The sequence below is a fragment of the Diplotaxodon limnothrissa genome, linkage group LG12 (assembly GCF_057381915.1).
Source record: "Diplotaxodon limnothrissa isolate DT_005_m linkage group LG12, D_limnothrissa_male_GT1.1, whole genome shotgun sequence".
Taxonomy (NCBI): domain Eukaryota; kingdom Metazoa; phylum Chordata; class Actinopteri; order Cichliformes; family Cichlidae; genus Diplotaxodon; species Diplotaxodon limnothrissa.
In genome coordinates, this window is record NC_140607.1 from 36,302,613 (window position 1) to 36,446,791 (window position 144,179).

The 144,179-nt window shown below is 40.8% G+C and overlaps 2 protein-coding genes across 3 annotated transcripts; one reads left to right on the top strand and one right to left on the bottom strand.

Moving 5' to 3' along the window:
* Positions 1–25,738: 25,738 nt before the first annotated feature.
* On the bottom strand, positions 25,739–108,706 carry antxr2a (ANTXR cell adhesion molecule 2a). 2 transcript variants are annotated; one of them, XM_085367556.1, is made up of 17 exons: positions 108,234–108,706; positions 101,728–101,799; positions 98,775–98,846; positions 96,628–96,709; positions 96,440–96,544; positions 96,121–96,189; positions 93,439–93,519; positions 90,428–90,488; positions 90,166–90,261; positions 86,000–86,069; positions 76,906–76,984; positions 76,405–76,500; positions 70,782–70,832; positions 68,679–68,768; positions 67,057–67,224; positions 66,527–66,607; positions 25,739–28,238 (listed from the first exon to the last, which is right to left on the bottom strand). In XM_085367556.1, exons 1-17 carry the CDS (start codon positions 108,404–108,406, stop codon positions 28,200–28,202), a joined length of 1,485 nt encoding a protein of 494 aa, XP_085223682.1. In that variant the 5' UTR covers positions 108,407–108,706; the 3' UTR covers positions 25,739–28,199. The 2 variants fall into 2 exon arrangements, with proteins under 2 accessions (XP_085223682.1, XP_085223683.1); XM_085367557.1 differs by lacking the exon at positions 25,739–28,238 and adding an exon at positions 63,683–63,880.
* Positions 108,707–128,412: 19,706 nt separating this feature from the next.
* LOC146621820 (uncharacterized) lies at positions 128,413–132,664 on the top strand. The gene is made up of 5 exons (XM_085366902.1): positions 128,413–128,920; positions 129,013–130,014; positions 131,383–131,541; positions 131,989–132,084; positions 132,163–132,664. The coding sequence occupies exons 1-5, from the start codon at positions 128,918–128,920 to the stop codon at positions 132,481–132,483; spliced, it is 1,581 nt and encodes a 526-aa protein (XP_085223028.1). The 5' UTR covers positions 128,413–128,917; the 3' UTR covers positions 132,484–132,664.
* Positions 132,665–144,179: the final 11,515 nt, after the last annotated feature.

Here is a 144,179-nt window from a genome sequence, read left to right on the forward strand (position 1 = left end):
TCTAACTCACCGGATGGGAGGCAGGTAATTAACTCATTCGGTGCCTCCAGTGGCTCCACTGAGATATCCGATCCTTTCTCACAGGCATCTGAAGATGGGAGCTCGAATTAACCGTGCAGGAATGCTGGCATTCCCTTTACAGTAAGGTCTGCCTCGCTTAAATAAACTTTTGTAATTACAGTATTTTCTGACATTTTTCTAATCTGCTAGTAAACTGAATATCTCAGTATAAGATATACTTAAATGAAGATATACTATATCCTTCCCGGGGTGTCATATACAGCCATCAGGAGAGTGTTCACATTGCTGGTTTAACATTTCGTCATGTTACAGCCTTATTCCAAAATGGACTAAATTCATTTTCATTCGAAAATCTATACACACAATACCTCATAATACATGCCATAGAAGGTGAAAAAGAAACTTCTTGCAAATTTATTTAAACGAAAACACAAAAAATATGCTGAAAGATGAATAAATTGATGCATCCGAACAGAGAAATACAAAACGGAGAGAGCAACAGGAAACACTGAGAGATAAAAATGGCAAAACCAAAATACAAAAACATGGATAAAAAACCTCCCACAGTAGCATCAGTGTCAAAAATACGACTTAAAACACAGTACATAAGAACTCAGCAATAAGAGATACTAAATTTAAAAGTACAGGGATGTAAAATGAAATCAAACATCCATCCGTCTTAACTGCTTATACACTTCAGGGTTGCAGCTGTCATAGGCCAAGACGCAGGGTTCAGCCTGGACAGGTCGCCAGCTTGTCGCGGGGCTAACACAGACAAACACTGACGCTCACATTCACAATTTAGAATCCAATTTAAAATCGCCAGCTAAACTAACAGCATGTCTTTGGACTGTGGGAGGATGCTGGAGTACATAAAAAGAACCCACCTTGCATGGGCAGAATATGTGAATGCCACAAAGAAAGTCACCACCCAGCTGGCAAACCCTCAACGTAACATAAAGAAACTAAGAATGATAAAAACCAAGCAGAACACATCTTATCTTAAACATCTTCTAAAAAGGCTAAAAATCCAGTAATAGACCAAAGATCATGACGGCTAAATCATGTCACACTTGTTGCAGGATCCAGTTTTATTTGTATACCTTCAATTCACAACAGTCAAAGCGCCCTAAACGTATAATTACATATAAGATCTTATATAAATATATATAAAATAGAGGTTAGGAAGCTGTAAGATCTCAGCGATCTCAGAGAAACCTCATTTCTCCACATCTGTGCAGTTTTCCCCGACATGAGACATGATTGTTATTTCCTGTGACGTTAAAATCAGTTTGTCTTAAATTGAACCGAATCACACACACCCAAAGCAGACTGCCGCTCACTAAAAAGTGTGTTTACATTATTCACTTCTATGAATAAATCACTCCACACTCCTGATTGTGCAGCATATGTGGGTCCTAAGTTGTGTTCATCTGCCATTCCCAACATCTGTTCAGCTGGAGCTGCTGAGGAGCGCCGCTCAGGAGTGACCTATCCTGAGCCGATGGGACACGGGGATGAAAAATACATGACAAGTGTAGAAAGGAAAACACTGAAGTGAGTGCAGGGCGGTGGGTTATTGATGATCTCTCATCCCGTCTCCAGAGCTGCTACCTCTCTCATTTCCCAGAACTTCTCTGTAGTTCACGGTCATTCCAAGATCAGAGGTTCCTGCATGCAATTCTCCTGTTTTAGTGTGGATTGTACTCATTGCATCCATTGCACAGTACATGAACGTTGACTGAGACAAACAATAAATATAATTTAATAAAATGCATAAGGATTATCTAGTGATATAATCTAAATCGCCATTAGATAAGGAAAATGCATATTTGCTCAGTGACTTCTTTTCTCCCTTTGTTCCTCTTTTAATGTGTTTGTCATTTGGCTGCTATAAAACAGAAAAAGCAGATCAGTCACAGGAATAAAGCTTCAAAGACTTATGAAAGAGGATTTATTTGGCATATTAAATTGTGAAGAAATCAAGTGAGCTGAATATCTGGTGGCAGAAATGTTTTCCTTCTGCTATCCCATCTGAAAGTTTGTTTTGAAGCAGACGTTTTAGCGGTGATTTCTAGTATGTAATACAATCCACTGCATCTTCATCTTCATTAGAATCAGCAGAATCATTAGAATGCGGTCTTGCGGTGTAGTAGGATAAATAAAGCTAAATTATTTTATGTACAAAAGTATATAGTTCTGCAAATACATCCACTGTGGCACAAATCAGTGGCATGAAGTCTACCTTCAACTACAAAGCAGTATAGAATAAAAGAAGTTAAAATATCCTATATACCAAATTCAATTGTTATGAATTTACTTGTTTAGTTTAATTCATCCCCTCACTGCAGTGCAAACACTGTCTATATTTCATACACTGTCTTTCATTTCTTATTTTTTCCTGAACCAGAATCTGATCTGAGCGCTTGCTTATTGCTTGTAAAGATGATAAAGTCCCTCAAGGCCAGTTAAACAACACTGTCAGTGAAAAGGAGATTAACTATGAATGCTGGATGCAAACTTGCCTGCTTCACAGACAAAGACCATAATATGTTCAACTTTTAGAAGAAATTAAATATTCTCAAGTAAGTTAGAGCTGAAAACTCCCACTTTAAAGTCTTGCTTAATTCCAAAAGTGCAAATGATTTGCTGGTAACATGATTTGATATTAAAAGAGCTTCACAGTAAGACTGAGATTTTAGCTGCGGGAGGGGTTCATCACTCTGTGAGAGACCGCTTGAGCAAATGGTTTAATAATTTAAGACTCACGTTTTTGTGGATTTCATAATCTACAAGCATAATATCGTTAAAAGATTGAGTGAATCCAGAGAAATCTCTGCACTCAAGGGACAAGGCCCCAAACCGTTATTTGGCTGTGATCTGTGATCATGCAGAACTGCATTAAAAAGCAGATGTGAATCTGTAGTGGAAATCAGTGCACGAGCTCAGGAACACTTCTGGAGTCTGTGCTCACACTTAAAACTCCATGCAAAGACAAAACTATGTTTATGTTAGATCCTGTTATGGAAATCTGAAATAAATTGATCTCATCTTATCTGATTTTAAAGTATACTTATGATAGGAGGGCCTGTTAGGCCGTAACACAGGAAAAAAATTGACTCGCTTTGACACAGAGAATATGACAACAGAGGCTATTGAACGATTGGGCAGCTGAAATCCTGAATAAGAAAACATGTTGCTTTTGAAACTTTTAAGACAGTAATGGGTCTCTTCAGTGAGATAAGTACATTTGCAGCCTGGTAGAAAAAGTTTTATGCTCTTTAAATGGGTTCCCTCTTCATAATAGCGGTTACAATTACACAGACATCTTACTATTCATCACTGATTGAAGAAAATCAGAGCAACCCTAGGTTTCTCTTCAGCACTGTAGCCAGGCTGACAAACAGTCAGATCACTGTTGACCCAACCATTCCTTTAATGTTAACTAGTCTGACTGACTTGATCAATTTCTTCACAGATAAAATTTTAATCATTGGAGAAAAAAATGACTCACACCACATCACGGACGTAACATTATCTACAGCTACTTTCAGTACCATTTTTTCTTTTTCTTCAGTTGATCTTTCTGAGTTAACTTCAATAATTACTTCCTCCAAACCAGCAACATGTTTTTAGACCCAATTCCTACAAGACTGCTCAAAGAAGTCCTGCCATTAATCAATGCTTCAATCTTAAATATGGTCAACCTATCTCTAATAATCGGCTATGTACCACAGGCCTTTAAACTGATAGTAGTTAAAGAACTACATAAAAGTCTTGAACTTACAAAGATTAAAAATCTAGTTGTCTTGATTAATTATAGGCCAATCTCTAACCTTCCTTTTATCTCAAAAAATCTCGAAAGAGTAGTTGTCAAACAGATAACTGATCATCTGCGGAGGAATGGCTTATTTGAAGAGTTTCAGTCAGGTTTCAGAGCTCATCACAGCACAGAAACAGCTTTGGTGAAGGTTACAAATGATCTTCTTATGGCCTCTGACAGTGGACTCATCTCTGTGCTTGTCCTGCTAGACCTCAGTGCAGCGTTTGATACTGCTGGTGGTTGTGGTTTGTATCATTGTAGCTATCTGACAAGGTCCAATTGTTCATATAAATGGAGAGTCCTCTTCACACATTAAGATTAATTATGGAGTTCCACAGGGTTCAGTGCTAGGACCAATTCTGTTTACATTATACATGCTTCCCTTAGGCAGCATCATTAGGAGACATCGTATACATTTTCACTGCTATGCAGATGACACCACCTTTATCTATCAGTGAAAGCAGATAACACACACCAATTAGTTAAACTGCAGGAATGTCTTAAAAACATAAAGACCTGGATGACGTCTAACTTTAATTTTCCTCCTTTACACTGCAACAGGTCTAGGCTGCGGGGGCTTCCCATGAAGTGTTTCTTCTTCACTTTGCTTTTTCACTCACTATGTGTTCATACAACGTTCTGCATTTAATCATTAGTCATGATTAATCTCTGGCTCTCTTCCATAGTGTGTGTTTTAGTCCAGTCTTCTTCCACTCACCCTTAACCAGCTGTGGCAGATGGCTGCCTCTCCCTAAGCTTGGCTCTGCTGGAGGTTTCTTCCCTTTAAAAGGGAGTTTTTCCTTCCCACTGTCACCAAAGCCCTTGTTCATAGGGGTTCATCTGATTGTTGTGGTTTTCTCTGTATTATTTTAGGGACGGACTGGGTCAGACTGAAGAAGTCACTTGGATGAGTGATGATGTGTTTCTCACACTGAAAACGTTTCATCCAGATGAATAGAATCAACTCTCTGGGATTTCCTTACCTGGATGATTGAGCATACATGAAGACATGTTTCTCTTTAAGCTAAATACAGGTTTTCAGTGATTGTTCTATTTAATTTTTGCACAGCATTTCAACTTTTGGAGCTGTTGGGATTGTAGTTTTAGTAGAATATCTGCATGCTACACTTTGAAAAAAATTAAAAAAGGAATTTTACAATCTTCAGAAATGTCCTCAGGGGTGCAGGGACCAAGATGGACCTGATCCCATGAGATAAAACTCTGTGTGAAAGAGCAGGATGAGATCAGGGACATGGCAGACATCCTACTGGCACAGTCCGCCGTGTTAATTTGTCTAGATTAAGTTGTCTGAATCCTGTTCAAAGTGTGACCTCCTCCATACAGTAGCAGGTGCTGAGGCAAGTAAAATGGCCCTTGATGATTGATGCCTTTTCAATTAGTCACAATGTGAGACCTTCACATGTCACTCTCGCTTCCTTATTAATGACACGCTGTGTTAATACTGGGTCTCTGAGTGAGGTTTATAATTAATGTGCATAGCCTTAAAGACAGGAAATGGCTGTGGGATCATATAACAGGAGCTTGAGGTGTTTGATCTAAACTTTTCATTTTATATTTATGTACTTAATTATCTGCATGTAGTTCACACATTTATGCAATTCACAAAGATTCCTTTTTTCAATTAATTTAGAATTAATGTGCTATACAAATAATTTAACAGTATTTAGAAATTAATATTTATGGAAATTGAACTAACATGCAGTTCTGACTTTTGATTGATAGAGAATTCAATCTTATCTCTCCCCGAGGCTTCCTATAATTATGTATATAAGAGATACACGAGTTTTTGATGCACGAAAATTTAGACACGCTTTTAATGCGTATTACTTTTTAACTTGTTTTAGCCAACAGCATCAATAGGAGCTAATTTGAGTGTGTGTCGTAATTAAAAGACAAGGGCTGTTCCTAGTCCTAAGAAGTCCCATTTCCACGATTGAAACAAAAAACGAGTGTGTCAGAGAAGGAACTGCCGAGTGTCTGTCACAGCCCGGTAAGGCTGCGGTAAAGCTTGTGCCTTCGATTTTTATTGTAGTCAGATACACAACAAGCATTCACACTGTTGTAGTGGGTGACATGTTCCCTTATCATGAATTAAAGTATTTTAGTGTCAAATACACAAATTATATTCTCCAGAGCCTCAAATGTGTGTTGATCTGACATGAAAAATACTGATTATGAAATAAACTGTTTTATTGTCTCAGCTCCATTTATGGGAGGGTCATGGTCATGAAGTCAAACCGGTTAAGATGTTTTCTAATGTTGGTTTAAATCATATGAATCTCGCAATTAAGCACGAGGCGTTCACTGGCATCAGTGCACAGACACAACAGCAGAAACGTTTTAACAGAATGAATAGGATTACATGGGAAAATTCAGGAATGGCAAAGACGACAGTTATCCCACAGTTTCTCCCCCCAAATCACCATCAGCAGCTGAAATGTGGGAACATATGAACCAATGCACACATATAACTGTGGCTCATGATGACTTACACTGTGTTTGAAGGCACATCTACTCATTTTCAACCCAAAGAGGTCTTTGTCTTTTTCCTCTGCCCACTTTGTCTTTAATGTGCATTAACATCACATTTGAATTATATCAGAATCAGAATACTTGAATAATCTCTAAGGAAATTATGTAAATAGATCTGTTACTGTATCTATGCATCTGTATCTATTATTTATCTGACAAATACTATGGCCTGCTGGATGGTGCAAATCATGCAAGACGTTCATAATTCCAGTATTTTATTATTTACTTACTTAACACATAGCATGTGTGCCTATATGTTGTACACACACATTTAATGAATGCAGCTAGCTTGCATGTTTAATGTTAAAGTTCATGAAAGTACAGTAAGAAACAGACTAATAAGTAAGGCTTATGTTTGCAAAGGTTGCCAGGAGAAAGCCTCCTGAACCAGGGATGGGAATGGAGAACTGGTTTTACAGTAAAGCAGTCACCACAGCGACTCTAAAGTCTCTTTGGTTTTCATATTTGCTTTGAGCTCCCAGCTTGGTGTTTCTACCTAAATACTAAGACAAAGAGTGTATGCGTGTCCTCATTAGGATGGGGATTTGTGTTGGTGTGTGGGACTGTTAAATATTGTTAACTAGTACTTATGAGAAATGCATTGCAAGTCATTTTACAGAATGTTCTGTGTAAGATGTGTAATAATCCAACAATAACATGATTCTCAAAGCGGAACCAATTAGAATCCAATGAGAATCGATTAGCTGTCATACCAACTGTCACCACGATGGTGGAGGGGAAATTGTTTAGGCTTGTTTTGGAGCCACATGACCTGGGCACCTGCAGTCACTGACCCGACCTCTGTACACCAAAGTATCCTAGAGTCAAATCTGAGACCATCTGTCCAACAGCTGAAGCTCAGCTCAATGGGTAAACAGGACAATGATCCCAAGCACAGCAGGAAAACTACAACAGAATGGCCGGAAAAAAATTCAGACCTTAACCTGACCGAATTAAAAGAGCTGTGCATGAACGCAAGCCCACAAACCTCAATGAACTGAAGCAACATTGTAAAGATTGGGCCAAAAATTCTCCACACTGAGGGACTGATAAAGTAACACAGAAAATGAATACTGTATTTTCCGCACTATAAGGCGCACTTAAAATCCTTTCATTTTCTCAAAAATCGACAGTGCGCCTTATGTAGGAATTCTGGTTGTGCTTATTGACCTCGAACCGATTTTATGTGGTACACACCTCTTGATGGATTGTCAGAGCATTACGGCTGCCGTAGTCAGGAGCCTCGCGGAGTAATCTGGGTCCAAAACGCCATCTACTTCAGGTCCCAAAGTCAAATGAACACTGCGGCATCACTGAGAGTTATAAACTGACTAAATTCTTTCATCTGTAATAAAATGATCAGTATTGCTGCTTTACCAGGTAAGTTTAATATCCAGGCATCCATGAAAAAAGAATTTATTAAATTTAACAGAGTTAGAAGTTAGCAGGAAGTTAGCTTGCTAGTTTCCACCTAAACGTGATATAGCATGTTCTGACTGAGAGATTTCTGAAAAAACTAAAACGTACAGCTCTGCTATCACTTCCAACATAAATGAAGACAGAAAACTAAACAGCAGTGACGTTTGTAGGGTTACTGAAGTTGGGCTGGTATATAATGGTGTGCTACTTGATTGCTAGCGACACAGCTATGTTAGCATAACATTAGCACAGTGAAGGTAGAGGATGAACGCTAACTTTTTTCCACTCGGTAAAAGTTAACGTGGGGGTTTCTGGTGGTTAGGGACAATTGTTTCGCGTAATGCGCCTTATAATCCAGTGCGCCTTATGGTCCGAAAAGTACGGTATGTCCAAGTTCTTACCGCTAAACATGGATCTACAAGCTACTGTATCGTGGCTATTTTGTTTTTCCCCACACTGCTTCTGAATTTTAGTTTAGTTTGTGTTTAATAAATAACAACACAGTGAAATATTCTATATGCTGTTGTTCATCTGAAGGTGTATTTGAATAATTGTAGATGCTAGTTTGATTCATCCAGCAAAACTAATATGCCAAAACAAGAGCCGCCCGCTTTAAATGATCCCTTTGTGAAGTTAATATTTTCAGTCACAGAAAACTTTATGGGGATATTTGGAGGATGTAGTGATGTTACATAGTGCTAAATTGTATTTATAATAACATTTAATCATTTCATGCAGTATAATAGCACGTGACTGAAACTCACAAATTGCTCCTCTTCAGTTCCCTATAGAAAAGACATGCTCTACATATTTTAATCTCATCTGATTTTCTCTAAAGGAAGGTCTTTAATACGTGTCTTTTTTTACAGGATAGCTGGAAACAGGATAAGCTGTAGGGCCATCCTGCCGTGACTTCCGCTCTGCCTTAAGAACTCTAAGAGTTAAGCTGTGTAATATGTCAGAAAATTCCCCAACAGATTTTCATTTGGTCCACATAATAACATCAGCGACCCGCCAGCCAATGATCCCCCCAGTGTAAGTTTGGAGGTCACGTAAGTTTGGTCACGCTATTGGAGATTACAGCAGTAACTCCAGACAAATAAAATATACAGGATTATGTAGTACATACAGTACAAATGAAAATACATATGTGCTCTCTCATACTGATTATTGTTGTTGGATAAAACCCTGAGGGACACATCGGATCTTTATACAGCATTGACTGAATTCTCTGAAGAGACGGACAGATTTCTAATGTAATCAAGACCATGGGTTTTTCACTGATCCCACTGGCTAAAGCCCTTTGAGGAAGGATATGTGTGTTAGCAGCAAATTCAGTAAATGCACAGTGCTGTTTTATATGGAATCAAACATATTCTGACATGTGACACTCAGGTAATAAATGCATTTAAATGATGTAGGTCTAGATCTCTGCACAGATCTCTGTGGAAGCAGGCGAAACATGTAAGTAAATGTGGAAACTTTTGATTAGCTGTATTTATTTCTACAGAAAGTTGGAATAATCGTATAACTGTTGTGGTTTGGAAGCTCTGCACACTGACTTACCTGCATTAACACAAACCCTCATCTGCAACAACATTATACAAAAAAGCCTCCTCTTCATTTATTTTAAATGGACTGTGACACAGTGAGGACTTTGAGGCAGATTCTTAGACAGACAAAGACATGGACGTCAAACCGAGCAAAGATTTTTACTGACATGCAATTCATTATCAGTGCACTGATCTGACAAATCAAATATGTAAGAAGACACAAAGAGGGGACTTTGTAGCAGCAATGATGTAATGCTGCACTAACTCACATATGGACAGTAATAAACACCGTTTATCTAAAACTTTTAACTTTATGCCATTGTTTAACTTTTAGAGAAACGCAAGTGCAAGTACACCACTGCAGGTAATCTAGGTCTTAATAAGTGCCAAGTAAATAAACTTGCTACAGGTCTAGATATGTCCATGCTGCCACGACAGTGAGAATTAATGACATCGTAAATACTCGAGCTGCTATTTAACAATAGAGCAGTTTTTCTCGAAGTTTTTCTAGAAGCAGAACAGCAGCAGTGACACGGTGAAAAAAAAAAGAATTTCAGTGAGTCAGTCCCAAAAGACTGCCATGTTATTTCCCTTTATTTAACCAGGAAGTCCCACTGAGATCAAATCACGTTACAAGGGCTAGCCAAAGGAGAAGCCATACTATGTCAAAGTATTAAAAAAGTACAGCAAATACAACACAAAATACAGGATCTACAAATAGCCACAACAAAACAACACTACTGTCCTCTCAAGAAAATAATCATGCCACACATTACCACAGTCCTCATTACACTTTTACATCCAGCAGTACATATTTAGAGCAAAGTGTTTAAGGGCTTCCTGAAAATTATTCCATGTCCAAGGTCTGTATGAAAATGCCTCCAAACAGCACATTGAAAGCAGCTGTTTGGAGTAAACAGCTGGAAACTGTTGGAACTGCAACAGAGAAGGTTGCAAAGGTAAACTTTATGTAGCAGTGACGCAGAGACCTGGCATGTGTAAAAAAAAGCAGCGATGCATTATACACTGAATAAAGACTGAATGTTTACCATCATAACCAAGCACAGGCACAAAGCTGGTTCGACGTGGTTTTTCTTAGAGAAAAAATAAAACAATATGAAAACATTCAACTTTACTGAGATTTTGACATCGGTACCTAATATTCTAATTTTTATCTGCCATACAGGGCAGAGGGTTTTTTTTATATAAGCTGGCCCTTTAAGTGTTTGAAGACTTTTTTATTATGGAAAGTGAGGTATGTGAGACAGTTTGTACAGTACTGGGTAATATTTATTTGCCAGACATTCAGTACGCGCTATTTAGTATATGCTATTTTTCATGGGAGAGAACTTCCCCTAGTGCACACACATTCATCTCTCTTTCTGTATGAAATTGATTAAAGTTATGCCTGATTGAAGGTGTAGCCATAGGTTGGTGCCAGTACAGGCAGCTATCTGCAAGATGTCTTGATGCATGCTCAATCATCGATCAAACGCTACGTCCAGATGAACAGAATCAACCTTTTGGGACAATCTGCAAACTTAAGTGAGTCACCTCATTGTGCCAGTCTCCTTTGCTTTTTGGTTTAGGTGAGTGAAATGCTATTATTGTTATTATTATTATTAGTTATGACTAATTAGCAAGCATAATGCGATCTAATGGATGGTTTTTTACTTTATTTTCCATCCATTCTCTTCTGCTTATCAGGGTTGCAGGGGTGGGGGATGTTTGGGGCACCCTGGAAAGGTCATGAGTCTGTCACTGGGCTATCACATAGAGACAGACAACAATTCGCACCGATGGGCAATCAGAATCACCAATTAACCAAATCGCACTAAATGCATGCCTTTGGACTGTGGGAGAAAGGCGCAGCACCTGGAGAGAACCCACAGAACATGAGAACATACAAACTCCACACAGACAGGCCACGGCAGAAGGTGGAGTCGAATTCAAGACCTTGCTGAGAGGCCTCAATTTACCACTGTGCCACCTCGCTGTCCTTATTCTTTTTTTTTAGTGTTACTTATTCTTCAAGAGTCCACAAACCAATAGCTGACTTAAGAAGGGCCGTGCCCATCTTTTTTATACAGTCTTTGCTCCAAACACATGACCCTATTTTAAATGTAATAGAGACATTTGCTACTAATAAAGTGGAAATTTGTAAACAACAGAGCGCCACATGTACAAAAAAAAAAAATCCAAAATATATAAAATGTGTGGAAAAAAAAAATCGTATAGTGAAACCAAAGACTAAAACTCAATGTGATGTTTTTGAAATGTTACACATGGCACCTGAAAACAATACCTGGTGTCATTTTTTCTTGCCGTTTACTGCTGTTACAGTGCTGACAGTTACCATTAGCTTCAAAACAAAGAATAGATGAGACTGGATGACGCTGATGGTGTCACAGCTTGACAGGTTTTCTAGCCTGGACTGAAAGGCTGATATCAGTGACTGTGTTTCTTTAAAGAAGGGGGGTATTAGAAGGAGGCAGCGCAGGGTTGTAGATGAGGCCAACCTTCGCCCAAGGCCTTGCTCAGGTGAGGACATGTCAAGGAAATCTTGAGCTGGAGCTAGATTTCTTCACGGCAGAGCCACACAGGCCCCCAGGGGCCACTCTCACTTCATTTTAACATCATTCACTTTCATCCGTCCAGGCGAGCGAGATGATGGAGGCTGTTCCAGCCAACTGTCCGAACAGGATTTGGGAGAAGTGCAAGTCAATGAGGAAGAGGCGATAATAGTGAGAGCGATACACGGAGGGTTCAGGAATTATTTTTGCTGGTGCAGATTGCTTTAAATCAGAATATTGCAATAACTATGGAAAGTTCATCCATTATAGGCACAGAAACAGCAGTCTCTAAAGCTCTTTCATTAACTCCACTAAATTCTTGGTTGTTAAAATATTGCCTGGGTGGCGGTGACTCAGATGGCAAAGCGGGTCGTCTATTATCTGATCCCTGGCACAGACACATGCCGAAGGCGCCTCGCATGGCAGCTCTGCCACCTTTGGTGTGTGAGTGAGTGTGAATGAGAAACAAACTGCAAACACATTTACAGTAATTACACAAACAAAAATGTAAACGTGATTCTGATTTTAGGGACAGTATGTATTTTGAGGTATTTCCACAGCCATACTCTGTCCATCATCTGCTACACTGTGGCAGTTATTTGAGTTATCAATAAGTAGTAACTTAATAGGTAAATGTTTAAACAATTACTTGAAAAAAGCTGATAAATAGTTCTGATACAATCTGCATATATGACATTTTATCCTGTGTTACATGTTTGTTTATGATAACGAAATGTTTCTCAGTTTGCCTTCATCTAGCAACGACCTCCAACTTGCACTCGGGAATTTGTGGCCAAGACTAAAGAAGCTGAAAACGGTGGATGAGAGTTCAAGGAGGAGTTCTGTCAATTTACTGGTCAGACTATGTTCCTGTAGAGCTGTTACTCCTCCACATTGAAAGAAGCCAGTTCAGGTAGTTTAGGCATCTTACCAGGACGCCTCCTGGACACCTGGTAGGTGAGGTGTTTTAGCATATCCAACATAAAGAAAACCCCAGGCATGCCCTGGGACATGCTGCAGAGATAAAGCTTCTTGGTTGCTTGGAAATGAGTCATTGTGCTGTCAGAACAGCTGGAGAAGCTGGAGAAGGTGGCTGCAGCAAGGGAGGTGTGGCCATCTCTGCTTAGACTGCTGCCTCCATGACCCGGGCTGTCATGGAGACCATCATCTATCCATCCATGGATAGATGGATGACGAAATAATGGCTCTGTTTTATGATACATATTTTGATTGATGATTAGTGCACACGTTCTCTCTCACAGGGTGAAAAGCCTGCCATTTAACCAAACCTGCTGCAGTGTCAGCAACTCACATGGTGTTGGTTTAGTGATATTTGTGTCTCACTTAATGTTTTTATGAACTAAAACCATTGCTTTTTACAAATTTCACAATTTTGGGGGGGCTATACCAAAAACAACTATAAAGGTGAAACTTAATAGGGGATAAAGAGGAAGCAACCTATGGGCTCTATGGTGCCTCCAAGTGTCATGAACATCAGTAAAAACTTAAAAAAACAGTCAAAACATTTATTTTTTCTTGAAAGTATTATTTTTAAATTTGATTGTGAGTCAACATCTTTTTTTATATGTTACAAAATAGGTTTGTTTCTTTCTATTTTTACCCCTAAAGTTAGGCTTTGTTATTAAATGTAATCGTTAATATTTGTTAACATACAGGACAAGGGGTGGTGTGTGTGTGTGTGTGTGAGAGAGATTGGGTGCTATATAAATACAATTACATTGAGAATTGAATCACCTTTTGACCAAATATGAGGCTAAAATGAATTTCAATAATGATCGGTGTGGATGAATAATTTTTCCAAAAAAATTTGAAAGCAACAGAAAGGGAAGAAAATTAAAATCGAAAGTTGTTTTTTCTCTTTAATATTTTCTTTCCTCATCTTATCTTTCCTATTATAATCTGTGCTTTTGAGCTGAGTGGCCAAAACACCAAAGTGCCCCCCCCCCACCCCACAAAAAAACCCCCCCAAAAAACAAAAACCCACCCTATTGTTGTGTTTACCTTTACACAGATGTCTATCAAAGTCCGCAGTAACTATTTCGACCTGATCTGGTCTGCTGAGGCTGGAGTGCAAAACAGGATAATCAGGAGGATAATCTCAGTTATTAATAGGATGGAAAAAATATGATTTATTCACCAATTGTTTGAAGACTTTAGGCTGAAACAAAACAAAGGCAGGCCAACGTAGGTAGGGAATTATTATATACACATGTACATAATCAAACTGGGATCAGCGATGTGACTTGTTTTCGGCTCAGTCCGTTGGTCAGCCGTCATGTTGTTTGACTTCACCGTGTTGATCTGAGGTGCTTTTGGTGGATTTGGAGGAAAAATCCTGGAATTACATGGATTCCACCATACATGCTAAAAAAATAAATAATACATGCTGCAAAAAAACAAAGTAAAATTCACTTAGGAAAGATCAACAAAGTATCAGCACTCTTCACCACACACTTCAGATGGTAGCACACAACATCCTGCCAACCTCATGAATAAATTATTCCACTCCTCACTGCCAAACGGTGCCACAATGAGCTAGACTGTATTTTTGCCATTTAAATTTCGGAGCCCATTTTCATGCAAATGGGAAATTTATTGTCACAAACCATGTAACGCTGGCAGTAACGCCTTATCTTAATGAATATCAAGTGCGGCTGTATTTCCCTGCTGCAATAGCTCACTAATCAAGTTTTAGTTGGGATGTGATTCATAAAGGGACGATTCATGGCCTCTCGACTTACACTCAGACTCTGCGGCCTATACGACTCCGTTATAAGGATTGATGAAGTCATCCATCAGATTGATCGCCAGCATTCTACCAAATGAAAATGATTATCAAATTACTGTGGCCGAGGCGTTAAAAGACCCCTGACTCGTAAAACTTGGAAGTTAGAGCTTCTCTGAACCCACTCAATTAAAAAGTAAGAGGTAATCGCTTATACATGCTGTTAGTTTGAGTTATGGTGGTTAGTGCGGTCTCTCTCTGCTGGTGCTCCCGAGTCTATTGTGCAATTACTTAAGAAATGATACATTAAACCTCTGAAGGTACCAAAGGTTTAAGTTCAGGTGACCTTTAAAAGTGCAGTAAAGTTAAATAGAAAGTTGGACTGTACCATTTTCTTTTTTTTCCCTATTAAAACTGCTCGAATGTTGCTGTGAGACATAATCCTCTTCCTCCACTGTCTGTAGCGTGACATGAATTCTTTGTCTGTAAGCCAAATATTGATATTAATCAAAACCTGGAAATGAGTTAAGCCTCTTTACTTGTTTATCGGTTTGTTTTTTGACCTTTCACACCGGGGTGAGAAACCACTCTAGAGTAGGCCGGCTCTTGCCTTCTGATTGAAGTATTAATTTGTCTGCAATATGTGCAAGCTGCAACATCACTGTACAGTTTAACAAAGTATTCAGGATGTACACAACAGTGGCAGAGGAACACACAGGAAGTGTCTGACTTTCACTAACACAGGATATCTCTTATATGCAAAAAGAGATTAAATATGACAAGTAGATCTGGTTTACTCATTTTATTTATAGTGACAGTGCTCGTGTCATTTAAAATTTTCTTACGAATTAGCCTGTGTGATTGATTCGGGTGAAACTCAAATTCACATTCACACTTACAGCCAATTGAACTAACGAGCAACTGGTTTTTGTTCTGTGGGAGCTGGAGCACCTGTATAAAACCAACTTAAGAGATGGAAAAAACACAAAACAGAAAGGCAGAGGCCGATCGACAGGTTCAAATCTGCCATCTTCCTTGTTGTTAGGTGATGGTGCAAACCACTGCCACCCACTAATGTACTGGAGAAAAAAAGTTTCTGTACCATAAATTACTAAACTGTTACAAAATGAATTCAATATTTTAAGTGTTGCAGTAAGAAATGAAAAATCATCTTGTGAACGACTGATAAAGCATTTCTATATCCGATGAAGTTTTTTCAAACACTAAATACTAATCTTCTCTCCGTATATATGCTGGTAAATTTACTGTAAAGACCATCTTGGGGGGTTGCACATAGAAAACAAAAAAGGCCATATGACTATTTTCCCACAATACTTTTAGTACCCTTTATGAAATATCAAACCCATCTTTAGAAATGACCATAATTTTCTTATTTTAACTGCACACCTGCAAGATTTAATCATTGCACACATAGTTGTGCTAATATCGAGTAAACAAAATCTTTCAACAGATGAACAGAGACAAATTTACACGTGCCACAGTACTCCAAATACCTTTATTGGGTTTTACCACCATGAAACAAAGTGAAAACAGCACCACTCATCCTCCCTTCTTCTTGTGTACCCGTATCCTACCTTCATTAATATAATCCAGATTTACAGTTAACTGTTAGTCCACTTCTCTAAATCTCAACATTTCCAGATTAAACTAATTCATTTAAAAACACAATCAGGGAAACACATAATGAAATGTCATAGTCCAATAAGAAGACAACTGCTTTTGTCCTTAATGTGTTTTTACGTTCTCAGACTAGACTTGTGGCTGATATTATATGAAAACCATAGAAAGAGGAATGAAATAAAAAAGTAAAATGTTAGATTTGAATGTAAAACACTATTATGCTTTTATTTACTGTATACACTGAGCACCCGCTCCATATTTCTAATGCTGGAGAGGTTATGTTGCTATAGCAGTGCATGGGAACCCCCTCAGCTTGGAACGAGATACTTTAGAGAAAGGTGTTCAGGTACTGCGGGAGGAAAAACAAAAACATCCACTCTCACTGATGCAAACTAAGCTCTTAACTCCTGTTTTTGGTTAACAATCAAACTCATCTTGCTGCAGAGTGGAATACCTCACCTTCTGTCAACAAACAGTTTTTTTCTTTCTAAAATATGAGCTTTAGTGCTAACAAAGAGGATGATAGACGCACATGTAATACTCTCACTTTCTGGGAGGAGAATGACAACAACAGTAATTCCCTGAAGGCTTTTGTCCCTTTGTTTTTGACAGCTACTTCAATTACCACCATATGACACTGGGGACAAGGTGACAAACATGTTGTTGTCTGTGTGCACATGAAATTGTTTGTTTGCATTTACAAACCGCGAGGTTTAGCTAATACCTCGCAGACTTTGCTAAATTACACAGTTTGAGAGGTATCAATCAGCAGCCCTGCCTACTACCTTTTCTGCAGTGGACCAATAGGAAAGCGGGGAGCGAGCACCAGCCTCCACCTTTCTCCCCTTCACTCTCACCATCTCCCTGTCCTTTTCTCCCCTCATTCACTGAGGATCAAGCCTCCATAATCCCTGGATTTTATATCCACCAAAACAGCTTGGGCCCATCAGCAAATTGCGATGGCATATGGTATAGGTTTATGATTCATCTGGCACATGCATAGCAATGAGAGCCTCATCATCTGTGGGCAAACACCGGGAAAATATCGTAATGTTAAACGATGCCAGCCACGGAGAAAAGTGGCACCGGGCATGTGGGAGGCCTGTGTTTGTTCGGCCCAGCGAGTGCAGCAGCTGAGGTTGTAAACAGCGTTTCAGATCTGCCCTCCTTCCGCAGTCTGGCCTAGATTAGGGCCTGCTGGGAGTGGGAGCTCCGAGCAGACCTCATCTCCAGGGGGAGAAGAATGGAGAAACAGAACATCAGCAAAACTCTACTATTTAAACACCAATGTCAGATTTGTCGGGTTTCAGACCAGTGTTTTTAAATTTAACATTAGTTTTGATGAGATGCTCATGGGTATTTTTGCAGCCCCTTTTAATGACATGTACAATACATACATGTGATTAATACCATAACTAATGGCTTCTTATAAGCAACAAAGGATCCAAACACATGCACTTAAAGAAGTCAGATGGTATTTTTGGAAATCTCTTGTTAATACTGTAGCCTGTACAAAAAGCTGGTTTTAGCTACCGGAAGGTTAATCCTTGGTTTTTCTCTTTTGGACCCAAAATTTTTTTTCACTGAGCTTGGAGCATAAACGTCTTGGATGGCCTGTACCCCACAGAGGTCCCAAACTGTGAAGGCTTCATCTTCACACTTTGAATCTACTGCAGGTCGCTAAGTTTAAACCACCTTTTTCTGACACATCAAAGTTTTATTCAGTTAAACTGCCATAAAACGTTGATTGTAACGCACTAGGAGTGAGATCCAGCCAACACACCTCTCTGCAGGATAACGTTTCACTGTGCTATAACCGTATTTTTCTTGAGCTCCCTGCATTCATACACATACAGTTTCTATTTTGATCCATTCAAAATAAGAGAGAGCTACTTCTGTTGAAATGTAAAATGCAGAAGGTATCACAATAACGCACTTAATGTGCAACTCCAGGCGATTACTAACACCAAATGGAGTCAACAAAACCTTTGACTGGTCAACTGGGATTATTTTTAGTTTCTCCATGTGAGCTCTGACATCTGCAAACTGAAGCTTTCTAATGGCCAGCCGGGGAAACCCCACTAAAAGTCTGTGGGAAAATAATGGGTGCATCTGTGACATCAGTAAACACTTTTCAGTTGTTAACTTCAAATCATATCCACAATAATGGTTTTCATTTTGCAAATAATGGTTGTTGGATCTTTGAACGGAATCAACTCTGATTTCCTTACCTGGATTACCAAACATGGAAGACATTCAGGTCACAATCTTTCCTCTTATGGAGCGTCAAGATCAGTTCGGAGGTAGAAGGAACAAGAACGGGGCAAAAAGTGCCTTTTATGGAGCGCTGATTACTAAAAGCTCAGTATAAAACAATAAAAAGCACAGACCTTGAAACTGGGCAAAGAGGAGAGACGCTAGAAGACAAGCAGAAGACAAAGGGGTATTTACTCAGAGGGCTTATGAAACAAGACACAGGTGGAGAAAATCATCCACTGATGAGCACACAGAAGGGAAAAAACAGGAAGTGAATAAAACAGGGACAACTAACAGATACTAATAGATGAATACTAGATACAAGAAAGAAAGTAACACTAAAAAAGACTAAAAGCTAAAGGAGAGCACATAACACATTTGGTCTCTTCAGTCATTTTATACCTGTCTGCTTGCATATGTGTTGTTGTGTTGGAGCATAATTTATTGTTTATCATGTAGGAAATTAAGCACACTTCTACAAAGCAGGCATGTGTGATATGAGTAAAAAACCCCAGACGTAACAGACTACAGAGAAATAGCAAAGTGAAGCACCACCACTGCTTACCTCGTGCATTTCTTTGTGCAGGAAATCAAAAGCACATTTCACCAAAGTTAACTCAGTTCTCATTAGTATCAGAGCTTCTCACTGCTTGCTCACCCACAGACATAATCCACTACATTAGCACCATTTCCAAACATCTGCTGGAGAAGTCAGAGGCGATCTGCTGCCTCTTCTGCTCATGCCTCTTTGGAAATGTGACATGATTACATACAAACACCTCCAGCCAATGTTCCCCTCTGCCTTCATTAAAATGCAACGCAGAGCGCTGCTGGCAAGGTGACTCGACCCGGGTCTGCTGCAGCTCCACCCCCATCGGTTCAGCCCAGGCTCCCAGAGCCCCACGCGATTGGCTCAGAGGGCCATCCATCAGTGCGGGTAGTGGGTCAGTATGGGTTCAGACGTGGAGCAGAAGCGACCGCGGCTGCCTGCGTGGATCTTCTGCTCAAAGAAGACCTGCCATGAGCTGACAGCCAGTATGTTGGAGGTTTATCATTATCAGGCTCCAGACGGCCTGCCGACCCCTCCGGCCGGACAGGTGATCTCTCCCTGGCCGCCTGACTCAACATATGCCCCCGTGGAGCTTCAACACACATATTATGCCATCATTATTTCATACCTAGCAGGAGCTTCACGTAGCACAGCCCAAATGTAGGTGCAAATGCCGGCTACTGTGAAAAGAGCTTTTTCCCCCCGCATAAGTAGAAATTGGTTGGAGAGGGAAACAAAGCACAGAAATGGCATCCGTAACCTTTTGCATGTGTTGGCCATCTGCTCATTTTAGAACAGCTTCAAAAACACTTCACACAAGCGATTTCAAAAAGCAACACAAGATTTTTGTCATGTCGCTCACCACTGCCAGAGTCTTAGCTTAATATTTATCACGTTTGCAAACTGATCATAGAGATTTACTTTAAACACACACTCTAAGCACACGCAGACTCCACAGGAACTCCTGCTTATCATGTCACTTCACCTGAGTGGTAAATGGAAAGGTTTTCTTAACTGTAGCCAATGAAATGGCAAATGGCATTAAAATGTTTGTTACTTCAAGACTTTTATAAAGAAATTTCCTGTATCTACACTAAATTAAAATGGCCTTTTAATGTATAAACATGAACCACTTTACAAGAACTTAGAGTTCGTAGACCTCTACTCGACTAATCTTTGTTTAAAGATGGTACATATGTTAATTTAAATGAATTTAACAGTTAGAACTTGTTTTTTGTACTAGTATACTTTAAGGGTTGATATGCATTAAGTCCTGTTTTGATTAGACAGTTAAACATTAACAGGGCTGCATGTGTGTTAAACTATTTTGGCAACTGAAATGTTATGTCAAATACAAGATGGTATTTTTTAAACCATTTTTTCACACATGATGCAAAATGATGCAAAACACTCTGAAACCACAGACTATAGACTGATTAGATTAGAACTTTATTAATCCCTCGGGTGGGTTCCTCCGGGAAATTCAGTTATAGAACTCATATAGAACTTAAATAAGAAAAATAGACAAAACCAACTTGATATTACCCACTGGTGTACGGAGTCCTGTTTTTAAACCTGATTTTATTTTAACATTTTGTCCGTTTTGGAGCCTCAGGCTATTTAAATAAAAATGCTGTTAGCTAACTTGGCTAACTTGCTGACTTAGCTTGTTAGCATTAGCAAGGAACTTCCAAAGGACACTGAATGTTTAATAAAGATGGACATAGCCACTGTGATAGCCTTATCTTTTGTGAAGCTACGTGAGGGACCTGACTGAAAACCAACGTGCCACCAGAGCTCATTTTTGGATGTATTTTGTCCGCCTGGGAACAATCGGCTGGTTTACAGCTAATAATTGACTGTATATGAAATAAATGCCCTCACCATTTTGGAGTTTTGTAATTAAATGACCGAGGGTAGGGTCGACTGTACAAAAACAGTAAGACTGCAGGCTCATGGCGTAATTGTCAATCACATTTCCTGTTTAATTGTCCTTTCTGACTCTAATGTAAACTTAACATGATGTTATATCCGATAAGACCCCAGACATGAAGGGAGCAGAAGCGTTGTTTTCCTGTAGACTTCTGTTGAATCAGACTTCTGCCAAGTGCCCCCCAAACATTTCTGCAATTTAGTTCAATGTATACAGTGCCGATATGTTTTATATTCTAAGGTATAGAACAATACAGAGAAATCAGATGACCCTGTATGAGCAAGCATTTGGCGACAGTGGGAACAAAAACCTCCCTTTTAACAGGAAGAAATCTCCAGCAGAACCAGGCTCATGGAGGGGCAGCCATTCACCTTGACCAGATGGGGGTGAGAAGCACTTTCTATACCAGGGGTGGGCAACTCCAGGTCTCACGGCCCGGTGTCCTGCAGGGTCCTTGATCCAACACAGCTGATTCAAATGGCTAAATGACCTCCAAAACATGTCTTGAAGTTCTCCAGAGGCCTAGTAATGAACTAATCATGTGATTTAGGTGTGTAGACCCAGGGTGAGATCTAATACCTGCAGGACTGAGGAATGTGCTATTAGTGCATGGGAAGCCATATATGACAAATAGTTGCATTGAAATATTCCAAAATGCATCAAACACAAACAAGATGTAACTGAAACTAGGGTAGGTAAAGCAAATGGCACCCACCTGTAGCTGAAAGTGACTATTTATGTAGTAATGCACAGATTTAGGCCTTTCTAATGTTCAAATGGCTTATTTATTAAAAACTAAACAAAACAAAAGTCAAACGCACAATCAGAAAGCATTTTATCACGGGTACCTACGTGAAATGATGTTTTTGGCACTTTGTTTGTCAGCCCTGGAGCTTTTGTCTCGATGGATAACATCATTTAAGAGCAGAACTGAGTCACTGTAGTTGCACCTTCCATCTCAGTTTTCCACATTCACTTAAAGCCACTGGAAAATCACACAACGTATTTTCTTCTCTTCCGTCACATTAAAGCTTTATGACTTGCATTACATATATGTGGCTTTCCACTACTTTGCTGTTCTCTTGAAATAAATGTACACCATTACCAACACTCTAATCATCTTACAGGAGTCCTAAATCTTTATCAGCATGTATAGTATATTGGGCTTAAAAATTCACAGCAAGCTCACAGGAAAGAGCATCAAGATAAAGCTCTGAAATCCCAAACCGTCAAGCTCTCTTAATCCTCCCACCTGCATTTTCCATAGCCGTCAGTGAACAGCAGCCCTCCATATCGCCTGAGAAGGGGATTTAGTTGTAATGCTCTCGGAAATACAATGCATAAAATCAGTTGTCAACTCTAACAAGCTGTTCTTAGGGCGGATGGACGGCCCTCTGGATCTGACAGGGTCTGGGCTCGGGCTTTGAAAGGTTAGCGGCTGTGCAGCGCTGCAGCATTTGATCCCACAGTTACCCGAATTTCAGAGACAACTGTGCAAATCTGGATAACCTGGGAAGCCAGACGGGCTTTCGGGGGGCAACAGCTGCTTAAGTCCATTCGCTGCCTGCCAGAGAAACTTTATCAGGGGAAGTGGAGGTTGAAATTTTATGGCAGCTAAGCCCCCTCCATCAAATTGTGAAAACAGAACCTTGTGGCACAGATCAGGATGGATTTAGGAGTTTGCTTGCTGTTTTCTTGGCTGCAAGCGCTAATATAAAAATAGAAGAATGCAAAGACCTTCGGATGCCGCTGTCCTCATGTGCCACTTTTATTCCAAGCACGACGTTAGTTTCCATCTGAAATACAATAGTGAATTGCAGGCAGACGCCGCTACAGTGGAAGGACGTGAATTTCTCCAGCGTTCAGTCAGAAAATTACCACCAAAATTCACTTCTCCTCTACGGCGCTTCATGTTTCTGTTTTGTAACGCATTTGTGAATTTCTTTCCTGCTAAAATGAAGAATATGTGCAGCATCTAAGCTTCTTTAAACACACGACATCTTTTGGGTAAATCGGCTGCTTTATTCTCCTCTCAGATGTCTTTTCATCTCCAAACTATTTTGTTTGTTCTAGTATAGCAGTGTGTTCATATGCACCGAGTCCATTTACATAGCACATGATGTATAAGCTTGAATGACAGCATGGTATATAAAGCGGCTCCAGTGAAGTAAAGGCAATAAAGCAGATGAGTGAAAAATGTGTGAAGAGTGTTTTTGGAAGACAAACTCTGCATCGCTGCAGTTGCATTTTGTTTTTTCTTCTTCTTCTTTTCATTTATGTGTTTTATTGTTTGTATTTAAGACAGATCAATGGCTACACAGCCTTGTGATTTTTTTTTACCCCTTCTGTGTGAAGACATTCAGCTGGTGTTTGCTAGAAACTCGGACTCACATTTTTATGTGATCTTGCACAGCGTTCATTACTGATGAACACAAACCGAGAAAAAAAAGAATAAAGGAGGAAATTCATCATGCAAAATGCAGGAAGAAGGAAAAAAAACTTTATAAATTAACAAAATGAAACTGCATCGTGTTTGAAACAGCAGCAGTGTTCATCCAGTTAGAGCGAGGCTGAGGTAGAACACGTGTTTTGTAATATCCTACAAATTAATTTGCTAGTATTAAAAAAAAAACAATTAAAATGCAAAAATGTAATTTTGATCATCACCACATCTTTACCTGCAGTTAGATTAGTCATGCCTGCCAGTTTCTACTTCTGTAGTTATTATCTTTTAATTCATTCCTTTATTTCAATGTGTTTTATATAAATATCTGATGTTTGCAGTTTAAAATCAGAGGCCAGCTTCTACATAAACCCACCCTGTGGAGGAAGTCGTCATACACCAGACTTCAGTCTAGAAATGTCAACTTTTATGGGCTGAATACTAAAGTCAGATTATCACCAAGTGCTTCCTGCAGCCTGCTCTGTTTAAAACAACCCCGCGTGTAGCTGCCGTCCTAAGCACAACGGTAAACAGAGCAGACGAGCTGATATTTCACTAAAGCTGTTTGTAGAGTTGTGCGATTTCATTTTTAGGAAAAAGATGATTTCTAATGTCTCTGTTTTCTAAAAGCTAAGTGAAGGGGCGAGAGTCTTCTCATGATTTAGTTCATTATTGAATTATGCTGCATGTAGAGGTTTTTTTCTTTAAAAGAAAATCTTTTTGACTAATCAACAATTAAAGGCCATAAGTGAGTTTTTCTTCAGTGTCTTTGTAAAAATTGTCAGATTTCAGTTACTTGAAAGGAAATGATCAGACTGTGACTCCTATTATATTGCTGTCAATATGTCAATGCATTTGTGTGTGTTGTGATTATATAACTGGGGACGTTTTGAATACTTTTAATTTTAACGATTGATTAGTCAGTTATTCAGAAAACATTAATTCCCCAGTGGCATCATCTTCCATCTACTTATTTTTTCTGAACACTGAAACTGCTTTTACTTTAATTCCTTTGTGTGGGATCAACAAAGTTAATCTGATCTCATAGGCAGAAGACAAAAAATCGCTCTATAAGGATATAATAAATAATTACAATTAAATTAAATCAGTGTTAATTAGTCTTAATCCTGTGTTTTTGTTTCAGAGGAAAAAGAAATCGAGACTCTTTAAAGATCTCGTTCGACTGTGAGATGATGATCACTGCTACATTTATAAATTCAGTAAACAGCGTGCGGGTCTGTTCAGTACTTTAACAACATTCTGCTGACTTTTACTTTTGATAGATTAAAGTAAAAGCTCGATGTGCAGACATGCAGGTTTAAATAAACTGCGCCCCGTTTGTGCCGTTTGAATAGATTCGTTCATCCTCCGTCTCTACATCAAGTTTCATGAAATTTGACTTGTTTTTTTATGATTTTCTAGAAAGAAACAAAACACAAACCAACAACAACACACAAACACAGTTGTTATGACTTTACAACCTCATGTGAACAGCTGAGAGTATTTTGGTTTGACTATTTGTAACGTTAAAAAAAGTTGATTCATTTTTAAAAAAAGGGTTTTTACTAAGAAAATTCTGGTATCTGAAGACAATTTCAGTTTTATGAATAAGTAACATCTTTACTATACTTCAAAACTGACTCGTGGACTGCACAAGATTATTTCTCGATGTTTAAAATACCAGAAAGGACATTCAAAATCAGATTTTGCTGAACAACACTCATGAGTGAAGCATCTAAACTAAGAAAAAAAGTGTTTTCATGACACAACAAATCCTTCCTCAACATGGCGTTGGGGTTATTGTATATACAGCCTACACACACACACACACAAACTGACCCGTACACACACATACACACACCTCAGCTGGCATCTTGTCACAGCATGCAAATGTGGATAAAGCAGAAGGTGTACGAGCGCATATTTTTTACTAAATGGAAGACCTCATTTTTGGGGCGTTGAAGACCTTGAAGGGATTTTGTGTGTGTGTGTGTGTGTGTGTGCCTCCGGTGACTGACTTCACAGGGGGAGAGGCTGCACACTGTCCACTCTGTCCACACACACTCTGTATAATCATGTTCCCTGTCGGGCCCTATAAATCTGTAAGGGCCCAATTAAAGATAGCCTTTAGCATGACCACCCCTACCAGCACGCATGTGTTAAAAAGAGAGAAAGAGGAAGAAAAAACACACACACACACAAAAACACTGTTCACTTTTTTGTTGAATGTATATTTGATACAACAGACTGCAGAGTGTACAACAGTGACAGAAAAAAATCAGATTAAAAATAAAAACAGTGTAAAACTCAGAAAAGCTTTAAAAACAAAAGAAGATGCAGCGGCTCACACGAATGCGAGTCGAACTTGGTCTTTAAAGTTCTACGTGAATATAAAAAAAAAGACTTGAAGATATTAAAATGATAATTTACAATTCTGCACATGAAATGAGCCGATACAGAAAGTTGTGCATGCATATCGAACCGAAGCCGGAATTTGTTAAAAGTGGACAAAAATCAAAATGTGAAGTTTAAAGTTGTTGTAAAGATGTTTTAAAAAAAGTACAAAAATACTTGCATTTATTAAAAAAAATCATTAATTTACAGAGAGGTACAAGCAAATTTGATTTGTTACCTCTAAATGTACAACAACGGCGTATGTGGTGTGGGGAGGGGACGCAGCGGTGACTTGTGACATGCTGTAAGCAGGATGAGTTGTGTTGTGACTGCTATGTAAATATCTCATTAGTTTGGGTTAATAATATTCCCGTGCTCTCGGTCGCTACATAAAGAAGACAAGATCTAAGTGCTAAAATTTCTCCGTCCCCTGCAAGTCCAGAGCTGATGAGCCTATTAAATGTCAGCCTGCAAAATTATGCAAGAGGCTAAAAGCGTTTAAGTCGAACATAAATACCCCGAGGATTCGATTCGGAATTATTTATGTCCCTCCGATCGGGACGGAGAGGAAACAAAGGAATAATTAGTCCGGCGTGCTGCTCGCCGCCCGTCTCACGCACCCTCGTGCCCACCGAATGCGAGACGCTCGCCCGTTCCCCCTCAAACTTGATGGTTGTTGAACTTATTTTTAGTGTCATTTGATAAGCTTCCCTGCTTGCACAGAGACATCCCACTGACCCAGCCACTGGTCATTGTCTATACCGCTTCCCGTCAAAGCCGGCACGCTTTGTCAGGTTTCGACTCGAATATCCATTTTGCGTCTGAAGTACGGTATCCAAAGTGACTGGATCATTCGAGCCTTTTTCTTCAGCTGCTGCCCCCTTTCCTCCCCCACAGTGTTTCCGCTCACACTAACATCATTTGGGATTGGCGTCGTGACAGCGCGCTTGAGAAATCCACAATATATTTAAGTACATATCCCTTCCTTTTTGGGTTGGGGCAGAGGAAGGGGAGGGGGACGAAATAATTTCTGGAAATGAACAATACTTATCCGTCCATCGCATCCGCTGCTTTGGGTTTACGTTTTGGACGCGGTGCACCGTCACCGTGGCGCCGTGTCCTCTTTTTCCTGTGAATAACGCAGTAATAGGTCATTCAATGTCAAAAGGCATAAAAAACAGACAGCCAGGTCTTCACAGGCTGCTGCTTGCTGTTGCCTTTAATTATTTTAATTAAACTTTGATATTCCGCTGCTGAGCGAACTAGCGAGTTGCGACGCAGCTCGGGAGCCCTCGGAGAATTGAGACGGAGAGTCGGGCAGTGTCGAGGCAGCCGCATCTATATCTTAAAACTCTTAACTGATAGGCCTGTTTATGGTTTGTGATGTGCTACGCCTTACTGAGCAGGGAGCAGACTGAACTGAAAACAGGGGCAAAAAACACCAAGCGCCATGTCAAGGTCTTAAAGGCATCAATCCCTCAAACCTAGCTGGAGATCACCCCGGTCAGGAGGCTGTCCTGCGGTCGAATAACGCTCTATTAATTTCCTTGTCCCGAGTGCATAATGAAAGGAAGGTGTATTTAAAAAAAACAAAAAACTAAAGGGGCAAAGTCTTGCTGGCTTCCAATACCTTGGGGCATCCTGTCTACAATTTGTCATGCGTGTGCACTTCTCAGTGTTAAAATGACAAGATAAGCCAGTCAAAGGGCAGCCGCCAGGCATCCAGCACAGCCGAAGTTGGAGAGGAGTCGTGATGAGACATTGCCAAAAGGCAGTGGACTTCTGCACTTGCGAGGCCCGCTGGGATTATTCCGACTTCCACGCCAAAGGCAAACAGCCCCTTCCTCCATGTTTTTTTCTTTTTTTTTTTAAAGATAGCTTCTGTCTGTGTCCACGAAATGAGGTTTTTCACAGAAGCTGCAATATGGTCAGAATATGTTAAGCCTTTGGTGCGCATGAAAAGCTAACCGTGTCTGAGTGCTAAGTTCTGGGGCACGCTGCATTCCTGCTTTGGCCTTTTTTATTAAATAAAAAGATTTGGTTTGAGGAAAATCTAGTAAATAACTTAATAAATGAAAATTAGAGCACTATCGTTCTCCCCTTGTGTGATTTTTAAAACTGCAGAGAGGAAAAAGAACCAGAGGGGGAAACTTTGTGCACAAAGTGAAGCAGAGCGAACAGATAGTGGTTTTAGCTGCAGGGCTACACGTCTTTGAGAACAACCTGAAATTCTTCTCTTGTCCACAGCAATCAGCACATGCTGGTTTTCACACAGTAGTTCTTCTTCTTCTGTTTTACGCGTGCTGCACACGGCTGAAATTAACACACCGGCCCTGAAAATGACACACACACACCGAGAGGATTAAAACTTTAGTAATAAACGTCCACTTTGCATTTTACTGCAGTTTTTCAAGCAAATTACACATTTTTTTTAAAATGTCTTAATATTAAATAAAATGATTTGCATTTGATTTTGAATTTGCAGAATTTGAAAACATGTATTCCTGTGGGAGATATTTCTATACATATTATATATTCTTTAAATTGGTAAAAAGAAAAGTATAATTCAGACAGCAAAACAAATCAATCAATATTGCGATTATATTACAAAATACTGATATAGGTCTCACAAAACAATCCCCTTCCCCACGCACAAAAAAAACAAAACAAAAAACCAAACTGAAGAAGATTTTCATAAACACACACAGAGCGCGTGTAAACACACCGGGATGGATATTCAGAATAAATCAAATGAAACAAAATCTACACCGAGCTGAAATCTTTGTCTCAGCTTCAATCAAACGAAGAATCAACTGGTGACCCTGCAGCAGTGCTTTAAAAATAAAGTAAGCTCAAAATAAAAGAGATCTCAGTCGTCCCTGTGCTTTGTTTTATCTTGTGTGTTTGTAGCTTTGCCTGAGCCTCTCTGTGCAGCAGCGCCCTGCTCACTAACAGTAGGCTGACTGGCACCAAGAGGGAGCTCTCGCACAGCGAATCCCCAGCAGCCCGTCAGCCTCCATCCTCACATCTCTGCCTGCGTGAGCCTCCTCTCTCTCTCTCTCTCTGTGTGTTTCCTTTAGCCTGACTCCAGCATCATCCAGGTGCTCAGCTACACTTCATTCACTGATGCTAGCTGTGGAATTTGTCTTTCACTCATTGTTTTACTGGGTTGTTCTGTAATTTCACTGATTCTTTATTACGCAAAGCTGGCGCCCTCTGGGAGGCGAGAGATCTGGTTCAAACACAGGCCAAGAGGTCACAGGCCACAGACCAACTGCACAAGAGGAGAGTAAACAGGAAAATCCAGCATGTAAACATCTCCTGATCTTCTGCATGGAGTTTTTGGCGTTTAGGTTTGGCGAATGGTCAATTCACACATTCAAGAATAAGAAGAGTACAGTTTGGACCCTTAACTTTCTGAGGTCGAGGGCGCTCCTGGGCTGCCTGTGTGGAAAGTTCCTGTAATCCCATCGTTAACATGATCGATTGAGTTCTATACATTTGATTTTTTCTGGAAATTAATCCCTAAATCAAACCTTTATGGGATTTATGAGCTTAAAGAAGAAGAAAAAAAACCAGCCTGCTTTTTATGCAAGTCCTGCAAAACTCATGAACAGGTACTGCGGCTGGCAGGGTTCATAAAATCAGGATTTCTGCACGGCTGCATTGCTCTGCAGGAAGAGCAGCTCACTGACTCACAGCAGCAAAGAGTAGATGAACATTTTATTTCTGCTTTTCAACACAGAGGCAGCTGAAACGCTTTGAAGATTTCATCTGAAAGGCCCCGATTCATTTCCTGCGCTGCATTTGTACCGACACGGTGACACGTGCACATGTTCGAGCGCTACAGCTGCTTCTTTCTCCTTCTGTGGAAACAAAAGCACATTCTTTCACATGCAGGCCTAACGCCGTCCAGGTGGATGCTTCCTATTGAGGCACGGCGGACAAAAATGACCAGGACTTTGGCTCCCGAGCTGCCTGCTGAATGTGGAGCTCAGCAGCCAGCTCCTCTGGTCCCGGAGCTCTTACAGTATCTGCTCTACAGTCTGGCTCGGGAGCAGAAGTGTGCACGGACCGACTGTGACAAGGGCTTTAGACAAGCTGGAGATTCTTCCATTTCTCATTATTTGGCAAGGCTGGTGGGTGTTTGGTGGAGGGGTGGGGGCTTTGCTCCATCTCTGCATGATAAGCCCCTCGACGTGTACCCTCTGCAACTAATCTCACACAGTCAACAAATAAGGCACATCAGATGCTGTTTTGGCCGCGGCCATCAGAGCGGCTAAGTTCAGTGGATTTTACGGGTTTTACGTTGCGGGGGCTTGCGAGGGAAGAAGCGTTCTCTGCAGTGGCAGAATGGCAGGCGAAGCAGGGGGATATGGTGCGAGGGCGAAGCAGGTGCAGCACAATACGGTCAAACCCATTCCAGTTCCCCTGTTCCCGGATGAACGGGGCCTGACTTGGCAGGGAGCGCTGCATTGTAACTGGGCCATGTTGGAGAGACGGAGGCCCACCTGTGCCACCCGCAGCGGCAGAACAATAGTCTGAATATGTCAGCACGGAGCGTCGGTGAAGGCTCATCAGACGGACGGCAGCGTGACCGCGGATGGACGGTCGGATTAGTCAGACGGGGAGGTGGAGAGACGAGAGGAGGGGGGAGTGGGTCAGAGAGGGTCATCAAATCCAAATGAAGACTGAGATTAATAAGGTTCATTACAGACACCCCCCGCTGGCTTTCAATTGAAACTAATGGAAACAGCTTGCAATAAATTAATAAATATATTAAATAAACAAAATAAACGCTTTAAGGTTGTGATAATTTTTAACGTACCGTAGAGGTAAAACACCATAAAAATCACAGGATTTACGCACCATTTACTCACAGTTTTGTTCTGCGAGACTCTCAGCACGAGAACAAAAACTTCCAAAGTGGAAGGAATAATAATCTGATCGGGGCCGTCGCCACCTACGCCGCAGCCGTGTTAGGAGGCCTTCGCGGCGTGCGGAGAGGAGCCGCAGAGGTCCACGTTCGTCCAGTCCTCAGACAACATGTTTGTCACTTGGACTGTCGGCTCGTTACTTGAGGCACAGCTCCAGAAGTGAATTGGTGTGCGCGTGTTTGCATGTGTGATTTTGACTCTCATCTCTCGCAGCGTTCACACCCTGAGCAGCTCGAGTCCCCCACAACTCTTTGGAGATCTCTGCTGCACGAGGTTGTGAGACTCTGCAAACTGTTAGTGGCGACTAAACTCTGCGAGATTTTTTTTTCTTGCTATTAAACGAGCCTGCAAATCATAACCAGCAAAGCTTCAGTGAACTAACAGGGAATTTAAGGAGCAGTACTTTTCCTTCTTTTTGTGCTCGAGTCGTGCATTTTCACAACAAATTCGAACCACAGATTGGCTGCCACATGTCTGCGTGAGGTTTAAACTTCACAGCACTCCTGTTTTACATCTCGGTGCCTTTCAGTAATATGAAACTGCAATATTTAAGGTGTCCCTGTCTACTTTTTTTATTATTTCAGTGTTTTCATTTACTGCATTTGTATACTGTATGTTTGCATGTGTATATGCATTGACTACTGACATCAACTTGGAGAGGGGATGACTTGAGGTTGTGTAAACTCTTCAAGAAATGTCACATGACCTCAGAAAGCTTTGGCTTTAGCAAACCGGCTTTCATAACTTGTGTGTGTGTGTGTGTGTGTGTGCACTGCAACTGTTTCCAGAGTCAACTTTCTATTTAAAAGCAATATCTGCACACAATCACTCGGGTCCTCGCGAACTTATTTAGAGTGAACTGTGTCTGCTGTTGACATGAACACAGATGAACCTGGAGTCTGAAGCGTTTGAAATGTTTGTGCATGAAATGCTTTTAGTAAGCCGGCACAGCTGCGGACCCGGCTTTCATTTCACTAAAGAAGCGGAAAATATTATTTTCCGTTCACTGCTGAATACTTTCCTGAATGTGCAGGGTTTTGGGACACGCGCAACAAGGGTGGACTTACACCGTGACAACTTTCTGGGTCCCCCTGTTGGCTGGAATAACACAAACCTGAGCATGCATTCCAGACTTTCTTGCACTAATTAAGCAAATAACTTGTAAACCATCAATGATTTATGAGCTAAAGAAAAACTTGGGTTTGTCAGAACAAGTTTGAAATGTTTTTCCATCGGCGTTTTTGGGAGATTGCTGGAAATAAACACAGCTGATGGAGATTTAGCTGCTTTCCAAATGTTTGTATTGGCTTGGTGTATTAATTGATTGTATAGTTTGTCACATTTACAATATCAGAAACCAAAAAAAAGGAGATGCACGAAAAGAAGAATCCATTTAGGTTACAGAACGAATCTCCCATCTGGACTGTAGTGTGAAAACACTTGCAAGCATGAGAGTTGTAATCCAGTTGCAAGATGCTTATTTTGCAGTGATAAGCTACAGGCTTTGAAAGATTTTATTACCAGAACAGAGACTTTTTTTCCACATTAGGGCTTTGCAGCGTATACAGTAGCTTAGTTAATCTAGGGCTTACTTAATCCAACAGCAACACTCATCACTCATTATTCCAACACTCGTCTCTGGTTGAGACAAAATGTTAATACCGTATTTTTGCAACTATAAGGCGCACATAAAAGCCTTAGATTTTCTTTAAAAAGTGCGGCGCGCCCTATAGTGCAGTGCCCCTGTGTGTTGTAAGGAGGACGTAGTAGAGAACACCATGAGAACGTTAAAGGGTGAAGTGTGGGCGTTGATCGTATATACCGGACAATCGCACATACCTGTATAAAAGAACAGGTATGTGCATTATGTGGAACATCGTTGTTTTAACAACCCTGAAAATGGCAAAGAGACACGCTTATGAAGCACAGTTTAAACTGAAGGCCATCAGCTACGTGGAGGAACATGGAAATCGAGCAGCCGTGAGAGAATTTAAGATTAACGAATCGATGGTTCGCAAGTGGAGGAAGCTGGAAAACAAGCTCCGGCAGGTCAAGAAGACGCAGCTGAGTTTCCGCGGACATAAGGCGAGGTGGCCCGAGTTGGAGGAAAGACTCGAGCGGTGGATCATCGAGCAAAGAACGAGCGGGAGAAGCGTTTCGACGGTCACCATTCGACTAAAAGCAGTTTCGCTAGCAGAAGAAATGAAAATTGAACATTTCCGAGGAGGTCCGTCTTGGTGCTTTCGTTTTATGAAACTGTGCCATTTTTCCATCCGGACCAGGACTACGGTAGCGCAGCAACTTCCAGCGGATTATACCGGTAATGAAAAGCTGGCCATCTTCCGCTCCTACTGCAGCAAACACATCGCCGACAAAAACATCCAGCCCAGCCACATCACTAACATGGACGAGGTCCCGCTCACTTTTGACATCCCGGTGAGTCACACTGTGGAGAAGAAGGGGACCAGCACGGTAGTGATACGCACAACGGGGTATGAAAAGTCTTCTTTCACTGTTGTGCTTGGCTGCCATGCTAATGGACAGAAACTGCCGCCTATGGTGATTTTTAAGAGAAAGACTTTGCCTAAAGAGAAGTTTCCAGCAGAAATCATCATTAAGGCAAATGAAAAGGGCTGGATGGATGAGGAAATGATGAAAGAGTGGCTGAGGGAGGTGTATGTAAGGAGACCAGGTGGTTTTTTCCACGCATCACCATCGCTGTTGATCTGTGACTCTATGCGTGCCCATCTCACAGCCGATGTGAAAAAACTAGTGAAACAAATGAACTGTGAGCTTGCTGTCATTCCGGGAGGCCTGACAAAGGAACTCCAACCGCTGGACATCGGTGTGAACCGCCCGTTCAAAGTAAGGCTGCGAGCGGCGTGGGAGCGATGGATGACCGATGGAGACCACAGTTTCACTAAGAGTGGAAGGCAGCGCCGGGCGAGTTACGCCACAATTTGCCAATGGATTGTAGATGCTTGGGCTAACATGTCTGCTGGCACTGTTGTTCGAGCTTTCGCAAAAGCCGGCATCATTTCCGAGGAGCCGCACGGCACGGAAAGTGACTCTGACGGTGAAGACAGTGAACCTGGCATGTTTGATGGAGATTTAGCACAGCTGTTCAATTCAGACACAGAGGATGAGGACTTCGATGGGTTTGATTGATGACAATTACCGGTAATAAAAATGTGAGTACCTAACTCAGTTTTGCTCCCGCTTTATTTTTAAACACGCATACTTGTATGCGCCCTATAATCAGGTGCGCCTTATGTGTGTGTTAAATACAGTAATGGCACACATAACTGAGACTGCGCCTTTTAGTACGGTGAGTCTTATGGTCGTGAAAATACGGTAAGCTGAGCAGCAAATTCATACTGCAAAGTACTCGCGTACAGTTATGCATGTTGCATTTCTCTTACAGTGACCACGTGTGGCACGAGGTCAGGCCGCGGTTTTTCATGATGCACACATCATATGTCAGAGTAGTGACCCTAACAATGAGAAAGATCACACGTCCAACACGACTGCGACAAATGCTTCTGACACTTATGAAATATTGTATCCATCGATCGTCTGCAAAATTTAAACCACTAAATAAGAGACTTGTCCCAATGAAACATGTTCGCTGTATATGAAGCAGTAGCATGTCCACCCAAAATCTTTAAATACATTTTTAGAGAATATCATAAATCCTTTGTAACAATAAATAACAAAGCAACAATCAGCTTCCTCAGATCGGTAACTTCCTGATCCGGTTTTCGGACACCACCTCCACCATCTTGGACCGGAGCTGGTGATAAAAGTTTCTTTACTGCTCTGCAGCTCAAGATGATGGAGTTAAAGTCTGTCCGACCGAGAGACGAGAGATCAGAGACGTCTACATGGGTCTGAATACAGCAACGACAGCGAATTTAACAGTGTGTTTGTTAAGTACCACAGGTGGTCATCAGGAACTAAACCATCAAAATAAAAGTGAGGAGACTGTCCAACAGTCGTGCCGCTGCCTCAGAGAGATGAAAAATAAAACTACACTTCGCGTACATGTTACTTTGACACAGTCACCTCTAGGGATGGGTATTGATAAGATTTTAACGATTCCGATTCCATTTTCGATTCTGTTTAACGATTCGATTCCTTATCGATTCTCTTATCGATTCTTTTTTTTTCTTTAAAAGGAGAACACTAAAGTCGATTAGCTTAGAACTGTGTTTTATATCTTCTCTTTGAACAAGATAGAAATTTAGGAGTAACATGGCCTTACAAACCCAACAGTGAGATCTTAAGAGAGCCACAGCCTACGGCTCTTCAATGGGGTGTCACAGGGTCCCCAGAAAAAAAAATGTAAAATAATAAAATAAATATTCTTCTGTAGCAATAACAAAGTTTAACATAAATTATTCTGTAGCAATTACACAAGAATATCCAGTAATGTCCTGCCTACAATTAAACACATTCACTTACCAAAGTGAAATCGGGGGCATCTGCTGTGGCAAATGGGTGCAAGCCTTCGACCACAAACTGAGTCACTGCTCGGTGACATTCGTCTATCCTGGCCTGAAAGGAGACGCTACCGGTAGACTGCAGCGAGAACTGCCAGCATCTGAGCCAGCCAGACTCTGTCTCTCTCATCATGGTTATCTAAATGCAACGCACAGTAATAGCAGGTTTTGTAATAAGGTAAATCGCGCTAACATAATATTCAATGCTAATTGATTAGTTACCTGCAGTATTAACGGGAGAGGACGTGGAAACGCTATCGCTGCTGCTGGGTTGAGCTTCGCTAGTCCGGAGCGGATCAAAAACACGACATTCGTTGAAAGCAATCGCGTGTTTTTTGAGCAAATGCTTTTGCATATTCGTAGTGTTTCCTCCCTTTGATGAAATCTCTACTTTGCAAGTATTGCACGTTGCCCTGTTGTCATCCTTTCTCATAAAGTGTAACCAATCTTTTGAGCGTTTGTGCCGCTCAGGCGCCGTGTTTCCTACTGGGTAAAAGACGCTACTCAACGTGATGACGTCATTCGGGGCGACTGGAATCGATAAGGGAATCGTTTTTAAAAGTGGCAAACGATTCCAAGGAATTGAAACAGTGGGAACCGGTTCTCAACAAGAACCGGTTTTCGATACCCATCCCTAGTCACCTCCATCACATCACTTTCAGATGGCAACAAACACAGGAGGCTGTTTTCCTCACCTCAGCAGATACCACACCACAAATCAACCGCACGTCTCTGGGATGAACAAGTACGTCTAGTCCGTCACACTGAGGCCTCAACATCCTTCCTCCAGAAACCACAGGAGTCCCCAGAGGTTCAGTGTAAAAGCCAAAATATTACTTGATATCCTCTCTGAACTATTTCACTATTGTGTGAAGATCATTCTCTCAAATTAAATTACATATTGGTGAGAGACTTAGGACATTTTAGCTTTAGCAGGCAGAGTTTGCTCAGGACTTCATTTCATATTTTTCATGTTTGTTCTGTTTGTGCAGGAAACTAATATCAGTGCACCACATTTGAACTGCCTGCCCCTCCTCCCTTGTATTTAAGGGCCTTACTGCCTTTGCATTGCAGTGCATTACACACTATCCTGTGCTGATGAGATCAAGGATAAATAAGCATTTTAAGACTAATTCAATGACTATTTTAATATTCCTGTCATGACCAATCTAGTCCCGAGTCCGTGTTCCCTCTCTGGGTCAGAGATATCGATAACAAACACTGATAACTTTCCTGATTGATTCACGGCTCCTCTTTATATCAATATGTTTTGAATGAGATAATATGAAGTAAGGATTAGACACCAGTGATTTTTTATTCTTTCGTGAGACTGCTACACTTCACACTTTGACTTTAAGTAGATGCTGTACAGGGATGGATATATGCTACCATCCAACGGATGAGGATTCACCGGGTATCCTGTTAACTAATAAATACGAAGGTTCTTCAGGGACAGAAATTTTATGAAAGATGAATGCAAAGTTTCCTTCCATGTTCAAAAAAATCAAGGAATCAATTCTTTAGGGTTTCTGAACTAAGCTATAAGCTGCTTAGTTTTAGTAATCTGCTGAGTTTTCATAAACAAAACACCAAAAACAGACAAATCCGATACCATGTGACCATGTTGTTGTTTCCTGAGTTACATTATGGATTAACTTGATTTAACTTAATTTAAGCTCTTTTCTTAAACCTTATTTAAGACTTCTGTGAGCCCAACAAAAAATGTAAACATCCACTTTTTAAATCACACTGACAGCAGCGATCTGAAGAGAAATAAAGGTGCAATTTAATCTGTTGTGTTTTATAACAATTTCAATTTATTTGTTATAAAAAAAACCAGGAAAAATTAACTGGCAATAATGCAGAATCAGACTGTATCAGTGCGTCTAAAGCAGGAGCAAATATAATTTGCCTCAGAGACCTGCAGGATGAGATTTTTGTATTTTTAAGATGTTTAAGCTACGTGAATTAAGCATCCCACTGTTACCATTAGACAAAAAGACCAGAAGAGTCCATATAAACTTTAACTAACACCACCGTGTGCTGGAAATTCACACGGTGACGTTCCTACAAACTTGAACACATATCCACGTGACGTGAACTCAAATCGATTTAATACTTTTTAAGTTTTTTATTAGTAAATGTTTGAGACTTTTAAGAACACGCAGCCACCTTGTGTATTTGTGCAGCGTTGGTTCAAACCCAAGTACAAGAAAGCAAACGCTTGATTAAAAAAAAGGTGTGAACTATTCCCTTATGAAATCCACGATCTCCCGGAAGCAGCAGACTTCGACATGTTAAAAAACAACTCCGCGCGGTGTCATCCTCCCCTTCGAGTCCCTGCCTGTCGAGCCTCAGCCACCAGACATGTGTTCTGTTTTACTCGGTGTCCTCTGCCACATATTGAACAAATTAAAAGTTCAAGTTGGACGGAGAAGCACAGCTGCACGGGGACAGAGGACAGAGCCAGAGTGTGAGCAATCCTCCCTTCATGAGGCTGCTGGCCCTCTTCTCACAGCCCCTCGTCCACACACACACATGCTCAAAGACAGACACACACATATACACTGCCCACACAGCACTGCCATCTGGCCTGCTGGGAAATCAGAGCCACCTGAGACTCGGCCAAATACATGATGCTCGCTGACAACTCGGGCATTTCTACTGATTGTAAAGAGATGAATAAAGATTACACAAGCACATAAGGTACATTGGAGGAAAAAACAGTAACTCCCTTCAGTACTGCTGTGAAGTTCAGCAGATAGCTCGGAAGAAGCTGGCAAAAAAGTACGACTTTCAGGAGGAAAGTTCCAAAACAGGAAAGAGTTTCCGTTCTTACTTAATGGCCTTAGGAGCTGTGCGTATATGCAAACACTATAGTGCAGTGAGCCACAATACTACACGCACTTCGATACTCATTAAGCTTCTGTGTCACTACCAAAAACGTGCACCTGCATGGTCAAAAGTATGCAGACAGATAAAGCACAGACTGGATCGTGTGCTCCTGTAACAACATCCGTTCTCTGGACTAAGCTGGCCGCTGGAATTTGCTTCCTTTCAGTAAAAGATCCAACACTGATGCTGGGTGTTAAACTCTGAATACATCCAAATATCAAAAGTGGTGTACAAATTCTTGATGAACCGGTCATATATGGGACCCTCAGCGAAAATTTGAGACACACATCAATAAAATATCAAAGTCATTGTTTCCGCCTTATACTTTGTTTACTGCTGGTTCCACATCTCTGTCCAACAATACTGCGTTTTAAAAACCTAACCATGTCAAGTCTGAAAATTAGCTGAGGCTAGAAGTCCTGCATATGCTGCAATTTACTTTAATGGATCAATATTTGTTTGTACCAAGGTTTTGCATAGAAAACACTTCCTGAAATACATTTTCAACAAGGAATCAGTAGAAAGGATTAAATGTTAGCACAAAGTCCAAGGAGTCTAATTCACACCAGAAAATAACCTATTGCAAACCAAAAGTGCAGAAACTGCACATCCCTCGATATGTTAACTTTAGTCCCAAGGAGACTGTAGACTGCACCACGTCTGCTGTGATATCTGTTCCATTCATTCTCTTCTCTTGTCCTTATGAGGGTCGTGGGGGTGCCGGAGCCTATCCCAGCTACCATAGGGCATGAGGCAGGTACCACCCTGAACAGGTTCACATTCACATATATGGGCAATTTAGTGCTACCAATTAACCTAACCCCACTAACTGCATGCCTTTGGACTGTGGGAGGAAGCTGGAGTCCCCGGAAAAAAGAAGAGAACATGCACACAGAAAGGCTCCGCCCAGAATCTCCAAATAACTGAGAACATATTCTGTGAATCTTTAAATACACTAATTGGCCACCGTTTAAATATCACTGACACCTTCTGTTAATTCTGTTCATCATCACACTGATTATACAGAGCTCTGCTGAGAAACCTGGGGCACTCCCCAATGGCTGCAGCCTCCCTCAGCAAGACAATAAAAGAAGCTCCTAAGATGTTGTCTCCAGAAACATGACAATGATCCCAACCTGAAATATCCACTGCTGTTCTAATGCAAGACACCTCCAGAGAGTCACTGTCCAAGCCCTAATACATTAGCATAGAATAGAATGAATAGAACAGAATAGCCCTTTATTGTCATTGTACACGCACAACGAAGACACGGGTGCACCACAGCGACTGTGCTGGAATTAAATATAAATATCCAGGTCTGTGTAGTACTGATATATACATTCAGACATCTTTAATAATTCAGTAACTAGGATTTGCAGTTGAAATTGCGTGACGATAAAGTTGAATTCTCTACACTATATTTATATTTCATGGGTTTTCAAACTGCGACGCCGCTTTGCTTCTCTGTGAATAAAGCGGTGGATGATGGGAAATCGGGCTCTGATGGCTACTTGACTGACCCTGGGAGCAGAGAGGGAGTGAGCGACAGCTTGCAGTAAAAAAGTTACGCTAACAGGCAGCAGCATATGGTCTGCAGACTGTCAGAGCATTGCTGGCTCCCGTTTCTTGCAGACAGGAGAATATTTCAGCGGAAAAGAAAATCTGAAGGCAGAAAAGAAAAAGGTCGAGTTATTTGGGCTGCTTCTTTTTTTACGTTTCTGCTGCAACTTTGAAAACTGTGTCCATCAGATCGGGAGGATCTTGCAGCAGAGTTCGTTTTCTAACCATTACAGCAAGTCAGCGGCCAAAGTCAAAAGATCAGATCTACAGAAATCTGAGAGCTGTTATAGTTAAGAACTGATTCATTTAACATTAACAAGAATCTAGATTGTAGATTTTTTTGTTAATGTTTCTTCTCTGTGCATCAAACTCACAGCAGTCGCGCTTTTGCACGTCTCAGTTACACACTAGCCTTTATTTTCCTCTGTTTTCCGCCCTGTGCCGCGACCCGGAGGCGATAAAACAGATGTGTTTACGCTGTGAAGACCCCAGCCCCTTCCTCGCCCAGTGTTTCCAGACAATACAACTGTTGCTGGCACACTTGCATCTTTCTATCTCACTCCTCTCCCGCCTGGCTGCTGTGTGCTCGCCCTCTTAGTTTTTCTTCACTTCTTTGGTTTTGTTTTCATGCCTCGTACACGATCATTATCTCCACTCTCATGCACATCCCACGCTACTGCTTCTACTGTCTCTCACAGTCCACGTCTTCATTTTGTATTATAGATTACTTCAACGGCAAGGACGTGTATCCCCCCCTTCGGTTATCACAACTTTCAAGCCTAATTTTTTCTGCACACACATCAAATGAACACTTTGAAGCCTGATATTTAGCAGACAGATGTATCTACTACTGGGTCTATGCTGCTGGGATAATCTCGGCTTTTCGTAGCTCCTTTTTTACCTGACTTGGCAGAAAAACTATGAACAACTCTACATCAAAATCTCCAAGAAGTCTGTGAGAAAAAAGAGGAACAGCCATTCTTTCACTTCTAACTTCTTGCATGTGTGATCGGTTTACTTGCAAATAAAGCTAAAAAAACTACTCTGCAGGCAAGGCAACCTCTCAGTTTCCTGCAGAAAAGGTGTAATTTTAATGCACAAATACATGTCGGCAAACATTTGAGGTCTGTGCTCGGTTAAATTAGGTTTAACCACCTGATGATGAGGACGAGCTTGTTGGTAAGCAGGCGCTAATCTGTACCTGTACCTGTTCAAGCACGCAGCTGATCATCGTGCTCAGTAAAGCACCAGCTAAATGTCTAACATGCACGTCCTGCAACAGCCTCTGCATCGTGCGTTTCTCGCTGCAGAGATAAACAATATCTCCGGAAGCAGCAGTACTGTAGGTGCAGCTGTTTCCTGCCCAGGCCTCCTGCTTGCTTCCACTCACCCCCATCCTCTCTGGTTTTGTCAGAATAAGTGCACATCATTGGCAGCTAAAAGCTCTGGGCACCGTCCCTCTGGTTGTTCCAGAGAAATGCCAATCGTTTTGGCGTCAACGGGGCCCTCACAGACGGCGCATGAAGGCACAGATGGCACTAATGGACGAGCAGAATCCAACCGAGGGACCGGGACAGAGCCACACCGGAGCGCCGTCCAAATAACTGTAGTGTGAATGTACTGTATGGCCAACGCGTCACTCTGCTCTAGCGGGGCCGGTGCCACGGCAATGCGACATAAAGAATTTAAAATGATAAAATAATCATAAGAGAGAGAGACCGTGGGAGGATCAGCGTGGAGTGGTGCCAAGAGGATCAGACAGAGGAGAGATTGTTCCTGGGCTGATATGTGCTGAAGCGATTTAGACAGGCCTCATCCAAGTCAACCCACTCCAGTCCGACAACTGGGTATACAGCTAATGGACAGACTGAAACACTCTGTGCCAAGGAAGAGCCGCTTTATAGACTGCACCTTCTCCTGGTACAATGGTACTTTTGTACAACGTGCGAGCCAGCCGATAGCCTGTTCCGAGACCCGTGAGGCGTCAGACTCGCATTTAGGCTTCTTTCTTTTTTTCCTCGTTGACGAAATCTTTCCCTGCGTTTCCACGTGATGCCCACATACTGCACAATTTTAACATTTGTTGTGTAATGCATTCACAAAAACACTGCTATGTCTCTTATTTAGCTAGTAGTGCTAAACAGATGCTTGTAGGAAGAACTAGTCACAGCTTTTGCTGGTGCTAAATGGCTCCCAAAAACCTGTTTGGAGCGCCGTGTACTTTTGATAAAAGTTTAAATACTTCCAAGCGGTCATGATACTTTATGTTTGAGCTTTTTTCAGCCGTCTGTGTGGTTTCTAAAAATGCAAGCGGCTTTCAAATAGGAGTAAAAAAGCGGATAAGTGGGCAGCTTGGAACTAGAAAATTATAGAACGACATTATAAAACTACTGACATACATAGAAAAAGTTTCTCTGGTGCAAGTAGGGCACAATAAATATATCCAATCTGTCCTAAAATTCCAAAAAAGGTATTAAGCTGTTGCACACTTCAGGTAAAAACATGCGAACTAGCAGCACCGGAATTCTGCAAAAACAAATAAAACAAAAAGGAGCCAGTTCTGCAGCGGACAGTCAGCTGTTTAGTGTCCCAAAAGCTCAGATCTACAGTGCAACGCGCTCAGATAACATGTGCAACGCTTCTGAGTAAGGACGCCAAACCAAAAATAAAGAAGGGGGGCATTTGTTAATTTTTCTTCTGGGTGCCACAGTGTATCAGTGTCCACAGAGAGCCAGTGGGCTCATCTGTACTTTCAAATTATGCGTCATCACCACAACTGTCCTCACAGAGAGGCCAGGAGAGACGCCACAAACACTCGGAACTGCACTAAAAACATAAGCTCACATCATGTCTCTCGGCCATCATCAACAAGCATCTTTTAGAACTTAAAGCGTGCGGAATATTTGTGCGTGTGACGCTCAGAGGAACAAACCTCGCTGCTGCTTAAACTTGAGGGTCGTTAGACATTTAAAGTAAACAAAGGCACCGATAATTAAATTATGGACAAATAGGATTCGTGTAGCTGCTGGACATGTCAGTGTTTCTGCTCGAGGACACATCACCACACTGCAAAAATGTGAAGCAAGGTAGCAAACAAACAGGCTTTTGCAGACGACACAACGCTGGGGGATAACTAAACACCGTGCATGCTGGACTTACAATGCAAAATATTTCAAAGTTACAGACGGCAGTGAGGTGACAACAATCGCTCTGAGTCAGCTGGTGCGATTCTGGCGTTACAACATGAACAGAAAGTCATTTCTGCAGTCGTCATCAAGTCAAACATATTTTAATATCAGTGCATCCTCCAGCTAAATGTGGGAGAATAACACGTGCCCCTCCTCAAGGAAAGAAAACTTCCACAGGACAATAAGAAATGCACTGATGATATTCACAGACGTGTAAATGCTCATCAGTCACTCAGCAGCTCTGCAGCGCGAGTCTGTTTGCACAAGTGAAAAATGCATTTTTTTCGTTGGTATATTTGAAATGTTGCCGCAAATGTGACCTCAAATGCTATCTTCATCATTTATGGATCTGTAACATTCAACATAGGACAAAGAAATAAAGAATGTGGGGATGAGAATCAAGTTAAGAAAAACTACTAAAAGCACTGAAAAAAGTCAAAAGAGGATAAATGTGTCTTTGAACTATTACACGTTTTCTATTTTTTCAATGCTATGTTTAAGAATTTGACATTAGATTTCAGCTCTTCGGTTTCCAGTTTTCTTTGTAACATTAACGCCAATTATTTACATAATTAACGCGTCACGTAGTAACAGGACATCTTCAGGAAACCACCGACATACTACTTCCTTTTTTTAGTCTTAAAGGTTCTTTTTATACAAATATTGCAAATATCCATTTTGGCCAAACTTTGTTGCCTCAAATGAATCTGTCAATATTTGAAAAACACAGATGATTCAATCTTCACAACCTATTTGTAAACAAAGGTCTTAAGATGACTCACTAGCAGCAATGTGCTCTTACTTCGATGCCAGTCGTGTTCGTCAGAGGAGGAAGATATATTTTCAAGTGCTGAAGAGCTCAGTTTGAAATGAAACTCTTTGATTGGCCTTGATTTTTGGAAAGTGTCCTTTTAGTGTGTGTGTGTGTGTGTGTGTGTGTGTGTGTGTGTGTGTGCTCCTGTTCCCTGCGTGGGTCCCCCTCTTCCCCCTCCACCAGCGGCATGCTGGACGGGGTCACATGCGATCTGCTCTGAGTGGAGATGCAGGCCATGCGACAGCGAGGGCCAGTAATTGGAGTGAGCTGTCAAGATGGGGCGGTGTGTTTATATATATGTGTGTGTGTGTATGTGTGTGTGTGTTTGTGCACATGCCAGGGCGGGTCCCCTCCTACAGGGTGCCACACATTAAAGTCCCTGATGAGACTAATGCAGGAGGAAACGGGTTTGGCTTTTTGCCCGGTTGACAGGTGAGAGGGAGGGCCGGTCTAGGTTGACCTAAAATCCTAAATACTTATTTCTACTTGTTTCACTTTTCTTGGTGTTATCCTTGAATGTGACACTTTTAACAGTTCCGCTGGATTTAATTTGCTATGAATATTCATATTTTTTTTCCTGCCGATTCTTTAAAAAAAAAAAAAGATTTCCCAACTCTAAAGAAAAGAAGCTCTCATATTTGTATCATTACTGAATCATTGATCCTTCAGACGCAATTAGCGAGAGCGAGATCACAGCCCCTCGTTCCTCTTTTAAGAGTTAATCAACAAATTAAAGATGCAGATTTGCAGCTAACGACGTGCCGGCGTGAACTGCCAAAGACGTGCGATGCAGCGTTCGCGCTGCTGACATGATTAACTACAATTACAAAAAAGGTAAAACAAAAGCATTAATGGCAAATTGTGTCTAATCACAGACACAAAGGAGATAATTGCGTTGTGGGCTGATGAATTAGTTATTATTAGTTTCTCTGACAACTGTGGTTTATTTCATCTTTGCCAGGACGTGAACATCTGTAGCTGCCTTGTTATTGTTGGACGCTGACAGACAGAAAAGTTCCTTCTCCCACACTCAATTAGTCATTCGTGGTATTTAAAGCTTTCTTCTGGATTATTTTGTGTGCTAATAATCACAACAGCACAGTTTTTTCTCCTAAACAATATCTTTTTTACTTATATTGCAAAAAATATGCAATTTTAACAGTTAACATACACCTGATTTTTCTAAAGTTTAAGAATGTTACCTTAAACCATCGGCTTCACTGAAACTCAAAGGCAGAGGCCGGTTCGTTTTTTCTTCTTCCCTTTTTGTCATTTTGACTTTGAACTCTGTGCTGTTGTGTTGTATATATTCCAAAGTTGTTCTGCTTATTTAGCAGAGCTTGCGGCTGATTTACACCAAAGCTTCTGTGTGTATAAATCACAGCCAAAATCTGTCTTCACGCTCAAAGTTAAATCTGATTTTACGGCAAAAACTCCAGCTTTAAATCTCGACTGGAGAAAAGTTGTTATTTACGAGGCTGTAAACTACCACAGGGTGGAAATACGAGCGGGTGGCCGCAGCCTGCTACGGCGGGCGGAAAGGCTCGGCGATAAAGCATCTTGTTAGCTCTACTGAGGAAAATATGCTTATCAAGCCGCATGTTAATACAAGCAGTAAATAATGCGATCATCGGCCAGTGATGCTGGAAATATAACAGCGTGAGAAGGAGCCTGAAGCTACATTGACTACAGGGAGGTGTTTGTGTGCTTTTCTTTCTTTCTGTCTTTCTTGCTTTTGAACATGGGCTACAAACTGTGAGAGCTGGGTTAACATGTCCTAAGCACAGAAGACACAAGCAGCAACCCACACACAAAGACGAAGAAATATATATGAGGAAAGCTATAAACAAGTTTTTATTTTGTGAGCAACATTCAAGTGGATGTGATTTGGCTTCACTGTGTTTTTTGCATGTTAGTTTATCATCTTTTCCAAAATAATATCACAATAATACAAATTTTTAGTCCAAATTAATGCTGACACTTGATGAATGAAGCCTGAGTTGGCCTCATATACACACCTGATTGTTAATGCTTGTCTATGTAACAGTTTAGGTATACACCATACTGAGATACACTGTGTGGATGTTAATAATGTTACAGTATCTATTTTACTATAGTGTCATTGTTAGTCCTAATACATGCATGTTTGAACACAATGTATCAATTTAAAACAAATCCTCTATCTTTTATATACTACTCCTCTGACTGCTTTCAAATATTATCCCTATAAAATAAAGAATGCAAAATATCTTATATATGAAAACAAAACAATAGTGGAGATACAAAGTCAAGCTCAGCTGCAAACCCTGACTTTGACATCTGATAAGCCCTCAAAACATTCAACTGGCTTTAGCCTTCCAAACATTCCTGCACATCTGCAAACCACTTTGCAACCCACCTCCACCCCAGCTCCTTCTTTTCCCCCATGTTGTTTCTCACCTACTTAATGTTGTATTTGTTGTCACTATTGCTCTCCTTGCTTCATGCAGGCACATCCCAACATTCAGACGGCAATAACAATCTTTTTTGGACTGTAGTGGTGAGTAGTTCAGTCAGGTTAACAAGTTATCCAGCACGTTCAAGGCAAACATAGTGTTACGCTTAATGTTGCTCAACAACTACGTAAACATCAGTAAGTTTGTTGTTATCGTCATCACTTAACTTCAGGTCTCCATAAAGTTCTGCTGACACACAACAACAAATGACTCTTTAGTAAGTCAACCATTCTTCACAAGGGGGCAAAAACTCTACTGTTGTTTGAGCTCAAGTCCCAATGCAAACAGTTCAATGTCAGGAGAACATGACAGATTTATGTTTTAGTCATACTATGTTCCACTTGGCTTTTACCAAAGATTTTAAAGAGGAGAAAACTGAATAAATCAACTCTTTTTCATTAAAACAACCCCACTTTTTCTCCAGTAAGTCTATTTTAGTCATCATCCTCTGCTCAGCAGGGTCACTGTCCGGACACACTAGCCTGCCATCTTCTCAGGAATACAGCGCCTTTGTAACTTCAGCCTGACTGCGACTGAGTCACCTCGCTGCCTTTGGAGTGACAACAGGCCCTTGACCTTTACCATGTTCTCAGAGCTTACACTCCAAAATCGTGAACAGGAGATCAGCAAACACATACATAAATCACCCTTTGGTGTTTCAAGCTCTGTACATCCAGACAATAAAACGTTCAATCAAGTTTTTGCTTCAGTTATAAAAACATTACTTTTGTAATTTCTGCTTGTTCAAGCACATTTGGTGAAAGAGGCACATTTTTATAGAGGCCAAGAGTTCACTGGAAAGTTACTCCTCACGCTTTGAGACAAAACTATGCTGAGTAATGCAAAGTCAAGAGGAGTTTCTTTAAAGAAAAAGTCCGCGCTGTACTTGCATGGATTGGAGCGTGTTACACTTAAAGAAACCTAGATTGTTCAAGAACTCTCAAAGGCAGCTACAGTTCTCACAACTGTCCTACGTGAGCAGTGTTCGCCATGCTGGCAAGAAATTGCCTGCAAACCTGTGTCAACTCTGGGTGACCTGGGAGTTGGTATAACAATGGGCGGGAGCCTTGATTTGCAATATGATGAATCCTTGCACAGCACACTAAAACCTTCCCTGAGGCACAGGAGTGAAATTAGCAAGTTTGGCAGGCCTGCGCTGCCTTCTCCGGCGGTCGCAGAGTGTTTCTTTGCAAGAGGAGGGCGGGCACTGCCTCTTTGTCTCAATGGAGACAAATCTTGGGCGGACTGTTTGTTTGGGGAAGGGGTGTGAACGGCACACAGTCCATCAAATCAATTACAGTCTTATGCAGAGACGGCCTGGCTTGGCCTGGGCTGAGAGCTTGGCCCGATCTGTTATGAGGGGTTATGTGAGTCAGAGTGTTGCCACAGCCAACAGTCGTGACTCGTGTACTCACAACACCAGTATGAGCACAGAGAGGAGGGGTGAAAAGCTCGCATATGGCCAGAGCCAGCGTGTCACATTTGGGCTAGAGTTCACATTGGGCTCAGATGCTCACACCAATGAATTCGTGAGGATTGTCGAGTTGCGGCACCGCGGTCGTGTTTGAGATTTAGCAGCTTAGAGGCGGCGGCGAGAAAACTGTACCACATGTACACTGACATCCAGCAGTCCAACTGTATGTTTCTATTAACCGTCACAAGCAGGCGAGCGCTGCACATAGTATTTGTTTGAAACATGTAAATCTCATAGTGTACACAACGTCTTTAACACAGAGTTTACAAAGAGGTCAGACAAACATATATAATACAGTCAGAAAGGAAAGGAGGGATGCAGCAGATAAAAAAGTGCATGAATGACGTTTTCCAGGTCTGAGTTTGAGTTAAGAGCTGAATCAGATTCTCCTCTCACATTTCTGTCAGCACTTCTTACATCAGCTGATAACGAGATTGGAACCCTTTCAAAACGACTGATGTTCGTATGACTTTGAGGTATTAAGTTTGTTCCATTCAACAGTTGAAATTTAAATAGCTGACTCTTAAATACATTTAATGATTACTGTAAATTCATGACTGCTTATGGTTCAGGAGAAGAAGAAATGGAGGCGTTAAACCACGTTTTCCAGCAGTGTAGTGCCTAAGGTGATCAGATATTTTGAAATATGTTCTCAGTTTCATAGTGCCAACAACAATATCACAAAACGTCTTCCCTTGCACCTAAAAGAAAATAGTTTTGTCACACAGCTGCCAGGGATTCCTGTCAGATAAATACTGGTCATGTCATGTTAGTCATTCGTCCTCCTTGTTTTACTTCAGCAGTGATGATTCAATCCTTTTATTGCAGAAACAATTAGTTGATAAATTAGAAAAAATATGAATTCATTTTTATCACTAGTTTAGTTTACAGACTGGGGTGACTCACTGAAAGAAAAACAGATATTTGTTGAAAAAGATCGACGCCGAAACATCCATCAGAACAATATTAGCTAAGAATCTGAGTCGGCCTCTAGTCAGAGACTCCAAATCTTCAAATGTGAAGCTCCACATGTGAAAATCAAGTTTCTGTCGCTGCTCTTTTCACGATTTAAATCTCTGCAGTAACACTGATTGCACTATTTAATTAATCGGGTTTCCAGGCAGTTGGTCAACACTCGTTTCAACTTCTGCTGCTGCCATGAGCAAAACTCTGAGCACGATCTGCATTATGGTAATTTATTTGCATATGCTGGAGACTACAGACATTCGCAGTTGCCTGCAGCCCGATCTCAAACACACTCAGTCTTAAGTGTAATTATTCAACGGCGAGCGGGTCCGCTCTCCATTGCGTGGCATTAAAAAGGCTAATATCGCCGCCGTTTTCCTAATGGCGAGTTTGGTGGCCATGCAGTTCATTACTATGTGCATACTGCGAGTCTCGAGAGGATATTTCACCAGGAGGACCCACATATGATGTTACGCTAACTGGCCGAGAGCATGTCGCTGCACGTATCCAAGTTTTTTGGGGAGTCAAGCTGTACTGTTAGGGCGACATGCATGCTAATCAGCGGCGCCTCATTCTGTAGTCTTTTATTATGCGCTTTTCAACATAGTGTGTCAAGATTATTTCGTTTGAAGGAAAACGCCAGCTGTCATGTTTTATGCATTCGCTTTCAGTTCAGTTTCACTTGCGCGTAGCTGTTGGACGATGAAGCTTGACTTGAGCTTCAGTTTTTATATTTTACAGCGTGCAGGTTTCATACATCCGCCGCAGATGCTTCGGCCTTGACTGCGTGCCAGCAGACCCTCGACACGGCGGCGATGGGATCTGACACTGACGTAGCATCTGGATGGAAATGTGTTTGGCTATAGCATCATCTCATCTTTATTTCATAGATTGTGTCTAAACTGGTCTATTTGAAACAAATGGACTGAACAATTTCTTCTTAAGCACTACATCATTTATGAATTTATCCTCAATAAATAACCCAAATTTGAATGTGCAAAGACCACAGGTGTGTCTGTCTGGGCAGACAGAAGATGCAAATATTCTTCCAGCTCGTGCTTTATTTCAGTTCTTCTTACATCTATACACGACTGCACTGAACACTGACAGGCACTTTAAATCTTAATTAGTGTAATTTGCCATCATTTCAACATTTCTCCATACTGGTGCCAGTGCAATGCATGGGCTCAGAAGTCAAGAAGCAAACCTCTTTAATTAGGACTTTTAGAAATAGAAGCTCAATACTTTTTAAGGGAAACGTACTTGTAGCACCCAGTGTGAATAACTCAAGAAAAGAAAGTCAGCACAGCACGCTTGACCAGGTCTTTTTTTTTAGCAACTTATTCACTCATTTATTTTCTTTCTCAAAGCCGTTTCTTTATATAAAAAAGAAAGTTTTTGAAAGACAAATACTATATTCTAAATATAAAACACACACACACACAGACACACAATTTTTAATTCTACGTTACAAGTTGCACGACTCCAGCAGATATCGTTAGGTTACAAAGAAAGAAGAAGAGAAGTGCTTCATAGAGCTATTACAAAAACTAAAAGTCAGCATAGAAACTTTGGGATTTTATATGAAAGACACGAGGTAAAAATCACAAGTGCAGTTAGTGTTTCCACTGCACTTGTGACCGTCTTATGATGCGTGGCCTTTGCCTGCTTTATGTAAGTCAGTGTGACATCTTGGAGAAAAACATCTGACCTCTACTCCTGAAGAATAAATTAATAATAATATAATTTCACTTGAAGAAATTCTTCAGTTTTTCCCACCATGATTTTACTCCAAATATTTAATATCTCGAAAATATTTGAACAACCATCAGATCAAACTTATTTCCAGATTAGGTCGCCGTGTCAACAGCACAAAGCAGCTTTAAGGAGCCAAAAAACGTTTAAAATTCAAGCATTCAAACAAATAGCATGAACTGTAGTTACAGGACACTTCTTATAGTGTATCACCTGATATGCAGGAGAATGGGTGAACGCAGATGCTGCAGAAGGCATCATGAAGTTCTCACACAGAAACTTAGATTATCAGGTTATCCTTGCAGCATCAAAGACACAGTGAGACTAAACGTTTCCAATTACTCTAAATTATTAAGACATTGTCAGATAGAGCGGTTAAACTCCCAAATCCTCTAGAACACGTGCAAAGATGCTGATGAAAGGCTTCACACTCACTCAATCGCACACACACACACACTTTTTACAAATGTCTTTGGGTAACAAGTCTGAATGCAGATAATTAACAGTCAGTAAATGACAGCATCTCTCGTCACCCAGCCATAGAAATGATCTTATATTTGCAGAATACAGCACGACCATCATACACTGCATGAGTCTAAGTGCAGGGCAGCAATTCGCGTACTTGACCTGTCTAATTGGCTCAAATATACTGCCCCTGAAATCCCACAGGCCACATAGACACATCAACACACACATGCTAATATCCCCCCCCCCCACACACACACACACACACACACACACACACACACACACACACACACACACACACACACACACACACACAGATACACAGAGACCCCCTGTCCCCATCGCTTCCTCCTCAATAGCTCTGGCTTCATTAGCAGCGGTTTGCATCATCCCTGGTGAAAACGTCACATGTCATCAGTGACTCCATTCTTTATCACTTCCCGCAGTATAGACAGTGTAACCTTCAGAAACCTGCTGCCCACAATTTTACGTCTTAATTAGGAGCACTGTCACAGGCACCCAGCGCCCCTCGTCCCGATGTGAACGGACAGAGAAGGATGGAGACGGGAAGGGAGTGTGAAAGACGAAGAGGAGGGCAAAGTCAGACACGAAGGTGGCAGACAAAGGCGGCGAGGGAGAAGGAAGGGAAAGATGTACAGTGGGAGGGAGAAAGAGCAAGGCAGACTGGGAAAAGGGGGAGGAAGAAGAGTGGCTGGAAGTTCACAGCGTGCCTTAAAAGAAAAGAGAGAAAGTTTTTGTCACGCAAACCAGATGGCAAAGCAAAGTGTACGCAAGGATTTTCATCCTGTGCTGCAGAAAACACGCATTTAACTTCAGGGCTAAGGATCACATGCTAGTCCTCCACAGCAGCGCTGATAAAAAACTAGAATGTTCTCAGTGGGATGACAATTTTTCAGACCTCGGTTTGAGAAATATGAAACCCAAACGACCCAAAGTGTGACACTACGAGTGCAGTGGGCTGTAACTGGCTTAGATGATGACAGCACAAAGACGTCTGTCCAGAGTTTGCTCACCTTAAAAATATTGAAGGGAATTTCAAACCTATGTAAATCAGGAGAACCATTTAAGTTTTGTGCAAACAGAAAAAATGGGAAATGATCACATAATGATTTAAATATTGTAACTGCACATGTTTCATTACTGCTTTTGTTTAACTCAAAAATAAGTTGATGTAAACTAGCTTACATAAACTAGCGAGTTTGCACAAATTTCAAGCACCAGTTAGATTGTCTCGATCTTTCGAGGCTTACGGTGCACATCCTGCACACACCTCGTCTTCTGCACAGGGACTATTAAGCAAGGCAAGCTGCTTAACCACATTTGAACCAATCATGCTCACGTGCTTTGTCCCTGAAGGCCCGCTTTGAGGCAGGCAAAGTTTGCAGATTTTCCTATGTTTTAAAAAAACTGACAAAATGCTTAAAATATGACAATATTTACTTGAATACGAGGCTCATGCATTGATACTTTGATAATTTTGGTACCCAAGGGCAAGCATAGTTAAATTTAGGTTCCAGAAAATGGTGATTAAGCACCATAAGCTTGAAATTACTCGGCATGTTAAACTATTAAAACATTCTTGCCTAAATACTGTCTTCTGTTTACTAGCTAAGAGTGTTATAATTTTTTAATCTAACTTTAAGATTTTACCTTGTACAATTTTTAAACGCCCGCTATTAGAAGCACGGAAAGTTCAAAAAATAAGGCGGATGATGGTTTTCTGCTGAAGAGATGAAAAGTGGAAGTTGTGTTGGCTAATTGCTCAGCGAGAAAGAGTGAAAATCCGGCTTAGTGGCGAAAACACTGGAGACGCTTGTGTCCTCAGTGTGGGGACAGCTGACGGGTTAACACTATTAAGACTGCAGAGAACACAGGACTGAATGTGCATCTGTGCTCCCCAACAGTGGGATTGGACGCCGCTTTCGAGGCATTCATTCTGAGACACAGATACATAGACAGACGGACCACAGAGAAGCAAAGGGATGACTCAGGAACACAGATTCTTTTTGTGTTTTTATTTCTGCACTTCTATGGAGGCTTTATCTCGTTGGGAGCTCATCAACAAACACGGCTTCAAGATGAATTAAAGATTGTTTATCATCGCAGTATGTTGCGCTTTAGTTTACCTAATTTTTGCTCACGTTTCATTCTGTTTCTTTTGATTTTTCTTTTACGCGCTTTTCTTTTTGCAGTATTGCACCTAAAAATAATCGTTTTCTGCACTTTTAGGCGCACTAAACTACGTATTTCTGGTGTGCCCCTCAGTAAACATCTGCTATTGTGCCTCCGGCTTATACTGATATAAATAAATGTCAAAAAATAATAAAAAACCCACTAAAAGATGCACTTGTGAGCTGTTGTACAGGCATTAAAGAAAGCCATTAGAGCACTTACGCATTAATTAAATCTGTATCATCATTACTCAGTGTAATTGAAGTTGAGACAACCGATCAATTGTAAAAGATCACACTGTCATTAAGGTTAATAAGCTGTTTTACAAACTATCATCATTAACATTAGATAAATCTATTATAATAATAAATGACATATTGATAAAATATGTAGTAAAAATGGGTGTGCTTCTGAAATTGGTGTGGGCAGAGAGAGAAACGGGTGAAATCGTCCTATAAAAATGAAACCTTGATTCTGTTTCTGACTGTAGAAAAAAAATAACTGCACTAAGGATATTTCCAGAGGTGAGAAAGATCCCCCCAAAATTACAACTACATCTGGAAGCCCTTCAAGAGTGTTTTCAATTAGCTACTGTGCTGCTCTGCCAACTATTGTCACATCTGCATCTTTTCTCTCAATCAATTATGAAATACTGTAATTTATTCATGAAATGTTCAGGCTCCAGTTGGTTGAAGAATTTAACCACTGGAAAGAAAAAAGAAAAAAAAGAAGCTTTTTGCAGTATCTTACAGAAGACATCTGTTTAAATCACTGGGCATATACAGTGAAGAGCCTCAGGAGGTTGGAGTTTCTTATCAGAAACATTTTAACACACCTTTAATATAAAACACCCATATAAAAATAATAAAACAATGCTCCGCTGTGTAAATAATTAAACCAGGTTTTAAGCTGCTTTTCTTCTTATCTAAGGTCATGGGGGAAAAAAATTAATTAAAAGGTCAAATTGAATTCAAATTAAAGCATCTTTAAACAGCAGTTGAGCCCACAGTTTATAATGAAAGAGCTAATGCTTAAGTTCATTAGCTTAATTAGGAAGGATGTTAAAGAAACGACAGAAGCCCGGCGCTGAAAGAGTTAACGAGGTGGAGCCGGTAATTGGTTGAGAAGTGACCCTTTCACGGCGGTGACAGGGGCACCGCTAATTCACTTAAATGGCCACTTGAGGCCGAACATTTGGTTCCTGTGAGATACAGTCAGCACCGTGGGGACGTCTTAATATTTAAAAATATTAATGCAATAAAATAAAAGAAGGAAATATTTTTAATAAATCCGTAATTGACAATAATAAGTTTCTGGCTGATTCAGTGCAGCATGTGTCATATTTTACCTTTATTAATTTTAACCATTACTAGTCGGTTTAATAGATACATCATAAGCCTGCAGACGAGAATGCTCGTCTCCCCCTGAAGGCAGTGGCAGTAATTACACACTTACAACACTCACACTGGTGTCTCTGTCTGATAAGCAGCCAGTGCAGTTTTATTCTCAGAAGCTGTAACTGCTGCCCCCCCCCAGTCAGACTAAAAACGGCTCCGAACTACAACAGGTGAAGTTTAGCTGCTGCTGTGTGAACTTATTATAAAAGCAAGTTTAAATGTAACAGATGCTAACTCATACGTAAGTATTTGCTAATATTCCAACATAACTGTCACAAATAAAGTTCAATGTCTTTGTAATTTTAATTTTTGTATTATAACATCACATTAGCATTATTAGCCAAGAGCGCTCAACGAAAAATTCCAGAATTATATAGTTTTCTAATAATTTGTTACAGTTTTTGGAATGTCCACCACATTTGACACCTATTTAATTCCCCAGATATGTTTTCATCACCCTGTGAAGGCTGAAAATGGAAACATGCAAACAGGACCAGTCCTGTAAGAATCGCTTTCTTATGTCTAATTCTGAAAACACCGAGCTAAAACCGCTCAAACTTCCTTTGAGATGAAAATGTCCAGAGGTGGGATGCTTTTGATGTGATATTTAAACGACCTTATTGTTACAAATTAATCATTTATTTTGGGAAACCCTAAATACATAAACTGGGAGGGCGTGTGCGGTATATGACGTTCCCATTTGTCTGTGCAGGAGTCTGTTTGTAAAGCTGAGTGTACCTGAAAGAAACTGGACATCACTCCTTGGCACGAAAATTTTTTTTCAATTTCACGAGCTCCTCCTCCTACAAGCTGAGGTTTTCTTATGGCTGAGTGACCATTCAAACTGTTCACTGATCTAAAGGAGAATCGAATCAAGTTGAATTTTTATTGTCAGAAGTATCCAGCAGGGGTGTCAAAGTGGCTAACCTGTAGGAGCTGTGTTATCGACACGATTTTGAGGAGCAACAGCAGCAGTAAAGAGAGGGACAGAGGAGAAAGGAGGAGGTTGTCGGGGTGTTTATTGTCATGAAGACACATTTCAAGCCTGCGAGCAAATGAATAGAGCCACATTAGTGACACTTCACTGCACCCTCTATTCACAATGGAAGAAAGAGGCTCACAGGGTGAGATGTTCAGCCGGCCACTCGGCATATTTTCCCAGAGAAACATTAAAAACAAGCACAAATATTACCAAAGATCAGTCGGTAGTGATTTTGATTCTGCTGGTAAAAAGTTTAATTCCACTACAGGATGAGAAGGAGTATCATATAAGCTCGTGTTAGAGGCGATATAAGAAAAACAGCATTACCGCAGACAGGAAGGAGCGAGGATTATACAAGTATGAAAACAAGAATTAACTTAAAGACTGCTGCACTGTAGCGTCACTGTGAGAGTTACCATCTGAGGCTCAGAGGCACATGTTTACATGTTTATTCATAGCGTACGTCTGCTATCAAACGCAACGCAAACTGTTTAGAATGGATCTTATTGCATGAAGCTGCGTGCGAGGGCCCTTCACTACATATTAGCCGGCACTGTCACAACGTTACATTTATGTATACAAAATACGATCGGGCTAATTGAATATTCACTGTGAACATATTCCCTGCATAACACGACTCCCTGCTTTCATCTTTTTAAAAATTCAAATCGATGGGAGGAGAGCTTTAGAATATATTACTTCATGTATCCCGTAACCCCCCCTCCAAGTCCTATATGTCTGTCAGGAGGTGAGCTGAGGAGGAGGGCAAAGTGCAGGCGACAGAGCTGGCCTCGGCAAAGCTGACGTTAACAATAATGTAATTTAATTAAAGCCAAGATCCCAGCGGTCCTCGCCAAACGACGGGGCTTTGATTTTAATAGGCTCGGCACACGGCGCCGCCGCCACCGCGCCGACCGGTCTGAGGGGTACTGGGAAAAAAGGCACCGGCAGGACATCAGTTCACATCGTATCAGGCGGAGAAGGAGGGAGGGAAGGAGGGAGGGAGGGAGAGGAGAGGGAGGGACAGCGGGTGCAGGTACCAGCCCCGGCCACCCAAATACAACAACACCGATCAGCTAATGGAGAGGAAAAGGGGAGACCGCCCAACTCGCGGGGGTGCTGGACCGTCCCAGAAAACAGTATCGAGCTCAGCAACACTGGAAAATACTTAATATATAAAGCTGTGCGCAAAGTGGATTTCAGTGCAGAATGAGATTTAAGGGAGCGGGAAAAACACGAGCTAATCCAGCGTCAGACTCTTCACATGCTCGGAAATGACATTAAATCTGGAAGGATATTAAAGCGTCCGACAAACAGCTTGTTTTGTTCCGTTTTCTTTGTTTGCTCGAGAAATCATGAGGCAACACTGAGGCTACAAAAACACAAAATGAAGAGATTACAAGACACAAATAATTTATACTTCAAAATACAGAAAGTGTATAAAATGCACACGTTTATCTCCAAGTAACAAGCTGTTATCTGCCTGCCTGGACTGGTCAGAGTGTAACTGCATATTAAAATGTCCTAAATCTGCGTCATTACTTCAATTAACACGTTTACATTTGCTGTTACAGGATGGTTTTTTTTCTCATTACCAAACAAATCCAAGAATCAGTCTCTGAGAAATTTGGAAAGACCTAAAATTAATTTGTGTGTGTGTGTGTGTGTGTGTGTGTCTGTCTCATGGTGATTTTCTCATGATTCTCCACATTACACCACTTTTCATTTTACTTCTCCAACCAGTCACCACCAACAACAATTAGCTTCCTTTTTATTGGTTAAAGAAACACACACACACACACACACACACACACACACACACACGAGGGCCCCCTCTTCGGTAATCCTGTTACCAGCCAGGTCGTGAACGAGGATGTGCTGGGATGGTGGGGAGGGGGGGGATTAACATGGCGGTCATTATCAAATTTACAGCCAGTCACACGGACATCTGCCCTACTTTTCCTCGGTTAATGTAAAAAGAACTAATCTGGTTAAGAGAGCGTGGGCGCGGCTCGTAAATCGGCGGCACTCCGCCGTAGTTAAAGCTGTCACTTCTCTTGTGGGGGAGCGGCGGCTGAATGGAGCTGTCAGCTGGCTACTTGTTAGGGCTAACAAGGCCGTCCACTGATAGGACTAATGAGGCCCAGGGCCCGGCGCTACCCCACGCAGCCCACACCGCCACTACTTCAGCTGCATTCTCTGCTATATAATGCACACAAGGAGAAAGGACAGAGGGCGAGCTTAAATTTCAGTTACAAATGAATGTAAAATTCAGAAAGTGGATACATTCTTTCCACTTTTCATCAGCAGATTTTTTTAAAAACATCTGATTATTTTTATTTGATTTTTCTTACATATCACTTTTTTAAAAAGACAGGGTTTGGATTTGAGAAAAATATGATTTGTACACAAGAAACACGTGCAAGCTCTGCAGACTGTTGACACGTCTGCAACACTGTGACTTTAAACAACATCTAAATGCTGGAAAACAGCAAAAACTGAAGCTTTTTCTTCTCTTGCGCTCTTTTGGTTGCTCTCTTGAGCGGTAGATTTTCTGTAATCCACTGTTACTAATTCCTGTAATTCCTTCTGATTAAAAAGAAATTATCGGTCACAGGTAAGCGCCCAAGCCGATCTGCAAAATGCCCATTAGGTTTTGTATTAACGGCTTTAAACCCCCTTTGAAAGTATGTGTAGGAGGACTGCCGACAAAGCAACCGTGATGAGAAACTGAGAAAACCTGACAGAGTTTACAAACTCAACAAAAAAACTAAAGGACTTGCAGATTTCCCTGAAATGTTACATTTCACCGTGTTGGCCAGTTACAACATGTCGCCTGTTGTCCGTCTCCTTCTTGAGCGAAGCCCACACAGCACATACGCAGTGTGATGAAGAACAACCCGCGCTTCTCTCTTAGCAGAGCAAAAAGCCCCTGAATTAATGCCTTCATCCTCAAACTGAAGGGATCATTTTAACAGTAGCTGGGGGTTAAACTTCAAGCATGAGCAACATTTGCAGCTTTGTTTTTCAGAGTCAACTCCAGCCCTGTTCGATAAAGCATAGTCTCTTCTCCCAACGCTTCATTATTCGTGACGCCTTGGTTTAATTCCAATTACCCCTGTTAATTAGGAAATCTCATGCTCTCTGATCTCGAGGTTTGTTTCAACTTAATGTCATTTGCCAGGTTGTTTACTTTCGATTAAAGCCTTTTATTGTGAAATTAAGTGTTACATTTGCTTCAGCGAGGCATTTGTCCGTGTGACGGTAAACATCCTGACTGATGTCAACATGCAGGAGTCCTCCCACGTGCATCACCTCGCGTTTGTGCCGTGTTAGCGCTGCTATCGACTCTTTCTTTAGGCATTTGTTAGCGCCGCAATAGCATTTAGGTACCAAATTATTCCTTTCACCAGCTGTGGAGAGAGCAAAACAGCCTTCTCCAGCGCCGAAACCCTACAAGGATGTGTCATGTTTTGGCTTCTATCAGGCATTTATTTTTACACCGAACGATACAGTTTGACGGCTTTATTAGTTTCAAGAAAGATGTTCTCACCATATTCAATGTGGCATTGTAATGCAACGAGACAAAAGCAAGGAAAGCGTGAAAGGATGAGTATGTGTGCATCTGTTTGTGTGGGTTTCTTTTTTTTATATTCAACAAATGTTTGCTCTGCTTTACATACTGAGACGAAGCGACAAAAGATGCAAAGAAAGAAGCTGCTGACGGAAGAATAAACGGCTTGTTGAGAGAGTTTTCAGACATGCTCGGTGGAGTTTTAAAGTTTATCCTCTTTCACAGTATTTTTTTTATTCCCTGTATTGTATAAATGGATCACTGTGCATCTCTCAAGCCCTAACCAGCCTCCTAGTTTCCAGTGCAACTCACAGGTTTGACTTGTTTTTTCACAGGTTTAAATTTGATTGGACAATTAAATCTCAGTGGTATTCAGTCGTAGTCTACAACTGGAGGCATTACTACAAGTCATTTTCACATTAGTACATTAATAATATTTCTCTATAGGCTCACCAAGCCCACCACATGTAGCTGTTCATTGTTTTAAATCATACATGTTCAGTCGAATGTAACATGTTAGACACCAACACATATTGTAAATCAGCGGTGCCCAACCTTTTTTGCGCCACGGACCGGTTCATGTCCGACAATATTTTCACGGACCGGCCTTTAAGGTGTCGCGGATAAATACAACAAAATAAAACTAGTACCGGTACCGAAAAAAAAGAAGATTTATTCATAACACACGTGAAAAGACCCAGGAAAACAGAGTTAACGATAAAAACCATGAATTTCACACCCGAGCCTCGACTCTCGTGGCCCGGTACCAAACGACTCCCGGACTGGCCCAGGGGTTGGGGTCCGCTGTTGTAAATGAACTGGCATATCTTTGTGAATTAAAGATCCTAATCGTTTGTCTTAATCTTAGCTGTGATCATGAACTCTGGTTAAAAGGATGAAACGGTTTCATTTTCCTCTGTAGGAGTTTCTTTAGATCTGCAGACTCAGTGAAAGCTGCAAGTGTACGACACTGGTCGAGAACTACATTAGGACATCGAATTTGACGGATTACAGATGAACAGAGCATCACGATAAAACTCAACTCAACATTTTTTTATGTTTTGTGCGTTTTCTCTGGATGACTTGCAGCCATGCAGAGGTGACAGGAGAGCCTGGTGTATCAGAATAGTTCAGTCCACTTTATATTTATGGATTTTAAATAACCTTACAAAGCATTTCTTACATGTTAAGACTCACTTCCTGTCTGTAATCTGCTAGTTTTTGTTTTGCATCACTGGAAAAGGGTTGACACTGAACCATTTCTCCATTCATGGTTTACCTTGGCACTGAGGCTCTGCCACAATATTAGGTTAGTTAATATTCTGAGTTTTCACCTCAGTTTTGCTGATGCACTGAGCAACTCTTCCAAGGACATTAGCAATTTTCTTTCAAAACAACCAAAAATGTGTTGTAAACGATCACTACTACTACTAAGGAAGAAACTTAATGGAGTCCCTGCTTTGGCGAACATATTGCCAGAAACAAAGTAATGGTACAACTTATTTAAGAAAATGCCTCCATAAACCTCCCAGTGCTCGTCAGACAGATGATGATATGATGAAAGCGTTTCTGAAGATTGTAAACATATTGGACTTTTTTCCGCCATCAGTCGTTCACTCCTTCCACCATCTGCCATTGAGAAAAACTCTGAGAGAAACTTGAGCTCCATTTGCACTGGAAGAACATTTCCCGCAAAATGTGACCTCGTGGCTCGCGATGTAAAAATGCAGTGCAGAGGCCAGAAACAGGCTGCCAATCCTCTCAGCCACGGCCGTGTTTGTTTGCAGTAATTATGATCATGTCTCTGTAATTACTGATGACTTACTGATGTTAAAGGCTTAAATACTGAAAATGAAAAGCAAAAATCGTACTCCACTGTTTGCCTCGGCTCTATTTCAGGAAACAATAGCGTCGCATCTTAACTGATGAAAGAAGATAAACACAAACAGAAAAACACGAGGGCACAACACTGAGCTGCTGAGAATGGAGAACATAAAATGAAGCGTGTATTGCTGTGACCTCCGTGCACCGCGCTCTCTCGCATGCCTGGCAAGCAGACTGTCACCCCTGCCCCGAGTGGCCCTCGGCTCGAGATGGTCCTTTTTAATTGTTTTTACACCTCCCTTTAACGTCCATCGCTTCCTCCCCCTCCTTCCCAAGCAGGTCTGAGGAGTCGCTCGGCTCACAGTCACTTAATTAAATGCCGTCCACAACTCGATCAATGGTTGTTAAATAAAGACACTGATGCTGTCAGAGAAACAAGCACAGGCAGGGAGAGGGATCCACAATCCAGCTGAGGAAGGAGGATTCGTGGGCTCCTTTTGTACCATCCCGGTAGTTTGTTATGTTTTGACTTTGATCCATTCTCCTTTTCTTTAGCTGAGGGAGAATAATCCCCTGATTGGATTTAGCATCTCTAACTATTTAGTTTAAAGGTATAAAACTCGATAAAAACGCAGAACCTTTGCAGAGGTTGGGATAAAATGACATCAGGAGATGGATGTGGGAGGAAACACAAGGCTTCTGTTTCTCTTCTGTGTCCTCTCTCTACCCCTGGGATCAGAACCCATCACCTCGTTAAACTACCATTTCAACGTTCAAGAAGGGAGATTCCTCACCTCCCCACAAAGAAGTAAGTTTTTTCCAATAGCAATAGCGTCAGCTAATACTATTAACCTCCGCGCACACCAGCACACTCAGCCCACACATCCCCCTGGTGAGGAACAGATGAGCCTGAGAGGAACAAATGGAAATTCAACTGTAAATCCTCACGGACTCACAAGAACTCAAAACGCCTTTTTTCTCCGTTTTTTTCTCCTGCGTTTTGATCTGCAGGAGGATGAGGAGGGTTTAATGTATGGTGATGCACCCTGTTTGGACATTTTGTAAACAGCTGTTTTTAGAAAACAATACCTAGAATTCAGAGGTAGGCGTTGGAAAATGCAGAAAGAAATGCGTGCACGCACACCGCCGCCTCTTCAAAAAGAGCCTGAGAGAGCATCAGAATAAGGCCAACCTCCCTCTCTCCCGCCCTCCCCTTCTCTCTCTGCCACCTTCCTCTACCTGCTGTCCCCAGTCGATCCCCGGCAAAACTTGGCGGCAGATGTTGCTGTGCTAAGTTGGCTCTGAAGTGCCTCCCCGGCTCCCTGGTCTCACCAACAACACAGTCAAACCGCATTAGATCTCTTTATTTGTGCCTGGGGCAAGTTCGGCACTGCAGCTGTGTCCACCCCCACTCTACCTTTGGTGTTGAAGGCCCTTGGGCGCTAAATGTGAGACCACAAAAAAAAGGGAAAAAAAATTGTTTCACTCTCATTTTCTGTCTCTCTTCTGCATCTGCTGACAATCCAGCGGTCTGGCTCCGGGCGGCAGCACTGAGGGAGGGAGGGAGGGGGAGACACAAAAGGAGACTGCTGGGAAAGAGAAGGGGGAGGGATGGAAGCATGGAGAGGAGCGAGGGGGTAGCACGGACACCCGGGTCCCCGTGCAGAACAGATGTCTGCGACAACCTGCTTCCTTACACCTGTACGAGTCCTTGTAACCCTGCGGAAGCAGCGTGTTGAAAAATTCATGACCCTGGAGGTTTCCTGTCCGCCTTCAAAGACCGCTACCCTCCTTTCCTCGTCCCCTCCCTCTGCCGCCGCCGCTCTCCTCTCTCTGTCACTGTCTGCTCTGCCATCTACACCTAACCTGTCACTGGACAGTTCAGACACCTCACACTTTGATGAATCTGTTCAGAACGATATCACACGTGTCTCAGCGGGGCCAGGCTGGAGAAGCACAACAACAGCAGCGCGTACGGATTCGAAATAAGCTCTCTAACAACTAATGAATGTCAAATATGAGATATTTGCCATGATAACATAGATGCATGGAAGCTCCCAAAGCATTTCCACTCCAATCAAAAGGCAACATGTGACACCAGCGCCAGTTTTATCATAGAGATTGGAAAAATACTAAAATGGAAAATGAAATGTAAAACCACAAATCGAGATAAACAATCAGGTCTAGGCTCCATTTCTTTCCTCACATGTTCCAGACATGATGTAGTCTCACTAGTGGAAATACTCTGGTTTAGGAGTATCATTAAATCATTCAGGATGTCTGACCTGTAAGGATCCCAAGTCCCAAAAACTCTGAGAATTTGTGTTGTTAACAAAAGATTCTCAAAAAACTAGCCTGGAAATTGCTACAACTTAGCAGTTGACTGTCTAGTTTCAGAGTTAGAAAGTGAATCAAATCAGCTGAACGGTTCATTGGATTTCATATTTGTGGATAGAATCAAGGATGAAAGATTGATTGAATCTTACGAAACTCACATGAAATCAATTACATGTTAGCAACACAGCTGAAATTCAACTGTGAGCCAGTAGGCGATTTAAAATAATCATCTCCAAAATGCGATTAGGTTTCAAAACACCTTCCACTGCTTCTCAGTTGAGACATCACTTCAAACACACTTCGTGGCCCTCTGTTTGATTCTCTCCCGCGTCCTGTGTGTACGATGTTGATCACAGACTTAATGTGGACGCAGTGATCGGCATGAGAATGAAGCGAGACTTCAGCAGCAGCAGCCTTCCCTCCTCCGGCCGACGTGCTTTGACATAACTTGTGTACTCACTGGTGGGCTTCACTCTGTTTCCAAACAGGTTGCTCAGAGCGACAGAGGTGACCCCTTGTGTGGGAATATCAGTCATCTTCTACACAGCTGGAGCAGCCGTGATGTTTCCACATTCAGACAGTTGGATGAATACCGGGCAGGGGAATTCCTGTCACTTCACGAAAACCAAGCAGGTAAATATGCACGTTTAGTCTCATCATGAAGCCTTTCAACAAACTCAAAGAGCATCAGCCTATTTAACAAACTTTTAACAATTTATTTTGTCACTTCACATCATACTTGAGTTGTTTACGCTCTTGTAGAGAATAACTGGTTGATGCTCAGTCGCTTAGGAAGGCAAACAGGTTTGAAACAGATCACGAGACCTCTAATTGACTTCCACCGATGTTTATTTTATGTCTTGACTAACTTGGTTAAAAGGCTGTCACTTTAAAAAGTCCAGATTACACGTTACTACAGCTCCCAGCACCTCAAGGTGTCGCAAATCCTAAAACTGAGCTCTATAATGTTCTATATTGATCCATCACTGATGTATCAACAGCAATGGTTGAACTCAATACTCTGTATCGTATCTCAGTATCTTCACTGTGACACTGAGGTACACCACACTGTACAAATGAGCAAAAATTTTAATTGGCTACTGGTCGTCATGACAATGACAAACATGAAAGGAGAGAGTGTGGTTACTGCTGAGTTGAGAGACTTGCATATATAACTACAGCTCAAAAAAATCTAATATGTATAAAACAGGTGAAAAATGTGGAAAAAATCTTCTGTTTTTAAATAGAAAGAGAAACGAAATCTATGAAGAAGAGCGTCCAAATGTTCACATTACTACAGTCAGCCTATACCACATTAGATCTGCATAAATCAGAGTTTCAAACAACCTGTTTAAACTCCCTTCCTCCTCTTTTCAAGCAGTGCTTTTCTCTGATTGGCTGCCCCTCTCAACAATAAAGTTTGATCAGCAGGTGGGTGGAGCTTCTGCGCTCACAATCAGAACTGCATGTCTGAGATGACCATATTAGGGTCATCTGGGCTTACTGACATCCTGCAGTACATAAACTGATTTTAGTCCATACTTTAACCAAGTTAACATGAGCGTCCAAAGTCGTATCAGAATGATGGATCATAAGAATATCTGCTAATGTAAAGTAAGACTGTAAGACTCTATATTAATACAAACATCTCACATCTCTTAAAAACAAAAGCTGGAATTAAAAAACAATTAAAATCAGCACTGGCTCAGAAACATCAGTGTCTGCATGGCTTTAAAATACTTTCATTCAAATTTTGGCGACACACGTCGCAGTGAGATTCTGATGAATTTTAACCACTATATCTAAACATCTTCTAAAATGTGATCTGTCACATCACTACTCACTGGAACTATGAGAGTTGTTATCTATTTTTACCAGTGCATCTTCTGGCATTCTGAAATTTGCTAAACAGCACTGTGACACCCCGAGTAGCAACTGGCAGGCTCACAGCTGGCCCACTGGCTCGGGTTTTTTCCATGTTGCAAAACACGACTCCACTTGAGAGATTTGCAGCCTGACATCATTCTCTAAACTACTAAAAGCTTGGATGGTTCCTGCTCTCTAACCTCGGTGAAGAGGAAGATGCACAGAAGTTGGAGACAACAGGGAAATAATGTATGTGCACCATACAGGTGCAGATTTTTTGGCCCATTCGCCTGCACAGCTTGTGCCCGTGAAGCACCGTCCTTTGGAAAGCGATGAGAGTTTGGAAGAGTCCGCGCATTTCTCTTTCAAGATTCACGTTTGGTTTTCCCCTGGCAGTTTTAATACTAATACATTTCTGCTGTGTAATGTTAAAAAGGAGACTGACAGGGAATTTCTAAAATTACCTCACAGACTTCAGAAGAAGCAGCCCAGGAAAAGCCAAGGACGTGTTTGTGGGCCACAGTAATATAGCTGCTCCACTTGTCTGCAACTTGATTCTAATCTCACCATTAATTCTGACATTTGGCATACAGCACAGCGAGCACAGCAGATTGTATTGTGTTTGGATTGTAGTCAGCAATTAAAATATATAAAAATATATAAAAACATCTGGTTAACTGACTTAGCAGCAGGTTTCACTGTGCCGATTTGTGGAGTCGATTTGCTTCCTCTTCTTTTACACTGGTTGAAAAACACACACCAAAAAACCCAGAGCATAACCATATTAGGTCATCCCTGTCACGCTTCCTTCTGTGAGTATCTGCAGCTGCAGCTCACATTGGCTCCCTTAGGTAACAACAACACAAGGCACAACTTGTGCCAGCAGCTTCCTCTGCCGAGAGGAGCTGCGATACAATACAACAATAAAACAATGAGCTCTTAAGTGTAACTGCGGTGACTTTAAAGATTTGGAGGGATAAAAGTATTCCTATTAAGGCATAGAGGGGATTAGGGACTTCATGGAATGGTTACAGGAACATTTACCACTTAAAAAAAGAAAAAGAAGAACATCCACGCTGCTGACTACTGCAGGATATTTTCTATTTTTGCTCCTGTGTACTATAAACTGCACTGATGACCACTGATGAGACTTTGACTCACTGCCTCAAGCTGTTGGTTTGTGCAACTAAAAAGCAGCACTGCACAATCTTTGCACACGTGTACACTTCACTCTCGGTATGACTTCCTCCTGCATAATTCACCAATCGCAAATGAGTTTGTATTTTTGGCTAATATGCAAATATTTTGTTTCCATTAGAGCAAATTACCGGTGCTGAGAAGCTTCGAGTTTGTTTTAGGTTTGAGAAGAACATCAGGGATGAATTTTGACTTACCTGGTCTTCTGATGTGGGTCGCATGAGGGACACTCGGTCGTACTGCCGCCGCATCAAAGCCCACAAAGCATCGAGACGACCCTGATGAAGCACAGAAACGGAACTGTGTCGGTTGTCTTTATTTACGTAATCTTGTGTAGATTTTCAAAACCAGTGTTTCTACAGACTGATCTTTAAGGTAACGCACAAAGCATTAGACATCCATGGATGCCGTTTTCCACCGTAGATGCCAGTCGTGGCCTCTTAAATGAATATTCGACCATTCTCTATTTCAAGAGTTTCACTTCATGGTAATAAAAAAAGTCTTAACAGTTCACAGGGAATCTAATTTGAAGCGTTTCTTTTCAACTACCCAAAGACAGCTTTAACTTTTAACCACAATTTAGAGATTTTCACATGAGTGTAATTTGCTGGATGAACCTTGGAGAACTAGTAAATGGGCCTTTAAGCTGAGACTTTTCCTATCAGTATCATTTAGAAGTACCCAAAGTAGGAAAAGAAAAATCCTAAAGTCAGTCAGTAACTCTCACCTTGATAGGAGTGTACCATTTGTTCTCGGGTGGATGGTTGGGAGCGGGCTTTGGAGTGGGCCGTTTGATCATTGGCTCCTCTACATCCTGTGGTATGGACACTTTGGCATTCTTTGCTTTCTCCAGCCGGGCCCCCTCCTCAGTAGAGCCTTTTTCCCCCCAGCGCACCTTGAACAAGAAAATAGAAACGTTAAATGAGGGCAATTAAGCAGTTAAACACCTGATTGGTCCATCAGTCTGAGAAAAACTACAGGAAATAAGATTAGAGATGCTGTGAGGACTGTCTGTGATCACTACAGCAGTGTGTCAGCGTGATGAGCCTGGCCAAACACCTCTATCTGTGACCAACTTTAGCTTCAGGACCACAGCTTCAGTAAAAGATCTGTACGTGTTGGAAAAATCACTCGGATTCTTTTATCAATAAGGACGTTTACATTTGGTATAATGTGTTATTGTGTGTGTGTGTGTGTGTGTGTGTGTGTGTGTGCGCGTGTGTTGGGGGGGTGTCAGCGTGTGAAAGCAAGCCTGTGTGTTAAGTAAAGCTGTCCTGCTTTTTAATTGAATTCATCACATCTGTTACAAGGAGGAGATAAAAAAAGGAAAAAAAACCCACCGTCACATGAATGGGGTGAGGTGATTAATTAGCAACACAGTTTTCAAGCTGTAGGTTAAGCCGTGACAATATAGAACAGCTTTTCAGAATCATCTCTGGGATACATCGCCGGCCTGCCGCATCATCAGGAAAAGAGAAAGGCTGCCATGAATAAAAGATACATTGTCACCTCAATAATCGTTTGAAATGCTGGCAGCGGCAAAGCGGCGGAGGTGGTTTTCTCAGCATGACGTCTTAAATGTGGATGCGGAGGAGCGGACTGGTTGGTCTTTACAAGCAACTCGTTATCTATCAGTGGGGTGACGGCGGGGAGGGAGTGGGGGCTTCAGATGTGGAGACGCGCCTGTTGATGGGAATCAACACGCTAGTGGAAGAACAGAGAAAGGTAACAGCCAGGATTGGATCTCAGCAACACTCTGGGGGGGAAAAGTCAAGAGGTAGGAGCTCCCCGAGGATGCTGGGAAATCCCTGCCATGCCACCAACTTCCTCGGGGCTAGGTAGGAAGGAGGGGGAGGGGCAGCTCGCTTTTAAACCTGAATTCCCTTCGGAGGAGGCGGATAACAAAGCGAGCTGCCAAGGTCTGGAAGTTGAGACGGGGGAAGCAGAGAGGAGAGGTGGGTATGTCAAGTTGACAGCAGCACTCAATCTTTCATCCCGGCTGCGACTTGATCCAATCAGCCCTCGACGGCCAAGGACGAGATGGCAGGGCCTGTCATGTCGGAGGCATCAGTGGGCTGACGAGGACAGCGGCCCGGCCGGTCAGTCAGCCAGTCAGTCGCTCGGTCGGTGGGTTTCTCCTCCTGATTCCTGCGTAACTCAACAAAGTTCCCGCCTCGCAGAAAAGACTGAACATGATGATGCAAGTTTACGGGACCACACATATGTGTCATTTCCTGCTGTCTGCATTTTGACCTTTGGAATATTTCAGCTGTTTTTGCTTGTTTCGTTCAGCTTTTCACTAAGAAAGAACGGAAGCAGCATGTTGGCCAATAGTTTTGAGTTTCTGACCTCCATCCGACTGATCCCTCCGACTCCTCTTCCTCCGTAGTACGAGGCATCCACAGTTGGCCACTTCTTCTTGGGCAGCGGCTCAGGCTCCTAAGAAATAAACACAGAAAACAAAACCAGGAAACACATAGTTGTGTGTCAAATAAGAGTGTGTGCAAATTTTCTTTCCATATTTATATGTATGACATTAATCAGAGTCACTGTAATGACAAAGGGGAGGAAGTGCAATGATGTGTTTGCTATTGTTCTATTTTCTTTCGTCCATATTTGTCCCTGCACACCAAAACAACGTTTCCTTTCATCGGGAAGATGTCACTTTGTCAGGAAGGAAGGGAAACGTAGGCCTTACTCCTGGCTCAGCGCGTGTTCAAGTGCAGAGGGGAAACCGTTCGTATCGCTCCGCTGACGTTTACAGTTCCATCTGCCGCAAACTGAAAATGCTGCAGTGGGATGGGATCAACTACCACACAGGGTAAAGCTTTCAGAAGCATTTACACTGTAATCCTGTGCCCTGCAGAAAAGAACTAAACAAAACTGTAGCATCATGCTAACGTGTTTGGCAAAAATTCAGCCAATGATAAGCCAGATATTTAAATGTCTACTTTACGCTACAATGTTTCTGGAACTAAACTAAACTCAGGCGGGTTTTCTGCTATAAATTTGTTCGTATTTAACAAAATAAATGCGCAGACATTCGTTTTTGACTCTCTGAACTAACACAGCCCTCAACGTGTCTGTGCTCTCTGCTCATATTAAGTCGTTTTTTGCTTTTTAAAAAACTTATTTCAACATTGCACTCAACAACAAACACATCCTCCCTAACAAAGTAGGGGTGACGTGGGCTGCGAGTTTGAGACCCCCGTTCTGGGGGGGAAAAGTCAAGAGGTAGTAGCTCCCTGAGGATGCTGGGAAATTTAGTGTAAAGCTTTACAAGCAGTACGGTATTTTACTTTGCTTTTAAAAACCTGCAAATGATTTTCACCAAGGAGGTTGAGTAACTCCATCGGCAACTCTCTGATTGTCTAAACCAGGGGTGGGGAACTCCAGGCCTCGAGGGCCGGTGTCCTGCAGGTTTTAGATGTGTCCTTGATCCAACACAGCTGATTTAAGTGGTTAAATGACCTCCTCAACAAGTCCTGAAGTTCTCCAGAGGCCTGGTAATGAACTAATCATGTGATTCAGGTGTGTTGACCCAGGGTGAGATCTAAAACCTGCAGGACACCGGCCCTCGAGGCCTGGAGTTCCCACCCCTGCTCTAAATGTTATAGACAAGTTAAAATGGTGAGGTTTGGTCCAGCTTAGGGGTGATTAAGTATCACAAAACGACCCGGATCCACTTATCCGTCTGGATACAGAGATTCAGTTCAGGAATGGTGTGAAAATTTAGATTTTACACAGTGAAATCTAAAATATTAGACCTCAGCTACATACTTTGATATTGACTGTTTCCCTCTGGAATTTAATTAACTAAAATAATCAGTTAAACATTAAAATCTTTTTCTGTTAATGAATCTTGTATTGCAGAAGACGCTTTTTGATTCAGTCTTTTACGATAATCGTTAGTCAGTGAAGACGAAAGGTGTATCACAAGCACCAACTTTTCTAAAGTCATTTTTTGAAGGAACTGCTCGACACGTTGGGAAATATGCAATCTGACTTCATTTCATCATGAGAAGAAACAAGCTCCATCACTCTCATGTCTGTGTGCAGAGCTGGAGCTGGGATTACTCTAGTTTAGCAGAAAGACTGAAATCACGGGGCAAACAGCGAGCACGCCTCTGTCCAAAGTTCAAAAATCCATCTACCAGCTCACTAATTAAAATTTGATCTTGTTTATATGATCTGTACACAAACAAATGTAAAAGGGACACGTTATGGTTTTAGTTTTAGTCTGAATTGGCTCGAGTTAGATGCCCAATGCAGCGATAACGGCCCTGTGAAATTCTCAGAGAGACGCTCAATAATCCTGATTCTCAAAACGTGCAAAGTTTCCCTGAAATTTCAGTGCTGCACCATTCTGAGCTCTGGAACCTCCTCTGACTCATTTTCTTCTTTTGCACCGCACAGATTTTCAAACCTGAAAATAAAACAATTGTGACTCACGGGCGGTGGAGGACGAGATGGTGGAGGCGGCGGCGGCGGGTCCTTGATGACCTGGATAAACAGAAGAAGCAAAAGAGCGTCAGCACAGCCCGTCAGGAGACGCATTGGGACACGCACAAACACACGCGCTCAAACCTCATCAAGACGAGCGCAGACAAGGCTGACAGAGGTGATTCGTGACAGGTGACTGAGCCAAACAGAAACATCCCTGAGCTCATCTCACGGTGGAGACGCCGTCGCTGCCAGCCTGTTTTGCAGCAGCGACTGCTGCCCCATCGCGTCACTGACTGCTGATTACAAGGATTCTGCTTGTAAACCAACATCAGGGGCCCCCCGTGCAAAATAAAGAAAAGCTGAAAATCAACTTGTTGACAGGGGAGTCTTTGGGGCGAGCGCCGCTGCCCGTTTAGCTCTTAATTAATTGGATGGGGTTCAGTGCTTCCACGCAATCCCCCCAATCATAAAGTCCTAAGGAGTTAATTAGCTCCAATGAGATACAGAGGAGGAGGCTTGGGCTCAGCTCCAAGCCCCGTCTGAAGGGAAGATGAGTGGCGGCAAACACACACAGAAAATACAAGAAAACACACACACACGCGCACCCTCACCCACATATAACCAGGACACGACTCTCCCAGAGCAGAGTGACCGGCCAGCGGCATTGTTTGTGACAACACTGGATGAGAGGGCACCTGAGGAGCAGGTTGTCCACAATGTGATTCCACTCAAGGACAAGATGCCTCGGCCGGGTTTTTCAGATGTGCACGGCAAAGCAAAGAGAGGCCTGACAGTGACATTTGTCAGGTGTCAGTCAGACGCTTCACATACTGATGTCCGACTCTTTACTGAAGACGCTTCTGCCACTCACTCACCAAAAACCCATCTGTGAGCGGGCTGGCGCTGGAAAGACCGAGGCGCTTTATTCTTCGGTGTTGTCAGTTGCTGTAGGTCACAGCCGTCACGTGAAAACACAGGCCTGCACACTTGCAGTTTATTTATGTTCTTTTTGCATCTTTAATGCTTTTTAATGGTTTTTAACAAGTTTTCTTTTATTTTGTGTATTTTTCACAAGGAAACTAAGAGAAAGTCACCATGCAAGTCAAGTTTTACATAGTGAAAAATCGATAAACTCAAAGAAGTCCAGTCGCTTCTCTTTCCAAGCTCCTCAGATTAGCACCATTGGATGACTCGTCCAGCAGCTGATCCAGCAGGTAAAAATACCAATACAGTCCAATATTTTGTACTGTTTCCACTTGCGATAGGGTTATGGATGAACTGGCACTAAATATTTTCACTACAACACGTTGATGCTTTTAAGATTGACCCCAGCCAGTTTTTTTAAATGAACAAAGTCTCTGTTTCACGACTTGAAGTTCATCAAACGGTGTAATTTAAACAGACGGCAGCTCACAGTGAAGATTTTAATTAACTAAATCATGCAGTATTGCAGAATGGCTGTGTGGAGATACTGTGCGATATCTTAAAGTACAGTGAGGTCACAATCTCTTCTGAATAATGTCTCCATTATTACTCAATTAATCGATTAACATGCCGGTGACAAAAACTTTTATTTATTTAACTATAGAGCAAATCATTTATAGTGAAGGCAGGGAGATGTATCTTCTTACAAATTCAGTTCAACTTTCCTTTTTTCTGTTACTGTTTGTTGAAAGTCTTCAGGTTTTGGATCAAAGTCATCAAACTGAGCTCAGGAAGTGTTATTGGAATTTTGTGGGACATTTATTCAAACCTAAATCCTGATACAAAGGAAAAAGCTTCTGTTCACCTCCTCGCCCACTCCCCGCTCCCCACACAGGGGTGGACACAGTAGGTGCCCTATAAATGCAGTGCTTATAATTGCACTAAGGACATATCTCAACCTGAGGTGCGCTGCAAAGTGGAAAGCTGACCTTTGTTCATTAGTCATCAAGGACAGATACCACAGTGTCAGAGCTGGTTATGCATTTGCTAAAGTGGTTTCGGAGGGAAAAGGAGCGATGTAATTACGGCATATCATAGATCCTAACAGCTGTTTCATTCACTCTTAAGCTCAGGGACGCTATCACACTCTCTGCTTACTGTTGTCATTAGAATAATGAAAAATAATCAATTAGGGTTAATTAATTCCTTTGTAACACACAACCGGCTGTAAGCAAATCTAGTAAAGGGCTACTGGTGGCCTCGCCATACGCTGATTAACATCATTTCAGCCACACCTTACGTTCACAGGATTATCTCTTTTATTAAGTAATTATGCAGCAGATTTCCTGCACATGTTGTGAGACAAATAAAGCGTCACACAAACGCTCTGCTGCTCTTTCCCAGCTACCTGATGGACAGATGTGAAGAGGAGCAGCGCGGTGGCATAATTAAAAACTAAACCACAGGATATTTCGCCATCTGACACAAGCCCCAGCGGCCCGCCGCCGCAGCCACGACACCGGGGGGAATTGGACCAATCAGAGGCACTCGGGGTATTGTCCCCATATGGCCGTCTCCGTAAACGTCCAACTGGACTTTATAATCTGTTCGTTCCCAACCTTAAGCTCGAACCGTGTCGTGTCAAGCTGTTTTGGGAGGCTTATAACGACGGATCAGTGGCAGATAGCATATTCGAAAGTTTAAAATTGCTTTAGGTCTTCATCTGCGGAGAAACTGTTTGTACGAGAACAAAACAAATAAAAAAATCAACTGAAAGAGAACAAAGACGACAAAAGTTCTGCAAGAACAAGAAATAATTAGAGATTAATAACATATTAAGGACCAAATGAGTCGCAAATGTGTCCAAAAGTGCATCCAATTTAGCAGCGAATAGTTTGTAATTTGGATAAACTGGCAATGTAATTTAAAACGGCATCTCCAATCCTGAATCCTTTGATTTGAACTAAAGGCGATGCCATTCGAGTTTAATTTCCAAACAAATCATAAACAAAGAAATTACCACTCCACAGCTTGTATGACCTCTCTCCTGGCATCGGTCCACGCGGGAGAGAGAAGGGGAGAGAGGGATTGTGGGAAAGAGGTTGGGCATGTGTCTCTGTGTATGTGTATGTGTGTGTCGAGCGTGTGTGCGCGGCCTCATCCCGACTGCTGAAACCTGGCAGACTGGGGGTTTAAATATTAACAAGCCACACATGGCCCTCCTCTTCTGCCGCGTCCCCCGATGGAAGGCAACAGCAGCTCTCTCCACCAAGACAAACACGTCCACCGCCAGACATGCTGCAGGGGGTTTACATTTTAATGCCTTTGTTGGTTTTCCAAAATATGCTTCCATCTCATCCTGGATGGGATCCCTTCAGGTCCACAAAGCCAGGTGACGTCTATCATTTAAGGGCCGGTGCGGGTGAGCGGGAACAGAGGTCCGCCGCGAGGGTCGGCGGAGTAGAGGGTAAATTTGCCTTTATCAGATCTCAATAGAAAAAGGCAGAGACAGAAAAAAGAGGCTGCGCACACCATCTGTAGCCCCTCTCTCATAGCCTCAAACGATAATCTGTTGTGGATTTTTGTAAACGGTTAAGCGGGGGAGACTTTATTTCCAAAGGGGGTGAGGCCAGAGCGAGGTTTTTAAAACAGTACTCTTTTTTTTAACCAACTAAACCAAAGTTTCAACTCTGGACAAAAAAGCAAAAATATTTTCTAGTCATAAGTTATGACTTTAAGAGCAGATTTCAGATGAATTAATTAAACGCAGCCTCAAGTTCCACTTTAAAACACCCCGTACACATGGGACTGGAAATGTGGTGACTTGTGGAATTAATGAAGAACCTCCCAACCTCCACAGAGAGAGAATAAAAAGCACGACCAAGAAACACAAAACTAAAAAAAACTAAAAAACCTTATCCCTAAGCAGAAACATTTAAGTCATAACCGGCTGTTTCCACTTTTCACACTTTTAGGACCAAAACGAAGGAACAAAAGAACATTTTTGATCATTTTACAGCAGATGTGTGTCTCTGTTTCAACATCCTTTACTCAATTTATGAGGATGAAGCTGAAAAATAATCTGTCCTGTCAAGTACGTGGAGAAAGATTTTTGTCCGTTTCATATGCGGTATATGTGTGCATTATACACTGAGCCACCTTTGTAATTATATCTATTGAACTGCCTGTTAATACAAGTGTTATATCAGCCAATCACATGGCAGCAACTCCAGGAATTAAGGGAGGTAGACATTGACTGTTGTTGGTGGCAGACAGGCACTGCTGGGAGTTTCCCACATAACCGTCTCTGGGGTTCACAGATAATGGTCCAAAAATAAGAAAATATCCTTTGAGTAGCAGATCTGTTGATGTTGAGTCATAGGAAGGCAACAGAAAGTCAAATAACCCCTCGTTCCAGCCAAGGTTCAGAAGAAGCCGCCTCGTAACGCACGACATGTCAAACCTGCATCGATCGATCCTGCCTGTATCTGCAGTTTGGAGCGGCGGCCTTTTAGTGTCAGCTGAGCTCAGTTTAAAGGTTGCACTGTTGCTGAGCATCTCCGTCTCTTTGTGACGACAGCGTGCTCGTCTCCTCATGGCTGCTTCACAGCACGCCGCGAAGCTCAAATCATCTCCAGCCCATAACAATGAGTTCACTGTCCTCCAAAGGCCTCCACAGTCACCACATCCAGTCGAGCATTTTCACTTTTGTGTTAGTCGGGTGAGGAACAAACAAAAATCAGCAAAAATATTCACTCTTATTTTTTAGTGAAGTACACGCACAGGCCTCTGGTCTTTAGTGGGCGGGTTTTAAACAGCAAAGGGAGAGCGACAGTAGAGGGACGTTTTATTTAATCCAACTTCTGCCTAATGCAGGTTTAAATAAACAATATTAGCAGCACTGAGGAAGAATAAGAAATATTCATAATAGTGTATCTAGAACATGATTGAATAGATGTGTAAAAGTGTTTTAAGCTGAAGCAGGACATGATGGATTCTAATGCGATAAAACCGCTAAAAGTCTGTGTGATTATTCTGAATCCCTTCAGTCCCCAGGTAGGCCCGACATTAGTCCTAAACAAACAGAGACTCTGGTAACTTTCATGCAATCTGTCACTCACATCTTTCTGCTGCTGGTCTATGTTATTGTTTTTAACAGTCTGTTTGTGTAAAGCGACTTCTCCACATATAGCATGTGCAGCAATCGGCCGCTGGTCTGCAGTGCTCTGCGGTGTTGCTAAACCAGTGTGACTTATCGCGGTAAGCGGGAGGTGACGAGCTTGAACAGATGTTCGGCACCACTTCCCTTCGGCAAGGCTTGGTGAATAACACCGAGCCTGCCCGTCACCTCTTTGTGCTTTTTAACTGGTGATTAAACTCCATCTTTCACCCAAATTAAGTCAGACTTTACAAGACATGCTTTTTCAAGTGACCTCATCTTTTTCAGCAAGGCGGTGCTGTATGTGCCGCAACAGGATGTTTACAGCTGTCAGAGCAATACGAGGGAAAAAAGTGGGTGATAGGGTTTATCCTCATCAGATTTACAGGACGAGGCAGAACAAAGAGCAGCAACACTTTAGCGTGTTTTTCTCCCCACAGTCGAGAACCCGCTCTCATCTCCGCTCAAAGCCAGATTTAATTCATTTATCAGTTTTGGTTGACCAAACATGACTGTGCTGGTTATAGGCGGTGTAGCAGCACTCACCACTTTGCAACACAGAGGCCACAACCACCACATGAGGGCCAGGGCCACGAGGAGGAGCAGCACCAGGAAGACTATCGCCACCACAAAGCCGTCCGACTGAAGGAGAAAAGGAAAAGGCAAAACAGTCACACAGCTGGAAACAACTGGATGCGTCAAAGCTAGAGGAGAAATATTAAAAGTTTGTTAGAAGGAATACGAAATAGAAACAAAGGGGAACACGCGGTCGATAACAGCTAAATCGGAGCAAGCGTATCGTCTTACAAAAGAGCAGATGTTTCACAAAGTGTCTATAAAACTATGACATTGCTTCATCATATGAGAAACACTGAAAAAAAGGAAGTTCTGCTCAAACATAACAGGAAAACTTGTAACCTTATAGTCAGGCCATGTTTTATGCATCACTTCCTCAGTTATAAAATCAGGAAACGCAGCTTCATGTTATTAAAGGGACTTTAAGTTTAATCTGGAATGTGAAATATCAGAGCTCAGCATTAAACTCACACATGTGGTAGCAGAGATGGTGTGGGCACTCGAGATGAAGGACTTGCCGTTGTTAAGGCTGATGAGAACATCCATTTTCCTGTAAAGGAAAGAGTTTAATTAGTATCAGAGGAAATTAAAGGAAACAGTAGGAAACAACATTAAAACCTCGTCTCACTTTATCCTGCCAGTTCTCCCACGTTTGTCAGAGAAGAAAAACACGTTTGCATTTCCAGGGAAGTTCACTGTGTTGGAATTTTCGTCATACGTTTTCTGTTTTTGCAAACTTTGTGATTAAAGATACTTCAACTGTAAACATCGGGTCTCAGCTGATATCTTTTTAATCTCCAAGAAGGACAAGCATCGCGCTGCAGCTTGTGTTTTTTTTGCAACATCGTGCCCTCAGTCCTGTCTTACAGGGGCTAAATGTCACCTCAGCAATTTTCCTAAAAGACTTTTTTTTGACCTCCAACCAGCGCAAAAATAAATAAATAAATAAATTAAAAAAATCACCTGTGTCCATAAAATCAGGATTTAATAATAAAATGAAATTTTGAATATTGTAAATTTTTATTATAATGTAATTCAATTCATTAAATATACATGACTTTTTATTTTCCAGGCCCCTTTGAAGTACTGCAAAGTACCTTTAAATATACTAGGACACATGTTTCACAGACACTCTATTCAACCTCCCAACCCCATTCATAACATAAGCTGGCCTTTAACATCCTAAAGCAATGATGTCAAACTCATTTTAGTCCAGTTGGTCCCACTTTGAGGAAGCCATAACACTACAGCATCACAGCTTATATGAAACACACACGCCTCTAAATTTCTCATTTTTAAATAAGTATAAAGAAGTCTGCTCAGAGCTGCCGCTCTGCTGGCTGAAGGCTACTGCAGGAGCCCAACTTTGAGTCTGCTCTCCAGATCTTTTTCTGCACGTCACCCCACTCTTTCCCTGGTTTCCTGTCCTCTCTCTCCTCTTCCCTCTCTAATAAAGCCTAAATGCCAAAAATTATTCTAGAAGCTTTTTCTATTTAATTTTCAAATGTAACAAACCATCCCTGTACAAACAGCCTGAGTTCTCTTCAGAAAAACACAGAATGTATCTCAGTTGTTGTACATCCAGTAAAGCTGGAGTAGTTACAATTTAACTGAAGGATGTGAAAAGACATAAAATCATCACATGTAAAGCTTTTGTATCTAATATGAATCAGAGATCCTGCTCAGATTTGCACACATTTTTACTCATGTGTAGTCATACTGGTCATGCATTACTACACCGTAAACAGCAACGTGGTTTGTTTTTAACAAAAACGTGTAATTAATGACTTCACTGTAATTTTATCACACGGCGAAGCCATCCGGTGCGCCAAACGGGATCATCAAATCTCGCCCCCGAGCCTCATGTTTGACACCGCCGTCTTAGAGGTAGCAGCACTGTTTGGGAAGCTTTAATTGCTTTTTAAGTAACGAGTTGTTGCCAAGCAACATTATTATTTTTACCTGTCTCTCTTCTACCGTGCTACATGTGTGTGTGTGTGTTTAATCAATCTAACAATATGTATTCAGTGTTATTGAAAACAGTTTTGTTCTCCCTGATAATACTTTGCTCTGCATCAAGACTTTAAAAATAGAAGAGCTCTATAATTCTATCGTTGCTCTCGCAAATCCTGTTCTCACAAACGCTAATAAGTCCTGGAGTCATGTTAGCACAATGCTCAATAAAGACAACAATCAGAATTAAATAAATGTCCTCAGTGGAAGGAAATCCTGTCATTATCACATAATCATCGTGTGTGGGTGAAGTAACTTGACTGGCAGTAACAAGGCTCCTGAACTCCGAAGACTTATTTAGAGAGAAAAATGCAAAGCCAAAATGGGCGCAATTAAAACCCTAATGATGAACGGCACCGCAATTTCCATATGTCTATTATGCCCAATCCAATTACCGCAGGTTTAATGAGAATTCAGGATATGGAACGAATGAAACGCCTGAAATATTCCCTCCGACACAAAAAGAAAAGAGGCGAGAGAAAGAAGTACGCAGAGCGGTATTGTGTGCGAGGGGCCAGCTGTGAGTGCACGGGAGTGTACAGAGGAGGCCTGCATTAAAAATGGTGCAGTGGAATAATAACAAGAGTGCTCTCTTTGCTGTGGATTTTGCCTCAGGCAGTGCCTTGGGCCACCAATTCTCCTGTGGTTCTGAACAGATGAGCGACCAGACCATGTGTCCTTTACTGCGCCGTCTAAATATTCGAAACTGACTTTTTTGCACCTCACCTTATTTACTGCGCTAAATATTTAAAATACAGTGCAGCGACCTTTAAGCAGGATCCGCTCTGACACCTCACCAACTTGTTGATGATCAACTTGTGCTTTCAAATTATCTATTACTTAATAAAGTTATATTAAAAAGAATAAAATAAAATCTTTATTGGATATTTGATGCAGGTCTTTCATATTTAAGCAGCTGGTGCATTTTAGGCAATGCTACAGAGGGCAAAATATTCTATTCATTTATTCTATTCTGTTATGTGTGCTGCAGATACACTGACACTTTTATAGTGACAGTCAGTGAAGGATTACAACGTAGCAGGATGAACAAAATAATAAGTAAATGTAATGCTCTTTTAGTTTTAGGTCAGCGGTCCCCAACCAATGGGCCGAGTCGTTTGGTACCGGGCCGCCAGAGTTGAGAGTCGGGTGTGAAATTCATGGTTTTCAGGGTTTTTAATCGTTGTTATTTTATCGTTTTTATCATTAACTCTGTTTCCCTGGGTCTTTTCCCATGTGTTATGAATAAATCTTCTTTTTTTGGTACCGGTACTGGTTTTATTTTGTTGTATTTATCCGCGACACCTTACGCTGACAGATTAACTTTGCAATTCGAGGAAAAAGCATGTGGGAGAAGTTTTCACAAATCATTAACAGGGAACTAAGAAACGCTCTGGTACTGCTGGGAAGGCTTTACTTGACCTGTTTCAGGTTCCTTTAAACTGTTAGTAATGTGCTACATGTCTTTAAACCTACACAAAGAAAAAGGTCTTTTTTTGACTGAAAATGAATGAATGGTAACTTTAAGAGTTGAAAACTGAAGATTTTGAATGAGAATCAGTTTTCTTCCATCAGGAAGCATCACTGGAAACGCTGCACGCCTCCGTAGCTCGGCGAAGATGTTCTAGGTCCCTGCATGTTAACTAAGCGCTCGCGCTGAATGGATGAGGGGAGAGGCTAATTTAGCTGACACCATCAATCCGTGATAATGGTGGGCAGGTTGTTAATCAAGCTGGAGGTGTGGACCCCGCAGTGTGTAGGGTGGAAAGCTCCCAAGCGAGTTACACTGATGAACCCACTTCTCCCTCGGTCGACAACGCCGGACATCTTTAACGCACCACAACCCAACCATAGTGAGCGAGGCCTTTTTTTCTCCTCCCTCTCTGAGACACTGACTGCTAATTTACCAAGTTACTGTTGAGTAGGCAGAATGTGCTCTGACACAGAGGCATAAGTCATAGATCCTCTTCTCTTTTACACACTTTTATTTCCACGAAGACGACCAAAAGAATATAGTAATTGCGTGGCCAAATCTATTAAAGTGTTGCTCTAATGATTAGTCACTCTGCTGCTCGCAGAATATGAATCTATGGCTTTTTCGTTAGTCAGTTGTAAAGTTCATTTTAAAAATGTTTAAATGCAATACTAGCAATTTGATTATGGAGAGGGGGGGTTAAAAGGTTTAAAAGAATTTAAAGAGGCAACCCAGTAACTGAATAATTGAAAACAGAGCAGGCTGTCATTTAACTTTTCCACAGTAAAAGCCAATGAGTGACACTGAGGAGAGAGCTGCAGCTGCTGGTGGGTTTGTAGTTATGTTTGAATAAATGGGAGCTGAAAGGGCAGACTGTCACAGGGCTGAGGGATCGCTCAAAAACAGACACCGCTTCCCAGGGACACCGGCTGAACGGCCGAAGGCTCCTTCCCGCCGCAGACCTCTGGCTCTGCATTGGAAAAAGTTTGTCCCCAGGCTCGCTATAATTCATCAGAAGGTAGGCCTTCTGTGACGCTAAGCTTTGGTGATGCGATGCAGCTGGAGCGGCTGACAATGGTGATGCTAATGGCTTTCAAACTTCCCTTAAAGATGTGAAAATTGAGGAGGGTGAATAATTTACAGCAGAGCATATGTGGGGCCTGTCACCCGGCATCCAGGAATCATCAGTCTGTATGTGTTTGTGTGGCAGAAGTTCTGAAGCTCAGTTGATGGGAGGGATCGCCTCACGAAGCCTGGACAGCAGATGAGAGAATGTGGTCCAGACGAGACAACCGCTATTGCTCTAAAAATTGGCTCCCCGTACAAAATTGGAATATTGACCGGCTTCTTATAACCAATAATCCAATTTGGTGATAATACCAACTGAGAGCACTTCTGATTGGTACTTTCAGCTCCACGTACATTCCCTCTCGTGGATGGATCTTATTAAGAGACAGGAAACAGGGTTCGCGGCTATTCTAGTCTAGAAAACGTGGCAAAAAGATCCCCAAAGTCATGTAGGAAAGGGATCTGTTTACCCATCGTTGAAGATCAAAGGTTGGACAGATTTACTGAGACAGTCAAAAAGGCTTTTAGAGAAATCTGCATTAGATTAAGGGAATATAAAATATTCTACCAATTTTACAGTTAATCAGAAACACCAAGAAAAAAAGTTAAAAGAAAGACCAAACTCCTGGACAAACCTGACCAATGGAGACGTAAAGCAGAGATGGGTGACATATGTGCACTCGCACCAGGTGACCTGCACCTACAACAGGTTTGAGTGAATTTGAACAGAGAGCATTGGCGCTGTTAAGTATAAAGTGCCCTGGGCTGCTCGATGAGGTTGGCCCAGGCACGGTCGGTCGGGTCCAGATCCAGATTCAGATCATGTTACAACCAATCAACAGACACGAAGCAGGCCTGTGCTGCAACATGAAGGGATATTCAGACAATAGGACATTTCAATCAAAACATCCTGATACCCCCCGGGGAGCACACGGGGTGACGATGTTCTTTGCAGCAGCACGTCTTATTTATCCACCAGCATATCAGCGTCACTGCACCTGCTGTGTAAAGCAGCTGTCACCTCCCTCTTCAGGTATTTTTTTTGTTTCCACCATTACTGTGAGAACACTTCGTGAGGAGCACCAGTGGGGTGTGCGGGGTCTCCTAATGGGGATGCGCATGGAGGGCTGGAGGAGGGAGCATAGAGTGTCAGCAGATGCCAGAGTTTCAAGCCTGATGCCACAGCTGTCAGCACAGATGACGCCTCTGCCGTGAGTGCTCCCGCACAGCTCGATGACCGGGAACGCTCTGATTCCTGGACGCCAAAGCTAGATGTGGTGCCGTGTGCCCCGGGACCCCAGCGGGACAAGAAACCGCAGCTGAGGACCTCAACTCAGTCGACTGCTGTATCTGAAATATGTTCCCCAGCAACTTATATCTGTGAGGCAAAAACAAAAATTCAAGCAGTGCTCGCGAGGACAAGGCCCCATGTGTAACAAAACATGGCTGGAAAGGGGGAAAAGGATTGTGCGATGAAATGACAATTCTTCTCCGGCTGAGTAGAGCCGTGTTAAAGGAGCATCCTTTGCAGCGGCAGTGGTGATGGAGCAGAAGCAGACAGATGGAAGGAGACGGAAGTTTCTGGGCTCTGGAGTTCCATGCAGGTGGTCCGGGGTGCAGGGATTGTCACTGCATGGTAAATTATTTAAATGGAGAGCACGGAAAAGGGAACGGCTGCATCTGTCGCACATCCTTTTAAAGCCCCTCCAGCAGATGTGTTTACTCACCACCCGTACCAGCTAACTACTTAATGGGTCATCATCGGCAGCCAAGAGTTAATTAAGCAGGCCTTTTGCAAATGGCGGGTACGTAACATCAGTGTCAGCTCAGGTCCTATCAGGTGCTGGAGACCTGTGATGTAGGGCGTCCGCTTCATCTTTTTACAGGCTGAACCAAAACATTGTGTTTGGCTGCCCTGAGCTCGACTCAGGAGAAAGAACCTGGACAAAGTCCAGCAGACGCTTTGAAATGCTGAGAAATCCTCAAGGCTTCTCAAAACTCTATAAAAATATAAAATATATGCATGACTTCACAACTTTATCTGTGCAGTAAAAAATTACAGACGTGTCAAATGACCTTTCTAAAATTCTTAAGAAACCTTTTCAACTTCAGGCTCCTTCCTCTGTTCAGTTATTGCAGTGCTAAAATATTCAGACAATAAATAACCAGCTCTAATTATGATCTAATATCATTTTATTTTATGCAAAATGGCCAAAATGATCTGTCAAATTTCCAAAATATAAGAATTTATGTTTTCTTTTATATTAAAATCACTGAATTCTTCCCGGTTGAAGAGATTTAAAGGTACGTAACCATATGACCTGGGATCTGGGATTTTTGTGGCATTCAACTGAGAAAACAAGGATGAATCTATTAAATCCATCAAATAATGACTTGATCGATTTATCCACAATCAAAACAACTGATAGTTATATAGTGATGTAAATGATCTTTTTTCTCCCTTATAAAAACATGAAAAGATCTTTTTAGACTTTATAGATTGAAAATAAAACAGAAAAATAACCAATTCCATGTACAAGCAGTACAACAAACACTGAGGGTTGTTTAAATGCATGCTTCTGTACTGACAGGTCTGCAAACAAAAAACTTCATAGGATATTTTGACTGTCTTATAGATTTTTACTCGCTGAAACCAGGAAAAATATTTTTAAAATTCCATCTTGTAGGGTCTACCTTACAATATAAAGCGCCTTGAGGCGAATGTTGTCGTGATTTGCCGCTATTTAAATAAAATTGAACTGAATCTAGATAGGTTTCCTTGCAAAACTCATGCTTTTAGTGTAATTAAGTGCATAGTTTCCCTTAAACTGAAATCTGGTATCTATACTTGAGTCAAAGTATAGATACCGGGGGGGGGCAGCAGGTCCTATCAGGCTTACTTTGCTCATAGTGGAAAGTAAGGAATCTCAGAAAAATTATGCATGGTTACTTGTAATAAAAATTGATTTTTTTCACCGCTGTTGTAGTTTATTTAATGTAAACTCCTCCTGTTTTGCAAAAACTGTACGTGATGGATGGAAATGGAGATCATTTTTGGATTCAGCACCCTAAAATTCATAAAATTGACCAAAAATATGTCATGCAACTGAAAATAATTTTTTTTCAGACCTGTGTTATTAATGCATTGATGTATGTTTTTGCATTTAAATGCTGTTTCTTAGAGTCTGTATGTGTATGCTTCCATCTCTTCTCTGTAGTTTAGGCCACTGTTTTTATAAAATATAAAAAAATGAAAATATCATGTTTTCATGAACACTTTAGATTTTTGACATGAGCGGATTAACTGAGGTGAGGTTCAAGTTGAATCGGTGTAGTTACGGCATCGCCGCCGTCATATTGTATTATACACAATCTCATTTAGAGCTGGAAGCCCTTCAGGAGCCAGCGGCACTCATAATCATACATTTTTGATTGGATTGCAGTCAGCAAGGACATTAAAATCTGTTGTTCCATCTATAATGCCTTAGCGATCATCTGCTATGGTTTGGGATTATAAGAGATGCCGTTAAAATCAAACAACAGCAACGCGGGCTGGAATGAACGCGTATTTGCACTGTTTTCACTCGAGTGTTTGCGGCTTGTATGTATGGGGTGTTTGTCTCTTCTACACTGTTTACTGCGTCTTTACGCGTTTTAACATACAGCTAATTTACAGACTTAGGAGCTGATTGTTTGCACAAAAGACTTTTGAAAAACTGAGTGGAAAAAAATAGAAAATGTGCACGAGAGAAACCAAGACTTTAATCTTTCAGTAAAACTTTAGAGACGTGTGATTTAAATAAAAATAAGAAGAAAACAAACAAACACAGAGACCTGAGCTGCACAAAAGAAGCTTAAATTCTCCAGAAAAGGGAAGTTTGCTTTTTTTGGGGGAAGATTCTTGATGTGGGTAAAAGGGGAAGTAACTACTACAAAGGACGTGACCTTATATATGATTCACCGACTGAGTTAAGCTTCCCGAATTCAACATAAAGCTGAAAAACAAACACTGAGATCTGGCATTTATCCTACACAACATTCCTTTCTTTCCTTTGCCGTAACAATTTATAGGGCAGCATATTGAATCTATTTAGATTGTCCCTATTTGTAGACGCCAGCGCGATCCTGTCATTGAGACTTCACACGTCTCTTCTTGTCATCGTGCCAAGATGAAAACATAAATGTATCTATAGAAACACAAACGAGCTGCATATATCATGTCATATGTTTCTGAGAACATGCTTCCTGAAGACACTGCTGCATTTCCACGCACAGTGAATATTTACAGCCAAGAAAGTTCACTTTTGTTCATGCTCACCAAGTGTTATGGCAAAAAAAAGAATATACTGAAATATATATATTTACCTTGAATAATTTTAAATGTCTTGATTAAATTAAAGGTGTGCACGGAAGCATAACCTCTAGCTGACCTCGCCTTTGCATCATATCTGGAGGTCTGTTGTGTTGGAGCTCTGCATGATATACACATGAACCTCTGCCTCATCAGGTGTTGAGCAACCAAACTTAGCACACAAGTACATCTTAGGTCAGTGAGGGGTTTCATCTCTGATGATGTCATCATGTTACTTAGGCAACTACTTAAAATGTAAAAAGTAAGGAAGAGATGTAAGAAAAAACCCTTCAACCTTTCTGAAGTGAGTGAGCCAAAAGTTAAAACGCTGTTTCGATAAAGAAAGTGTGTAATAAAAACATCAAAGCCACAGCTGTGGACAACACTGCACACATGACTGACACATATGTCACCTGTCATGGTAGGTGATGAATCTGATTTTCAATTCACGATTACAATAAAATAATTACACTCAGTAAAATTGATCTTTCTTCTTCATGACTCGAACAAAAAGATTTAAATAGAACAGTTACAACACTATGATGCATTATACTATATCACATAAAGCTTTCTCTGATATTTTAGCATCACTGTTAGCAGAGATTCCACTGTTTGTGACGGCTTCTCCATATACGACAATAAAACAACGTCCTACTTACTGTCCGACTTCATAGAGCTTCGGGGCGGGACACAGCAGATAGTCATTACGCACCGTGCTCGGCTTCTCAGCTGGAAGAAATAAAAAAAAAGTTTTATTATTAACTTTGCAGATTGTTTAATGAGGTAAGTACGGATTACGCATTGTAACACAGTATCTGTTTATGTATCTGTGCTTGTTCTGTCTACACAGTCAAACATGAAGGAAACCCTCGATCACCACGGTGTAACACAAAGCCAGTTAAACTAAACTGTCCCGTTAGAAAGTGTAAACCATCACGAATCCATTTCACCTGCTCTGGTGTGATTTAAAACACAACAGGTCCACTGGAGGACCAAAAGCAAGACAACATTTTTGATGGTGGTGGACACAGACCATTGCTCTCTCCTCACCTTCCTTACCGATTGTTCTCTAGTTCTGGTCTACTGGTGACACAAGACGGTAACTGCGTCCAGTACAGGTTGGGTTTGCGGTCTCGCCCAGTATAGTCTCAACAGTGTGCAGCAGAGCAGTAGTTACGTAAGGAGAGCTGGAGAGGGGCAGCATCAATCCAACAGTAAGACAGGTATCTGCTGCTTTGTGAGAGGAGGAACAAAAGCAGCGCTGCCAGAGCCCCACAGGATGACCTCCGCTCATGGTGAACCTGCCAGTTCTGGGGTTCTCTGGCAACCAACAGCCTTCTGTGAGCCTCTGTGTTATCCTCCTAAGACCCGAACTCTTCCACAGCATGCATTTTTAATTTCTCTTTGATATTTGGGCTGATTGGGGCCCAATGAATGTAAAATCAAAGAATTACCAGATTTATTTTTACCTTATTTTTGTTTTTAAGAAAAATGAGAGCCACATATGAGGATATTCGTTAAAAATTTCGATAGAACAGTAGCAGTATAACGTCCTCGTAAGTGGATATCAGGCCCTTGTAGAGCAAAATTGAGTATTTTGGTCTAAATAACCCAAAATGTGACGTCCACATATGTGGACGCCAGGTCCTAGGAGGTTAAATAGACCTGTATCTTTCCCATTTGAATAAAAATCAGTGATATTGTCACATTTTAACTGACTTGTGTTAATGAACATTTCTTCTACGCTCAGGATTTTTTATCCTATGAGATTTTGGAACTGGGACTCGATTGGGCACAAAATAAAATAAATGATTGGATTATAATCTGAGAGCGTTCATCAGCACAGGTTGACAAAAACCTGAAGCGTCTCCAGTCACAGAGGTCACTCTGATGATTGAAACTTGTTCCTCCTTTTCTACAGAGGGATCCAACTGGTTTGAGTGAAGCATCTGCTTCACATATGTGCTGTGTTCCATAGCTGCCATGATGCTTGTCCATAATTATAAGGTGCCCCACTGTTAAAAAGGTCTGGACTGAACACATGCAAAAGCCAGTAAGGGAATAAATAGCCCCAAGTGGGCGAATGTGAGACAGCCTAAACTGAGAAAGGACTAACAGGAAGACATCTGCTAATGGCCGCTTCCTAAATCAGATGAATTTATTTTTTAAAGGGAAAAAATATGTTCCAAGTATTTTAGTCAAGTTGAAATGTTGAAAATCAAAAATAACTTGTCAAGGATGGAAGTGTTGTCATTGGCAGTCACCGATCCCACAGATCCCACGGCCAAATGAGAGCTTTAAAAGATTGGCTCTAGGTGCCAAATCCCGTTTGCTTCCTAAAAAAAGGATTTCTTATCAGAACAGACTGCAAGCACAAAATAAGGAGCGCGGTGACCTACTGTACATCCCCCCCTTCCTTCTGTTGAATTCAGATCATTGAGATGAGTGAGATAACAGACATGTCCGGGCCGGGTTTGTTTTGCCATTTCCGACCTCTCAGCGAGATGAAGATTTTCCAACACATACTGTATTCCATGTCTGTGTCGCTCACGTTACGTCCTTAAAAGACAATAAATCCTCATAGGTTTTCCACTATAAATGAACACACATAAGATCCATTCATAGCAGTGGAGAAAGAGGGTGGAGTGTCTGTTACTGCGAGTGTGGCTCTGGGGAAACCTTTAATCAGAGTGCAGACAGCTATTTCAGGATGCAGCGTACAAAAACGTTAACCACAATTTGCTGAGATCAGTGCAGATGGAACACTTACTGTTTGCTTTTAGGGCATTGCTGAGATTTTGGGTTAGTCTGCAATTATTATTGCAAGTTTTGGGTTATTTTCCAAATTTTGGGAGGAAAAATGTCCACAGTGCATATTCTAAGGTTTGGTGGTTGCTTTGTTCTTTCCCATGTGCGCCTTTTGTCCCATCTGCCTCTGCTCTCTTCTCTTTCCCCTCTAACAACAGATGGAAGCCCGTCTCTAAACCCAGTTCTGCTGGAGGTTTCTTCCTGTTAAAAGGGAGTTTCTCCTTCCCACTGTCGCCAAGTGCTTGTCCATAAGGGTTCATATTATTGTTGGAGTTTTTCCCCATCACGTACTGGTTTTTACTCTGCAATATAAAGTCCTGTTATTGTTACTGTTATCTGATTACTTTTTCAAGTAATGAGTAATAAGGGATTACTATTGCAAAAAAAGTAATTAGATTACTGTTACTTTCCTGTAAGCACGCTACGTTACTGCGTTACTAAACTGTGATTTTGTTTGTAGCGACATTCGTGGTAACAGATGTGTGTAGCTCAACAATGGATAATATGTAGTGTGGGAGAGAGAACGAACATGCCGCATTTAAAGCGTGGAAGTAATCACATTACTTTGAGTTTTGATTCCGTAAAAAGTGACAAAGACATTAGCGTCCGCTGTACACTCTGTGTGGGAAGAAAACTTCTTTTTACAGCGAAAAAACCCCTAAACTAAACATCGAGCACGCTGCCACGGGAATGTGAACTTCACAGAAAAACCCCCGGATCCCCCCACTGACATGACCGCTGTGGCGCCGGGCAAACCTCCACTCACCCCACTCCTGATAAACAGGTGACAATAGATTTCAGAGCGACAGGACTTTGATTTTATTTATTTTCTGCTGTTTTACTTGCAACTATTTGAAAGAGTTTAAACACAAAAAAATATTTTACTTTATATGCTGGAATATGCAGAAAATAGGGTTAAATGTTAAAGAATGTCTTCAGGTCAAAGACTGTTGCATATAATTTAATTTTTGCTTAATGCAATGTGCATAAAATTAAAAGATTTAAACTAAAAAAAACAATTTTTAAAAAGAGGCTTTTTCATGTGATTACAGTTTTATGATGTGAAAAAATAGAACTGGGCTGAAAAGTCTATTGCTTTATGACACACTCAGGTTGTGTATCATGTTTTCAAAAAGTAACTAAGTAACTAATTACTTTGAAAACAAGTAATCAGTGAAGTAATGGGATTACTTTTTTAGAGAAGTAATCAGTAATTAGTTACTAATTACTTTTTTCAAGCAATTTGACCAACACTGTTTGTCAGCATATAAATAAAGATGACATTTCAGGAGACGTGACGTGAAAACATGGTCCTGCCGTGTGAGCAACAGGAAGATTCAACTCAATTTAATTTGGAACCCTTTAGTCAGAAGATTGGGAAACATATTTACTGGAAGGAGCAAAGAAATACGGGTCATGCAAAGAAAATATTTCTGTACAAAAAAGACTGGATGGACAGATTGTGGTAGACAGCCACATGATATTGTCTTCATAAAAAATTCCTTTGCGGGCATGCCGACTTCCTCTTTATGATTTTCGACTTCCCTGGTAGTTTTTTTAAAGCCATGAGCGAAATTTAAACTTACGACACTGTAAAAATACAAATCTGAGCAAATATTTGCAAAAGTTTTAGATGTGAATGTGTTGCGTGAATAACAGGACTGGGCCAATGATCATTTGACAGCTTAGCTGCAACGATTGCTCGGTTGTGCAGGATGTAATGAGCTCGTCAGGACATTCTGGTCACTGGTAATCATGATTATATTGGACAATGTGGCTTCAGCAGTTCATTAACGGGGAGTTACTGTCCTATGATTGGTACCCGTGTTGTATATTTAAGAGTCATTTCAAATTATTAATCAATAACTGTGCAGAGTTGAATCCTGCATGCTCACCATCAGTTTACAGCACAGACCAGTCCACTTAAGTCCACCCGAAGGAACACAGAGAGTTATGACATTAAACGACTACATGGTGTATGTATATAAAGCTTTTACTCTGGGTTTTCTCCACTTACTGAAGGTTTGCTGGCCAACTATGAAGCTGCAGACGACGCCCTCATTGCTGCGTCCGAGGGCAAAGCCGTTCCCTCTGAGGACGATATCAAAGGACTCTGTGGAATGTAAACAAACAGCAGACAAGCTCGGAGGAGGAATTTTAAAAGTCTTCGCCTTTCTTCTGATGGCCTCTCATATGACTTTGCACTACCAACATTAAAGTTTTACTTGTCTTACTTGTACTCGACTTGAGTTCCAAAAACTTGATCGGGATTTACTTACGATTCACACAGACACTGGAGGGCTCCACGCTCAGGATCTCTGTGCACGATCTCTTTAATATCTTGAGGATAAGAGGGGAAGGGGACATGAAATGCAAACATTACTGCTTGAGGGCTGAGAATAAATACATCAAGTCCTGGCCGTTATCGACTCTGTCAAGTTTAGAAAACAGATTAGAGTGCAACACCTGAGAAATGTCTTGCTCCTCTGGACCTGCAGGCTAAAGAAGAGCGCTGAATATCAGCGGTGAGGAGAACAGGAGGTAGAACAGCAGCTGTGTCAGCTTTTATGGGAAAATTATGCAAGACTATTACTGTTCCTCACTTCGATTAAAAACCTCGGGGATCCTGCATTACCATATAAAGAGCCTGTGTGAGCCCACTGTCATGGAGCCGCACTATCGGCTATGATTCAATAAATCAACAAAGGACAAACTATGCAAATCCCAGTACACAGTCAGTAAAAAGAAGCATATTAACTGCAATATAGGACACTTGAACCTTTCATTTGATGTTGGGTTAAACTTCAATCTGAGAAGAGGAAGATGGAAGTGTTTACAGCAGCCTTATGACGGTTTGATATGGAATTGTTAAAAGGGGAGAGGGTTGTAGATGACAGCTGGGAGGGAAAAGGATCTGCTGCTGTTCCTCTGTGCCACTATTTTCCCGGTCTAATTACTTCGTTGGCAGTGCGATAGAGAAAGAAAAAAAAGGGGGAAATAAAAAAAAAACAACTGACTGTTTGCCTCCCTAAGCTTAAAATAATGGGAGGACCTCAGGAATTACACTGTTTTTCCATCTAGTGAAATTTTCCACTTGAAGAAATTCCATCTCACACATACAGAAAAAATTCACTCTTAAAGAAAATTTGGTAAATTGTTTGGGTTACAGGATCCACAAACTACATCCTCGGTGTTTTGAAGATATTAAAATATAAGCTTTGAATGCTGAGATTAGAGGCCTCCATTTGCTTCAACTCAAACAGCAGCTATTCATTTCTCTGGGATCTAGTGACAAACATTATTTACGGGCTGCAGAGGGAAAAGGAGGCAGACGTCCAAATACCCAAAGTCATCCAAATATCTCAGCCAGTGTTGTAACTGGCGGGGGTTTCTGCAAGGATGAGGCTAGTCTAATCACTTTCTGGAAATAATTAAGTGGAAAGGTTCATATGGCAATGAACTCTTTGTCATATGCATTATTTTGCAGTAAAGTGCCACAAGATAACAACTAATGGTGCAGAGTTTAACAGTCCAGTAGCAAAGGAAGTTACTGATAGCAGTTGAATTTGGGGCTTTCCCAAAAGGCCTGCAGCTCAGACAACAAAGGGCCAGTGCAGAAGAAATAAACGAGGGTGCAGAAACCCAACTTTGCTGAGCTTTTTCCTGCGAGTTTTGTCATGCTGGTCACAGAGGCGGGGTGGATCCTGCAGCAAAAGGCTGCACAGATGATCTCAAATCCTCAAAATCCAACAGTGAAGCATGAAGGCCAACTAGTCAGGAATCCAGTATTAGTAATCAGAGAGGAATGCTCCTCGTTTCATTTGGATGCTGGAAGCGTCACTGCACTCAGCTCCTCTTCTGAGGGGACGAGCTTTTTTGTTGTTGTCCTGGACTTTCTCGGACAGGCTTTCAGACGCTTTGGATAACGGTTGGAGTGTCTCGAGACCACAAAAAACACGCACATGTGCCTTTAGTGGCAAGAGTGCCCTGTGAACAAAGCTCTCTTTCTGATAGAATAAACAGACTGAAGCATTTTCTTCAAAATATCAGTAATCATGTTCACCATTCACCCCAAAGTCTTTTATCTTCTGATCTTAACTGTTACAAACTGGGTGTCTGTACTTCTGACAGTTGACAGTATTCTTGGACTTACACATGAGAACATTTTCATCTTTGTGGTTACTCACACTCAACAATAGTTCAACAACAATTACAGCTGCTTTCAATGAATCGTGGCTGCACATGCACGAGCGAGACTCTGCTAACAGCAGCTGCAGTGCTTAAATTAAAAGCTTTACATGTTTCTGTGTCTAAATAAACTATAAAATTAACACATTTATAAAGAACTGGCATGAAGTATCTCCGTATTACCTGTTTATTTTTGCATTCACAAGACAAAGGTAGAAAGCAGCACTTTCCTGTACATCACAGTCGTTTTAAAAGTAGAGCCATCAATCATAGCTCGTGGTTCTTTGCATCACACAGAAACAAGTCGCACCCTTTGGCTTTGTGTGCTTCCAGCTGCATGTCTGACAGCAACATTTAGCTCTGCTCTTTTTCAGCTCATGTAAGTCCAGCTCGGGTCAGAGTGCTCTGCAGGACTCTGGGCTCAGACTCATGTGAAAATGTTGCCATACAAACCCCCACCTTGGCTGACAGCATTCAGGCTAAAAGCTGCAGCACATGGAAAGTATAACTAACTGGCTGGCAGAGGATGAGGCGGCTGTTTGTGAACGTTATTTAAACACTGTTTAAGGGACTCTCGCTCTCTGAGGGCGACTCGCTGATTTCTGTGTCGCACTGGTGGCTTACACCAGCTTTTATTTTGAAAAATCATCTAAAAAATGAGAATTAGCTCTACTGAAGCCCTGCTGCTGCACTCGCGCCTTGTGACACAATAAAAAACACAGCGTGAAGCGGATGCTATATGGACAGTGACTACTTGTTCCCATCACAGTGTGTAATTTGCGACAGAGTGACTAAGACATTTCCGTCTTTGTGTGCAAAAAGAGGACACAACGACCAGTTATTTCCACAGACATTTTCCAAACAGCTTAGCAGGAAGTCCACTGAGGTTTTGCTCTAATTTGTGAGAAATGCCAACGAAGCCAAAGGAAACAACTTTACTCAATTGCTGAATTGACAAACAGCGTGCACTATGTTAGCAGCTGAGCTGTGCCTGCATACGGAGAAGAGAGGTTCAGCTGAAACCCACAGCTTGTTAGTCTACAGCACGAACGACAAAGCTACCTCACGAAGACACAAAAAAAGAGACGTCAGGCAAACTTACAGAGTTGATAATGCCTTTGAGAGCGTGGAAGCCATCTTTGACAGGAAACACATGGTCTTTGGTGTCCGCAATTTCAGCAAGCTGTTGGTATCACGAAAGAATGGAGTAAACAGGGAGCAGTGCTGATTTAACACGGCTTTCTTCTTTTTCTCTTTATGACTGAGCTCTGTCTTTCCCTTCATATTATGGGCAGGAGGAGACAAACAGATGGCATGACTGTGGCAAACACTTTGCTCAACTATAAAAAAAAAAATTGCAGCACAAATTGGGAGCAACATTGCCATTGTTTTTGACTTAAGTTCTCATTAAAGGATCGGTTACCAATGGTTACAAAGGACAGGCCACCATGTTGGAAGAGTGACAGTAAAAATGCAGACAGCACTGAGCATCGGTGACATTAGAGGGAAGAAATTCTTGACGTCACTTTACGATATGAGCACAAACTCATCATTTGCTACGGAGACAAATAATAAATACAATAAAAATAGTGTGAACGGTGTGAGGAGCCAATAAACGATTTCACAGCCAACAGAAATGGTGCTTTTACTCCACAGTTTCTAATGACAACAAATGCTCACAGTAAGCCTTAATAGTTACACTCCTGTGGTCTCTGTACTGCTTAATATAATATCCGGCGACACGCTAAATCAACCTTTAAGAATTTGCTATTCTGGCTTAATAGTATAAACACACTTTAACTATTCCTGTATGATCACACGTTCATTTACTGTGTATTAGTTTAGTTTCTGGTCATATCGCTAGTATCAAGTATTTGTAATGTAATTAACCTCAATTTAATGTTATTTTAAAGTTCAGAGTGGTTTAAATTTCCACGCATTCTTTAATGTTGTGAAAAACAAACACACGATGAGCCAAAAATATTAGTGTGCACCCTCTTTATGCACCCTCTCATTCCATTTCAAAAGGAAGCTTGTCCAAAAATAAAAAGTATGAAAAGTAATAACTGATCATGCGATCTAAAAAAAGAGTAAATGTTTAAATATCATGTCCTAGAAAGTCATGTACAGTATTCCAACTTATTTTGGGAAAATAATGACCGACCACTGGGAATGAAACTAATATTACCCTGTAAGACCCAAAGCAACAAAAAACAGGCAGAAAATTCAGATTTTTGGGAAATGAGATTATAACAAAATCCAAATTTTGTTTTTGTTATATCGTGCTGTGTATGATATATTTTTATTATATGTTTTTTGTATTACATTTGATATTTTGGGCGTTTTTGGCAACTTTTTGTTGTCAATGTTAATTTTAAAAAAACAAACAAAACAAAAAAAGAGTTTTGTCCATAACATTTTAAGATAATGGAAAGTATTGATCATTTTGATGAGATACAGGTCTCAGAAACTCATCTATCAAATATGCTACAAATGGCACTGTAGGGTTAAGATCAACACCTGAAAAGCGAGAGTGATTTAAGGTGAGAGAACTGGTCACACGTACGGGTGCAAGAAAAAAGCTTTGGATTAGACGGATTTCTGCACAGATTATTCATGAATTGTTTGGGGGGTTTTTTGTTTTTTTTTTAAATCTAATTCACAATAACATGCTGCAGGCTGAAAAAAAAGGTGAACCTTTATGCTTACAAGTTCTCCACAAGCTGCTTGGACTGAGGTGTTCCTAATAATCACAGGCATACAAAGTCTGGTTACTTTTCTTGAGAATAGCTGGGTGGCATAAACTAAGCTTTGATTACAGCAGCTTTCACAAAAGCTCCACGGAGACACGAGAAGCTGGAAAAGTCTACAGAGGAATTTCTAATGAAGCGAGTGTTTATTAATACAAACATAAAGTGTCTACAAATGGAAGAAATCCAGCGACACTGCAGCTGTTAGCAGTGGCGATCCTGAACAAACCAAACACTATAAGCTCAGTCATGAACCGAGGGGTTGTGTCTGCAGTAACTGACACAGACCAAAGGAAGCTTTGCAAATAAATACTGCAGCATCTCAAGTTTCAACAAATGAGACTAAAGCTGGGCTTTCCTGTACAGTGGAGGACTAAAGGAAGTGCGCTCTGCATGACAGAGGCAGCATCATGGTTTGGTTTTGCTTTGCTGCGTCCTCCTGCTCCTTGAAATCGATGTGTAAACACTGAATTTACAATTTGATCGAGCTGACGGGGATGAAGACATCCCAGAAATATGGCTCCAGGTCCAAAGCTCCTCCACATCATCAAGTAGTTATATGAAGCATTCAGAAAGGCAGAGAAAGCACAACTATTTACATGTTAGAAGTATTTTCAGCTGGTGTTTGTCTATAATAACAGAAGAAGAATCAACAACATTTTAAGAGTAATCGATGCAGAAATCCTGGAAATTCCAAAGACTTCATATGTTCCCTCAACTGTACATCCGGTGTTCCCGGCATGAACTCAAGCTTTAGGTCACGAAGACTCTGTTCTCTGCTTTAATGTAAATTATTATTATTTTTTCCGACCACCTTCAAGCCTTTAAAAGGTGAAAGTTTGACAGCGAGAACATGTTTGGGTGTCCTACTACTTCACTTGGTTTTTCCGCACAGGTAAAAGCACTGATGATGTTTACCTTTTCCTGACACTCTTCCAACACGCCAATGTGTCTTACACCAGAACCGGAATCACTGAGCACACATTCAGCGACAGACTCGTCTTATGTTTAGATTAAGACTAAAGCCCTCTTACCTGCTGCTCATCAAAGTCTTTGATACCCACACAGTAAACACGAGCGCCATATTTCCTCGCTTCGTCAGCCTGCAGTTCAAATAAATGCGTGGATGATGTGCAACAGGTTGAAATTTAAAAAAAGAAAAAACATCATGAAACAGAGTGCAAATAAACAGATGAACTGATACTTCTGCAAATGAATAAGTTAAAAAAAAAAGGTTTTTATTTTCTGAATGAGGAAAAATGCAGAGTTTAATTTTAAACTACGCTGAGGTAAGAAAGCAAGGGAAGGGGGGAGATAAGCTACATTTAGAGCTGTGGTCAGAATGAAAATCACCTGCTTTACAGTCAGTTCGTGAACATAAACTGCAAGCTTCCCGTCTGTCAGAGCCAGGATGATGCTGGAGGACTTGAGCGACTGTTGCTTTATCTGCTCGTTGGCCTGCAAGACCAGATTGGTGACGAGCATTTTATCAGATTTGTGTTTTACGATTACTTTACAAAGTAAAAGGAGAGAAAACTAACCTGTTCGATTCCCTTGTGCATATACGTTTCACCTGCTGGAGTCACATCTTTCAGAAGCCGCAGACCTTCTTCAATCTCGTGTCTAAAAATGTTGACGATATAAAGAAACGCTTAGCGGCTCACGCCACGTGTTGACACCGAATCACATTTCAGCGTGTTCTCTGGCAGCACTGATGTGTAAAATGTCTTTACAGCAGCTACATGATGACACTCACTATTCTGACCAACATCGGCTTTGTTGACTGCAATATCATCATTACAGTTACGCTACTGTTCTTGTTCTTCGCATCAGTTTTGCTGTTTGGCTTAATGTTCAAAGATAACAAAGACATTTCCAACATCTTTAAAAACCACTTATTTTATTCTTCATAATAACAACTCTCAGCATCAGCCATGTTCCAAAATGTTTCCAGTGCAGATGCCAGTGTCTTTTCACGTCATCTGTGCATCCCCTGTTTTCTTAATCTGATATTAATAAGTATTAAAAAGTTTCACTTTCCAGAAATAAGACACATCACACTTTTGTCTAAAGTGTTATTTATGTCATTTTTTAAAAATAGTGCTAAATTTAGATATGGTTTTGATGACAGTGCAGATAAAAATACGACAGTAAACCACTTGCCAAATTATTTATACCCTAAAGTGGTAAAAACCAAAAAATAAAAGACACTTAAAAATGCTTTTATTATTATTTGTCAAAGTATTTAATATTAATTTAAAGAATTGGAATTCAGATCAAGTAAATAAACATTTTCCTTTTCTTGGGTGAGAATGTTAAATCAGTAGTTATCATGCAGATCATTGATCCTCACATTTAAGCTTTTTAGGATGATGAAAATGTGAAAATACTCAATTCCAACATTAATATATAAAACCCTTCTGCAATTTTAATTAAAAAAGAAGCAGTTATGCATGAAGTTACAGTTACCACTTCATGCATAATGCACCTTATATATGTATTTACATGTGCATATACATATATATACATATATATTAGGGGTGCAACGATACACAAAATTCACGGTTCGGTTCGATACTTTGGTGTCACGGTTCGATATTTTTTCGATACAAAAAAATGTTCATGCCTTTTTAAATTTGTCATTTATTAAAATTATAAATATAGATTTTAACTCAAACGTACAGTTTTTAAATTTAATGTTGCTGAAACAACAAAGTAATAAAATAATAAATCTGATCGAGAAATCCCTCATCTTTGGAAAAGAGAGTTTATTACAGAGAAATGTCTCTTTCCAAAATAAAAGCTATACTATAGCTTCTTCTGGGCTATATTCTCAGCAGCATATTAAACATATCAGGTCCCCATAAGGAGAATCAGGTGCTAACAGCTGTCTAAATGACTCGGTAAAGTTTGTAGCATGCTGCTTGTTGTTTTTGTCTGCTTCCACTTGTCTTTGCACTAGGATGATGTCGGAGTAAATGTGCAGTCATATTCGTTGTGTTCCCACTAGTGCTGTCAGCGTTAATTTGAAATGACGTTAACGCCACAACACGGCAAATCTCCGTTAACAAGCTACCACGGATCGCCCCGTGTATGGGGCTGGACGGCGTCAACACGTTAACGAGCTAACTGAGCTAACTGCGCTAACGCACTAGTTCCCACCCATGTAATTGAGCATTGCGTGGCACATCCGACATACTGTTTTACTTTAGTCCATGACGCGCTTACCTTCAGGGTCATACCTCACATGAAGACCAAAATAGTTCCAAAGGCCAGATCTGAATGAGGGTGGGGGAGGTTCAATTTGCCATGTTGCAATGAGCTTAGCTTCTGTCTTGCTAGCTTGTGCTGCTCTCAGTGGATCTGCGCTCGACAGTGCAGCCTAGGCAGAGTAGTCGAACGCAGATTCACTGAGCTCTCAACACAGACAGCATCATCATCAGAAGAAAAGTTGATAAAATAAATTAAACATTTTGTATTGTTCGCTACATATGCGTACCGAACCGAAAGCACTGTATCGAACGGTTCAATATCGATACGAGTATCGTTGCACCCCTAACATATATATATATATATATATATATGTGTGTGTGTGTGTGTGTGTGTGTGTGTGTGTGTATTTAGTGAGTACAGTGTATGTGTATTTGCATATACATGTCTGTGTGCCATTTAGGGTTCACTCTGGTACCTTTCTCCAGTCAGAGGCAGCAGGACTTTGGCTTGGGCAGAGAAAACGATGAATGAGACTCTCATTCTCGGACTGAAAAACAGAAGGACATGGATTCGTTTTAAATAAACAAACAGAAGCAATACTCTAAATGTCTCATTTAGTTGCTTGTTTTAAATAATAACAACTAAAAAAAACCCTGTAATATGATACGTTTTATTATCCTGTACAAAAATCTGCACTTCTGTCCTTTGTCGTCTTTACCAAACCATCGCGGCCACAATCAAACACGTGAAGTTCTCAGACTAGCTGGGAATGTGTCAGTGTGACAGACAGTGTTATATAAAGCTTTTACATCAGTTCAGTTCAGTTAAAGGGAATTAAAGACGCATTAATAATGAACCAAACAGAAGGGGCTCTTTTAATGTCAACTAATATTAGTGGATGACTTAAAGCAGCTTCTGTGGGACTGAGGAAGTGATTAATAAGACAGGAAACATGTTGTGGTAGTGAGTCACGCATAAACACACGAACAAACACAAACACACACGCGCACACATACACAGGCGCAAATATAGTATAGAATCTATATATTTTGTACCTGTGACTTTTTAAGGGTGTTAAACGACACGTTGGACACTTTGATGTGTGTCTGACCAAACAGTGTGGCGTCAAGTGTTCGCAGTACAGCCAGCGCTGTTTACATTCAGTACCGCTCTGTCATCTCCGAGCACTCGCTCGCCGCCTCATGAATTATTAATAATTTATTTTTTTAAACAAACATGGCTGGTTTCTGAGTCCTGTACACACCGACGCAGGGACGAAGACATGGCTATGGTGACATTCCCCAAAACTGGGGGTAATAAAATTACATTAGAACTGTAATAAAAGACATAAAATGAGAAATGAATGAAATAGAATATATAAAATTACACATTTTCATATATAGATATAAGCTCTGACTAAGCTGGATTTAAAAAATGACAAGATCTGATGAGTACTGGGGGAATTATTTAGTTTTAATATTATAAAACAATGATTTCTCAATACTTTTATTTAAGCCAACATAAACTACAAGTGCATTTCTTCAGTAAGGTTTCACTATAAAATTCAGTTAACAAACTAAAATCCAAAGAAGCTCTAAGTAACCAGCAGCAGGGCGTGACACACTTTCACTCGTCCTCACTAGAATACCGAAATCAATCACAAGGGCGTGATGGGTCGTCGGTTAAAAGGAGCACGAAATATTGAGCAGGCAAATTAAATATACACTAAACCTTTAGAGAACATCTACAAGGGATTTTTTTATTTTAAAAATACTAGTGATGAAACAAATATTTCTGCCAACAGCCACCTAAAAATATGATTACAAGGAAGTGGGTTTGAGAAGTGACCGCATTGAGAGACTTTCATGCTAAAGGTGGCGTTCACTGTAACACATTTTCCTGTTAAATTAGAATAAAGAAGTGCTGGAAAAATAGACGTGTCAGCGTGAGGCTGGTGTCCTACGGTTTAACTTTTCGAGCATCAAGTGTTTGATGGTGTAAAAAAGACCAGACCACAGACAAACTGCGAAGCGTCCAAGTCAACTGAAAGACAGAATCCTCTTACACTGCAAGCTTGACCTTAAAGTTTTTATCCTGCGCAATCATAAAGGTAACAGCGACGCGGTCGTCCTCGTCATATGTGGATTCCAATCAGCGACACAATTTAGGGTGAAAAACATCGTGTAACCATGAAATCACAGGATGCTATAAGTAACTAAAGTAAAGATACTTCTGCGTCGCTTAAACAATACTCTGGTGAATACTCGATTACATGCACTCGGTTACTTCACACCTCTGCTACAGACAGAAAGCACACGGATGCCATCCCACAGAGCGAGTTAAACTTCAGATAATTAAGTGTTTCCTTCAGAGATCCGAAGCCTTCAGAGCATAAGGAGAGGTGCTGATATTTCTCACCCACATGACACATGGCCCAGTCGCGATCCTCCCCCGCAAAAATAGCACAATCTTTAAGCCACACGGCCAGATTTGGCAGGGAGCGGTAGCAGCCGTATACATCCACATCCTGTCTGCAAGTTTCGGGACTCATATGTGGACTAAAAACTAACCGCACGCAAGTCACGGATGAGAAATCGTGGGTGGTGACTTAACGTCGAACTTTAGGTTTTAACTGGAGCTTAAGATGTTATTTGTTACCTCTTTAGCAGTACTGGGATCTTTTCTTATTTCTAAGAAAGACTTGGGATAAAGACGCAGTTGATGCCAAGGACAAATCAGAGGGTGGTGTTGGGTTTTTTTTTCTTTGAGAATGGTGGAGAGGGGGGTGATGAAGTAGTCCAGTTTGCTCCACATGGCGGAACAGAAGTGCTCTTGGTGAGCGAGCATTGTTTAGCAGATTGTCCTCATCGCCTTCCAGTGTTCTTTTGCTTTACTGTACATTGTCTGCCTGTCAGCCGTTCTGTGGTGGAAGCAGGGGATAAGTGTGGAGCCGGACCCCCCCTGGTGCAAATGGCCATTCTCACAGCCCAGAAGACTGCTCCTCTCTGCCACCCACTCCCACCTGGTGCCTTTGCTATTTTCTTCAACCAACCACTTCATTCTGGCTGGGTCGCTACCGTCTGTACTGTGCTGGCAGGCGCCGTTTGACTCAAACGTTATGCAAGCTGAACGTTTCAAGCCGGTTTCTGCCGTTTTGTCTTTTTAATGAATTATGTGCAAGACGGATGCCGTAGATTCTGCACAATGATAGTTTGTAAAACAGGTGGGAAGTCATTTAAATCTGTGCAACTGGCTGGAAGTAACGGTGTGAGCGCTTGAGTGATAGACATTTATCCCATAAAACCACCATGCTGATGTCAAACAGATGTAAAACAGAAGAAAAGGCCTTCTTTCATTTTCCCCAACTTATTCCTCTTTCTTTTTAAACATCCGTGAGATATGAGAAAGCAGGAAAATATCATACTTGCCTCACAAACCGGTCAGTAAGGTTCTTCACAAAGGAATATATCTCACGCCAGTCATTAGCAACGCTTCCAGACCTGAAAACAAGAAAACAACAGTCAGCTCACAGCTCATCAGTTGCAGCAGATTGTGTGCTGGGGAGTAAAATACTGTACAGTATTTGTGCTTTGTACCACAACCACAGTTGGACATTTAACACCAGCCACATGCTGGATAATTGTGCAAAGTCTGTGTACTACAGCAGCCACTTCAGCTGTTAGAATCCTCAAACGTTCACACGAGGCTTGCCTCTCTACAAATGTACTTGGCCAACAGATCTGAAATTTAACAGGAAGTTACCGGGTAGAGGTTGAAGCAACAGAATGCAGTTTAACTTAATCCAGTTAATTTGTGCAGTTTAGTAACGCGGGAGTTCTCCGATGTCTGACAGGCCCACTTCTGCAACCTTTCGTTACACAGACGAGCTCTACAAGAAGTGCAGAGAAAGATGGAATAAGGTGCGAGTGCTTGTTCTACTGTCTTTGTCTCATTAAAACTAATTAAGAGTTGGTAATTGCCAAAAACGACACATAAATTTTCCAAGGTGGGTGTGAACCTATAGCCCTTGGCCCCTCTCACCCCTCAGTAAGTCGGTCTGACCACAATGAACGAAGTGTGTAAAATGTGCCCTTGATGTAACGACAAAGAGGTAATTAAACCAATAATTACAATTCTATGTATGTACGGAGAACATAAAAAAGAAGAGTTTGACCGTTAGGAGGCTCATCTTTCATGCCACCTCTTTCTCCTCCCTGCTGCCCATAGACAAGGTCACACAGCGGAGGAAAGAGGCAAGAATAAAGAAGAGTTTTACTCTACTTTGACAACGCTGGTGACTCTGCATATATTTAAGTGAGTTCTTTGTGGCTAAACATTGGTTTAATAGTTAAAGGGATGAGAATCACCTCTGGTTTTTGTTGGTTTTTGGTTTTATAAAAATTATAATGAGCAATTTTGAATCTTTATTTGCATGAAGCTCCCAACTTAATCTACTTATGTGTTCATAACAATAAAGACATTCTGAGTGTTTTCTGCTTCGTGCATTAACATTTGGGTTTGCTCTTATAACCTGGTGCCAAATTTCACAAGATTAATTTGCATATCTTGATGCATGCTCAATCATCCAGGTTAGTAAATCTCCAAAAAGTTGATTCTGTTCATCTGGACGTAGCGTTTTGTGGGAGAAACGTTTCGTCTCTCATCCAAGTGACGTCTTCAGTCTCAGCTGACTGCAGGTTTCCCCAATCTTATAAACAGTACATTTGCATAATGACTGAAACCAGCCCACTGATCAATGATGTACACATCCTGGACAGGGAGGAACGCTGGTTTGAGGGCGGAGTCAAGGAGGCCATTTACGTGAAAAGGGAAAGACCATCTCTGAAACGAGGAGGGGGCCTAAGGGTACATCTTTCACCATCTTACAATGCTGTGATTGCAGTCATTCCCCAACTCTCTGTGAATGGGACTCATGGTCTTTGGTCAGTGGGTTTTGGTCAGTGGTCATGAGAATTTGCATAATTAAGATTAAGGAACTGACCTCCCAGCCCATTGTTCCTTCAGTGGGCTGGTTTCAGTCATTATGCAAATGTACTGTTGAAGATTGGGGAAACCTGCAGTCAGCTGAGACTGAAGACATCACTTGGATGAGAGACGAAACGTTTCTCCCACAAAACGCTACGTCCAGATGAACAGAATCAACTTTTGGGATTTACTAACCTGGATGATTGAGCATGCATCAAGACAAAGAATAAAGTAACTTAACGTTATAACTCATCAGGACCTGCACAATACTGTCATGCAACAAAACTCAAAAAAGTGAGATGTTTTATCTTGGGTCGAGCTTTTAAACCAGCTAACCCTGCTTTTTCACCAAATCAGTAATTTCCATCTACTGTTTGCTCTTCCTGTGATATGGAGTCTAACTAGCGAGCGCTGCAGAGTCATTAGCTGATAGTATCTCCTCCTTCAACCTGTTTTGATTAGCTGGTGTGTTGTTGCATCTTCTGCAAGAATTTTCTTGCTTTTGGAGTTTGCAGAGGTCGCTCTCATAGTGTTGAGCTATCCTCCATTTTAAATAAACTATCTCAGAATGATTTAACAGGCTGGAAATACTTGAATTTTATGTTCATAAATCTTTAAGGCTAATACAGCTCCAGGTGGAGTGTGCTCTATCCACTGTTAGAAACCATTTCAATCAGTGTTTGCTTTTCTTTGACGTCACACTGAGGATGTACAGGTTGGTTGCCAAGTGTGAATGGAAAAAGATGACAAGTGAGGCTAAAAAGTGAAGCTAGTGCAGAAGTGCCACCAACCATTCTATCTAATGGCCTGCTGGAAGTCTATGGGAAAGTAGCTCTCAGTTCTCTTGCTCTGTACTTTCAGTAAACACTTTCCCAATGGGTTTTTGGACTCAACTGCTAGTTTATAAAACAGGAAGCTCACTTGTAAATGTTGGTTCCCCAATAGAGTCCAAAAGGATTATGATTTGTGTTACTGTGTGACTGACAGATGCTCTGAAAAGGGTTTTGAAAGAAAAAGGTAAGGCAGTGATTGCTGCCGCAAACATTACCGCACAGTCTTATCAGTTCAACCAGGAAATCCTGAAGTAGAGCCATCATAGCTGCAGAGATAAAGTAAACTTAGAGATGCTGCAAGCTGACAAGTAACAAACAGTAAAGTTCAGACCTGTTACATTTAAACTTGCATTTGTAAATCCAACGCATTTGGCAAATTTATAAAAAAGAAATGCTGAACAAGCAAAGATGTGTGCACGCTGTCATAATTGTGCCAAAAAACCTTGGTCATCATCCTGTAATTATGCAATTTTATCCAGGGCAGGGTGGGTCAAACACAAAAGGGCCAGGCGAGCAGTGTTTCAACTCAGCACGGTGGCACATGTCCAAGCCGTGGGAGGGTGGGATTAAAAACAGTTGCTGTCAAGGCTGTAAACTCTCCTTCGTATACAGGAGGTCTTTTTGCATGGCACTACTTCTACAAAGCAGTTTTGCTGAACTGAATGTGGCTGTGAAGTCTCTGCATGTGTGATGTCTGCAGCAGGGCTGTGAGAGTGTGAAACACAGGAAGTAATACAGCATCAACATCTGCTCCAAGCTGCTTGCGCTGGGTTTGTCGGTGCACCATAAGGGTGGTTTCAATGGTATTCGAGGATTAGAAGCTTATATGTGTAAAACTCACACTAGTTAATGCTTTCACATAAAAAAAGACTTAAGTCAAGACTTTAATCAATGATTAAAAGACTTTAATTAATTTATTAGAAGATGCTCTGCTGTCATGTCAGATAGCTGTTGCTATGGATACTGAAACAATGAAACAATACAGCAACAGTTGAGAAACCTTCATTCTTCCTCTTCTCAACAATTCAGCATTTCCCAGAATGATAACATTATAAAAAGCCCATGACATGTTACTGACCTGTTACCAACTGTGCTCTTTAAACATACCATAAATATTATGGTTGAAGTCTGGTTAACGTTCAGGGTGCGAAAGATGAGGTCACGGTAACACTTGTGTGGTGGTACGAGCTTGTCACAGTAGTCGCTTCACCACATGCAACACGAAGCACAGCAGTACACCACGTAACCAAGACACAGCCCAAGAGTATCATTCACTTGAGCGGTCACAGCCCCGGCTTGATCTCGAGTTCACTTGTAGTTCTTTTCAAATATCTGACCTTAGCCTCGAACATTTATCAAAGCTTTTTTACAGCCGAGCAGCTAAACAGAGACCTTTTTCAAGCCCTGTCATGAAATCTCCAGAGACATAAACTGTAAGCTGCCAGTGCATTATAATCATCATCTGCTGTTTTTAATGCATCCAAAGTTCCTGCAGCTGCAGACCAACTGAAGGCTCTACATTACATTACAAGGCAATCCCAATTTCCATTTCCACTTTTTAGTTACAGCTAACACTAAAGCTTCACTGAAAACTAACAGGAGATTAGACATGCAGCTGACAACGAGCCAGCTAAACAACAACAGCTGGTTATAAGGTGAAATTATGTCAGCTGAGTCTAAATGCCAGTAAATGACTATTACATCCTCACATTGTATGAGAGTTTATTCGCTAAGTATCTGAGTCCAATACTTCAGAAAAGCGGCTCACAGTCACTGACAGAAAAGTTCAGGATATTCACAACATCTCACCTCAGTATCAATTCAATTTTATTTATACAGCACCAAATCACAACAACAGTCGCCTCAAGGCGCTTTATTTTGTAAGGTAGACCAACAATCATATGACCCCTTATGAGCAATCACTTTGGCGACATAAAACTCCCTTTTAACAGGAAGAAACCTCCAGCAGAACCAGGCTCGGGGAGGGGCGGGGCCATCTGCTGCGACCGGTTGGGGAGAGAGAAGGAAGACAGGATAAAGACATGCTGTGGAGGAGAGCCTGATATAATAACAAGTATGATTGAGTGCAGAGAGGTCTATTAACACACAGTGAGTGAGAAAGGTGACTGAGGGAGAAATACATGGTGCATCATGGGAATTCCCCAGCAGCCTAGACCTATTGCAGCATAACTAAGGGAGGATTCAGGGTCACCTGATCCAGCCCTAACTATATGCTTTAGCAAAAAGGAAAGTTTGAAGCCTAATCTTAAAACCTGAATCATTGGATGAAAGTGAGCTCCACTGACTTCTTTCACAAAGCTTTACATATTTGCATATTACAGTTTTGCATATTGACAGACGAAACAAACAGCAGACTGACAGTCACTACAGTTGACTGGTGGTCAGAGATGCTTGTCCTACAGTGACCACCATAACTGGGATTATGTACTTGAATTGGGAGGTGGAAGAAAACACAACTTATTGATTGCAATCTGCAAACCTCTGATATCTAGCAATGAGATTTTGCACACTGCCTAATTTTTAAGGTACCCAAAACCCTGTGATGCAGCAGCTAGAGAAACGGTGAAGTTACTAATCGATCATCCTTTGTCATGCTGTAATTCATGTGATACATCATTTAAACTGTTGTGCAATTTGCCTTGCATAACTATGTACATGACTCTTAAGCTGCAGTTAGGGCTGACATATTTGCTGTTGTGAGAATGAACGGGATGCTAACACAGTAAATATAACCTTTTATACTTCCCCGACTTGCTGTAGTCTTCTCCTAAATGTATCAAGAAAATAGAGACTGTTATACTTCTGGAAAAAGAAAAAGTGATACTGAAGAAGGTTTTATCACACTAGTAAATTCCTGCCAGGATCTCACTGATGTTTTTTTTTTTGAGATATCAGTAAACCTGAACACAGCTTATTCACTTTGAATATGAACCAGTCTCCACTTGTACCAGATTACAAAGAATTTAAAAGATATCCAGCTAGCCATAACAACACCAAAGTAAGCAAGTGCCAGGAGTGATCAGTTTGCACGCTGCCACGCACATTCCTTCTTTGTACTGTGAGTTTTGGTAAATGAAACTTGTTATCACCTTCAGTGATAAGGTCTTTTACATGCACAGCTTTAATCACTCTAGCAAAACAACAGTACGTTCAAAGCACAGGGAAGCTTCATTAGAGCTGACTGTATCCATCAGTCGCTTCGCACACACAAACATCAGCAACTTCAGCATCACTTCACAGTTGATTATTGTGCTTCAGTTGTATAGTTAACTATAACATGTCAATTCATTTTTATCACAACTCGCTGGCTTTTAAAGTGGTTTAGTTTGTTACGTTTCCCTCCCCCTGTCCAACCCCACTTCTGTAACATCACATTTTTACCCCAGTCAGCCACATCAGCATGACTGGGGTCTGCCACTGATGTCAACAGATGGGATTCAGGCAGAGGCGCAGTTCAGGCCAGGCCACTCCAAACTGCACGTTTGGATGTTAAAACTTAGACTTCATCGCCTGCAAAAACTGCCAACTCTAACATGGAAATCCATGTGACCCCCTTGGGAAATAAGAAATCCGCTAAAACTGACATTCAGAAGCAAAACAACATCACATATAAGTAGATTTATTTATTTATTTTTTAATGTGAAAAATAATTGATAAATAAATGGAATGAGTAGAGTGTATAAAGTTTTCAGTGAAACTAAAGTCGAGAAGCAGGCACCAAGTGGGTCCCATCAGAATTTAAACAACCCTTTGCCCCCCCTTTAGGTAAGGCCCTGGCCGTAGCACTTCATCTCCATAACGCAGCAGACCTGAGTGGTTTTTTTCGGCCAGTAACAGTAACCCAATGTAAACCTTATAGTGCCACAAATTTATACACAGTCTGCATAAGATACAGGATATGTTGAAAACGCATATTCCTAATCAGGTCGCAGATAATCTGTCCACCCTAACCAAACTATCCCCCCAACATCCCAGGGGTGCACGTCCTCCTCCAAAGGCAAACACAGAAGTCCATAACAAAAAGCATGCTGCTGCAGCGCGATCAGACAGGAGTCATCTAAAGTTCACCAGCTCTGCCTGCAGTTTTCACTTACTTGTCTAAAACAAAGTAGAGGTCGTACGCCCCGTGACAGGACGCTTCTTCTGCCCAGCAGCACGAGGCGAACAACCCGAGCAGGAGCACCGCGACCGCCGCCGAAGTCCAGCCGCTCTGTCCGCGCACAAGTTTCTCCTCCGCGGCAAAGTAACGTGACAACTTTTCCCGCATGTTTGCCACACAGAGAAACGATAAGGAGTCGCTGCTCGTTGAGAAAAATCAAAGTTTAGATGAGTTTTCGGGGAGGAGGAGCTGCATGTCAGACTTCTTCCAAAACAACCAAGTTAACACTTTGAGCAACAAAATCAAGGAAATCGCCGTCACGTCACGTCACGTCACCGATGAAGTTTCTACATCGTTGTGATTCACTGCTCACTCACATCCTCAATAAAATCAAACCTGGCGAAAAACACGCAAAACCCCAGACGGAAGAAACCCAAAAAATATCAGCTTTTCGCAAACTTCACCGAGACAAACTGTGAGAACTTCAAGGGCTGCTCAAAACTCGTACTGCTGAGTGCTGTAGGCGTAGCTTTGGTACAAAATTAATCGCTTCTTTTAAAGTTCCTGCTTCGTTTTACAGATGTGCCCAGAAAAGAGCTCGTGTTGAATTTAACAAAGCTGGTAAATGGAGAGAAAGGTGTTTAATAAGCACACAATAGATGCTTTATTACGTGGTGGAAAGGACTGTTACTGTTACTGTTACGTTTGTTTTTTCAGGTTTTTTTAAATATGAAAATATAAAAATACGCAGTCTAAAAGTGCTCATGTTTCTGAAGGCCGTGCCATCAAATCACGCAATCCTTCGTTTTACTGTAGCCTACAGCCTGAACGCTGTACGTTTCATCACTAAAGGTGTTTTAACCTGGACAAAATGGACAACATCATAAAAATGTAACCATCAAAGAAAAGTGACAGGCCAGTCATATAACTTTGATCATCCAGTTAAAATGCACTGTGCTGCTGGTAAACCTGTCCTGCCAGTCAGTCTGCCCTAATTTTACCGCAGACCAAGCTCCCACCTGGCCGCCTCCTCCCACTGAAATGGCAGGCCCTGATGTTACAACCTTAAAAAAAGAAAAAAAAATGTTTATTTCCTCCAAATTACCGTCTACAAACTACAAACCGTCCCATCTGATTAAGCATCCGCAGAATAAGCTGGAACAAACCAGACACAAGGAAGTCCACCCCACACTGCCAAAGTTCCTGAACGTACTCAGAATTAACGAATGGTTTTAATGATGGAGCTGTAGGTTGTTAAAAAACAAACAAACAAACAATAAATATGACATCACCATAAAGCTGCTCGCGACTAATATGATGAATGTGTCATCCATTGACCTATTTTTATTTTTTTTCTGACGTTTGCCCAACTTTGGGAAAGCGCTGTTATACTGACGGCACTTGAAGGCGTCATCAGCCTCCAGTCCAGTCCAGTGCGCATGCACGGGATGGAACCAGCTGTTTCTTATGCAGTGCTGGAGTTCCCATTGCACACACCCAACATCTGTATCACCTTATGAAGAGGACTACATAATAATGATCACATAAGAAGGATAAAGAGTGTTTTTGTTTTTGCTCTGCTGAGATGTCTCATCTTTCAAGAACCGCGGAGAAACATTTCAAAAGTCTTGGTAACCTGGTGAAAAAATGTGTGTTTTTGTTGCTCTTAAACCAAATGGTGCTAGTTAGCTATTTTGGCTCCAAGGCTCCAAAGCTTCCTGTTGCACAGGGGATCTTTGGAACTAAGAGAAATGATTAATGATTTGTGCTTTCAGGCTATGAAAGCTGAAATGACCACACATGCTTCATCTTCTCTTTTTCTCACAATGACACAATTTCCCTAAATTCTTATGACATCTGAGTTAAGAGGCTTTTGTTGGAGCACTAACATTAGCTTGGCTGCAACATGCTTCATTTCAAACTGTATGAACACGTGCCATACAGAGAAGGCATCCAAAGCTCTTTTTCCAATACAGATCGAACAGTCACACTGAGGGAAGCAGAAAGTCTGCTGGCTACACAAGCACAGGAAGAGGATGCAGATGTGAGGTCCACCATGTGTGAAATCCAAGAAGTTACACAAAAAAGACATTGCTTAAGGACACACATGCTTTCTTATTTTTTTATTGTGGTATTTGTTGCAGTTTTTGAGAGAATGAGACGCTTTAGAAGCCTCTCCTCTCATTTCTTAATCTCCAGTCTGTCTGCTTTAGATTTTGTATAAAGTACTGTGGAAAAAATATTTGGCCCTCTTTTTGAATTTGTATTTGATTGTTGCATAAATTACAATCGCGCGTTTCAGATATCAGACAAATTTTAATGTTAGACAACAATCATCTGAGTAAATACAAATGCAATGTTTAAATGATGATTTTATTTACTAAGAGGTAGTAAAAGCTATCCTAACCTACCTGGACCTGTGTGAAAAGGTGATTGAATAATTGATGGTACCAGCCTTGGCAGTTAGAACTGACATTAAGCGCTTGCAGTAGTGTTTGCAATTAAGTGGAGTCTTCACGCACTCGTCTTTGCACTCTGCTGGAGTGGAAGGTTTTCCAGCATGAATGGCCTTTTTAAGGTCGTGCCAAAACTGGGACTTAATTGTTTTTTCCTCATTTTTTTAGCCCTTCCGAGGTGAATTTGGTGGTGTGTTTAAGATCGCTGTCCTTCAGTATAACCCAAGTGTGCTTGAGCTTCAGGGCTAAACTGATGAGCGGACATTTTTCTGGTAAAGGGCAGAATTCATGGTTGCATCAGGTCATCCTGAAGCAGCTCCAGGCCATCACAAAAGTCCCAAATGTCTTGGGTTGACAAGCCTTTGTGTTGTTTTTGACTAGCAGTGGTCTTCTCCTTGAAAGTCTCCTATGGATGCCATTTTTGCATCATTAGATGTTGTTCCGGTTTCTTTTGTTGTTGATGTGCTCTTGGAGTAATTTTGGTATGATAATAGTTGTTACCATGGTTCACTGGAGTCCTAAAGCCCTAGAAAGGGCTTGGTAGCACTTTCTAGACTGATAGATGTCAAGGGCAATAACTTTTTCACAAACAGCCAGGTAGGTACGGATAGTAAAACAAATAAGGAAAACAAATATGCAGAAAGAAAGAAAGAAAGAATGAAAACAAATGTTTCCTCAAAGAAGTGTGTTATAGGCAGTTGAATAGACTTGATGTGGTGGCCATTTGTTTTTTCATATACATTTTCAGTGCTTGCAAGAATTAAAGATAATGATCTGAATCAGATCTTTGGGAATTCGTGGTTGGATTTGAAATTAAATTTGCCTTTATACTCAAGGGTCCTCACAGAACTACATCAGCCTCCATCATCAGCATAAATGGCTCATTGTGCAGTTTTAAATCCCCCAACCTGGACGACTTAGTGCATTGCTCCTCACATTGATCTACAGTGGGAGCTGAACCGCCACCCCCCACCCCCGTCTCTAATTCTGGCAGCGTACCATGGAGCTGTATGCATAAAACAAAAGCCATCCTCCACCCACCGAGCCACACAGCACCATTTAACCAAATGCAATATGAACATGTGGCCAAGGAGCATTCCAAAACCAAGCCTTCAAGGGAAAACCAAGACAGATAATGCAAATGTTTTCACAGTTGTATCTATTGACTCTAGATGAGTAATTAAGTTTCATAACTCCTTTATATCTCAGTAGCTTTCCCCTCAGGTTACATTCAACACCAGTTATACATTTCATCAGGTGGTGTTTTACACAACATGCAGGAAATTCCAGGTTTGGTCGTAAGTGATGAGTCACGTCTTTTGTTTGAACAAGGTGCGTGCAGCTGGCTCTGCAGTAGATGTGACTCCAGGCTATGAAATTAATGCCACAGCTGCTGTTGAGCTCTTCCTGCTTTACCTGTATCTGCTACAACAAATGTTCCAAATAAAGGTAGATTAAAAGATTTTAAACACTTACTGCAATTTCTGCTTATTGAGGTAGCTCCCATCAGCACTGAAAGCCATGAACACTAGCCTATATAATATCAAAATCAGAGGGGCAAGACTGAGATGGTTTGGACAGTTGCAGAGGTGGGATAGTGGAGTGGTCAAAAGAAGTTGAAGATGATGCTGCCAGGCAGGAGGAAAGGAGGAAGACCTCAGAAAAGATTCAGGGATGTAGTGAAAGAGGATATGCATGGGCTGATGTGACAGAGGAAGATGCTAGGGGCAGGGTGAGATGGAGACAGATGGAAGCAGCTTAATGAAGAAGAAAAAGAAGAAGAAGCTACATTCACATAACTTCATTTCTCTCCATCTCTAAGTTAAGAAAAGTACATTTATAAAATACACTGACATATCATGAATTTTATTTCGGTGCCATAACAAACTCATAAAATAAAGCGAGCTGAATAGAGACAAACATGCCAGTCTTTTCAATAAAGAAATTTATCATACATCAATTATGAAACTAGCCTTTTCAACTGCTAGGGCATAAACATTCTGGAATAACTCTTCAATTTTGTCTTTGAAATCTATCAAAACCTAACTCAAACCCCTAATCATCTAGCCCCGGATGGGTTGCCTGTGATGTGGATGCTAGGAGGTGAAACTAAACTAACTCTACAAGGACAAGGTTGCAACAATGAAATGTTATTTTAAAACTATCGTAAAAAGATTGAGATCAAGAGGTCCCAAGGCATCAGTATTAGATCAGTATTAGGGTAAAAGTTGAAAAAATCATAACTATATTACGCCTCGGGAGTGAGAACGGGCAACATACTTACGTATAAGGTAGAGACATGCAAGCGAGAGTTCTGAAGGAATTTGGGAAAGTAGCTTAACCATTATTGATTATAAAAGATCTATTGAGATGATGTCCCTCTGAAATGTACAATGTTTGTAGTGTTTGAAAGCCTTTTAAATCCGGAATTGACAAATCTGCTTTAAAGACATTTAAAATAAAAATGTATAATATTGTGTATTTCTGATCTGAACGCTGCAAATAGCTGAATAAAGCTGAAACAACACTATTATTTTGAAAGCATTACTCATAAAAATCATAAAATGCCAGCAAATACGTTAGAGACGACAGTAATATAAAAATAGTGATGTCCACATCTGCCTGTAGAGCTGCTCGTTGTTTACATTTTCTATTCTGAGGAAGTACTTTCACCTCATTTAAGTATAAGAACTAATTATTCACAGCGCAGCTTCTCCTGAAACACGGATTACACAAACAAACTGAATCCATTTTCTTTTGTTTTGCCTCATTGTGAAAACTACGCTGTCACACAACTCCATATCAGTGAGGTAATTACCATAACACACCTCATCAAATCTGAATAGTCCAGAGAACAGCAACACACGATTATAATTATCTAGTAAATCAAAGTCTAATTAGATTTTAATTAGAATGTTAATTCTTTTGCACGCCATTTGGTTTCCGTACATGCTAGCTAACTTGATGTACCCTGAGCAGAGCCCCACAAAACAAAGAGAACAAAAAGAAGAAAAACAACAACCATGTATTTCCCATTATTTGGGAAATGTAAGCATATACAAGAATCCAGTGGCTTGAGAAAATAGTTGTTGTGCATCAATTTGTCATGGGGGCTTTTGAGGTGGAGGAAAAAATCAAAAGCGACAGTTAAAACAATGCTAATTTATGTAAGCACTGAGGTGTTGAAGCTAATCAAGAGTTAAACCCGTGACAAACGGCAAAATCACAAAAACAAAGAAGTTCTTCTAATAATCTAAATTATTAGGATTTCAAGTGCAGGTTCAAAACATCCTCGGGGACAACACACAAGTAAATAGTTGGACATTTTCGCTTAAAGGGTCCATAGATATGTAAATCACGCAACTTATTCCCTAAAGAGGAAATCATATTCTGGGATTTTGAGAAAATAGGATGTAAAATTGCAAAACAGGATGATTTTTCTGTCAGCGAAACCTCTGCTGGGAAACAGATCCTTTCCTGTTATAAATGAATAGTACAGATTCACAGCCTGATCCTGTTTCAGCTTCTTTGACGCAGGGTTTGGTTTTCTGGACTTTATGTTTTCAAGTTTAGTGTTTTTGTGCTTGTGAGTTTTCTGATTATGATATTTACATTTCTTGTGATTCAGGTTTATTTGAGGTTGTCTGGTCTCCGTTTGCCCTTTCAGTCTTCTCCTCAGTGTTTGTTCGCCTCACTGTGTCCTTCGCTCTCTTCTTTCGTCAAGTTGTGCATCTTAGTCTGCGTCAGTGTGCTTCCTGTTTTATTTTGATAGTCCTTGTCTTTTGTGTTTTGCGTTCAGGTTGCTTCCCTTAGCTCGTTATGTCTAATTAGTGCCCCCTGTGCATCCCAGCTGTCTCCCCTCCGCTAATCTCCCCCTTGTGTATGCATCGTCTCAGCCTCGCCTCGGCCCTCGTTGGAGTCTCTGCTTATCAGTCTTCTTGTCTTGCTAGTTCCATGTTCCCTTAATATTTCCCAGTTTAGGTTATTTGTTGCATTTTTTTATTTTCTTTTGTGTACTCTCATGTCCAGCCTAAATAAACAGCTCGCTTTATGTTTACTCGTTTCAGTCTTTCTGCATCATCTGCATTTGGTCCACACTCAGCTCCACACGATCTGCAGCTCGCTGACCTTGACGCTTCTCTGCGTGTCTGTTTGGTAACAGCATCAAAGTTGGGTTTCGTCTAAATTCCTAAGACCAATTCATTCTTGTTCTCTGTGAGGGATACGAGTCTGAGACCTCTACATCAACCAAAATGTATGAAATGTATCCGTACAAGGGGACATCCTGGGCTTTCTCCTGATGCCACATTTGTGGCGTGGGTGTGTCTGAGGCAGGTAATTTTGGAGTTAATGGCTTTCCCTTTTTTTGGATGCTAGCTTTCTCTATGATTCTTCATTTCTTACCTAATATCAGACATAATTGTATTAAATAAATTGCACTCATTCATGCGCAAGGCACAATAATGTTAACTTCATAAAATATTACAACTATGAACTATTCCAGATACTGCAGCAGGGTTTCTCAGGGTGTAAATGTAAACGATAAGGGTTATGATACAGGGTTTAAAGTAGTGCAGTGTGATTACGTGTTTAGCATGCAGAATATATTTCTTTACTGTCCTGTAGGAAGGAGATCGTACAGCCTGGTCCTTCAAGTTGACACACCTGCTTTGAGTTTATGTATTTTTATCTTACAAGAGAAAAACATTTTGAGGTGTAAAGGTGTTAAAATATCAGGGCGCCTCAAGAAAACCAACCAAAGAAGTATTAGTCACAATAACGGCGATCTATTGAGTCTAATGGCATCAATAACTCATAATTACCTTAATAACTGTTATTTTAGCTTGCTTTTTCTCCTTTGAGAATGCACTGTTTGTCACTAATGGCATCTTAAGTTGAAATTGAGCACCTTGCCCAGAAGTAAACAGCATCTATCAATCATGACTTGAGGCCAAGTGTCAAAACACACAAACGCCAAGTGTGTGTGTGTGTGTGTAGGTGTGTGTGGTAATTATGCACACTATGACCATCTTGAGTTGCTTTTAACAAGTCATTTTTCATTTCATAGTAACAGGCAAACTCAGCTGCTCCACATCACCTTCAGCATGCCGGATGTTAGTGTAAGATAACAAAATGTAATAAACTTTTTTTGGTTCAAGTCACTTTGCTATTTAAGAAAAGCAGCTTGGGCTCAAATACACTGCACACAGTTACAAGACAGGAGAGAAACAGGAGAGAGATTTTCTCTGGGTGGAGAGGAGGACCAATGACATCATCACACACTGGGACAGCTGACGCCAAGCACAGAGAATCCTCAACACATTTCCATTTGTTTGCAGTTTTCCAGACGGATCGTGGTTTAAAACCAGCTGCACAAGCTGATGAATGACCTGACCCTCACAGGCCCAATCGCTCAGTGTCCTCCTCAGTCATGCTGGTTACCATGACTGCAGCAGCACTAAACTGCTGTGAACCCGAATAATTCAACTGAGCTCACATTGCAAGAACTTATCAGTAATACGGGTGGTTACGTTTTTCAGTACCAAACCATATGAATGAATGAATTATTACATTTTTATACATAGTTCTTGAGTTTCAGAGGCTCAAAAGTAATTGGACAATTGACTGACTAACCAAACTTATAGCCAAACGAGGCCTTATTATTTATGACAAATTAAGGAGATGGACTTGATTCCAAGTGTTTAATTTAAATTTTGTATTTTTTTTTCACTAGATCTGTCAATGTGAGGTCCAGAAAGATATAAATGCAAGTGAAGAAGCCAGATCAACAGTGTGGTACATCTGTAACATGAGGTATTCAATGTTTAGGTCAACACTCCAGCCCGAAGACCACAGAAGACAACAAAAAGAATGACTTCCATGTTTAAGGCAAGAATACTGTTGACGGGGTGGGGCCGTCATTGTCAGAGTCTACAGGCAAGAGACGCCTTCCTGAATGGAAATCCAGAGGGCTTAAAGAAGGTGCAAACCACCAGTTACACTCATCAAAAACAAAAAGGCCAGAAGCTGAAAATTCTTATCCAAGTACTAAAAACATCCTTATATTTGACTCTAATTATGTTTGAGCCTCTGACAATGGCGTGGGCGCTGTGCATACCTGTAATGAATGCCTTGCTAATGTAATTTTTTAAAAACCCCGGGAAGAAGTAGTGGACGTCTTAACCGCGCTGCTTGTAACCGGTTCATCTGACTTGGCTCGCTGTGTGGTTTAGCCCGTGCACGAGGATTTTTCTTCAGTTTTGGTAAACTGGTCAATTCTGTTATTGTATGAGTCTCATACTAAGGGTTAATTTGCATATATCTGTATATGTGAGTTGGATCCTTTATGAGTCAGCATTAGCTGATAAGTTAGCCCTCCGCCCTCCTGACAGTTTACTTTATGTGGATTGTTAGGATGCGTGTTTGAACTGACTTCTTTCAGGTTCACACTTCTACATTCCTGCACAGGGGCCTCGCTTAAAGCACACATCTTCACTGACTCAACGCTCCTGAGAAGCAGACATTAGCATTTAGAGAAGGACGGGCAACGAGGCATCGTCGAGATAATGAAATGAATCCACGTTTGATCCTCTCACCATCTCCCGGTAATTGTTCTTGATTCCCCCTTTGTGTTTCACGCTTGACTCCCCACTTATATCAGGGCCCGCGTACCAAGATATGCTCGTTCCCCCTATCAGTGACAGCAGAGTTCAGTGATTAACAAATTAAGGATCTTCTTTGCCTTAATCTGTCTTGAGGCTTTTTTTCAGTTGGCTTCTGCAGAAACATGTTTGGCGATGACAGCGCCTCTGCTTCCATATTTAATTGGATTAGAGGGAAGTCGGGATTAATACACTCGCCGACTGGCGTCAGGGAGCGATGAATAAGGAAAAAAACAGGTGATGAGGTCGTTTCAGAATTACCTCATCAACTTCTTTTACTGCAGTGTTGAGATGTCGAGGATTTCTTTGGCGTGGAGTATCATGGGAGAATGTGAAAGCCTGTGTGCAGGCTTATGGATTAATTTGGAGAAACGTTAGGCTGAACCGATTAACGTCAAAGTAGGAACATTTCCTGATGTTCAGCAGTGGGGATTGGGCAGTGCAAGGTTATGTTCATTTCTCTAGTTAAGTTAGACCAAGTCTTCACATGCAGGGATGTTTGGTATCTTTTAAATCTGATGATTTTCCAAGTTTTTAACAACACAGTCAGCAGCAGCACCAGTTAGGGGTTCAGCCTCCCCACACTGATTCTTCTGGCTATGCTCAGATAGCTTCTGTGTCTGAAATGTAAGTGCTGCATTCTTTTTAACAGCGAGCAGGAGACGACTCCCGTGGAAAAGTGTCTCCTGTTATTCAGTCATCTGGAACCTTTAGTACATGTTTTAATCTTCCCTTCAATGCCTCCAATGAAAACACATATTTATAGATTAGCTTTCCGTTAATCTTCTTCCTTTTATTTTGGAACATAGCCTGCAACTATTTGCATGTGTAGAAGTGCGTGTGCTGGCATGAACGTTGGACTGAATAGCTGATTATTTCTGCGTGTCTGTATCTTCAAACACGTAAACTTTTCTTTGATGTGTGGCTTTTACTGAAACTGTGTAAAAAACTGTGAAACTTTGTATATGTGTTTTGAAAGTTATTATTATTATTCTTAGGATTGATCCATATCACCAATGAGTAGTATTTCCCCCCTTCCTGATTTCTTTCTTGTTTTTCTGCATATTTGTCACACTTACACATTTCAGATCATCATTTGTTTGATGATCAAAAACATTTAAGCAAAAAAACATCTGTGTAAAATTGGCAGTTATTGCATCAGAGTCACAACCAGTCAGTAGGTTACACTTAGTCTGTCACAGGCAGGTTTGGATAGTTTTTCCCACTTAATAAATGAAACCATAATTTAAAAACTTTATTGTGCATTTACTTTGTTAATCTTTGTCTAATATTAAAAACATGCATAAATTTAATTTGGATATTTCATCACTTTGGGTCCACAGTAAGCCATGCATTATTGTCTATGTTAATTAAACTCTGTGTTGATTAAACGAGCAAAAATAAATGTAAGTTTAAAGAAACAGATGGAGGGTTTAATAGTTTATACAAAACATTGCTCTACAGCACAGTTGTGATGATAACTCATTGTCCACCACATGCTGTGATACACGAAACTGAGGCTTCATTAAGGACAATAGGTTTAGTACATTTTTTATTTCCTATTTTGTCTAAAATGATGAAAGGAAGGATGGGAGGAAAGAAAGGAAGGAAAGGAAGCCAGATTTAAGTGTGGTACATTGTTGCCCTTTCCAACTGCATTCAGTATTGTATCATCACGTTAGATCAGCACATTCTGACATTTGATTTTACAACTTTTACTCTGAAACATAGTTATGCGAGTGTTTCTTTTCAGAGTAATATTTATATTATTGGGTGGAATCATCAAAGCACAAGAGCTGGCTGACAGATTTCCACAAAAGTAAACACTCTGTGGAAGTTATGATCACATCCAAAACAAACACAGTCACACAATACAAAGCAATACGACTGGTTCATATGAAAGTCTTGAATGGTTCAGTGACAGGTTTACATACTAGAATAACCCTCATTTATCAGGTTCGTTAACCCTTACAAATAAGGACAGCCAGCGTTTGGTATCCATCCACCTCTCCATTCTCTTCTGCTTATCCAATTCAGGTTTGCAGAAGAGCTGCAGCCCATCCCATCTGGCACACGGTGAGAGGCGGAGTACGCCCTGGACAGGTCGCCAGCCTGTTGCAATGCTAACACATAAAGACAGTGTTTGGTATCCTAGTACATAAATATGGTTATTCTATATAATTTGGGAAAATATGATCACTGACCCAAATAAAATAAATCCTCTATAGCAGAGATGTCAAACCCATTTTACATCATGGGTCACATACAGCCCACTTTGACCTCACTGGCTGGATCAGTGAAGACCCCTTTCTGTCAGTGTGAAGAAGTTTAACCACTCAATCCTTCAATAGATGTGTAAATTACAGCAAAGGTACCCAATTGCCCGGACTGTCCTCTAACTGAGTGGACACACTGAAAAAAATAAATAAATATAAATTTCTATTGTAGATGGTGATAAATCAGATTACTATCTGTTACCTAATTGCTTTGAATGACCCCAGAAATTAAATTAAATTGAAAATACACGTAGAAGTGCTTTTCTTTACATCTTCCATAGCTGGCTATGGATTGGCGGCTTGGCTAGATTGGCGGCCGATTCTGGCCCACGGACCATATGTTTAACAACCCCACTCTAAAGCTTCCAGCAGCTGCCAAGTGATTTTGGCTAAAACTGGAAATGATTTCCTACTAAAATATTGTACAGCTGCTTGTTGACACAAACAACTGTAGATGCTAGCTCCCAGATAATAACAGCCGGCCCAAATGTTACCCAGATCTAGTTTTCTCTACTTCATGTGCGTGTGACTGCCACACCTCGACCACAGGTGTGCTGTGACTTCTGGAGTCAACATCTGGTCCAGTCAGCATATGCTGGTTCCCATAGCAACCTCGCCTCATCACTTTTGGCAGAAAAAGACTTTTGCCAGTGTCACAGCTGAACGGTAAGTGCCAAAAGCAGGTCGGATTGGACCCAAACATCAGCACTGTGGGATGTGTGCTAGGCTAATACTGTATCTAGTTACTGAACTGGACCTCTTGACTTTTTTTGGAGTATTTTGTGTGATAAGAAATGTGCTTTTCTATGCCAAACCAGTCATGTCCAATACACCGTGCTACTTAGCATAGTTTACCTGTATATGGAGTCTATAGATACACCTTGGTAACAAAGCCTGATACGGTTAGCTCTTTAATTAGCACTTGAGCCTCTAGTGGAAATAGAGGTTGACTGTAGTGCTTAAGTTGAGAGTTCACAAATCAATGAAAGACACAGGGTGGCTACAGATACAGTATATTATATATACACAATTTAATAAATGATCCTGCCATTCATAAATGACTGCCTATAATAAACCTTTTCTTTTATTTAGGAGTAGCTTTTGATTTTTCTGGTTTACATGCTCATAGTTAGACGTTATCATCTACTACAGCCTGGTTTCAAACTCATCTTTACCAAAACTGAAACAGCTTATACCCGCTGCCTCTCTCAGTTCAGAAAACGCCGCCAGTCTGTAAAAACACAAGCATCAGATTGCATCCATCTCTTTCCTCTGTCTCCCACTCCTACTGGCCTCCTCCCTGCTCTCTGTGTTTTATTTACTTGGCTGACATGCAGCGTTCACGCTGGCAGCTTTGTCCATCAAAAGGCACCTGCTCCTGGTGATTGTTTGCTCACCTTCCTGTCCAGAGCGCTGCAGATGAGTGTCAGCAGTCTTTTTCTCTCACCACCTTTTTGTTATTTTTCCACTCTGATGAAATGTCTTCCAGGCTGACGGCTGCCTGTGCAAACGTCAGGTTGGCTAGTCATCCCGAGGCAGGCCTGTCTCATAAAGAGCCACTGAATTTCATCACCGCATTACGTCTACCACATTTGGAGGAGGTATTTTGTTGAGACTCATGCATCAGTGTGTAAGCTGGGAATTCAGTCTTGCTCAAGGACATTACAAAATGTTCAAGTCTTGATAGATACACTGCCCGCTATTGCTGGGGCCGATCCTGTAAACTTCCAGGTACAGTCTGCCTCTGAAATCAAACTGATATTAAACTCTGTTGACCATGCAGGCTCTACAAAGTAAATCTAGATTATGAGTAATTGTGCCTTACCATAACAAGACTGTGGTATAATTATTCTGTTTTGGCAGTGGCAATAAATCGTTAAATAAAGCACAAGTTTCACTTCCTCCTTGGATTACATGAAAAAAGGAGCTAAATGTAATCCAATAAGGAAGTGAAATTCCTTATTGGATTACATTTAGCTCCTTTTTCATGCTTTAACATTACCTTTTAATGCCAGCCATATTCATGCAGGTCTATGATGAACCAATTGCAAACTCAAGCTGCCTCCAGTTATCCCAAAATTGTTCTGAGATTTATGCTCATGCATGTATACATTATCACATTTTAAGACCTTTAAGTCTAAAGTCTAATCTGTTATTAAAAGTAAGCTCATATAGAAAATGTTTAGGACATTCACAAAAAATTAATTAGGATTTCAAGAAAAGAAAAAGCAATTTCAATAAATATTTTCACCCTTAAAAATAATGAAGGTTTGTGCATCTGCAGCAGAAACGACAAATGCTCCTGAAAGACAATAAAGTAAAGTCGCACTGAAGCTAAAAGACTGTATGTGATGAAACAAACACTTACATTTCCTCATTGCATCTCCTGTGTGCATGTGAGGGTCAAATCTTTACATCACTCAAGAGTTTAATGGTTCCTGTGCAGATAGCCTATTTCATAGTTGAACCGTTAGCTTTACTTTTAAACCTCTAAAGCTTGAACCATGATGAAAGGGCACCGTGATGCCAGATATTCTCATTTTTTGAAGGCAGAGTGTTTATTAAGCCTTAGAAAAAAGGCCACTTTGAGTTTCATATGAGTTGCAATTTTTATCACATTTGCTATATCTGGCATTGCTTAAAACTTATTTTGCAAATTATTTTATTTTCTTTGAGGGGGGGACTGAAACACTGGTTTCAAAAATTCAAAAACTTACAGGGTTAAAGTGACTTTCTTCAGTATGACTGAAGTGAATGTTCAAAGTAGAAATGCTGCGTTGTGCAAACATTTGTCTCTGACTTTTAAAAAGTGGGGTTACTTAACAAAAATATCCAAGTGTGTTCAACAGAATGATCAAATAAGAGGCACAGAATCAGTGAGCGGAACAAAGAAAGACAAAGAGAACGAACAGCAAGAGCGCAGCCGCCCAAGCACAGTGGACGAGGCTTTCAAATAGCTGTTGCTTCACATGTCAGGCTGCGGTGCGGCTGAAGACTGACGGGGGCTGATTGGTGAGGCCCATCATTTCACAGCTTAATGACCGTCCCACAGCACCCTGTCCCTCGGGGGGGGGGGGGGGGTAAACAGTTTTTAAAGAAGCAGGAAATCCACAAGCCTTGCTGTCACTTAAGTTAGCAACAAATAATCCGTCCAACCTCGTCACCTCTTCTGCAACCCACAATCCTCTTCCCCCCTTGTTCCACCAGTTCCAGTTCAAATTGCCCCGGGCGCTCGGTGCAAGATAGCGAAGAACAATTGCCGTGTTCACAGTTCATCTTGCCGATGTTTTTTCCAGCCTGTCACAGAAGTCTTTGTACTTTTCCGGCTTTAAAAGAAAACTTGCTAGCACATTGTTGTTTTGTCGTGGCTCAGGAGAGAGTTTGACCTCGGACAACTTTTCAGGAAGACAGGTGGCCTGATGAAAGTATCACAGCGCAACATGCAGCATTAAACTTTAATACTAATTAAATGCATGTACGCTGAATACTTCATGCATCACTAAAGTGAGGATATGCAGTAAGTGTTGTGTCAAACCTTTCAGCGAGAAATCTCTTCACCACTCTGCTTTCCTCGATTGTTTTTTTTTTTTCAGAATTAACTTATATTGATTAGCCATGGTTGTCTTTCTTTGAGAAATTTGAAGTGTTACTAAGATAGAAATTTCATATTCATCCAGTTTTCCCTCAGAGTAAGGACATAATGTATTTTCAGCTGATTGTGTCTGCTTAGCATTAAACAAGAAATGCATGTTTAAGGTTTTGGAGCTTCTTAAACACCATATCAAGAGGAGCTACTGTGCTTATGTGGATTTGTTTGCATTCCATTATTTTCAAGGACAATGGCCGGGAAAAAAAAACTGCAGTTCCACTAATGGTCACTTGAGACTGACTCCAAAAATAAGCCCGCAGACTCACATAAAATGCTTAAAAGAAATAGAAATAAACATGTTTAGATATGTGTACAAAAAAGGTTTTTAGTCTTTATAGATATTTTTTTCCTTGGTAACTGTACATTGGGTAATTGCTTTTCCTGTGCATTATTGATCTAGAAAAATAAATGACTAATAACTTTTTACCTTCAGGAATTATTTTTAAAAATTGCTCCATTTCAAAAATGAATTAACAATCTAAGATTAGATTTGTTGTATTAGCACGAAAAATGAAATTTGAGCTGCAAATGCAAATAAATTCAACTCAATGATAGATAAATGGACTGGATATGTTAACAAGATACCTGTGATTTCTTTTATTCATAGTTATATATCGTATAGTTGTAGTTGTTGCATTGTAAGCTCTTCAGCTGCACTGTAAAAAATCAAACTTGCAGTTGTTGAGCTTACAGTCATTTCTTTCACAATTCAACAATAAAAGTTCAGTTGGCCCATAAACTCAAATACATTAAGGGTTTCAACTAATCATTTAACGTTTTGGAGCAAAAGTTGGTCTCAGATGAAATTTATTGCTGGCAAAATGAATGAATTCAAGTTTTACATGAGTTGAAGCTGTTGGCGCCTTTCTGTGCCTGAGTACGCATGCGCATCTCATATTTTTGGATGCTACGGGGTCTACTTTGCGCTTTTGCAAGGACTGAAAGCCACCTGCCCGTCTGCCTTAATGAGAACGTGAGGCTAGGAGCTGGATAGATCGTTCATCTCAAGTTTCTAAAGGCAAGTAATGTTTCTTTTATTATATCAGACAGTATATGTTTGAACAGTCTCAATTTGCCTGTTAGAAATATCACAACTGAAGTTCTTCGTATTTTTCCGAAACTTAGCATAGCATTACTTTCTTGGCTAAGAAGCCTTGTGGCTTATGGGTATGTGTTTACTATATCATTTAAGATTCCATGTCACAAACTACGTGCCATGTCACAAAGCAATGAAAATCCGACAAACTTCGCTACTAAAGAGGCGCGCTCATATCTGACAAGCCTCCGCGACACCCCCTATGAGTATTTCATGAAGTGCAGTCTGTGGCCGCCATACCACCGAACGAAACAAAATAGGCTGGCTCACTCATGACCAACGGCAGCAACCCCCCGCCGCTATTTAAATAAAATAAAATAAAGTTCGGGGGCGCCTGCTGCCATGTCATTTAATTTGTTCGAATCACATCTAGCCAATAAAATGTGTGCTTTAGTTTCTGTGTGAACGGGGTGGTGGAGTCCTCATGGCCAGCGAGCTCCACTAAATGAACTAAATGAAATATGAGATGTGACAATATAGTTTATATCGATATAGTCTACATTATCATTATACTCGTGGAGCCGCAAGTTTGCCTCTCTTTCGTCCACTTTTGTCTCTACGCTGTGTTACTCCGCCTCTCTCCTTCACTGAACACAACTCCCCCTCCCCCATCGCTTCACCTGCAGGCAAGGACAAGATGGACACGGCAGCTATCAAAGAGGAGCTGGTCGGTAAAAAGAAAACATTTGAAGATTACTATTTTAGTACTGTCAGCGTAAAGTTAATGCCATAACTGCATTAACGGGGCAAATCTCCGTTAACTAGTTACCGCGGATCACCCCGTGCGTGGGGCTGAGTGGCGTTAGTGAGCTAACCGGGCTAACGCGTTGACGCACGGCCTAAAATCCTTTCATCTCAAAAATCGACAGTCTGCCTTATGTATGAATTCTGGTTGTGCTTACTGACCTCGAACCAATTTTATGTGGTACACAGCTTAAAAAAATATGTCAAAAAATGTTTTGGTACGACTTTGGTAAGCTATGAAGCTGCACTGCTTGATGGATTGTTGGAGCATTACGGCTACCGAGGAGCCTCGCAGAGTGATACGTACTCTGCTTCAACGTAATATTACCATATTATGCGTGTAAGGACCATAAATGGCGCCTGTAAGAGACACGGTTACAAAGAGGATTTCAAACTCCAGGCTGTCAGTTGCGCAGTAGAATTTGGAAACAGAGCAGCTGCAAAATCTGTCTTTGTTATTATGCTCAGCATCTTTTATTTTACATTTTGACTGCACAATTGTGAGCTTTTTGTTATGCACAAAACAACATTGTTTTGGTTTATTTATGGAGCACCATTAATAAATGCACTGATAATTTAAACAGATGCTTCAGGAGTTTTATCCCACTCATACTCTCAATCCAATGTTTGTCATTCTAAGTTGTAAAACCAATCACACAAAATTATCCTTGGCTTACATAATACATCCCAGTATACTGTTGGTGCATTCCATGTAGAATACAATTTGTTAATAATAAATTAAATAAATTAAACATTTGATGTAATGTATGTTTTGTAAATTATTTGTTTTACTGTGTTTCACATGGCATTTTACAAGGCAGAATCAGCTCACTTTAGTGAGCCAAAAAAATTAGGACAGGAGAAAAAAATTCTTAAGTAATGTCAGGAAGCTGGTATTTTATTTTAAAACTAATTGCTATTTTTATTTATTTAGAGAATTAAAAGCCAACTCCAGACCACTGCTTGTCCTGATTTATGAGGGACTGATGAGGAGTTGGTAAGGAGAGGAATCAGAACAGGAGTGCCTGCCCCCCGCCCCAAACGCATTATCAGGTAATGTAACTTTGGTAATTTGAGATTAATTCAGGTTTCTTTTGAATTGTTGACACTGTCCTCTCCTCTCTTCTCATTATAGCTTTTGTATGCAGTGCCAGTTCTGCTCTTTTGTCTGTTCAAGCCAAGAAGTACTCTTAAGACATCACCAGCTACGACATAGAAGAGGATTTTATTTGCCCTGTGTTTACAGTGACTGCGTCTGTTCGTTCAGGACACGAGGGGCATTGAAGTCTCACCTCAGCAGATCACACAACAGGGCTAAGAAAAGGCAGGAGATCTCAACATTTTTTTGTGATTTTTGTGAATTTAAGGAAAACTGCTCACAGCATACATTTATTTCACATATTTTAAGGCACTTAAAAAAAAATCAGACTGTATCCTGTCCTTTCCAAAAATGTGACTATGCTACCAACAATTTAACAACCTTTACGTCACACACAAGCAGAAAGCACAAAAACTCAAAAGATATAAAAAACTGTATTAGACTGATTTCTCATGCAAATGCATGTCCTAGTGAAAGTAGCTCCCCTGATAAATCCTTAAATACCTCTCAGGAGCCAGAGACATTACCAAGTGGTTCAGGTGTAGCATCAAGTGATAAAGAGGACAATGAGTTTGTAGATTACCAATGTCTTGAACATAAAATAGCTAGACTTTTTCTATGCATGCAAACATTGTTACATGTTTCTAAAAGTGCTTTGCAGAGAATTATTGAGGAAATTAGTGACATTTTAAAATTTTCTCAGGTTCATTCATTTCAAAGAATCAAACAGGTGCTTGCTGAACAGAGCATTGAGGCAGATGATGATGTAATTAAAAATATAAATGATGCACTTTTCAAAACCAACCCATTAATTATCTCAACAGAACCAAAAGGTGCATTATCTACTGATTACAAGAGAAATATTTATTTCAAGAATAATTTTCATGTAATTGAGCCTACAGAGTACATCTACAAAGCGAGAACTAGAAATACATTTGTTTATGTCTCAGTAAACCAGGTCTTGGAGAACTTATTGAAAGAGAAAAGTTTCTTTGAAAAGTTAGCATTTGATAAAGAAATTAGTGAAGGTTACAGATCATTTAGAGATGGGCAGTATTTCAAAAACAACAAGCTTTTAGGATTGCAAGATACTTGCATTAGTTTAGCTTTGTATATTGACGACTTTGAAATATGCAACCCTTTAGGAACATCTCGAAAAATTCATAAAATAACTGCTGTCTATTGGGTTGTACTCAACTTATCTGCAAGGTTTCGTTCTACATTACACTCAATACAGCTTGCTCTTCTTGGTAAAAGTGTAGACGTTAAACAGTTTGGGTATGATGCTTTTCTTTATCCACTCATTGAGGATTTAAAATGTCTTGAAAGCACAGGGGTGTATGTTGAATCTTTAAATAGTTTTTTAAAGGGAACTGTATTTTGTGTCTGTGCAGATAACCTTGGGGCTCACAGCCTTGCAGGCTTTTTGGAGTCCTTTAATGTCGACAAATTTTGTCGATTTTGTAGTATTGATAAACATCAGATTGCAGCTCTTGATCCTACAGAATTTCCATTAAGAACTGTGGAACAGCATAACATTTTTCTAGAAGAGCTTGAGGATGGTCAAAGACAAAGTGTGTGTGGTGTCAAAGGTTCCTGTGCCTTAAGTGCGTTGTCCTATTTTCATCCAGTCACTGGATTTCCTCCAGATATATTACATGATTTCTTTGAAGGTGTTGTCCCTGTGGAATTGTGTTTGTGTCTTCAAGATTTAATCAGAAAGGGTTTTATTACATTTGAAGGATTAAACAAACGTATAAAATCATTTCCATATAAATTCTCTGATAATCTCAACAAGCCACAACAAATTACAAAAGCCAGTTTTGGAACAGGAAGAGTGAGTGGCAATGGACATGAAAACTGGACACTTTTGCGTTTGCTGCCTTTTATCATTGGGACCCGTATACCAGAACATGAGCCATCATGGGAAGTATTGATGGACCTTAAGGAGCTTGTTGAAATTGTTGTCTCGACAACTCTATCAGAAGAAATATTGTCATACTTGGACACCAAAATATTGGATCATCGACGATTACTGATAGAGACTTTTCCTGATTTTAATTTGAAGCCAAAACACCACTATATTGAACATTATAGTCATCTTGTGCGTTGTTTTGGTCCCTTAGTTGATTTGTGGACTATTCGATTTGAATCTAAGCACAACTTTTTCAAGAAAACTGTGCATGATGTCCAATGTTTTAAGAATATACTACTAACACTTTCTTCAAAGCATCAACAAATGATGGCATACTTGTTAGATGGTCACAGTCTTTTTAAACCAAGTCTGCATGTTGATAATATTGACACAGTTGACATCTGTTTCTTGAATGAAAATCTTCAGAAGTGCTTGAAACTGAAATATCCACAGGTAAAAGCTGTGTCATTTGCTAAATGTGTTTATCTGTATGGGACCCAGTATGTTAAAGGCATGATCATTTCATCAGGACAACTGAGTGGACTACCTGAATTCTACAAGATACTGAACATTTTGGTAGACTCTGGGAAAGTGTCATTTGTTGCTACAAAGCTCTCCTCTTGGTTTATGGAACACTACAGATCATATCGGCTTGACAGCAGCTACAAAGATCTGGAAATACTTGACCCAGAAGATTTGAATGATTACCACCCTTTAGCTGAATACTGCGTAGATGGACAACTGATGGTGACACCTGTTACGTGCCTCCTGCATTGAAAGTGATGGTATGTATTATTCATAAATAGTTTTCAGTTGATTACTTTGAATTTGTCAATTATTTAGAATTGCGCCCTTTTTTTTTGGTTTGTCTTCACAGGCCCTGTTACTGCGAGTCCACGTCAGTCCAAAACTTATCAGAAAAATCCAACTGTCCACTGTTCCAGAATCTGTGAAGCAGCTTCAAGATGAACTACAAGCAAAGCTTGGACTTGAAGGTGACTTTGCAATACAATATGAAGACCCAGATTTTGGGAACGCACTTTGCAACCTGATGGATATTAAGGAGCTACCTGCTGGACGGGCAGTGTTGCACCTCATTTGGGAGGAAAATGCATCAGCCTCGCCACCACAGACTCCATCTGATCATAGCGCTATCTCATCTATTGATACAGCCAGTGTGAGTTCAGCATCTTCTTTCAGCCCATCCTCATCCACAAAGACCTACATGCGTAGCACTTCACAGTGGCCAAATCCATTTCCTATCCCAACCTTTTCCTATGATGTAGCGTTAAAACTTCGCAAGGGCAATGAGGTATATGAGAAAGCAGGGGCAAATTTAAGTGTAACAAGAGACATCAAGATGGAAATTCTAGACAAGTTGGCACAAGAAATGTTTGCAATCAAAGCGTACCCTGACAAGAATGAAATAACATCTGTTGCACAGGAGCTAGTTTCCAAACATCCCTGCCTCAAAGAGCCTGGCAATGGCACAGGATATGATGGTTGGGCAACAAGCATTAAGTTCAAGCTTGGCAACTACCGTTCCAAGCTAAGTAAAGCTGGATGTAGTGAAGTTGCAGTCAATCGAAAAAGAAGAGGGGAAGAAGATGACAGTGGCTCAAATAGATTTTCCTTAAAGAAACCAAAGCGAGGTGAAGTCAACTTTATCCCTGATGGCCCAGAAAACTACAATGATGAGTCTCTTGAAAATGAAAGATGCATTTTGGAAGATGAAATGAAGAAGAGGGATAAGAACATGGCACTCATCACCCAAAAGATGGACATCACATTCTCTCTCAGGAGGAAAGAAGTTGTGGAGATGCAGCCCTTGGTCAAGGAAATGCAGCTCAGATGGCCAGCTCTCTTCTTGAAAGAACAGGTAAGATAATCTCTTAAATATTTAAAGGAAAACTTCTGTTTTTTTTTTTCTTCTTCCCTTTTTCCCCAGTGTGGTCTTATTTCTAAAATGGAAAACGTTCATTTATTCACCCAGAAAAATTTCAAGGCATTTGGAGTTGTTAGAAAGAAATTTTAATCCCAATGTTACGAGTCACTCGTTTTGCAAGAGAGAGCTGAGCCAAGGTTATGGGGAAAGGATTCACTGAGACAACTAAGAAATGCCTGAATTAAGCCAAAAACCACTCTGGAGGGTTTTTAATCTAAGGAAATAACATTAAAATGTGTTTAAAAGCTCCAAAAAGTTGATTTTACATGATATAGGACCTTTAAAAGCATCTGTTTGTATCACTCCAATATCTTGTAGAAAAGGTTGAAGGCTCGCGATGAGCTAACAATGCTAGTGGTAAAATATAAAAAAAATACTTGGCTCTAAAAATATGAAGCTAATTTTGGTATTACCAACAACTATTGAAGTGAAATCTATTTACTTGTCAACTTGCTGTGTATAATAACGGATTGCTTTTATTTCGCTCTTCTCTGGGCACCCAAAGCGCTTTACAATTCCACTACTCACTCACTCTCACATTCACACATCGGTGCAGGGAAACCACAGTTGTAGCCACAGCTGCCCTGGGGTAGACTGACAGAAGTGACGCTGCCATATCGCGCCTCTGGCCAACACCAGTAAGCGGTAGGGTAAAGGGTCTTGCCCAAGGACACAACGACCAGGACAGAGAGAGCTGGGGATAGAACCAGCATCCTTCCGGTTACAGATGAGCTTCCCAACCCCCTGAACCACGGTCGCCGCAATGACTTGTCTTCATTGGGCATCTAGAATCTTTTGGTGCTGACCCTTAGCAGGCAACAGCCATGAAACTCACAGAACAGGATTGAGAAAGTCACTTACGTGTTATGAAAGTATACAAATTTGACCACAGGATGTTATTCTTACTTCATTCCTACATAACTATAAAATTAATGGAATTTTTTCAATGAATTTAAAATACAATTTATTGATTTATTTCTTTTCTGCAATGAATCCTGTAACAATTGAAACCATTATTTTGTCTTATCAACATTTGATTAGGTATTCTATAGACTTACTGTAAGATCTGCCGATCAGATTTTTCTTGGGTTTTTTTTTTTTGTTTTTTTTAATACGTCAGTTATAATTTGTACCACCACTACCACTAAAGGAAAAAAAAAATCCAATCAAGGCCTGACCAATAGATCAACCGAGACTAAATGTTTTGAAATTAAGCTCTTTTAACCAAATTTGAAAACAATGTGATTTTTATTTAATGTACCTTTAAAAGTTTTCTTCTATATTTTTTTTGTTGCTTTGTAGATTTGTGCGGAATTCTCACGCATTACCACCAAGGATCTCATGGGGACCTTCTTGACTGCCCTCGACACTTACTCACTTCGGCTGATTAAGCTGTATCGAATTAGAAAAGCTGCTTTCCGCAATGACATGGATTCCCTGTTGCAGAAGTTTGATGAACAGGTAATACATAAAAATGTATTTGTGTCTGGTTTATGAGGAACCTGAAGTTCCCACTGTAACGAAAGATACTTTATTAAATATTTACTAAATTGATGTAAAAATTGTTAGTTTTCAAAAAGTGTGTCCTGAATGGGATTATAAGCTAACAAGCAGCGCTGTGTTTGGCAGATTGCAGGTAATGACAGACAGTTCAACTCTCATCCCACTCATGGCACTTTTTGTTATAAATGTTGTAATAAGTGTGCTACATTTGTTGCACATCAAAATTACTTAAAAAATAAATAAATAAAAAAAATCTGACAAAAACATGACCAATTATCTGTAATAACTCATTTCAACATCTTATTTCTTAAGGCTGTATTTTGAGCAACAACACTTAATGTGTTTTAAAAACAAAATGGTAGGTTTATAAATGAGACTGAGTCTTATTTGATTTCCTTGTTTTAGGTCTCAAACATAGTCCAGCATCGACGAACCATCAGTTTGGAAGGGTTACCGATATTTGTTCGCGACGACGAGACCAAACTCTTCTTAACATGTCTGGTGAGTATGCAAATCTACTCAATCTTCAGTTTTGGTTTTCAGAGACTTATATGTACTGTTGTTTTTTATTTTGCATAGGATACAGATCCAGTTGAGAGGGCAACCCGAGGTGTTACGGTGGGCATCCTCACTGTTCTGGAGGACTACGTGGGACCCAACTCGCAGTCCACAGTGGTCAACACTGCCATTGTTTTGGAAGAGGACATTATTCTTGATGATCTGCCAGACCTTCCCACTGCCTTTGCCTACTTGTTTGGCCTACTTTATGGGCTCAACATGGAGTTTCCCAAAGAACTCAAGTACACATTTGAAGCTGTGCAACACATTTTTATGGAGTTGACATCTACCTGTTCCCAGAGGATAAGAAGCTTCAAAACCAAGCTCTTAACCAAAGTCTAACCTATTTGACAACATGTTCAACTCAAATACAACTTGTGTAAAACAGAATGGCAATTTGTTTTGATTTACAGTTTTTGGGTTTCGTGGCAAGTTGCTCTGAAAAAAGTTCATTTCTGTCTTTAAGAAAACTGTAAGGTGCAGAAAGTTCTGAATCAATGTCTTCTGTTCTAACTTTACTTAATGTGGCTTGCATGACTGATTGCAGATTTCATGTCTAACATGTTATTATAAGATGTTGAAAGGTTTTATTCTAACTTGAGCTGTTTTAAACAATTTTTATAATCTGGTTTTAGGTACATTTGTACTAGTTTTATAACAAATGTGGCGCGATACTGAACTTCACAGGAAATTGGAGTGTTGATTACTATTAAAAGACAAGTGGTGGAAAAATTTGTTTGAAAGTTGTTTGCTGTATGGAAACCAGATAGAAGTTGTTCACATCCTGCCATCTGATGTTTTGAATCCGTTTGTTAGTGACTATCTATCAAGATAGGTTTGATATTCTGTCTGACAACACCACCTTTAAAATTGGATGAGTAACATTTGTTACAAAAATTTGACTTTTTTTGTGTTTTTGGAAGGACTTTATTTGTGGCTGAATGTTGTCAGTATGTTAAAAATGGCTGATCTCAAAAGTCAACATTGTCAGTGGTGCAGTTGTGTTTGAACACAAAGTTATTTGAAAATCAACTGTGTAAACATTCATTGGTACAACAGGGAGCACCTCATGAAAACTATGAAAGATACTTTTTCTAAACTTTAGGAAATTGATTGGCAAAACAAAAAAAAACATGTTGTGTAAACTTTAGGAAATACGTTGCCGAAACTAAAACTAATACCTTGTGTAAACTTTAGGAAATACGTTGCCGAAACTAAAACTAATACCTTGTGTAAACTTTAGGAAATACGTTGCCAAAACTAAAACTAATACCTTGTGTAAACTTTAGGAAATACGTTGCCGAAACTAAAACTAATACCTTGTGTAAACTTTAGGAAATACGTTGCCAAAACTAAAACTAATACCTTGTGTAAACTTTAGGAAATACGTTGCAAAAACAATAAAATATGAGTTGAGAAAAAGGACAATTATTAATTTTGTCAACACAAAAACATTAGCTAAAGCAACTTATCTCCTAAACTTGAAATTATAAGTTATCCATCAGAACCTAAAAACGTAAATGCAGTCGGTTGCCTTGAGTTTTTAAGTTTTAGCAACGTTTTTTTTTTTACAGTGTGCTGATGGTGGTTTACTTACAAGTTTGTAATCTTTGTCCTGTTACATTTTTCTCTGTATTATGGACTGTTGGATGTTAGATATGATGAGGTATTCATATCATCTGCATCTATATATCTTCCTCCACTTCTGCCTGAATCAATGAACCCCCCTCCCAACATCCACAGTGCTTTAATGGATTTACCTAAGCAGTCACACTTGACTTCCCGCGCCGACATACCTCCTCACTCAACTTGACAAGCTTGCCGGTCCACATTTACGCTGACGACCAAGAGTATCTAACGCATGTGACAAAGTCTTCAGACAGGCTACGGCGGCGTGGGAGGGAGGGAACTCGTGTGCTTCCCCCTCAGCGTCACATCTCTTGACAGGTGCCATTTTCAGTACTGCACATCGCCCTTGTCGCCAGCCGACCGCCAAGTCCCCATCAGCTTTGCTTTCTCACCGCCTTTTCCTGCTCAGGTTTCCAAAGTGCAGACTGGAGACAGCGGAGGGAGTTGGCGCAGTGTCGCTAATGATTAGCAAGGAGGGTTTGAGGGCCAGCAGGCCTCCGCACGAGCAGCAACGATAGCTGAAGAAGACAAAAAGTGAAATAAGAAACATCCTGAAGTTGGTGCAGAGTTGGAGATGAGGCTGAAGTGGAGAGGATGCTCTCTGCCTGCTGGTGTGGAGATGGTAATGCTGGCAGCTGGCACCAAGACTACACAAGCAGTGGGAGTGCAGAGCTGAAGTGTACCAGTCTTTTGTCTAATGTAGCGCTGATATTACATCAGAGGAAGGTTGGAGACTTTAAAAAAAGAGTCAGTCTGTATTCAGTATATATATGTGAAATTTTATGTATTATATTCTTATAGCATTACTTATCCCACTTAAAAAAAAATTAAAATATCCTTCAGGGTTCTGAGTTTGAAGATTTTTAGAGCAAACCTACAGGCATCAGCTGCAACATTAAAATCACTGAAGGGTGAAGAAGTATTAATCTCTGAACGTTAGGTCCTAACATTCATGCATATATTACTTTGTATCACTTTCTTTTCTTTCCACACAAAGCACCACCTAAACCTTCACCTCCACTGGCACTCCACAATGACAGCAGCCTCCTACAGGAGCACTCAGGAAAAGCCCAGCAAACATGCTAAGAAAGATTAATACTCCAAAGACTCCAATGCAATCAAGTGGAATGTGCTGGTCCATGAGACCAAATGTTTCCCTGTCAAGGTCCTGGTGACAGACATCAGGCACTCTGTGCTCTTTTGGCTCAGAGATGACCCAAAGGGGAACATGAGCCAGGTGCTTTTAGTTATGTGACCAGTTGGTGTACTTTCTGTACTTTTTATTAAAGTACACAAGAGAAACAGAACATCTATAAAAGCGTCTTTGGAGGGAGACAAAGATTTTGTAGTTCAGACACTATTCTAGAGCCACTTTGGGTGTTACGGAGATGCTCAGATTTCCAAATCCAAATTCTTACACTTTTAAACCTCTTAAGTCTTAAGTCATCATTGCTGACAACCCTTACGCTAATTGTAGAGTTATGTGTTTTTTTAAAGTGTGGCAATCATGAATCATGGAAATCATAAAACAAAGAAAATCATCATTCTAAGTGACACATATCCCTTTTTCCCCCAAAACACAGAGCCAAGGTAGATTTAGAGTCATCGCCTATGGGGACTCAGGCCTCAGAGGGTTAAAGAAGGAAACACAAGAAAGTAAAGTAAAAGGCAGCTTACCATGTTTGTAGCATGTAAATGATTATGATTAGTGCAGGACAAAAATGGATGGATGTGTAAGACACACAGAATGCATGTCAGGGAGAGTTGCGGACTCAAACTACAGACTCAAAACAGATTTATTGGTGAGTTTGCAGTCAAACAACTAAACTGGGAATGGTAACTGGGAAATACTAAACAGACGGGGAATTACCTTATGGACAGGACACACAACAAGAGAGAAATTGCGACAAGGAACACAAAAAGACACAGACAATATATACACATGAGGGAATCAGGGCAGAGAGGAAACACCTGGGGAACACAGCTGGACAATAGTCTAATGAGACAGGGGAACAAACACTGACTAAACACAGAGAGAGGGAGGGACACACTGAAAATATAAACAACCACAGAGACATGACTATACATGGGGCATGAAACAGAGAGGAGGCATGACAACAGAAACCTAAAGATTGGATAAGAAACTAAGGCAACATCATAACAATACAAATATTAAACAGAAGGATAAGAATAATAATAACCAAAACAAGGAACAGAATCTTAACCTCAGAATATGAAATAAACCAAAATCAAAACTCCAAATGCATAAGCGCTGGGTCACAAACAGAGGACCATGACGATCCAGAAAGTAGACATATGCTTGCAACATGAAAGCTTGCTGAAACTGCTAATTACCACAAACTGTAGTGGTCAATTTCCTGGACTAACCTGATTCTGATCACAGCAAAGACCACTTAGGGCTTTAGGGCTTGCAAAATTCATCCGCCAATCAGCGTCACTGTATATTTAATGCTTTTCAGCCTGTAAACATTGCTTCTGCCTGCACACTTTGCTAACATCTCGACTGCTTTTATTATCTCAAGGTCACTTTTGTTTTCTGCTATTGTCATGACACAGTGCGAATTCCCATGGGTCACAATAATTAGTGCACTCCCATACCTGTGCAATGCTAAATACTTAAAATACTTAATAATTTTTTTTATTATTTCTCAATATTATATCTATGTGCTAGTGCTATATCTGTGTGCTATGTGCTCTCAGCCTTTTGTTTGACCCTAACAGAGTCTCCTCTCTTATTTATTTTTATTGTTTTATTTTTTTTCTCAAAAATTATACAACACATGTAGATACTTGTGTGGAAACATATGACAGAAACTTTCCCTGCTCCGATAGGAAGACAGTGCTGATTAATCACTCCTCGTGTGAGCTAAGATATAAGATAAGATAAGATAAGATAGAACTTTATTAATCCCTCGGGTGGGTTCCTCTGGGAAATTCGACTTTTTTTTTTTTTTTTTTTTTAAGATAAGATATACTGGCAGAGGTAAAATGCAATTTTGATTCCTACAGTTTTCCAAAGTGTAATCAATAACGTCGACACATTCCGTCTTGCTATGCCTGAGTAAGTGAAAACACTTGCAAGGTATTGTAGAAGTATCAGAACATCCATGAATAATCATGTCTGGCCAGGGAACATAAGTGACTTCAGCCGCTGTTTAGAGTTTGGAGGACAGAGAACACAAGCAGTCCTCCAACTCAAACCCCTGTAACCTAGAAAGAAGCAAACAAACAGAAATCACAGTGACAAACTGTAGTGTACCTCACCCAGAGTACCTCAGCTTAGGCTGAAAGGATGATGAAAAACATCTGTTTAGTTTGCCTGCATGTGCTTTATTTCATTTTAGCTACAATAGCATGAAACTGTTATTACTATGAAACTCATCTGATGTACCTGTCATGCTGGATATTGTAATAGTTTTCTATTTTTCCATTTTAAAGATATGTAGAGTGCTGATGATGGCACAAGAATGCCAGCTTTGAAAAATTCCGTAAACTTGTCTTCTAGTTTAAGTTAGCCGCGACTCCAGATAGTTTCTGTGCCTTCGGATGCACTAATCTGCATTTATTTACAGTTGCTAGAAGAGCATAGAGTATTGCACCAACATGTGAACACCTCTCCTAACCCTGCCTTACAGGCCAAATGGCACCGAACCCTGCTTCTCCACTGTAGTTCATGTAAACAGTCGGAATGATTTACCTGACACTGGAAAAATACTTGGTCGACTTTACTGATGCAACATTAATCCGGTTGTTCAGTGATGACGTGACGAATCCTACTTCCGGGCCTAAAGTAGTCTGCGTTTAATATGGCTTTTGTGTTGTTAACATGTTTAATGTTATGTATTTTCTTCTATTTGATCTCAAAAAGCTCCTAAAACAGTCAGTGATCACTGTTGACCTCCCTCGGCTTTTATTACCGCTAATCATTTATTTAAGGTCAGTTTTTAAAACCTTAGGATGTAACTACAGCCCAGCCCATGCAGCAGTATATGAATGACTAACCTCGTATTATGGATGGATTATCTCAGTTGTTCTCCTGGCTGAAGTTTGGTCCTTTTACAGCATCCTGCCATGCGATTACATTTGTTCGTGACCACCGAGAACACTCACGTTAACTTTTATCGAGTGGGAAAAAAGTTATCTTGTTTATAATATGCTAACATAGCTGTGTCGCTAGCGGTCACGTAGCACATCATTATATACCAGCTAGCCCAACTTCAGTAACCCTACAAACGTCACTGCTGTGTAGTTTTCTGTCTTCATTTATGCTGGAAGTGATAACAGAGCTGTACGTTTTAATTTGTTTCCAAATCGCCGCAGTCAGGACATGCTATATTGTATTTAGATAGAAGCTAGCGAGCTAACTCCCTGCTAACTTCTAACTCCGTTAAATGTCATAAATTCCTTTTCATGGATGCCTGGATGTTAAACTCAATTGTTACACCTGGTAGAGCAGAACGCTGATCATTTTATTAAAGATGAAAGACTTTAGACAGTTTTTCAACTCTCAGTAATGCCATAGTGATCATTTGATATATGGACCTGCAGTGGAGTTTAGGTCCAGACACGGCTAGTGATGTCAGACTGAACAACCGGATAGGATAAATTAATGCCAAGTCTTCTGACTCTACATCCTTAAATGTCCAAGACAACAAAATGTAAGATTTATGTGTGGTAGTTTGTTTAAGCTAGCTATGGAGCGCTTACTTTCGCTTCAACAGTGAATAATTTCTTTGTTTTTCACCTCCCCACACAGCATTTACTCCATTATTTACAATGGAGTCATGTTTTGCCCACCAGGATAAGGAGTCGGTCACATGAATGAAAACTATGGCTACTGTAAACTTGGCTACCTGGGGAAAACTTCTTTGTTTTGAGTGCTAGTACAACATTTTTGTACTAGGGGACAGATTTCTGTACTTTTTGAACAGAAGTTTATCAATCTTAGCCCTGTCACAGAGCGGTTGCAAAAAGGATAGCCAGGACATACTCCGCCTGTAAGTTTAATTTATTATAGCTGTAAAGCCAGACATTGTTAATTTTATACTTGTGTTTGTGAACCAATTAAACAAAAGAAAAGTGCTAATTAGAGAGCTTTAGAGACGTTGCCAAGCTTTAAACTTTGAACAGAGCCAAGCTAGCAGCTTCCATTCCTTATGTTAGCTTTGCTAATTAGCTTCTGACTTCTGACTCTATACATAAGAAATCGTACCAAACCTCTCAAAATGAATAATTATCCAAGCCTATTTATAATAAATATACATTGTACTAACTGATAGTTTTATGCTTTATTTTTAAGATGCTGTCTCTAAACCTGATATCACAAGCTATTAGCAACAATAGTATGCTAACCACCAGCTAGGTTAAGTAAGGAATTTCTGCAACCTACTATAAAATGTATACATATTACATCCAGATGTCAAGAAATGAAGATGATTATTAACCTTTACTTGAGTGCGGGCAAACATTACTTAAGAGTAATCCCAGGAAACTTGTTTAGTAAGATTTGTTTGACTTTTATGTAGCAATGTAACTGTATTATGATTCTTTAGATTTCACCTAACATTCAATCTCACCAGTTCATTAGTGCCTTTGGAGTAAAATTGGTAACCTCCTTTTCCTTAGTATTTAAAGAGTTTGTAATCATTAAAAGGTGAAACCTTGTGAAACAAAATTGGATGCTGTCATTGCATTTTCAGTTCACCAGGCTGCTGTTTCTTCAGCTAACGTCCCGTCTGTGACTTCACTCTCTGAGGAACTATATAGGACCATCAGCTAACAAGCCCCATCTCAGCCTGAAGCCATGTCCCTGTAATGTACACCAGAGAGCCACATCATCTCTCCTCACATGGAATCCGTTTAAGGACAGCCACGGCACAGCACAGTTTTTTCATCTCTGCCTACTGTGTGAACTTTTAATGCGATTACCGGTCACATAGGATGACACGAGTCCAGGCCACGGCGTCCGTTTTTCCAAAGCTAACATAAGAGGTTTGGAAAGATGATCGTCAAATATCCCTGCACATCCCTCCTGGCAATCAATCGTAAAGGGCTAATATTAAAATCTAATATTAAAGGGCTGTGACAGTAATGAGCACTGTGGATGTGTGGTCCAAGGCTGCGGGATTAAATGGGTGCACTTACAATACCAGTAAACTCAGGCCAATCTCAGCAATATTTAGCTGGACATTGAGCTGCAGTGCCTGAGCCTCAAGTCATGTTAGCTTAACACCAAAAGGCACTCAAGTACAAGGGGGTTGGGAGGTGTGCATGTACGTGTTACGCTCCATTAGTAGCTTACATTCAAACTGAGTCCAAACACTTAAATGGGTTGCATACTTGGCTTAGCAGTGAAACGTTTGCTGCCACCCAAAGTTGCTTCAACCTCCTGAGGCAGTTTAAACAGATACACCTGAGTGCTGCCTCAGTTTTCTAAACTCTGGAGTTAAATAACCAGGGACTCATTCATCCCCACTGCAATTATAGAAGACTGCTTTATCTACATGCAAAATTAGGAAATCTCTTGCGCTTGCAGTGAAAGAGCTATTTTGCAACTACTCCTTGGTGCCCCATCTATTTGCACTGTGTAATTGTTTTATCTGATATTCTGCTTGGTTTGAATCTAAACTCTTAACGCCAAACCTTATTCTTGTATAAAACAATCAGGACTTGAATCGTGCCACATCCTACTCCCCACTCTGCTGCCTTTTGTTCACACTCGCTTTCAATTTTTGCATGCTGAAGGCCAAGAATATGAGACCAATTAAAACTCAGAGCAGGGTCTTACAACCATCCTCTCTCCTGGCAGGCGTCCTCGTAACACGGTGCACATTCTTTGCTCCAGAAAGCCTTGTGCTCTTCGCCCCATTTCCCAAAACCACATAAGACAAAAGGGGGCTGGTGGCTTGGGGTGCGTGCCAAGCTCAGATGCGCAACAACAAAGACAAAGGAGATCACAGTGGGAATTAGGGGATTCCCCAGAGAGCAGAAGGGAGGATGATGGTGTTTATGAGGTAAATCTGCTGTGAAATCTCCCCCACATAGAAAGTGTGCAGGACAACACTGTCTGCTTAGGCCTGAAGTGACAAGAATGAGGTCGATGTACCCCGGGCACATGACCCCCGAGTAAGTCCCGAGAATAAGGTGCCTGGGGCAATGGCACTGCTTCGTCAAACTCAGAGGTCACTCATTAAGGCCAGGATCCTTCTCTCAGCCTAAATGTCTTGAAGGAGTGGCTGTTTCAAAGCAATTATGGTCAGACATGGTTATCCATGTCGACCAGGGTCAGAAGTTAAAGGATCCCTGGTGACTGCTTGCATGTCCTGGGTTGGTGCCCCCCAATTCCCCCTCCTTTTCAGGCTTTACTGGAAGAGTTACGTTTTCCTTTTACATTATAGTCCCACCTCGCAGGCTGTACAGTACTAAACCCATTTGTAAGGACAGAATGAATTTCTCACCTCAGGTTTTGGACCCGTATAGGAGTCATAAAATAAAATGACACATGATCACACATGGAAACATTTTTCTCACAATTTAAAAATACAGTAAACCATATTTATAGTATTTAAGCTTCAAGTAAACAAACAATTTAACAAACTTCAGCTAAACTAACGAACACAAATAAGTAGCTTTGAATCTGATTTATTTGAATTCATTTTGAAGTATAAGGAGTTTGTTTGCCAGAGAACAACATGCAGAAGAATGACACAGATGCATTTTTTGATATTTATGCCCATGTGGTATCCACCCTACTAACAACAATTAGCTCTCAGAACTCAGTTTCTGACAATTACAAAAGAACTGTTTATATTAAAACAGGGATTATCATCAACACAGTTCCCTTTTACATCCCTTTTATCATCATGTCAGAACTTCCTTAAAATGCACAGTCGGGGCATTCCAGTCTAACCACAGTTAATTCATAGTAGTAACCCAGCAAAAAGTTTTGTTGACTCTGAGATTGGGTTGAAACATGAAACAAGAAAAAACCCACCTCTTTAATACTAGTTTGGTTCTAAAGGAAAGGAGATCTGAAGGATATTTTTCCTCTCCACTGCATTAGACACTCAGCAAATTTAGAACCAAAAAGTTCTTGTTATAAGGAAATAAAAAGCAGATGCATGTTTTTTTTTGTTTTTTTGTTTTTAATCTATTTAGTGGCCTGATCACAGTAATTTAACAACCAAATAAAGTATTTATCATGGACATGTTAGTGTGTAGCTAAATTTTCACTTTTTAGCAGTGGCTGCAATATAGACGTCAGTCAACAAAATTTGTTGAGTGGAAAAAATAAATGAAAGGGTGACTGTTCACCTCTCACTTTTCACCCACTTTTAGATGCAAAAATGATGTATTGAACTATTTAAGGAACTATTACAAACATGGATATGAATATCAAAGAGGGCAAGTTTCAAATAATAGGGTCAACCCTCATTTTACGTATTTGTAATCACTGTTCTAAATGTTCAGTTTCAGGCAGTTTTTTCTACTTGTGGTTATCAATCATGTCAGCGAGGCACACATCCAAGTCCCGCCTACCAGTTGTTTAAATGAAGCGGCAGCCAATCAGAGGAGGGTTTGCTTAAAGTGAAACACTTGTAATCCGTACCACCACTGTTGTGTTTATGACTTGCTAAATAACCCATACACAGAGCGCTGACCAGGCTTGAGTAATGCCATGGTGTTTTTGAGCTTAAAATAATAACTTTTTTATGGGAAAAAACAGTTAGATATGGGTTAAACAGGTTAAAGCTGTTCTTGTACAAAATAAACAAATTATTTGTATTCAGCATTTACCAAACTTTGTAACTTCCTGTGCCTGCAAAATTGCTGGTGTTGAATTGTTTTTCCAGTTCCAATCAATCCTTGTGTGCTTCCTATTTATTTATTTTTAGGAGCCAAAGCTGCACCGTGGTAAAAATGTGTCATCCCACAACACGCGGATCTCTGGACCACATACTTGTAAATTTGCAGCTCATGAATGTCCATGATGGAGGTCCTCCTCACAGAGGCCTTTTTCATGTCGCTGTCAAAACAACTCGTTAGCTCTCGGAAAAAGACACTTTTTCAACCCATCTTTTGAATATTTCTCGCTGGACACGATCCAAAAACTTTCCCAGCCTGGACGATTGTCCTGGGAGCTTTCATTGGATTAATTTTTTTGTTTTGATTCGGTTTTTCTAGTCTGTCAGTCAACCCTCTACCCCCCTGAATTCTCGTACTCTTTGCTGTCTCTGTGTGTTTCTGTCTCTGAAAGGAAACTTTGATGCACTTATGGAATGCAGTGCTCTCTGCTCTCCCTGTGCAGGGAGCCTGAGAGGGGCCACACACCCCCGAACACTCACAAATTACACACCTCAGACGCCCTGCACGCAGCAGCTGTGTCCCAGTGCTTTAAAGGAAGCCTTCCCCTGCTCTGCTCGCTGCTGGCGTCCGCATGCCGCTGCCCATCGGGACCCTTCTGTGCTGTTTGCTGCTGTTGCCTTTGATTTGCTGCTCTGTGCAGCGGTCCTGCAGCCATCCCAGACCTCCGTGGGTTTGGAGGGGTGGATCTGGCTGTATGGTGTCAGTGATGCTGACAAGCCCTCCTCAAGGTATTCCACGTCATCTGTCATTTTCATCCCACATGTTTTTAACTTTTCTTTATTCCTCCCGACCCCCAAAATTTTAAACAGACTCTGAACACACAATCATGCATTTTTAAAGCAGCTTACATTTAACGATGCACATGCACTGAAATGTGTAAGAAATGTTTTATTCATTTTTTTTTCAAGTTTCATGGCTATGGGGACACAGAAAATCTATTTCTTTGCTCTGTCTGTATGGACCTCTTATATTGATGCATCAACTGTCAAAAAAAATGTTACGAACACTAAAAACATTACAAACTGCCATCCATAATTCGTTATTTTGGGAATACCACAATAATTCAGAATTTGTTGGCTAATCCAGACAATAGCACTTAAAACCTAATTGTCTGTACAATATAAAATTTTCCATTACTTCAGAATTACACTACTCAAACGTCTTGATGCATGCTCAATCATCCAGGTAAGTAAATCTCCAAAAGTGCATTCTGTTCATCTGTTCATAGCGTTTTCAGTGGGAGAAACATTTCGTCACTCATCCAGGGGACTTCTTTAGTCTCAGCTGACTGCAGGTTTCCAATCTTATAGACAGTACATTTGCATAATGACTGAAACCAGCCCACTGAGGGAACAATGGGCTGGGAGGTCACAGAATCAACTTTTAGAGATACACTACTCAAACAATTTGATCCTTCCAAAATATTCCTGAATGTACCGACGTGAAATCAGGGGAAACTATTCAGCTATTGCTCTGAAAACTTTCATTTATTCTCCAAATTAAATTTGAGTTTTACTCTTAAG

What these genes read in the sequence shown, in the direction of transcription:
- antxr2a (XM_085367556.1), bottom strand. Translation starts at nt 108,406, where the DNA reads ATGCGGGAAAAGTTGTCACGTTACTTTGCCGCGGAGGAGAAACTTGTG. An exon ending in CTCTACTTTGTTTTAGACAA is followed by an intron (nt 101,800 to 108,233) that starts GTAAGTGAAAAC and finishes TCTTGTTTTCAG; the next exon opens with GTCTGGAAGCGTTGCTAATG. An exon ending in CTCCAGTGTCTGTGTGAATC is followed by an intron (nt 90,262 to 90,427) that starts GTAAGTAAATCC and finishes TACATTCCACAG; the next exon opens with AGTCCTTTGATATCGTCCTC.
- LOC146621820 (XM_085366902.1), top strand. An exon ending in CTCTCTTCTTGAAAGAACAG is followed by an intron (nt 130,015 to 131,382) that starts GTAAGATAATCT and finishes GTTGCTTTGTAG; the next exon opens with ATTTGTGCGGAATTCTCACG. An exon ending in AACTCTTCTTAACATGTCTG is followed by an intron (nt 132,085 to 132,162) that starts GTGAGTATGCAA and finishes TATTTTGCATAG; the next exon opens with GATACAGATCCAGTTGAGAG.